At 37.9% G+C, this 144,179-nt stretch overlaps 1 protein-coding gene across 1 annotated transcript; it reads left to right on the top strand.

The window, feature by feature from the left end:
* The first annotated feature begins 71,686 nt into the window (after window positions 1-71,686).
* On the top strand, window positions 71,687-143,770 carry LOC149078287 (calmodulin-like). Its single transcript, XM_089241930.1, has 5 exons — window positions 71,687-72,235; window positions 98,946-98,979; window positions 130,569-130,712; window positions 136,471-136,713; window positions 141,224-143,770. The coding sequence occupies exons 1-5, from the start codon at window positions 72,065-72,067 to the stop codon at window positions 141,256-141,258; spliced, it is 627 nt and encodes a 208-aa protein (XP_089098056.1). The 5' UTR covers window positions 71,687-72,064; the 3' UTR covers window positions 141,259-143,770.
* The last annotated feature ends 409 nt before the right edge of the window (window positions 143,771-144,179 follow it).

Genomic DNA, 144,179 nt, shown 5'->3' with positions numbered 1-144,179 from the left:
GATGACACTCGAGGAACAATCGGAAGCAGTTATCGCCGATCGTTTGACTAAGGGCTTTGCCAAAATCGATCCACAAAATAGGATAATTCAACCAGGCAGCGGCAGAACTGTCCGCAAGATATATCGTTCCATCAGCGACGAGGATGAGCGGTCTTGCAGAGACAGTCGGAAGAGATCCGAAGACGCAAGGAGCCTCTTCATGGAGTCGACGGAAGAGTCTGTATTCAACGATGGCGACGAAATTTCATTCATCCACACTATTAGGGTATGCCACTTTCAGTAACTTATTTTTTCTGCAGGGCCGCCCTTACCAGACGTGTGGGGTGGGGGTGCGAAAATAGCAGCGGGAACATTTGCGTTTCAACAATTTCGGGGCACGGGAAATGTTTAGGATCCCTTTGTCCGGAATTTAAATACACTGCTGGCCACCGTAAATGCAACACCCTGAAGGAAGCATGCAAATAATATGAAATTTACAACATGCATTAGCGGAGGTGAGATACGCAACTGATTAGAATTTCAGCGCAGACGCACATCACGCGCGACTGTGGTGCCACTTCAAAGCGCTATTTAAGGCTTGGAGATTTGGACGATTTGAAATACGGCAATTGTGTTTTTCTTGTGGTTTTTTCAAAAAAACGATCAATTATGCCTCGTAGAAAACAGCGATCATCTTTTGATCAAGTATCCGAGTTCGACAGAGGAAGGATAGTGGCCTACCGAGATTGTGGATTATCTTTCAGGGAAATCGGTAGTCGTGTTGGACGAAATCAAACAACTGTAATGCGGATATGTGATCGTTGGATGCAGGAGGGTACGACGGACCGACGTGTTCGATCGCATCCACCTCAGTGCACCACTTCACGTGATGACAGGCGTATTGTGCGTATGGCAGTGACGGATCGCTCAGCTACATCACGAACCATAGCACAGCACATTCAGTCTGTACCGCATCATCCAGTGTCTGCGCGTACCATTCGACGCCGTTTACAGCAGAGTGGTCTGTCCGCAAGACGTCCATTGCTTCGTCTACCCTTGACGCAGAACCACAGACGTCTCCGCCGCCAATGGTGCGATGAAAGAAGGATGTGGACGGCACAATGGAATGAAATTGTCTTTACTGACGAGTCACGCTTCTGTCTGCAACACCACGATGGTCGGATTCGAGTCTGGAGACACCGTGGAGAGAGGATGCTGAACAGCTGCGGTATGGGGCGGTATTGGATATCACTCTCGCACTCCTCTAGTACGCATTGCCGGTACTTTAAAAAGCCAGCGCTACATCTCCGAGGTGTTGGAGCCAGTTGTCCTTCCTTACCTTCAGGGCTTGCCCACAGCCATATTTCAACAGGATAATGCGCGACCACACGTGGCACGCATTGTCCAAAGGTTCTTCGTCAATCGCCAGATTGAATTGCTTCCCTGGCCAGCTCGCTCTCCGGATCTTTCACCGATAGAAAACATGTGGTCCATGGTTGTTCAACGATTGACCCAGATTACATCCCCAGCTGCCACACCAGATCAACTTTGGCAACGCGTGGAAGCTGCTTGGTCTGCTGTACCCCAAGAACACATCCAAAGTCTCTTTGAATCAATGCCGAGGCGTGTGGCAGCGATGATCTCCAACAATGGCAGCTACTCTGGCTACTGATTTTGGCAGGAACCACACTTCACAGAAGTCTATAAATTTAATCATTTGATGCTTGGTCAACATGTTATCTACAAAATAAATATTGTTGCGATATCTCTTGTCTTTCTTGGTGTTGCAATTTGGGTGGCCAGCAGTGTATATATTTTGGGGGAAGGAGAATCGGCATCCATTATTTCAAAATATACAGGAATGCTGAGAATGGATATAATTTTGAAATCACAATTAGATGTAAATCAATCGAAACCTTGGTGAGAATTCAGCACTCACTAAACTAGTGAGAGAAACAGTTCCCAAAACTAATGAAAGTTTTAGAATTGATGATTTTAAAATAATTGCAAGATATAATTCCAGTACCAATGAAAACTCAGAATTAATGACAAAAATAATTCCGGAATTGATGAAGAAAATAATTCCAGAAAATCTAGAATTAAATGAAACAAATATTTCCAGAACTGATGAAAACTCAGAATTTACAGAAGAAAAAATTGTAGAATATCGATGTGAAAATTCAGAATTCATGGAAGAAAAAATTCTAGATTACGTGAAAGCCTCCAATAATTTACCGTGAGCGCGGAGCCTCACAAAGCGCGGGGACCCCGTGCGACGGCGGTCCTGTCGCCACACATCTAAGGGCGGCTCTGATTTTTCTGTTGATATCTTTCACGATAGACCGCTTAATTTTGATTCATATTACTCTTAGAGATCACCAGTAGGAGAAATAGAAGAAGATTCTTACGCTTCGGGAATTAAGACGATAATCATCAATAGGCCCAATTTGAAGGAAATAGAGGATTCACCTGAAATCAAGCGGTAAGCACTAATATCGTATTATTCCATGCATTATATTAGGATTATGCACGAGGTACATATACGGGATGTTTCAGAAAGGACTCCCTAACGAAGAGCTCCCCTTGAAACGACAACTTTAAAACAGTGATGAATAGAAGGATCGAACAAGTGGTACGTTTGACAGACAGGCGGCCTGTTCCCAAAACTAATGGTATTTTAAATAAACCGGCTTGTAAAATTAGTGACAATTTCATCTAACAGATGGCACCACAGTCGTTTTGTTTCGCGATTTCTTTCTTTCGGGGGCCATTTGGAGGTCATTGTACAGAGCAGTATTTTTCAACCTTTATTACGTCAGTACTTTGTAAGAGGTCCACGGGATCATTTTCACTCAAGGCCATTGCAATGAGTGATACATTTTGCGCTGTGAAATTGTAATTTATAAAATCTTTTATGACATGCAAATTATAAAAAAGATACATTATGCCTTTTATGGGAGGGTGGTGTCGAAATTAACCTTTTAACGCTACGGGGGGGGGGGGGGGTTCGTGGCGTCAAAAAGGTTGGGAAACACTAGTTTACAGAAAGAGGTCCTCAGACGCTGTATTATAAGCTTGAACAGTTCACCCGTGAGGCATATGCATCCGTTGCAGTATAGACATTACAGGAAAGTGGCTTTCAACTCCACTCTTCACTTTTGTCAGGTTCTTACTAGGCAAGGCAATAATTTCGAATCCATTGTAATGTGATTTCATCTTCGTTTGCGAAGGAAATTATTTTCTGTCTAAAGTGTTGTCGAGCCATCTGTCGGCCGAAATATAAACCAATTTCATAAACTGGTTCAGATCTCTGTTTCAAAGTTTTCATTTCAAAGTCAAGCTGACCTCTCCGAAACAGCCTGTATGTCAACGTACTTATTCAACTGTTAGAGTCGAGTTTCCCAAATTTTTGTTCCATCTCGCCGTCTTTTGAGAAATTTTTTCCTCTCTCATCGTCCCCGTACTCAAAGAAACTCATAGGATCCTATGTTATATTAGTAGATCCTAATTCTTCTGCTCACTTTGAATCAGTCGAATTTTGAAGTTAACTTTCAATTATTTGTAATTTATGGGTTTTTTCTTTACTGAAGCGTGTTCACATAAAAATGGAAGAGCTTTGTGAATGATATTTTCTCGCCTCACAGCAAAAGGGAGGTGCGAACTGGTTCGTCATTGAGCAGCTTTCCATCCTCAAAGATACCGTCGTTATTTCTGTCGGAAGAGAGAAATGAAGGCCAGGAAGAATCAAAAGTTTTCCGAATCTCTGGTAAAAAAACCTATTTTCCGATTGATCAGGATGCTCTTATCATCGAAGTGAGTACACGCAAACATGTTTGTCAATTATACTCATAAAATGAGTCATATATATATTTTTTAAGCTGTTTAGATTTAAAATAGATAAATTTTTGGCTGCTGCAAAAAGAAAAAAAATCTGCAAGGGAAAAATATCGAATGTATTGAACGGCCATTGGATGGCCATGTTTGATAGTAGAATTTGAAAAGTTTTTCGTGATTCGTGTATATGAACACTGAATAACTTTATTCAAAATTCTCTTAGGGACTTCCCGCTGAAGCGCAGAGCATCTTCGAAGCCCACAGGGAATGGCAGCGAAGGCAATTATATACGATGAGGTTGAACATGGAAGAAAAGGAAAGGATAATCAGTAAGTATGAATCACATTCTGCTTAGGTTTGGGAAGGAAAATTCATCCTCTTACTACGGCATTACAGATTTTTTAAATTAATTTTTTTCGAGTTATTATTTACCAACAACGTAAGCAAACTCCCACGTTAATTCAACAACGTTGCAAAGGAATGTTGCTGTCGTACTCACAAAATCGAAATACGGGACAGCATCTTTCTCGTTGAACTGTCGACCTCATGGATAGGTGGCGGCATCTACTTACATATACTGTATAATCGTAGATGATTGTCGAAATGTTTTTGTATCTGTCCGGGCCACTGTGCGGTCGTGTGATCATGGTGATGGACCGTTCAAACTCCACTATTGGCTCAGTGGAGATCGGATGAAGTTGTCTTTCTGAATTCCAAGTGGACGCGTGAGCCGCTGTGGTGGTCGAGTGGTCATAGTGACGGACTCGCATCACGAGGATCGGGGTTCAAACCCTACCGTCACCGCAGTAGAATTTGAACATCTCAGCCAATATTAGAAATATTTTTCACTTTTGAAAGAGGGCAACAATTTTCTGATTGGGTTTTTGAGCACAGGGTGTCGTATAAAAAGTTATTTTTTCCATTCTAATAACTATACAGCCCCTTGCAACATGAATGCCATACTTTAGTACTGCACATTAATTGGATACTTCTAATTGGAAGTATGCCTCTAGGATCCACGGTTTGCTAGCAAAATTCCATACGCCCTGTTACCTATGCACCTTGCATAACCGTATAATTGTACTTTCCAATACGTTTCTTACTCTTAAAATGATGATAGAAAGCATAAATTTATAGAAATTAGCATTTTTATTTTTTCTATACTGACAATTCATATTTGAAATAACTCACTCGTCATTCAATCATTTTGGTTGGATTCATTCAGCACGGATAGGCTCTTTATGAAATTAGATCATGGAACTTCGCCGGTTTCCGATGAACAATGTGGTAATTTTCTCTTTCTTTTTGTCAAACTGAGTTGCTAAAAAAATAAATTTAATAAGAAAAGGAAATTAAATTCTGACGTATGCTTTAGCACAGTGTTTCCCAAAGTAGGTAATATCACCCACAGGGGGCGGTAGAAGCTTAGGATCTAGTAAAGGATCCTATGGGTTGAATTGAGTTGGAGGCGATGAGAAGAAAAACATTTTTAAGAAGGGGCGATGGAACAAAATATTTGGGAAGCTATGTTTTAGCATACAAAGGGTGCCGTTTTCAAAGAAAGAAGCACTAGTTTTTTTTAAAATCAAAAATTCTATTACAAAATCTGGGTATATCTGCAGGACTAGTTCCCCATTTATTTTCACGTTGCCCAGCAGACAGCATAGCAATTCGAACCAGAAGTCAAAATCGAAAAACAGCATCCATAGTGTGGTGAAATTGAGTCAGAATTTTGAAATTATTTGTCCTCAAATATCGTAACATTCGTAACATATCTCCAGTTTCTCCAGTCCTCAAATATCTGTTGTATCACAAATCGGAATTTCTTTTATCGAGAGAAACCAACTGCGTATAGAATTTTTCTTAAATTGTCTCATACATAAACCATGACTTTTTACCTCCCCAAATTCGATTTATACAAAATGTTCGAAAAAAGTTAGTATTAAATAAGAAATTTTAACATTGAATTATACAGATAACTCTCTGGAGGGGGGAAGCTCGCAAAAGTTCGAATTAACCAAGTTCCACTGTATATAAGCCGAGCAATTTTGGTTAAAGTTCCGTTCCTATATATTTTATAAGCTATTCTTATAGATTCAAAATTTCACCACGTTAGCTTTCTATGAAAATTGAAATACAGGACAAAAACGTCCGTTCTACAAAACGTCTTTTATTTTCGTTGTGAACTAAGAGGAAAACAATTTGCTATGAATCAGAGCAGAGGGTCTGGTGCCCAGACGGGAAGAGATATTGAAACTAGAGTGATATCATTGAATGCACCTTTTCAATGTGCAGCATCTGACGCAGTGTTGCCAACAGTAAAATTTTTTTAACTATATTCTTCATCAAAAACAACGAGAAACCAGGCATTAATTTTAGGCATTATTTTAATGACCATACATCCCGTATTTTCAGGGAAATTTCCGTATTTTCACGTAATTTAATAATAAAAACTACTGAAAAAGACCGACACAGGACATATTTTTGAAGATCATAAAAACAGCTAGCAACTAGATAAGTATTTTTTCCATCTAAATGGCAGAAAAAAAACACTAGATATAGTTGGGAAACATTGGTTTTGACATGCTTTGGGTACGTATGAGCGTTTAAGGCATTCCGTCACGCAACTTTTTGCGAATGCGCCCAGTATCGTCAAATGATTTAAAAGACGTCAAAATTTATAAATTTTTCTGCACATTTTCACAAATTCTTAGAAAATATTTCAGTTTTGCGATGTATATGATAGGAGGGAAAAAAAATCCTTATTGTTTAGTTTCACCAGTTCAGTTCAAAAGAGCATGTGTAGATGGCAGCACTTATTTTGCGGAAATGAAATCGAAACCTATTTGGAAACGGGAACTAAAACGATTATTTTTATTCCACCTAGAGACGTACCCAAGATTTCAATTTGGTGGGAGGCACTTACTGGAACAGTGCCGTCTTAACGCATGGGCCCACCCGGACACCGCCCGGGGGCCTCAAGAGAAAAGGGCCTCACAAAAACGAGATCCGTTTGAAATTTTCTAGGATTTACTAGGTAGGGCCTCCGAAAAACCACTTGGCCCAGGGGCCCATGATACTCTTAAGACGGCCCTGCACTGGAAGGCACTTCGTAGTAGGACTACGATATAATAAAAACAAATTTTACAATCGTACCCCGATATAATGATGCGGCACATGCATGAATTATCATGTATAAGTATACCATATAGTACAATTTAGCACGTTTACCAACTACGCGACGCTTGAGTACTGTGCATAATAGCTGGTAAAAGTGATTAATTTAGAAAAATTTATGAAACTTACTTATTGCTCAGCAATTACGCATAATAACCGGATTTATCGTATTTACCGTAACATATACATGGTGTTCCTTTTTTGAGATGATATCATTGCAGGTTAATTATTAATTGAATTATTCTTTCTTCGATTCAGAGATTCTCAAGAAGCAAATCAAAGTGAAGAAAAACCAAATCAACCAGCTGGCTGACATCGTAAGATTGAGATGAGAACGCGGGGGAACTTTCCACTAGTGATGGTCATCAAAGAATGCACTGAAGATTCCTATGTAACCTTGCATGCTGCAATTAATAAACATATTGTATACAATTTCAAAATAGTTTGATCGGAAATAATTTAGTAGTACTACAAAAAACCAGCAGGTGGAGTTAACATCTGCAAGGTAACCTCCATTTCTGATCGAAGACTCCGAGTTTTAATGTGAATTTTTCCTGAAAATGACATCTTTTACAAATTTCCAACTTTTTCTGAGAAAACAATACTTCCCGACTCGTAAGCGATTATTGCTTCCCCCGGAGCAAGATTTTTTTACGGTCCACTTTCTATTGCATTTATATAGTGAAAAATAAAGTCGATTCCCGTCCCTATTCCCTGGCCTAGGTGAGAGTCACGATTGCTTTTTTATGTATACATTTCGTAATAAAAACAAAAACAAAACCCATATTTAACACAGTGAACTCTCATTATAACGACCCTCATCGTTCCGAGAAAAACGGTCGTTATATCGAAAGTTAGAAAATAATTTGCTTCTTTAGAGATTTAATTCTACTGTGCGGAAAATTATACAGTTGAAACCAATTATAACAACCATGCCTGCCGTCACATTAATGGTGACCGAAACGATAAGTCCCAATATTTTTTCCTTATTCATCCCACGCTATTTTTCATCCAATATAACGTCCAGCAGGGACCATTCAGTCCAATACAATGTCCGAACTAACCTCAGCCCCACCTCTTTTTTTGCAAATACATGTACAAAATCCGTGTTTTTCGTTTGCTAAAATTATGTTCTGATATCCACCCTCGATGTTAGAGAATTTGGTACATAGGTGTGTGCATGTAAACATTTATTAACATTTCATTATTTTTTTCTAATTTGATGACATTGGGACCTCCTAACCGACATTTTTCTGATACCCGGTACCTTGGAATAGGACGCTTTAATGTATTCCACTCCCGTTAGCGGACAGTAAAATCAGACAAACTCTAATTTATTAGTTTTTGGTCATTGTCTCTGATGAGTTTTTTCCTTGTTCATACGACGTTTGTGGGTCTGTATTTCTGATAAACCATGTATATGGATAGGCTGACCATATTTCCTTGCGAAAAATACGGGAAAATTTTATCCTAATCCATTAAAACAAGGACTTTGCCAATTGTCGTATAAAAAATTGCTAAAGGTAAGCAAAAGTTGTCACTTCAAACGCTGAAAAATCACCAATTGCTAGAAATTGAGCAAGCAGTAGGGCGAATTACGGTGGATAAAATTCATTTCATGAAAAAAAAATCCCACACGAGTAACACGTGTTTGTCATTATATTTATAGTCATAATTACCATAATTATAATTTATAAGTTTTGAGAATAATCGTTGATGAATCTTTTGAAAGAATTAAAATTCAAGTAATCGATTCGTTGAGATTACAGGAAAAATAAAACATTTCCTTACCAAAGTTTTGTTGGTCAGAATACTGGCAAAATACGGGTCATATGGTTATGGGAGAAAATTGCAAGCAAGAAAAAATTGGCGAAATTATAGAGGTGACCCTTCCAGAGTTTTTACTGCATATTTACTGGATATGAAGAATTCACCAAGCCTCATATTCATTCATCTTAAATTATACTATTCCGCTATTCATATGACGTATCATCCTAGCATAAAAACAAATACCGCATTCCGGATGGTGAAGATGAATATCGTTCCGATTTGATTCTAGGTCAAGGAAAACATCCTTTTTAATATTATTTTGAATGCGTTCTTGTCCAATGGAATTGAGTGGCGGAAATAAATCCAAAAGACTCCGTCCTTCTTTCTACTAGTGTATCTTTTCCCTTGGCAAAGAAACTCGTTTCGTGGACGGTAATTGGTATTTGTCCGGAAATAACATCGGGTGGTTCTTTTCCTAAAACATGCAAACGAAATCCTTAAAATTGATGAACCGGAAACCAGAGAGGAGACAGGAAAATCTCCCGGGGGGACCGACCAAGTGACATTCTCCTGCGGTTCTCCGATTCCCTTTTGCGAAAGAATCTCTCTGTCTCTCTCTCCCATGAACCTTAGATCTTGATTGAAGGGAGACGCTAACCAGGATCTGAATACATTGAAAATGCCTCTGAAAGAAATGATAATATGTACTCACAGGGTGTTCAGAAAATGACTGCCCAGTTTCAAAAAGTGAATATTGAAAATCATTTGGTGGTTAGAAGTGCACAGTTCGCTGCATTTTTGTTAAGGAAGCAGTAAATTTTGAACCTATAATGACTTGAATTACCGAATGACTTGAATGACCATATATGGATCACCAATGTACCGGCTCCTTTGTGGGAGCGTGAGTGACGGAGTAGTATGATGTTCGTCTACCACCCTCAGATGTTCACCGATCATCAGAGGGGGAGGTAACCCTTGGTCGACAGGCCACACGTTCGGACAACGCTGCTTGACTTGTTTGGAATTGTTTCCATAAATCGGTATATTGTTATAGTAGCAAGCGACCTCCAAAGGGGTGGCTCTTGGGCCGTGCGGCCACACGGAGCCCCGCTCTAGGAAGGGACGAAGTTAAAAAAAATTGAAGAAAAGCTTTGCCGAGATTAAAAAAATAAACTACGTAGGTGAGGGGGGGGGGACTTAAAAAATAGGTCCCGCACGGGTAAAATATTTCTTCTCGAGCCCTCCCTGGACCTCCAAAACTGTTATATCCATGGTTGCAGCGTGACTCGGTAATACAATATCTGCCTCTACCGTGTACCCGAAGCTCCACATGAAGGGGACTGTACGCCTTTCTTTCTTTCAAACCGAGCACAACTCAGGTCGATCGCCATCTATGTCCAATTTATTTGTGATTTTTCTGTGCTGCCATCTATATTTAAGATTTGAAATGAGTGAAGTGTAATGATTGACGTACATTTGTATTATTTGTAGGTCTGTTTCTCTCTTCCGCGAAACTTTTTTTGAAGGGGAGTTCGGCTCGCATTCGCGCCACGAAGTTGGAAGCAACATAAAACCAATTTCAGCCGACCACCACTGTGGTGACGGTGGGATTGAAACTATGTTCACTTGACCATGGCCGTCACTATGACCACTCGACCACCACAGTGGCGGACTGTACGCCTGAGTACTATATGTGTATATTGCGTTCCACTAACCGTCCAATCCATAGGGACACGATTAAAGTGGTGTCGTTGTTTGTATAAGCCGTCGCGCGCTTAACTTTTGGACGACAGTGTGATAGTAGTTCCTATGTGGAATTTAATGTTAGATCTTCTCAGAGATACCCACAGGAAATTAAAAAAATGCTACTTTATATTTAATATCTTCTTATAAAGCGATGTATTAAATACATTGAGAGACATCTATTGGCGAAATTCGAAAAATTAAATTTGGGAATTCGTAATATTTCCACGTTTACCGGCTCCTTTAATAGAAATGCAGAAAACGGTTTATTTTATTACTGAAATTGCCCTAAATGTTGTGCAGTTCGTCTGGACATCCTGTATACAATTTTGATGCAACTATTATTGTTTTTAATGTATCGCCACGAACTGACTTTCACTTTATGGGGCTTTGGGCAAAGTCAGCATTTAGGGCTGTTCACGGGCTCCTCCTGACTAATCTCCAAGATGTTGGTTTGATCAGCGCAGTGTTTCCCAAAAGTGATGTTCTGGAGGCCTTGTACTAAGCTGGAGAAGTAACAACTTACATATTTACATTCATACTCTCTAAAATCATAGTAACAGATCTCATCGTATAGGTCCTCTCCAGATCACCACTGGACGCGCCCCATGCGTTAGAGTGACCATGGTTCGATGGGCAGTTTAACTACTACGTACTACAAAACTCTACAGGCATCTCGTATAAACATTCCTCTGGGGGAAATTTCCAACGAACATATTACTTGCAAGGAACGTGTTATATGCGTCGCCCTAGCGTATTTATGTTATCAAAGTTATGCTTGTTCTAGCGACACCCTCTCCCCACCACCCATAGAAGAAGGCCTCCACATGAAGCTTGTGGCGCCACAAGCTCGTGCTTAGGCCTTCTTCTATAGATGGTGTTGGTTTCAGTGGTGCAGCCATCTTTTCAATTATTATTATATTGAAATGAAGATGATAGATGTTAGATTTTTCATGTTGAAGGACTTCTTTGAAACCGAGAACAACGCAGGTCTATCGTCATAAGCAATTTACTACCTGGTGAATTGTGAAGGTAGTGTAAGTGCGGTACCTAACAGTCTGAGTACGTATCTAGTGTTGTGTCTGATTTTTCAGTGGTGTCATCTATATTTCAGAAGTGAAGTGAGTGAAGTTTAACGATTGAATATTTGTACCGTTTGTAAGCCTGTTGCCCTCTGAGGCGAAACTTATCAACGGGGAAATAGGTGCGTGCGCACTCACGCCTCGAAATTGGGAACCACAGACATCCAACTTCAGCCGACAACTATATGTTGAAGAACTGCTACTAATTTTTCTACACAAAAATTCTGGTCGTATATTGCCACATACGGCAATTTCCAACCAGTGGAGTTGGGTGGGAAACGAAGGCGCCATCTATTGATGGTCGCTCCAGACTCGATACGTAAATGAACTTTATTCTGATGTTCTTTTGCCGGATTCGAATCCATGGACCTTGACGTAACCTTCATACATCTTACCATTGCGCCACTCGGGCGCATATGTTGAAGGGTTGCCTGCTCTTCGAGGTGAAACCTTTTTCAAATGGGAGACCTGTGGTCTCATTCGCACCTCGAAGCTGGACAACCGCAGAAAACTAACTTGGCCGAATAAAACTGTACTACTTAACTGTACATGCACCTGGCAAAGTGCATCCTCAGTGGAATTTCTAGCGAATTGGTTGCATGCAGGAATATGTGTGTGGGTGCAGGCGTGGTTGCAACTTATTTATGTTGTCACAGTTATGCTTATTTCGTGTCAGTCATCTGTGTGCTGCCCTATCATAGAGGAGGGGATTACCTAAAGGGAAGATGGCAAATGTGGGCAGTTCTGGGTAAAAAGTGATTCTCCTTCTCAGCACATTTCACTTGAACAAGCTTCTTTCTCCGCATCTCCATTTTTTTTTTCACAGCTCTCCGTGGCCCCCTTCACCATTTTTTTTATGCGCTCCAATTTTCTTGACCACCTCAGAATATATATTCCAGAACCACCATGGCGACAGGTTGACAACCGCAGTTCTAGATCGAGTAGAGGTGCCTCGAGATATACGCAATTATAATCCTACGTCCAATTATGATAATACCTTCAAATTACATTATCACTAGATATTTATAATAATTCATTGTCACAAGTTATATTAAACTCTGCAATAAAAATGTGTGTTGACATCAAAGGAAATTAATCCTCTCTTTTCCATTTTCGGAATGAAATTTAAAATGAAAAATAAAAAGCAATTTTCTTTAAGAAGGTACTTATCCCATCGTATTCCCATTGTTTTTAAGTATTGTTTTCGTCGTCGACGACGTATCGTAGCCGTGGGGATAAAGACGATCTTCTCTTTGGATTACATGCTTCCATTTGAAAAACAACCGAAGGCATCTTTCTTTGTCTCATGGGGAAGAGAAGATTCTCTTGGAGCAAAATACACCGAGAGGTTTGACAAGGATGCAATATGTGGCAACGAGATACCATGAAATAACATCAAGGAGGGAAAACAATCGATAAAACAACACAAAAGAGTAGAAACCTATTCGATTCCTTCGTTTCCGGTCCCTTCGGGGAAATCACTGGAAACCTCTTCGTATGTCTCTAGATGCAGTTAAAAATAAACAAAATATTAAAATGAATATCCGAGGGAATCGGGATTTTATAGTTTTTGTTTTCAGATTTTATAAAGGATAAACGACGATGTAAATGGCTGAATAAAAATAGTTTTAGCGTCTTATGGAATTTGAAATTATAAGACTAGAAGGTTTTTCCACGTATTCTTTGAACCGTTTTTCTTTTATGAATTTCATGGAAAGGAGTTTGAATTAAAAAAGGACAATAATTTTTTTTTTTGAAAATTTGCTTTAAATATTTCTAGATTTATAAAATATTTTTTAAATTTAGATTTTGTAAGAGGCAAGCTGCTGACAAGGACGTACAGTAGTACTTTTTATTCACGAGACACGTGAGGATTAAGTTTTTATCGAGAGACGAAGACATTCTAGAGAGTTCGATTTTAACTTTCATGGCGAAGGGTTGCCGGTTCCGCCGCATGTTAACGTAGAAGTGTTCTGTATTGAAGTAGAATAAAGGAATTTTCCCATGTTTGTTGCTCCGTATACACACCACCGACTGCACATTGGCTCCCAACGTTGTAAAATAAACGGGTGAGCATGTTTAGCCAAGCGGAGATTCTAAATAGGTAACCAAGAAAGTTGAAAATGGCTTATCTGGCGAAATATCGAAAAGACAAGCTTTGACGCCTTGCCGAAAAGATGGGCGAACCTATTGAACCAGAGATGGAAAGCTAAAGAAACGTATTACGTCCAGTAAAGAATACGACGAGGTCTTCACAAAAGGACTGCTAAAGACTCGTAGAAGCCCGTCTCGACTGCGAGAAAGAATTAGCTGAAGAAAGAATTCGGAGAGAAGAGGCGAAAGAGAGAAACCGGCGAGCAGAAGTGCAGTTCGAACTCAAGAAACTGAGGATTGGAGCGAAGTGCCACGCTTCGGTTCGACCTGCACCGCCACGGCGGTGATAATTCGGAACTTTCAAGTATCAGTTCCGTGTTTTGAATCACAGCACGACATTTCGTAGTTTTTGGTCCCGTTCGAACGGCGCATGGGATTGGATCAGATACCAAAAGAATTGTGGATTACGTATCTCATCAATGGCTTACCGAAGAAGGTGGCTAGGATTTGTGTCAGGTAGCCTGACGGCAAGTTCAAGGACTATCGGTATGTTAAGGAACTGCTTTTAAAGCGATTTAAGCTACATGCGGACAAATGCCGACAACTTTTTGCAGAGCATCGGAGAGTTCAAGGCGTGACTTTTATTTCGAGTTGTAAACGTATCTTGAAGGGTGGTCAGCAGAAATTAAGGTGCAACATTCGAGGACTTGATCTATCTAGTTATAGCAGATCAGATGAAGAAGTGCCCTCCACAAGTGAAAGAACAAACATTTCGTCGATGTATTAGCGATGTTGAGCTCAAAATCTGAACTAGCTGAGAAATTCGACGCGTACGAAGATACCACGAGTATCTTCACAAAGAAGTTCACTCAACAGTATGATGTCGAGGGTCGTTGGAAGCAAACACCTAAACCGTTGGACGTCATTAAAACCAGTGGTAACCCAGAACTTTCATGCAGATGAACAGACTCTTCCCATGATCTGTCTGGATGAACAGGGACCTGTAAGCTGCCATAGATGTGGATATCCTGGACCAATTAGAGCGCAGTATCCAACTTGTAATCCTGGAACCACAGCGATAACCGATCAGTTTGATTAATTGGAACTGAATTCATCTTCTTCTGGAACAAAGCACGTAGCGTTGTTGAAAATTCATGAAAATGGCAAAGTAGGAACTGCCTATATACCGACAGTGGTGCTACGCACTGTATCCCAATCGATACTCTGCATCGTATTTTGAAAGAGCAAAACGCTTTATTCCATCAAGAAACTGTCACTATGCGTCTTGCAAATGGACAACAATCAACGGTATTGGTCAACATCAAATTAATGTGGCTAAGGATGAAATTTATACTTCTACCTTTCTGGTACTATGCGACGCGGTGCAGGATCACCAGGGTGCTATCATATACGGCGTCGTTGTAGAATACCGAGCGAAACAATATCGTCTAGCAATAGCTTCCTTGGGTCAAGAACTGAAACAAGTACAAGCGGTGCCACTTTACCAAACACCAACTCTGGCCATATCACAATTTACTGCCATTAATGAGATGGCTTGGAAATTAATGCGCTGTCTATATCTTAATGCCTTATCTATATCCTCACGGGACCGTGACAGCAACCTTCACGATGGCAGACGAACATCTTACCACCACGCCACTCGGACCACAAGCGGTGCTAGCGGTGGGAACGATAAATGCAGAGGGAGTGGCTTTGAGGATTCTGATCAAAGCCCTAACACGCGTCGATCAGAAGGTAGCAGCCATCACAAGAGAAGTTGTGAAAGCAGGTTGACTCCCATGCGAAGTCTTACAAGAGTTTCAGCGAAGCAGTAGGTGGAACGGAATCAACGCAAAGCTTATGCTGACAACGGTCCGAGGCAGTGTCCTCGATATACACCGAGAGACCATGTTCACGTCGCTTTGCATTCCCTCAGTCATAAAAGGAAAAACTTGTCGGCAAAGTTCACGCCACAACGAGACGTACCGTGCCGTATCTTAGAGCTAGCCCAGAGATCGCCTACGACGTACGCTATCGCTGATCCGGCCAAATCAGGTGTCTCTTTCTTGGCGTGCACCGTACCTCTGCTGTCACACCATAAGAAGGGACGACCTTACAAAGTAGGAGCTAGTAGGAACACTGAACAACCTCCCACAACGCTTTTTGCCGGTTCCTTGCCGGGACGTCCGCGAAACCAGAGGGAGAATGACTATGCAACAGGCAAGCTGTTGACTAGGATCGGGGCCTTCGTGATTTTTGAAAAATCACGAAGGCCCCGCCAGGATGTACAGTAATACTTTTATTCACGAGACTCGTGAGGTTTAAGTTTTATCGAGAGACAAAGACATTCTCGAGGAGTCCGATTTTAACTTTCATGGCGAAGGGTTGTCGATTTCGCATGTTAACGTAGATGTGTTCCAAATTGAAGTAGAATAAAGGAATCTTCCATGTTCGCTACTCTCTATACACACCCACAGTCACAATTTCTTTTTGAAAATGTTATGAAAATATTTCTAATAATAGAAACTAAAAAAAAAAAAATTCGAATTTTATGAATTATTTTCAAAAATTGCTTAATTTAATGAAAATTTGAAGGCAATTTCTGAATGTAACGAATGCTTCATTTAGAAACATTAGCTGAGAAAAAATTATAGATTAAAGAATATTTAATTCAACAAAAAATTTTAGATTTAGAGATTTTTTTTAATGTTCAAGGAACTTTTCAGATTTAAAAAATATTTCTAAAATTCACCAAAAATTTATAGACCTTTGGAATATTTCTGAAATTCAAGAAAAATTTCTGGTCTTAAAGAACATTTCTGAAGTAAAAATAACACTTCTAAAATAACGAATGCGTTTAGAATTCAGCAAAAAGTTTTAAACATGTTGAATATTTCAAAAATTTAACAAATGTTTCTAGATTTAAGGAGTATTTTTTAAGTTAGTGAAATTTTTTCTAAATTTAAAGAACATTCCTAAAATTCATGAAAATTTCGATTCAAAAATATTTCTAAAATTCAAGAAACATTCCAAAGACTTGAAAAATATTTCTACAATTTAACCAAATCTTTAAAATTTGAAGAACATTTCTAAAATTCGAGAAGTACTACATGAAAAAATGCATTATTCGAATGTAACGGAAATTTCTCAAATGAATGAAAATTTTCTAAATCCAACAAAACGTGTAAAATTAACGAGAATTTTAAAATTGAAACAAAATTTCCTAATTGCTGAAAAAAATTCTAAACACGGTAAAAATTTCATAATTATTGACAATTTTGTATTTCATAAGACTTTCTAAGTACACTTTGCTTTACCTATTTTCAAAAAATCTTGATAAGAGAGAAAGAAAAAGTACATGAAATTTTTATTTCAGAATTTGCGTCTTTAATAAGCAATTTATCATGAAGAAATGGAAAATTGATGAAAATCTGCTTCCGCTTTTTACCATATACTGTATTTAGGGGAAATTCCACCAATACGAAGGTTTTGACGCATGGAAAAGGAAAGAAAAGGGAAGGTCTGTCTTCAACGCAAGAGATTCCAGTTGGAGTTTTTCCCCGATTTATCTTCGCATCAGCCAGCTGTCAAAACCTTGGTAGTAATTAGTAGTGAGGAGTGACATCACACCTTCGGATATGTCGCCATCTGGTGTCAGAAATTGTGAGCTTTGAAGGAAGAGCTTTTTTAAAATATACAACCATTCAAAGTGATCCACCTCAATGTTTCTTTGATGATTTCCGTTAGCAACTTTTTCTGAGTTAGTGCTGGCTGTCCATGTACGGTCCCGCTCAAGAGCTCTAAGGAGCGAGGATTCGTTGGTTTTGTAGTCTACTGCACTCATCCGGCAAGTGAAAGGACGTGGGCTCACTCAGCACCTCCTAGAGATAGAAGGCCTCTGCACTGTTTGCCATAAACGTCATTCAGACTACCTAGCAAGTTTGCCACATTTTGAAACACAGCATCCCATTTCGTTTCTTCTTATTTTGGCGTAGAATTTTAATGATTGGCTCACAAATTCCACATAGTGATTGGATGTGGGGCATAGAAATCGCCAATTCTGAGCTCGATCATTTCTTTTCCTCACAACGTATGATACTGGCAAGAGCAGGGAATTTTTTTTTCCCTTATATATTCTGAGGGAAAACACGGACTACTTACTGACGTCACAAGCAGACTGCGGAGGCCTTCTATCTCCAGGAGGTGCTGGTTCACTTCCCCGAAAAGCCAATTGAATTTCCCCCTTCCTCATTCCTCTTCGCATCAGTCAGCTATCAAAACCTCCGTAGTAATTAGCGGAGAGTGACATCATCTTCGAATTCCACTTATTCATTCGATGAAAAAATTTCACACACATACAAATGAATTTCATTCATTTGTATTAGTGTTTTAGTATTAACACAGTATTTAACACAGTATTAGTGTTTTCGAGGCATCACAAAAAAGAATTCTAGATCATCCCAGTCTCGAAACGGGCATTATTGTTATTGCTCATAGAGAGAACACGATAGCCGGAATGTATCAAAAGTATGTGTTTCCAGGGATTAATGTGACATGTCGATTGATATGGAAGCATTTATTGCATACATGGCACGCAGAACGTTAAATTTGTGATTCCAATGGTCGCAGTGGCAATAAAAATTCTCATTTTTTCCAAACGCAGTTTCTAACGTTTGTCAGTGAAACAGAAAAGTCAAAGTCTTAAAATAGCAACAGTCATTCATTCATCATCCATAATGTTCAGGGAGAATATATTGCTTTATACACCTCGAGAGAAGAAAAATCTAGACTGGAGGATAGGGAGAGAAAGAAGGAAGAGCCTTTTTCTAAAATATGCGACCATTCAAAGTGATCCACCTCAATGTTTCTTTGATGATTTCCGTTAGCAACTTTTTATTCGGCTTGATGTAGCGCAGCGGTAGCAGAATAATAGCAATAATAATGATAATGATAGTGGTATGGCGTAGGAAAATGGTTACGTGGGAAGTAGGGGGATATATTAGAAGAGTGTATCCACACACAGTAGGGAAGCAGAGGACACACAAGGTCTTTTTATGGCAATATTAAACTCCTCGGTTTCACTATAAAGGGTAAAGTTTCAAGCCTGGCCTTGACTTTGTTCTTTCTAGAGGCTGGTCTCGTTTAAATACGGCTATTGTACGCGCACATGGTTGTTCCGGGTGTGAGAAGTATCGGGAATGGAAGAGCTTCTAAGGTTCCTTCAATGACTCTATTTTTTCTTCTCAAATTGATGATGACATCTGCTGTAACTTTTCGGACTAATTGTAAAATGCATTGGAACGATGAAAACGAGAGTAATACGAGAGGATCGTCTTTTTGTTGATAGTTTATCATCTGGTTGTCCGGTTTCCTCTTGTTTTTGCTTTAACCCTTTCAGACTCGAGCATTCATTTTTTTTTTTGGATTTCTAAGATGTTTTTGCATTTTTTGATACTCGAAAAATGCATTAAGAACATAAATATTTACTTTTTCAATTTTTTTCCTTCACATTTTAATTTTTGTCGTGAAAAAATAATTCCCTTCGTTCAAAAATTTTTGGCCAAAATGATGCAAGGTATATTCATCTTGGCATATAATTTTTTCCAGAATTTTATTGCTAAATTTTATGTAATAAATCACACTGTTCCCTAAGAAAGCCATCTTAACTTCCCCTCCCCCCTCCTCCCGAAAGTTCAAATTCAAGCGCTATCTCCTGAAGAAAGCTCTAAAGTTCATATTCCCCATATTTCTAGCCAGGGCTTATAACTCTCTGAAGTAAAAGAAAAATCTACAAAAAAAAAGCAACAAACGAGAAAAAGCAACCCACACATTTGTGCATGAAGGGTAGGATGGAAATTTGAACGGATTCTTTATTCTACATCTTTTTGCCGTATTCGTTATTGGTTAGAAATGTACATTTTCGAAGCGCAGGGATTATCAATCAAAAGTAAATGTTTCAAAAAAATGGATTTTGAAATTCCGTTAGATTTTTTTTCAGCCAGCATTGATTGGAACTTGTCTTCTAATCCAGAGGTTTTCAACGCATAGTCCACGGACCACATGTGGCTCTCGAAGCCTTTTGCAATGGCCTTCTTACATACGATAAACAAAACGATTACAAAAGACTTGCATAGTTATAGAACTTGTAGAAATGTAGAAAAATAATGTCAGTGAAAAAAGAAATGCATCCATGAATTGGTGGACGAGAAGTATATAATTTCAAATTTTTACTTCCAAAACATTTCGGAACTAATGAGAGAAATAATTTCAGACTTAATGAAGAAATAACTTCATGATTGTTGGAAAAAAATAATTTTAGAATTAATGAGAGAAATAATTTTATAATTATTAGAAGAAATAGTTTTTCAGATTTAATGTTTTTTTTACAATTCATAAACGCTTACAAAATTCATAATTAATGAAAAATATTTCCAGAATTATTCGAATAAATATTTCCAGAAATGATGAAGATCCATGTGTTTGATGGAAAAATAATTTTAGAATTGATGGAAATTTATATTGAATGAAAAAGTAATTTTAGAAGTAATGAAAATTTTAATTTTTTTAAATGAAACAAAAATATAGCCTAGTTATTTGAGTAGTTCTCCAATAATATAGCCCCTCGTTTGACTCGGAACCACTTTGGGTTCACCAGTTAAGACGTCACTATGTGAATCTAAATATAGTACCTGGGTTCAACATTCCCCCCCCCCCCCTTCCTCGTCTCCACATTGATAGTTGGCTGAAGTTGATTTTCTGTGGTTCCGAGCTTCAAGGCGCGAATGCGAGCCGATCTCCCCGTTAAAAATTCTCGCTACAGAGAGTAAGGGTTTCACAAAAAAACAAAAATTTCCCCGCAATGTCTGAAAAGGTGAAGACCCCTGTTCTTAACGATTGGATTGCCAAACTGAAAAATATTCAAATACGTATTTTTGTCGATGATTTTAAAAGATAGATGACAGTCCCAAGTTCACATACACATCAACACACGACTCATCTGTGCATTTTTGTTGTTTCTTGGCTTATAAATATACACACGTCTGCGTCATCTTTTGTTGATCTGCCTGAACTTCGGTTTTCACAAATGGCATTTCACCCATTCAAAGAACATTACACCAAAGCGAAAAACGTTTCCAACCTCTACAAACTGTTAACATTTAAATTATTAAGTGTTAATTTTTCTGAATATTGTTCCGCGTTTGTGAAGTAATCGAAAAGAATGCTCGGTTTCATTCTTAAAAAAGCCTCTTCACGTTTCCCCCAAAGTCATTCTTCTGGCTTTTTCAGGGCTTAATTTGTTCCGCCCTCTGGAGTATGTTATAGGGCATGTATGCTATGGCTTACGGGCCAAATGTGGTCCTCGGAGTGGTCTGATGTTGCTGAAGTCGGGGGCCACATCAGACTAACCTGATTTCGTAAATATGAACTAAACGGCACATTTCCATATAAGTGAAATGATCCGCGGCTCAGTTTCACATCACTTGAGTAACCGATGACGTATTCTTAGATCACTCAAGACTTAGTCATCACTAGTCAACGACACAGTTCCAGAACACCTAGAAGATCCACGGCACATTTACAGATCATTTGAGTGACCCGTTTACATAGAGTGACGTGGGCAATTCTTTCCGGCCACTTCGTTGGGCTTTTTGCTCGTTGTGTCCTTTGTATTTGTGCTTGTATATTGGATAAAATGATTAAAAACTTTGATTCGTTGATTCTTCCTTCAAAAAACTAAAATACGGGGCGAGTAAACCTCCTCAAAAATCGGTCGGGGTCACTAGGATATCTTTTCAATATACATTTTACGGTTTTGTTAAAAGCGATTGAACTGAAAAATCACTGTAGCTTCAAGGAAAAACGAATTGAGTTTTTGGTATTTTCTTGAGTAAAGTGAGAAGTTTTTTCTCCTTTTTTGGAATAAAGAAGAGAGATTTATATTGAAACGTTTGGAATCAGCGAGTTTTTCCAGAGACCACACTTGGAAGCATTCTTCTCGTATTTGTGAGATTGTATGTAAATAGGACTCTCGTCGCTAAAGTAAAATTACGAAACAGATTTTTTTTCTCTCTCTGTCTCTTCTAACTCTGGAAATAAATGTCTTTCATTCATTGTGTAGGTGAGATTCTGTCTCACTGAAGAAAAACTCCCTCGGAATTTTCTTTTATTGTGAATCCGTTTTATTGTGAGACACACATGTAGAAAAGTTCTTGGCACTGAGACAGAACGTCGAGAGGCTGTTCGTTGTATCGTAAATTCTATAAGGGGGAAAAAAAATCTTGCAAGTGATAAATTCTTTGGATGAGGTGGTTCAACACGCGTCAATATAAACTTTTTTTAAAGAATAAATATATATATATATTTTTTAGCGCGACAAAGACGAATGATGATGCTTTGGAAAGAGAACATTCCAATTTTTAAAACTAAAGTATTTTTTAAAGGGGAAAAAAGATAAATACTTTTTTCATCTTAAATAAGTTTACAAATTTTTTTTTGTTCATTTTAAAACTTTATTGATGCTTCATTGAATCGATTCTTTGAAAGAAACGAATTTTAACAGCCATATTATCTTATTACAATGAGAATATAAATTTAGGTTGAAAGGGGTTCTTTTATTTTATTTGTTACCGGGATGCATGACGAAAAGGGAAATCCTATGCAAGTCGCAGTACGAGAAAACCGGTCATTCAAAGCAGTCATTCGGTTCAAAGCTAGATTAAAAGCGGGTCATTTAATCGTTTCTTATGGGCACTATTTTGCGGGTCCAGCTCTTTGAACACGAAGGCATCTTCAAAAGGTGGACGTACTGTGCGATATTGAAACATCTACATAGTTTCATAAAGCAGTTGTTCTTAATCAGGGGCTATATGGCACTCCTTGTGGCCTTGGGATATTTTGAGGGGCTCACGGGTGGAAATAAAGTAAAAGGGGAGCCATTGCAGATTCTTAATTGGGGGGCACAAAAACCGGGGAAAAATACACATGTGAATCATTTGAAAGAAATGTGGGGAGCAAGAGAGTGACTGACCAATTGTATAATGGCATAAGTACTAGCCGTAGTACTTCTATAAGATAGAAACTGATTTTTGTGCCTGTCCTAGGGGTACGAGGATCTACATTGTTTCCAGAATTTTTGTACGTTACAAATTTACTCAGAGATAAATTTAATGAATAGAAAGGGTTACACTTCTGGATGTTGGGGGAAAGGGACTCAACGAAAGGGGGGGGGGGAAGGAGAGGACACGAAAATCAGTCTCTATTTTATGGCAGTCCTACGGGTAGTTATTATTCCATTATACAATTGGTCAGTCACTCTCTTGCTCTCCATATTTCTTTCAAATGATCGGCATGTGTATATTTTCCCCCCTGTTTTTGTGCCCCTCTTAAGAACTTGTTCCCCTTTTACTTTATTTCCACCCGTGAGCCCCTCAGAATATCCCAAGGCCACAAGGAGGGCCATATAGCCCCCGATCAAGAACCACTGCTTTATGAAACTATGTAGATGTTTCAATATCGCACAGTACGTCCACCTTTTGAAGATGCCACAGGTTGGGCCCACAAAGAAAAAATACTATTGGGGGGGGGGGGGCATGGTCGAAAGAAGATTAAGAAACATTCCATAAAGTACAAATGTCGTGAAATATTGAGCTCGGAACCACCACATTTGTGTCCTACAAACGAGAAGGACCACTCTCTTCCCCAAATTTTACGGATAAGTGTTGGTACAGCCACCTTATCAACAGGATCGGTCATTCTGCAAATTTCACGTGTATGAACCCCTCGAAAAGAACCTCAAATGACACAAGTTTTTTTTAAGGCCCAGAGGTGAAAGACATTATGAAGGATTCCTTGTTTTCACATACAAACAACTTTGAGAAGCGTGTACTCTGGTATGCGAAAGATGGAAATATCTGCCTTCAGATTCCACGCAGTTACTTTGCAACTGGTACACTTTATAAGCTTATACGCATGACTTATTGCACATTGCTGTAATATTTTCTCATCTACAATGTGGAGGTTTTCCCAGAACATTGTTAGAATTATTTGCCACTGCTATAGCTATAGCTCTCCGAACCCCCGGTTGAGAAACACAAGTTTAGATAGAGTAAGAGCTATTGACTTATCACTATAAAAATAGGCATTAGCCAGGCGACAAAAAAGAACTACATACGCTGGAGATGAACACCGTTGTTAGGTGGCGTGTTATAAACCTGGCATAACTCTTTAGTATGAAATTTCGTGGTTTGGTTGATCGCCATTTTTTTGCAGTTATTACTCCATCCGATGCAAATTTAGAAGGAAACTCACGTGGATCAAAGTTACTAAGTTATTCATAAAAATAATAAGAATATTACAACTATGTGAGCCAAGTCTAAAATAAAAGAAAAGAAGAAGAACGAGGTGAAATAAAACGTGAAAGGACAACAAACATTTGTACATTCTTTTCTTCGAGTTGCTTTTCCGGAGGGAGCCACAGTCGCAGTGGTTGGTTGCTATTTTTGAGTTTTCGGGCACAGAAGCTAAAGGACAAACTGTTTGACGGGCAAATGGATGTGCCAGAAATTAAAAAAAAAAATTCATTTGAATCTGGGGAAAGAAAACAAAAAAGACAGAGAAAAGAAGAGAGAGAAGTTGCGTACAAAGAAACGTTTCTTTTAAAACACTACTATTTCGACTTGAGACATATACACATACACACAAACACCACTTCGTAGGACGTCGTTGTTTGAACGGGATCCGTTGTCGAGTCGTCGACGGTCCAGTGCAGTTGCTCGCTCTCAAACCCTCGAGAGTCGCACGAGTCATTGCGTCGTTTAACAAGGAGAAACCCAAGCCAAGCACATGGTGAGTCCTCTCCAAGAAAATGTTATGCCTCTTTAATTTTTTCTTTTCCCTTTGGCTCATCTTCGAGAGAGAGAGAGAGGAAAATTGTATTCATTCATAAAATGCTACTCCGCCTACAATTTATATATAGATATTAAGAATTGTGCTGTGTATTAATTAATAATATTTTTCATGTATCTGAATTCCGTATGCTATGTTGGGCAATTTGACAACAAGATGCATCGGCAATTGTCTCTTTCTGTGAACTCCATCAGTTATCGTGAAATCTCATCGATGATCTTCGGATATTTGAATCATTTGTTGAGAAATTTAAAAAGAATATTGTATGAGATCTGTTGGCTCGGTGACAAAACTCGGTGGTTTCAAGGACGTTGTTCAAGATGTTACAAGTTTTTCTGATCGCGCGCCAAAGTAACGGCCTGGGCCTTGAAAGATTGTATCCGCGATATACATCTAACATTCCACCAGTTTTTCCTTCTGTTTTAAAAAATTGGGAGTGAAGAGTAATCTCTCTCGTCATGCTGATGATATACTTTAGAAAGGACCATTATTCCTTTTGACGGGAAAAAAAACGAGTTCATAATAGTGAAACTTCGTTGGTGGCACCGCTGAGTTATTGAACCTGGAGCTTGTTCAGTGCGAAAGCTTGAGGATGTATTTTAGGCATCCAAACTAGGCCTAAGCAATTGAAACTTGAAGTATAAGGATTTTATGTAACGCAATTGAAATTTTATGTATCTGGGCAATCGAAATTCGAATTATAAGGATTTTATGTAAACGCAGTCGAAATTCCTCGGAAATACAATTGTTTGTTGACAAACAATTGTATTTTGTTGTCAGTTAATAATAATAATAATTCTTCAATTATAAGGAGTCTCAAGATCCTTGAAATCAATTTTTCAAAAATGAAATTCGAAAATTTCATGTGAATACGTGAATTGTTTCTCCTAAAATGGAAGAAGACAGAAAAGAATGAAATTGTAGGAAAATAAACTTTAAACACCACTTTCTCAGATTTTAGAGCTTGTCCGTAAAATTTAAAATGAAAAAGAATCTCCACCGAAATCGAAGGAACTTCGTAGGAATATTTAGACACGTGTCACCTCGCTAGGGAATACCTGACCAATTTTTTACATTTCATGATTTTAAAATTTTTGAAAGAAAAGATAAATATTTCGAAAACATGAATTCAATATTTTTTGATACTTTCCATTGGTTAGTTGCTAAATCGAAAGTTCATTCACGACATGCCGAATAAATATTTCTACGAAATTTCAGCATTTTAGGTGCAGTAATATTTTTTACTTTTTTAATTTTACGGTTGAGTAGCAGAAATTCGATCCAAGAAAAACACGTTAAAAGTTTGGTTCATGGATAATTTTAAACTATCGCTCATTTTTAATGAACCAATCAACTGATGACACAATTTTTTTTCTCCAGTAAATTGGGTATTAAGTTATATATTTTTAGTCATTTTTTAAAAAAATCGACGTTTTTCGAAGCCGCGAAGAGGTCGTGTCCCTCGTTAAAACGTCGATAAACAGGTAAATGACGCCCTCCCTGAGAAATTCAGACACCTTATAGCCTGATCTCTGTTGTGTTATGTTTTTCCCACCTCGACATTTAGCATTCTTTTCAGGTTACTAGATTTGGTTTGTGTATTTACGAACCATATACTACACGTACGAGGGTTTTATTAAATAAAAATGTCATAATTTATTTATGTATTCAGAGATTACGTGTGAATATATTTGAAATTTTGATACTAGAATTAATATATACGATTTATTTACGGTTTATTGTAATTACTCACTTTCATTAACCTAATATTTTCTTATTATGCCCATATTTTATTTGTCTTCATTATTTTCATATATTTTTCTTGTGTTTTCATGATTTTTATATGTCTTCTAGATTTTCATATTTGTATAAATAGTTCATATCTTACTTTCATTTTCTCGTCTTTTTGTTTCCATATTTTCTTTTTATCTTTTGTTTTCGTATTTTCTTCTTGTTTTCATTCCTTTCATATTTTCTTTTTACTTCTATTTTAATTTCCTCTTTGTCGATTTATTCTTTACGACTTTAGAACGAATTTTATACTAATCTATATTTTTGCGGCCTTCTTTTCTTTTCCCAAATCGACTTTTCAAAAAGTTGTATTCGCCTTTGGCTGATTCTAGTTTCTTGTTTTTATCAAAGTCCGATATCACAAAGTTCCATTTTTCACTTCGGGCAACGATTTCGCTCTTGTTCCATTTTTTCTTTTTCCTTTTTTTTCTTCTCTCCTCTCTCTGCCATAAATGAATCTGTCTTTTCTTTTCAAGTGGAACGAACAGACGTGTCTGTCAAGTGAAGTGTTTTCTTAGAAATGAAACCTTACAAGAAAAAAGCAACTTTCTTTCTTTTCCACCATTACTATTAACTAAACAAATATCGAAAAAACACTACCAATAACAATCAATTGCAAGAAACATCATTCCTTCGGAAATCAGGCGAATAGTTTCAAAATATGGGCAATTCCTTAGTCAATTCGTTGATTTTTATCCAAGTAATTTTCTTAAGGTATGTTGTAGAGCAGAGTGCTTTTAACATATGGGTCTTGTTCCAAACTTGGGTCAAAGGGGCTCCTGAGATGGGTCGTATGAATCTATATTTATATTCCAGTTATAAATCCATTTGTTGCACCACCGGTTTCAAGGGCATCTCAACGGTTTCGGTGGCGTGGGCTGGGGCCCCATTGAGTCCCTCTTGAGTTATGATTTTCAGCATCAAAGATGCACAGGAGTGCTGAAAAGCAGCTTTAATATAAAAATGAGAAAACTTTAAACAAACATTATTGAAAACACAGATACGATGAAAATTTGAAATTAATGGAAGAACAACATAATTACAGAATTAAGAAAAAAAAATCATAATTAATGAAAGATCATTCCAGAGTTAACAAAAAATTATTGAAAATTTATAAAAGAAATAATTCCAGAATTACTGAAATTCAGAATTTCCAATTAATGAAATTTCAAATTAATAAAATTCAGAATTTCCAATTAATGAAATTTCAAATTAATAAAATTCAGAATTTCCAATTAATGAAATTTCAAATTAATAAAATTCAGAATATGCTTTTATATACGAATGTGATTACTGCTTACTTTAGTAACATGTTTGAGTTCAAAAAAATTGCCATTAATTTAGAACTTTTTATTTTAGTTAACGTAAATTTCCAATTAATTAACTTTTTTTAATACGCATAAGTTTGTACAAAAACTTCATGTCAAAAAACAAAAACAAAAAATTTTTAAATTTTCGCTCCTCCCTCAAACAACTTTGGATCGTTCCAACGAATGTCATCTTAACAGTTTGACAACAGCTGCCTTACGTCATTCGTGACATGTGTTTTAACTTTCAAATTTCTATCTTTAAATATGCAGTTGTTTTACAGTTTAACGTGATTGCTTATATTAGTTATATGTTCGTAAAGAATTTAAAATTTCAACAATTATTAATATTGATATCTAAATAATAGTCAAAAATTGAAAATCAAAATTGATTTTGAATAAAAATTTTAATAATTCCACTTAAAGAAAGAAATTCCGTTTTTTTCTACTTTGAAATACGGTATAATTATAAAATACGTACTTTTACGATGCAAATACGGATCGATAATGATTAGATGAAAAAGTATTTCAAGTCACCAATGCGAAGACGTATTTAAAGAAAAAAGAACCCCCTTTTCTATCAAATGAAATTTAATCAAGAGCAATTTCCGCTAAATAAAAATAAAATTCTATGAGTAACTCACTGCCATATTGAATTTTGATCGGACTTTTCTTTTGTTGTTGATCTGAGCCTTTGGAGACTCAAGATTAATACAAGAAATGAAAATGAATATATACTCAAAATAGAATTACTAGTTCCAGTGAACTCGCAGAGGATATCATACAAATAATTCCAGTTATGCGCAATATCTTCCGCTCCAGTATATTCAAAAGAAAATGAAATACTGTATTTATGTATACGTAACTCACTTGCATACAATATCTATATTCATATATTTCTCATCAAAGAAAAATTTCTGTTCAAATTTGTGTGAAGAGAATTGAAACATATTTTAATATCGCATTGAAGTTCGCAAATTTAATTTCGTTTTGGATTTTATCGAGAATATTTTGCTCGAGGGGTTTGAGTTGGTATATATAAAATATGATTTCTAATTGATTGTGTGTGAGAACAGTTGTTTTTTTCATTTGATGAACATGGGTTTTCAAACAAGTGAGGGTGGGATGCATATCCATGAGGAGCACCAAAGTTCCTTGGGAAAGCGTGAGGAAATATTGAAAAGGCGAATTTTTGAAGAAAAGCTTAATAAGCTCGATAATAATCTTGAAAGAGAGGCGTGAAACAATTTTAGATAGCGCGAGGAAGTGGCAACAGCGAGAAATTTTTTAAACCATGTTATGATATGTAGAATTCCTTTGTAAAAAAATGTGATATTTTGCGTAGCAAATGTTCCCAGCGTGCATTTTTTTCGCATTGAAATGTTATTAAGTAAACATGATATTCAATACGTTTTTTTTCTAATTTCATTTTTATTTCATGCTTTTCATCATCCAAAACTTGTTTTAATGTGTTTACGTGTTTAATTCGTTACTCGTAATATTTGATCGTTTTTGTTACACCGTGGTCATTTTCTGTGTACGAGACCTAATTAGACCGGGACCTACAATTTATTCTCGATTCCGAACACATTGCAGCTTTTTTTTCATACTCACAGAGAGGTTGATGCACTCACTAACTCCTCGAGTGGGACTCCTTGCGGTAGAGCAATCTTTTCCTGTGGTCATGTCGCTGTATCTGATGTACCCCTGTGTCAGGAAAGTTTCTAATAAGAACGAAACGGGTATCGAACACGCGTCATCTCTGAATATCCTTTGGTACTTTAGGCGAGTATCTTTTTGACCTGGGCGACCGCGCCCTTACTTACAGTATGTAAAAATTCGTATCTCGAAGCGAGCTTCCATACTGTATATAAATTATAATGCTCTTTTACGGTATTTTCCTGCTTATAATGGCGGTGGCGCATAATCCGCATGCAAAATTCGAAGGGGAAAAAAACCTGTAATCCCCTCAGCGGCGTATTATTTTCAGGATTTAGAAAATGAATAAAAACTTACTCTGTGTTTTTCAATAAGCAATCCATTGGTACAATAATTAATGAAATTTAGTTACGGAACAATAGCATTATTTACACACAAAACAAAATTTACAGTTCAGTCAAAAACCTCGAAATTTAGACTCATCTGAATCGGGATTAAATATAACCACAGCAGTTCTTCATCTAATTCGAAAGAGTCAGTGATCTAGAGGATTTTCAGAGTCAGAATCGCTGGAGTCCAAAATTTTAAGTCCACATTTTGTGAATAAACTCTTTATAGTTTTATAGTCAATCTTTCCGGGCATCACTAACCCACTGGTATACTTCAGCATAGGAAGTTCGGCGTAAACTTCCACCTTTTTTGTATAGGAATGGATTCCTTCAGTCATCCACTTTTACCGATAGGCTCCTAGTCAAACAACTCAGTCTTCCAAACTTAGTCAAACCGCCAGGTATGACTGAAACACAAGTACCACAATTTTTGCAGGCCTCTCACGTTTTCTTGAATGCGAGCTTTCATTGAATCATAACTAGGAGAGCCATCTTTTAGCGCCTGATAACATCATTTTCTGCAGATTGCCCGCGGATGTAGATAATCCGCATTTTTTAAATGTGTTTAATCACTTCTTAACAGATAATCCGCAGATTATACAGTGGAAAATACGGTTTTCAATATCATAGGTCAGTGGTGTTTAGCACGCGGCCCGCAAATCGTATACTAGGACAGCTATGAATTTGTCCCAAAAAGAAGTATGTAGTACAGTCGTTATTTGAATCATGGACAATGTTATCATTCGGGTATTGTTATCACTCTGGCAAAGTACGGAACGGACGAATATCATAACACGGGAAACAAAATTATTTTTCTTATCAGGACTTCGGTTTATGTTATCAATTTGTTTTCGTCAAAATTTTTTTCTTGTATATTTTGAAACTGAGCTTGTAGGAGATCAGAAGGTTCCTTTGTTGACAAAAATTTGCATAAGTTTTATTAGTCTGGTCTTATGCAAAAATTTGCATATAAGACCATATTCAGACTTCCTCGGGCGGAAGATTTTAACAAAGGATCTATGCAAATTACCGTACATTGAAAAACATATCGCAATTCATTTTTTAACGAAAAAAATACGGTTTTATAAAACAATAAGTGGAAAAAATTTCTGATTCAACATTCTGAAACTAATTAAATGAGAAAGAAAAAAAAGTCGTCACGTTTTCATACTGCCCGTTCCATCAAACGGGACATATGGTCATGTAGTTCCTGCCACCTCCTCCACCTCTAACCAGACTATGGCCGCTCTGTCTCAATGAAGAGATTTCAGCAGGTGGTCGAAGAAGACCTAGGTCATGCTAGAAGCTGTGCATGTATGCGTTGTGATCCTGATGTGAAGTCTGTTTCTATGTAACGCTTGTTATGTAGGGAAAATATACCATAATTGGTACACAATATGGCATATTTACCTTCTGATAACTCTTTTTTCGAAATCTTGGACAGACGACCTAACCTCCGCAAGCACAGTCTTCAATTGAAAATTCACAGCTAGGCTGTGGGACCTCGTTTCTGCCCCTTATGTTGGATTCGTTTCTTTCTTGGACGATTTTAACTTTACAGCTTATATGAAGTGTTTTCCTTTCTGATTTATGTTTTTTTTATGTTTCTTGTTTTGAATCTTACCAGAGTAAGTACAATCTTGCTCACTGAGTTGTGTGATAAATAAATGTGTAGTGCTGCCATCTGCCGTCAATTTTTCTAACTATGAGTGAAGTGCGATGATTGAATAACTGTATCGTTGTGGGCCGTTGCGACACATTTCAACGGGGAGATCTGCTCGCATTGAAAACCAACTTCAGCCGACCACCGCTGTGGCAACGACGGGTACGCATGAAGAATGGTCTTCAGTAGTCATATAGGTCCGCCATCGTCTAGGCCACAAGTTGTATGTCCTCGCCGGACTGCTGCACTCTGGCGAGGGCGGGTATGTGGCGTCAGTAAATCCTCTCAGTCTTGGCCGCAAGTCGTACTCCCTCACCTGACTGCTGCACTCCCTTCATGGCAGATACGTCGTGTCGGCGCTTCCTCTCAGTTCGCGTACTCCTCCAGTTTTGTCGTGCATTTGATGCAAGTTCTGCTATAGGGAGTCACTATCCCATAACGGCGGTTCTTGCTTACCGGGATTTTTTCGGATATAATTATCAATCGTTTATTGTAATCAGAAACCCCGATGTGATCACATTAAGTGGCGTGCACTGTATTTAATCAACATAAATGGATAATTTAATAAAATTTTTGATACAATTTCATATTTTCTTTTTTTGATTTATTTCCCCTTTCAATAATGATAAAATTCGGTTTCTTTCATCTTATTCCAGAATGGTAAGTTTGGCTTTACCGTGTTGAAATCAGGTCTTGTTTTTATTTTGAAAAGTGTGGCCCAAAACTGTGCACTTTTTTTTCAGCAGATGCAGCTCAAAACAGTTTCTGTTCTTTATTGCGACACGGAAAATGACAAAGATTTGACACACCAATCGCAAGGGAGATTACATAAGTCCAAAGTTTTGAAACATATTTTTTTTTATAGCCGAAACCGTAATCTGTAATTGGATTTAAAAAGAAAAAACCTTTTTTCTCAATATTTCACTCAAGTGCACTCAAGAAGAGCACATTCTTTATGACGTCGACAAAGGTTACATTTTTTTCAATTATTCAATAATTTAGTATTTTTGTATCGTGACATTCAACTTAATGAGACTTGAATGGGAACTGAAACCTACAGCTCAGAGCCGATTCCAATCAGTCCGAGTAGGGCGACCATGCCTAAATCGGGATCCACATTCAGCCAAACTTGTTGAACTAGACGTTTATGAGTCAACATCTCGATTACCATCTGGTGTTCTTTTTTCAAACGAGCACACAGAAGACCCTTTCTTCCTCGTCTTTTAAGCCCTGTCTTCTTCACTTTCACATCAATCAACAAACCTACAACAAGGAGGTCAGATGTTAAACAGACATTAAACGAAATAGTTCCCCTCCCCAAAAAAATACATGTAATATAGTTCTGCATTAGAGTTCTGAATATATTCCTATATAATGTAATTCAAATTACTCTTAAAAAAACGGATTTTTCATGTCAATGTTAAACGTACTGTATCTTCTAAGAAAGTGGTCGCCAATCTTTCAGAGCTCTCGTACCGCTAAACCGGTGTTTCCCAAAGTGTGAAATTCGGATGGGATGGTCCGAGGGTGGTAGAAGCCACGGTTTTATAATAGGATCATATGGGTTTTCATCTCACGCATTTCTCAAACATGTTTTTTTTTTTTGGTGAATTTTTACTCATTGCGACTCACAGTAGCCTTCTATGTTCCGCCACTAGCGATTTTTCCTTAGTGATAAATGGATACTCTATTTGCCTTTGATAATTTTTTTGGTTACAACTGGCCATTTTGTTTGCGTTTGACTATTTTTTTAGTGACTGGCCTTTGACATTTTTTTGTCGGTTATGTGCAACATTGCTTGCCTTTGACATTTTTCCCTCTGTAGCTCGCAACTTTGACCGATGTTTGGCTGTAATTTGCAACTTTACTTGCGATTTTTTTGCTATAATCGATGATATGCCGTATTTTAAATACGGTCAGCATAGTGATACTTTTCTACTGGAACGCGTTTCGCGGGTCGAAGGTTGTGCACCCCTTCTATGGCGTCTCTAAAGTGTATTTTTCATACCGTATAAATAACGATTACAAAAGCTCTATTCTATTTTCATGATGTTTTATACTCGTATTAGATTTCTGTCTATTTCATAAATTTCATATTACTCAGTAAAAAAAAAAAAAAAAGTGAGTTATAGAATACAATGAAAGAAGAGCATTTTCATAAATAGCAACAAACTTCTTCAAGGACTTCAGGACTTTTCCCATGGACTACCTATAGGTGACCTTAACCTCCTGTTCTATTGTAAAAACTATTTTATTTTTATTTAACGATCCAAAGAAATTCCATGAACTTATTTTTTCGACCAGTCAAACATTTTCGAATAAAAACACAACCTTTCAGCCGTAATGTAGAGTGACAAATGAAAAATATAAAGCTTACAACGCGTAGGAAGATTGAAGGCTAAATTGAGTTTTCGCATCTCGTTAAAATCATTTTTTTTTTCATTGCATCGTCGTTTTGTAGGAAGCGACTTATCTAACAGGCGAATAAGAAAGCATAAAAAAAAACCCCATGGTCGTATGTGTTGAAAGAGGGGAAATAACGTAGAACTTCTCCGTGGCAATAAGATTAACAATTTTTGACGCAATTTCTCAAAAAAACCCTTCGTCCCGAAGCATCGTTTTCGAAGCATTTCATGGAAAGTAAGTAGTTATAAAAGAAGAAAAATCATATTGTGCACTCGTTGCTTTTGAAGTTTCCCTTCAAATTCACTTATTTATAGTTTCATTTCTGAGTTTTCCTGGATTATATCGACTTTACCTTTGTGCTTTTTTTTAAATATTGAATTCGAAATACGTCTCTTGACGTGGGCGTTTACGAATATGCATACATACGGACGAATGACAGAACGGAAAAAAGATAGATTTTACGGATAATTCAATCAGAAATCGCCAAACTGTAAGTTTGCAGAAAAATTTGAGTTGGTAGCGTCAAAATTTTCCATCTCTGCTTGATATTGTGAATGATTTTTTTTTTTATACTTTCACCGATACGGAATGTGATGATCCGGCCATCACAGAGAAAATAATGTTTTCATATTTCATTGTATTACAAAACTAGATTATCATAGAGTATTCTCATTCCGTGGATATGAACATTACAGCTCGAACTAACTAACTTTACTCAACATTTTCATCTTAAGACAGCAGTCATCAAGTTGAGTTAACAGTAATTTCAAGTCTTAAAACAGGACTGAAATTTCTCGGATAAAAAAAAAGGAAAATATGTAAATTTTTAAATATTCATGATATTGCTTAACCCGTTCAAGTTTATCAATTTGGGAAATCTTTGTTAAGGGTTCTCAAACTGTGCGTCTCCAACCTTTGCCAGGGGCGTCACAGAGTGGCCACCCTGACAAGGTTTTCAAAAATATTCTTTGTTAAACAGCTCTGGGGAGCCGATGGAGCTCGCAGATAAGCATTGAATAGGAAATGAGGTGCAGCAGGTGGAAAAAGTTTGAGAACCCTGTGGTGTAAGGTATTTATACACTAACATCTGCATTCAATAAAACCACCGAAGTTTTTGACGAAATAACCTAATTGCTTCGGTTAATTAGGCTTACGGTCAAAATGATTTGAATATCTGATTATTTTCACCATGGGCCATTTTATGCTAAAACCAGCCATCGCTTAAGCCAGGGATTTTCAAAATTTTGACTCCTCTGATCCTTGAAAATCTTTAGGGGGTCTTCCTTGAGCTTCTTAAAAATTCTACACGTGCTTTCCATATGATTCTTAAAGGATTTGCATGTGCATCCTCCAATTCTCTTAATAATTATGCTTGGGCCTTCTTTGAGCTTCTTAAAAATTTTTCAACGTGCCTTAACCGAGGTTCTTTAAAGTCTTTTAAAAATCTGCATATGCCTTTTCTGAGCTTCAGAAAAACTCTGCACGTAACTTCATTGAGCTTCTTAAAAAAATCTGAATGTGCCTTTGCTGAGTTTCTTAATAATACTGCACGTACCTTATCTGAGAGTCACTTAAAAAATCTGCAAGTGCCTTGTCTGAGCTTTCTAAAAAAATCTGTATTATTGAGTTGCTCAATAAAAACAAACTAAAAAAACTCTGTTCTTGTATAACATGTGACTGACTGACATTATTATTTTATTTCTATCGATGTGAAGTTTTATTGAAATTTTTATAGGTTATTTGTATCTTTTTTTGATTAAAAAAAATTACATCAAAGAAGAATTCAATTTTTGCAAAGAAAATTCTTAACGTATCAAATACAAGCTATCTCTTCTCAGCTTCGTTGCTATTATTAATTGTTGTAACTCATAAAGTAATGATTGGAGAAATGAAATATTTTAAATAGAAATCTACATTTTATACAAAACGAAAGACGAGAAATTAGTGGAATTTCCATGGAATCGAATTTCTCACTAGAATTCATCTCTTTTTGTTCAAGAAATCCGTTTCGAGCATTCATTTCACTTATTAAGTGCTAGTGGGTATATGAAGCGTTCAGTCAGAACTTTTAATTAATTCTAGTTAAGTAGTGTTTTTCGTATTTAGCGAGTTGTTGCTTGGCTTATTTCGACGAAGTCGTTGAGAGGCGAGAAAACCGATTATGGACTTCAGAACGTTACAAATTACATTTAGCACTTCATTGGAACTTGATCTACTGGAGCGTATTCTTCAGTCCCATTCCTTTCTTTACCGGTGAACTGGAACATTTTCGAGAGACGGATCAGTTTCTTGAATGAATGGATTTTCGAATTCCGCCTTTAAGTGTTGTCGAGTAGCAGGAATATAAACACCTACATTACATAGATTTTTTACTGGAGTAGATATTGTGTAAACAAAATAGTGCTCTCTCTCTCTCTCTCTCTCTCACCAGAGAGGTTGTTATTTCAGTTTGATGAGCTGCTCATGTTGTGAAACGTTGATTTTCATCCTGATTAGTCGAAATATTCAGACAAGTATTGGAAAATGTTGTACTTTGACTGTTGTAAAACTTGAAACGGTTTTAATGGTTAAAATTGGTAATGGTAAAAATTTCGAAAAGATTTAATGGAATTGCAGAATTCGATTTCGAGGAAAAATTATTTACGGGTGAGCTCTCACACACACACACACACAGCGATATCGTGAGTGGGAATTGGAAATAGGATTATATTCGATGAAATCGAGAAAAATAAAGCCATTATTTCTTTTGTATTAGGAATTGGTTGCTGAAATACAAAATGTTCGAACCGGATTGAAACGATTGAAATCACCGTTGACGTTGTACTTTGGTTATTGAAAGTTTTAGTGGCATTAGATTGATATTTGTGATTAATGTTTTTACACAATAAAAAATTGAAAATTTCTATCGAGCGATTACAGAGAATGTGGTTTACCCGACAGTTTAAAAACCAATTTTTTGCACTTGTGAACTACAGGATTGTGCTGCGCAAAAACAGGGCGTTTCTTTTGAAGTCAGAATACTGACTTCACTACTCCGACCTATGTAGCGTCCGTTGTAGAGGACGTATTCCATTAAAACTTGATATATATATACGCTATATGGTCCATGGATAAATGTAACATTCAATAAAAAGCGCCATTTTATCACCTGGTGGTTGAAAACTGAACGAATTTTTCCATTTTATAAATCTCCCTCATTGTCATATTACGATATCCCAAAAATTTGGCTGTAGTCGAAAATGCAGTTTTTGAGAAAAGAGTACTCTCAGAGTACGGGGACTGATTATAATCACCTTGTATTAATTGATGAACTCTTTGGTTATCATGAAAGAAAAACACTTATAATGTCAGCTTACTATTATTATTAGTATTAACAATTTTCTCGCGGAATCACGTTTGTGAAATTATTTTTATTTGCAGTTAACTGTTAGAGATATAGATCTTTTACCGTACTCTCACACAAAATAATAAACGGATATTTTACAGGTCTTGAATGTTTTAGCCAAGGCCGCTCTTATTCGACTTAAAACACGGTGTGGAACTAATTGTGGGGACCGAGTCGCCTTAACAATTTCGGGGACCCCTTATCCAGCATACAAAAATTCGGACTGGAGGGGAAGAGGAAATCACATAAAAAAAATCATGCATTATTACAGAAATGCTTAAAAATATCTATACAAAAAATATGGATACAACAAATGTAAATAAACACAAAAATATTAAAAATAAGAATAAAGAATTTTCAATTGATGAAAGAATTAATTTCGAAACTAAGAAAAAAAAAGAAAACTCAATGAAAAAAAATTATCAATGAGAAAATCAATTATTAATCGAAATTTCCAATTGGCGGATCAAAAATAAGGAAAATGATTGAAAGACATAATTCCAGTGCCAATAAAAATTCAGAATCTATGATAAAAATAATTCCAGTATTTTGGCGAAAATTCAGAATTCATGACAGAAAAAATTCCAGAATTAGTGGAAGAAATAATTTCAGAATTTATGAAGGAATTGATTCTAGAAATGATAAAAATTCATAATTCAGGAAAAATTTTTCCCATAACTCCATAGCTGTAGCTTGGAGAACTTGCTAACTACAAAAAAGTATATTTGATGCATATTGCTTCACTTCTATTACCGTAAGTGCGGTATCATCCTAAGGACGACTCTGGTTTTAGCTTTTTTTCTAATTCGAGATAGTAGTTTATTATGCATACATGTTCATAGATGAATGTGTACGCATGTTGCAATCGACACTTTGTAGCATGTGTGTATTGGCATAAAAGCTATAGATATCTTTACAGTAATTGCTCTGCCATTCCACGAAAAAAATTTTGATTGATGCTTAAGCAATTTCTCACATTTGTGTTCACAATCTGTGAACCATGTGCACCATTATGGAGATTCCGCTTCCCGCAAAATGTATAATATTATAGAAAATCGGTATTTTATGCATTAAAAAGAGGGAAAAAGAAAAGAAAGAAAAGAAGGGCAACTAATGACGTGGTCGAACTGATGTATTATGGCACTGTTCCGAAAGAAAAGAGCAATGTTCCCAACGTAAGTGGTCGGAAGGGATACGTGCACGTACATATCTTTGACGCCATTTTATCTTGTTCCCGATCGACATGTTTTTATTTCTCCTCCCTTTTCTGTCCTGACAAAGAGAGTAGGAAATGTCGTGACGGAAAAAAAAGACATTAAAATGACCAATGTCCAAGCTGACCAACACCAATCAGCCGGAGCGGAAATTCACTTATATGGTCGTCAGGGGCGACAGCAAAAACATTTGATTGGCTGGCCGCACACAGTATGTGATTCCGACAGAGGCAACCGCCAACAATTCGTCACGAGCCCAACTGCAGTGGCTTTAGCATCGTAGACATACACGCGCAGGCACGAATTTGGTGCCCGAGCCAAGATCAAAATAGAAGTTCCGTTCATTTCCTTTTGTTTCTCAGCGCGACCGATGCTTCATTAAAACCACTGCATCCGATATCACGATGCCACCAAAGTCTCGTCGTCGTCTCCACTTGTTTGTTACAAAGTTACCATCCGATCTGTTCATCCGAAGAAAATTCTAGAAAAAAAAACCCGCTATTGTAAAACGCAGCTTATCTAGAACCGTTTGCTTTCATTTCCTTGCCTTATATTTACTACGTAATAATTCGTTTTGCGTCTGTTATGCATGATGCTTAGAATTATACCGCTGTAATTAGAACTGGAAGAAGTTGTGTTTATCACCTCTGAGCCAATTTCATTAGCAGTGATGCATACGTGGTACCGGTGAGCATTGATTACCGGTTTCGCTGTAATATTAATTTTAATTTCTGGAAAGTCATCACTAAAAGTAGGGAATTGTTAGAAAAGTATTGTTACTGAAAACATCAATGAAAAGTCTTTGATGAAAAACAACATTTTTGACTATTCATTGCTAAAAAGAACATCGTTTTTTTGATTTTTTTTTTTAAAAAAGACACCTCATCTTTTACATTCATTCATTTATTACCTACATTAAAAAATCTTGCAGAAACAACGTTGTTTGCTATTGTCTTTTTATTATTGGGTATTGTTAACTACGCATTATAGGCTATTGTTGACTATACATTATAGGCTATTGTTGACTATTCATTGCCGATAAACATCATTATTGACTACTCATCATTGAAAAACACTGTTTTATTTCCAAAAATATATCATCTTCACATAACATCCATTTATCTTTATAATCTTGTAAAAACAACAATCTTGACCATTATTGGCTATTGTTGACTATTAATTGTTGAAAAATAAATTGTAGAATTCATTGTTGGGATATTCTTTTTTTGCTATTTCATTTTTGGCTGTTGTTAATGACTACTAATTTTTGAAAAACGAAACTTTCGACGATCTTCATTGTCGGCCATTCATTCTTAAACATTTTTGATCATTCATTGTTGAAAACAACATTGTTGACTATTCAGTGTTCAATAGATTTTGTTGCTAGAGAATCGGTTGAGAGGATTTTAGTGTTATAACCAAAACAAAGGAATATCTGTTAAAAATTGCATTTTTCAACCCTTTTGCAATAGCGATAATATCCATGTTCTTGGGAACCCCTTGAAGCGATAACTGTGTTCTAATGCAAAGGTTCTTAATCTATAAATTGTGACCCAAAATTGGGTCACAGGGGCATCCAAGATACGTCGTATAAATAAATCTGTTATAAATGCACTTATTCCGCTACTGGTTTCATTAATTTCGAAAAACAAACAGCCCCATGAGTCACGAAGTTGATTATATTGTTGATCTTGGATCACGACTAAAAAAAGTCAAGAACACCAAGAACCCCTGTTCTAGTGCAAGCGTCTTAAACATTTTCGTGTGTCGAAAGGCACCGTATACACTAGTTCTCAACCTTTATCAGCGCGGATCCAAAACCAGTGCCTCGATCAACTTCGCGACCCATCGGTCTATTTTTAGTCAAAAAATTCTTATAAATGAAACCAGTTCATGGCGTTTCATCAGGTGGGGCCAGAAAGATCTGAACCCGGGAACCGGAAGCAAACGGGGGGGGGGGAAACTCAACCAAATGATCTGAAATGTGTCGCAATTCCCTTATGTGATCTGGAAATGTGCCGTGGGTCATTTAAATGATCTATATAAGTGTACTCGTTTAGTTCATTTTTACACAAGTATGTTTGAGGTCACGGACCACATTTGGCCCGTGAACATTTGGTTGAGCATACATGGTTAAATGTATTAAGAGTTTTTCATACATAATTTTTAGCATTCTGTAATAATGCCATGCTATTTTGTATGCCACATGTTCCCCAAAAATATTGTACCCAGACATCATTGCTTAAAATCGCTCCAAAATGTCCGGGTTCGAGCCCAGGCCACGAAAATACGACGCCTGTGAAACGAGTTGTGCAACAAATGAATTATAATGGATTATAAGTAGAGTCGCGTACTCATCTTAAGAACCACAAAAACGTTTGAGTCGCGACTTATAGCTTATTTACTTACTTACTAACTGAAACGGTGACCCAGTCCATATTCCGAAGTCTAGTGAAAAAAAGAAAAGAAACGAAAAAAGCACTAATATGGTCAGCAACAATGTTTCATCTTTAGGTCATAAAAATCCGAGCCCTAATGATCAATCACATAACCAAAGATTTTTACTTTTCATTAGGAAAGTTAGCGCCCTCTATTGGCTCAACAGAGAATACAAATAAAATAGTTAAATGTACGTATTGAAGACAACTTGAATCATGGGCGGAGATACGGAGGGGGATGGCACGGGGGATATTTCTCTTCCCTTCCCAGCGTAAAAAGGTGAAGCCGACTGATCTAATATATATGCGTATATATGAATTGTCGTCATCAACATCATCAGTCCCCCCCCCCCCCAACCTTCGTCCAGACTTTGAAGTGTCTATTTTCTCCGCCTATGATTTGAGTACTTGAAAACCAGTATCTACTCTCAAATGCGTTCTTCTTAACCTAGTAACATATTTTCCATTAATTGCAAAAATGCTTCATTTAGTAAAAACATTATGAGTATAGTGATTGATGTGTATTAACAGTTAACGTGTGAAGCGTAATATTCGATTAATCGGGGAACTTTTGCATTGTCTCTATTGGAGCAATTTTGGTGCCGGAGGATTTTATTCGTTTACGCGGGGTATCCGTTGTATGATTAAGCGCAGTCGAATGAATTTCTATCTGGACCTATTCACTTCCCTCACTGTTCCTCACGTAACCCCCCCAGTGATGTCTTGAGAAATCCTACACTATGAGTAAAATGTTTAAATGAAAAACATCAATTCTTCAATTTTTTTATAATAAAGAAGGAATTAATGAATTAATTGAAAAGCATGTCTCTTTAAAGTTTTATTCCACTTTTCTATACAAGCATCACATGTGTATGCAGAGAGAGACTTTAAGTAAAATCGGTTAGGTGCGTGAAAAGTGAGTGCTAGAATCAGGAGAAACATGGGCTCAGCTTTATTTATTCTCTCGATGCCGTCGACACAGCTGCTATCTTAATGTTCTTTTGCCGTGGCATAAATACTAATAAAAAAAGGAGAAAATAAAATGCAAGATAAAGTCGATGAAAGGCAAAGAAACAGCCTCGGGGCAGAGAAATATGGACCCATGTTAATTTGTAAAGGAAAAGACGCCATGAAGGGTCTCTTCAGAATGAAAAAAAGGGCTCTTGGGTTTCAGTTCTTTTTTACAACAAGTGCTCGGCGCGTCCATGCTTTTTCATTATTACTATTTGTTTTTTTTCATTATTCGGTCAACGCAATGAACGAGTGCAAACAGACGATGTGAGAAGTCCTTAGTGAATGGCAACGTTCCAGACAAAAAATAAATAAATGAATAAAAATAAATGCACGCAGACTAAAGGAGAAAAGAAGCAGGAACATGAGGTATTCGTTTTGGTTATTGCTGTTGGTCCTGATGACGTACGAGGCAGATATAAACCCAAATAATCAAAAGAGAACCGCGGCGAGAAAGACGTAAACCTTTGGAGAGAGAGTATAGTATGATATTGTATGGTCGTTGTGTAAATGTGTGAACTTATCTTAGTGAAGTTGTCGTAAAGTAGACCAAAAAAATTCAAAAATAAAATAAAAAGCGCGGTCCTGTCATTCCAATACCATTTTGCGATTGTTCTTCCAGATTCTTCAAAAAAAAAGAAGGAAGAGTTATGCATTGCCGGCCCCAAAATACCTCTTTCCTGCATAAATGTGTGTCACCGACATTTTTCCATCAATACCAGCTCAAAAAGTATCTGTGATGTTTTCACGTGTTCCAACTGAGGTCATGGAGACAATGACGACGCTATAAACGCAAATATGTTCTTAAATTTCTGGAACATCAGTTCCATTTCTCTCTTTGAATGTGTTCTATAGCGAGTAGTTTTACTCCAAAAGTTTCCACAGTTTACATTCTTATAGAAAGAACGTGAGTCTGTCGTTCTCTCGTATCGTATCTACGAATGCTCGGAGCAGTATACTTTTTATAATGCACCACTGCTACTATATTCATGAGTTTTTCATGGAGAAAAAAAACCATAGTAGAGTAACGGCAGAGAGTAAATAAGGCTTTCACTAAAAAAAATTGGGTTAATCTACGTAGTATACACGGCCACAAGTTTTGATGTGAATACGTCCTTTGGGCCTTGAATCGCACGATAGGTTCTTACATACTGGCACTACTCAAAAAATCGTCAACGAATAAGCCAAATACCAGGAAATACTAAAAAAATATTCCTAATGCATTTCCACACTCTATGGGTGTCGTCTTCAGAGGATAAGAGTATCACGCTGACCGAGTTTCCCACTTGGATTGAGCACCAAATCTTCAATCTCGGTTGCTCAGCGGAGAGAAAAAACAATCTGTTCAAGTCAAACGTCGTGGCAAGAATGAAGGGAAGCGCCTGCGCGTGTCTTTTGCAACAACCTGATTGGCTGCTTGCGAAATGGAGCTGTCCGATTGGTCTATTAGAATATTCCTTAAATTCCCGCTCGGAATGCATTTAAGCCATGGCGATGCGATCGATGGCCTCCACGCCACCGTTGCAACAATCCACCGTTAAACCGCTCGATCCAAGAAAAAAAGACAAGTCCGCAGAGAAAGTGAATTCAAACCGCAGCGAAAAAACCGACTCTACGGACTTCCGACCATCGAATGGATCTACCGACTTCCAGAAAAACTCAGAAAAATCCTCGAAAGCCCCAGCCGAAAGAAATGCCCACGCCGAGAAGCAGCCAGAAGATGCCGAACCCTTGACGGCAACACCGGCCGCCAACCATGCCGATCTTTCTGACAGTTCTTCCACGTCAGATGACAGCTGCCCAAACTCGACGTATTACATTTCCGAGTACGCAAAATTATGCTTCGAGGACTCTCTACAGTTAAAAACAAAAAAAGAAAGGCAAGCGGTCTACGAGAAATTTCTTGTCCAGGCAGGAAATATAATCAGGCCTAGCTAAAGCCTCATCGAAGCTGCATTATTTAATCGGATTATCTCACTACCTTTTTTCTTTTTCCTTTCCCCATCTTTTCTCTGTCTTAATCAAAAAAATTCTCTCCAAAAATATATATATATTTTGTGAAAAAAAAAAAAAAATCGTGTTGTGAACATCTTTAATCGACTTAAATTTTTCTCTTTTCTTAGTCGTTAGTCGAAATTCTATCTTTTTCCCGACTTTGTAATAATCGTACTAATACTATCTCTGCTTTTCCCTGCCTTCACTAATATTTTCTTTTAATGTATGAAATATGTATCTTTCCAGATTCCAGCCAATAGGGAATTGAGTCAGCGTCTCAGCCAATGAGAGACGTCCAGGCCAACATCAAAGCGTTGCCCGACCGGGCTTCTTCACAAGCGAAGCTAACAATACTAATATCGCAAGGCAGTGGTGGCATTTCACCGACGTTAAATTTTTAAATTCAAAATTAATAATCGACAGACCATTTAGTGACCATGATTTTTTAAAAAGAGGATTTATTCCCAAATTTTCCCTTCTCATACATGCACTTACACAACTACACATACATTACTCACTTGTCCTTCTCTTCACCGGGGGTCCCCAAGGGGCCCCAGCCTTTATGTTGGCTAATGGCCCGCTTTAAGGGCCAGTCACCATCGTGAAATTTTGAGTCTGGTCTGGTCTGGCGATCGATGGCGTTGATGTACTGCCGTTTACTTTTTGAAGGCCCGGAAGTATGTGCCTTCACAGGAGAAACACGGAGACCCATAAAAACAAGATTAAATGAACATGCTCGCTGTGTTAAAAATCAACCATCGCCACTCACTGCTGGCAGGAGGGCCATAGATTCAAATTTCAGGAAGCGAGAGTTTTTCACGGTCGATTTAGAGTTCTACGAAGGCACATACATCCGGGCCTTCAAAAATAAATTAGTAAACGACAGTAAATCAACACCCATCGATCGCATCGCCATGGCTTAAATTCATTACCAACGGAAATTTAAAGAAAATTCGAATAGATCAATCGGATAGCTCCATTTCGCCAGCAGCCAATCAGGTTGTTGCAAAAGACTTACACGCAGGCGCTTCGCTTCATTTTCGCCACGACGTTTGACATGAATAGACGTGTTGTTTTTTCGTTCCGCTGAGCAACCGAGATTGAAGATATGATACTCAATCCAAGTGGGAATTTTCAGTATTTGCCTTATTCGTTGACGATTTTTTGAGTATTATTAGGCAAAGTTCTACTTTTCCATAATGAAACTAGTATCATAAAATTTGTCTTTGTAATAGCTAATAAACGATACCAATATTGTCTATTTGGGTTGTGAACTTATCAAGTTATAGCGTAAAATAATTTCGTTACAAATTCAGGCCGCGTGCCTGAGACCTAGACCAGAAGAGGCATTAAAATCAGAGTTGTATCATTGGATTTAATTTATTGAGATCTACCCGCAGACATCAAAAACACTGATGTATTTTGAATACTTCCTGAAATATGAGTGTTGAAAGAATTTCATCACACAGCTTTTTGCGAATGCTCCCAGTATCGTCAGATGGTTTGAAAGACGTATTTACGTCGAAAAAAAATCGTAAGAAATTCCACGATGTGTGTAGTTTTTGATAAAAACATTCCAAAATCTGTGACTCTATATCGTTTACGTGTTAGCTTTTTTCTATCAAGCTGGAAAAATCTAGACGTTTTCAGATCTTCCCAGAGGGAGTAATCATTTTCTTCGAAAAAAAGAAAAATAGGACCACTAGAAAATTCAAATTCCATGGACAGCTAACAGGAGTTTTTCGAAAAAGGGGTACAAACGTCAAAATAGTTACTAAGCAAAAGTCCCCTTTTATCGATATGAAATGAATTTGTTTTTCTTTGATGTGGACACGAAGAAGAATATGCACCATACACAGCAATTAAAGAGTACAACAAACAAAAATTGCAAATATTTTCAGTGTCGAACCAGCAAAATGTTCTCACGGATATTCTCGATTGGTGACTTGTGGTCAACGTGTTGCTCTTTTTTTATCAACGTGGAAGAATGTGATAGTTTTCAGGGGAAGAATAGTTGACTAAAACTGTACATAAGAGGGAAAAAAAAAACTACAATTATATACTTCAAGATTTACTCTAGAGAGGCACAAGCATCCTTCACCAAGAACTACAAGAGATCGATCGAGTGATCGTTTACTTTCTTAACGATATTTAAGAACCGTCGGTCACGCACGTTTTCGGATTGGGGGGGGGGTTATTCAGTGACGGGTATGATAAAGAATTCATGCGGCAGTAATTTCTTTTAATTGGCTAATTAAAACGGTGCCTGTCGAGCACGAGCTCGTGATGATTAGTACTACTTAGCCATAACGGTTAATATTTTATTAACTCGTGAGATACGCATTTGCTTATCTAGTTACAAAATATTTTTGGTTTTTTCTTGGTTCTCAGAGTGAGATATCATAGGTGGAAATTCCTACTTTTTTTTTGGTATCGTAAATTATTATAAGTTTCACACAACTTTACGCGTTTTCATCAGTTTCCCGTGTTAGTTTTTGTCGACACGCTGGACGTGGGCACAAGTGTAAGTGAGACATTCGCGCAGGAACCTGCTGAGAAATCAGCTGGTAACGATTATCTTTAAGGAAAGCCCTGCAGGGTAAAAAGAATAAAATTACCGTGGTTTTTTAGCTAGGCAACGTTTCGACTACATTGCATCCTCCGCATCAAACGAACAACAAATTAATCTAAGAGCAGATAATAGAAGAGCGTATTCTACAATAAGTCTACAAGGAACATATTTGTTTCAAATTATATTGATTTTCTATATCCGAACTCTCTCTTTTGTTTTCCAATGAAAAACGAAACTGTTTTTATCTAAAAAATTATCACGTTTGTCGAAACAGAAAAATAGATGGCGCTGCCCTACCAGCTTCCATATCCATAGAAGTTTGAAAAAGTTTAGAAGTTTTTCAAAACACATACAATTTAATGTTTCAGATGGAACATCGGCAAAAACTTCAGAGTTTGGACAGTTAATTGAATTTTTTTTTGTTGAAAAAAGTGTGAGGAAAATATATCCGCTGAGCATGAGTTAAGCTCATTGAGTCCATGTCGAGCAGTTATTTGCATTTCTAAAAGTTTCCCAACAAAATATGGATTAATTCTTTCTTTATAGTGCCTATTGCATGACTGGGATTTGATTATTATTAATTAGTTGCTTTTTTTTTGTCAAAAGGCCTTTGAACCAAACGTAAAAGCGATTTAATATTTTCTGATGTTATAGAACCCAGATTAGCAGTTTTTTTTCATAATACTTTGTTATGGGATTCAATGTTTGTGTTTCATATTATGGATTTCATTAAAAAGTTCGAAAGTTCAAGTAAGAATTTCGTAGATACAATTTGTAGTTATCAAATCATCGTTGTCTGGGGAGAGTCGATGCGCGCAATCCCTAAGCACCAGAAAGGCTGTGGGGAAATAATTACTTTGTCTCGTAAAATACGGTATGCATATTCAGCAAACACCGTATACTCCCACTAATTCGCTCTCCCGACATATTGCCCTGGATCTGCATCTGGCCAAAAATTGGTGTACTTGTCGTGATTTGTGTGTGTGTGTGAGTGTGTGTGTGTAATATTATTCTTCAGGAACACCTTTCGCGAGCTAATTGAAACGTAATATAAGCCGCATGAACAGCACGTGTGTGATGTTCTCAGCTAAAAAGTATCAGAGCAGTGACGTCACACAGCAGCTCTGAGACCACGCCTTGTTATACAGCAGTGCTATTCGAAGAAATAACTTTGAAGGGTAATTTCACTCTTACCCAAAACTTTGAGGGGTTGGTATATATATATATATATTATTGCGAAACAAAGAATAACTATTTGAAAAAAAATTAAAATTTGTAGAAGTATTTTCACTCCTCAATAAAATTTGAAGGAATAAAATTAAATATTGATGCATGAATCACGCACCTAAATGCGTGTTTTCCAACACTGCTATACAGGGTGGTTCAAATTATTTGTCCGCAGGCTAACTTTGTAACAGGTTGACTTTTGACGATGATATAAAAAGTTTTCAAATGACATGCGGTTTCTTTAAATGACGTAATTTTTTGAGGGATCGTACACAGAAAAAACAAATAAAAAAACATAAATTTTTTATACAGTTCCCATGCGCTAAAAGCTCACACAGTACACACACACACACACAAAACAACACACGTTTCCAAGTTCGATTTCCGCTGAGATACTTAATTCTAAATCAAGGGGAAAAACAGCATAAACAAGGAAAAAAAGCGTTTTCCGCTGGTTTATGCTGTTATTCCCAATGCCATTTGAAAACTGTTACTTGAAAACTTTTGTAATTGAAAGTACACTTCTCTAAAGAGAGTTACAGAGTTAGTCCTACGGACAAACAGTTTGAATCACCCTGGTACATTGTGATCTGAGATGTACACATGTGACAGTGGTTTTCTAACTCTCACTTACCTAACCGAGCATACCCCGGTTTAAAAAAAAAGACTTATTTCCGGGTAGTCGTACAAAAATTCGGAAATTCTCGTACCTCATACGAGAAAATGGCCCCTCATAGTTTGGTGTTTACGATATCACCAGAACGAAAAATGAATTGAATAACAATAAAAGCAAGTTTATAACAAGAAATTCTAAAATTAATTTTTCTTACTTTTTGGAGATATTAAATTACAGTAATTTAAATAGATATTTTTTTCTAGTTTATATTTCCCCATAAAAAGATAAAAGAAGAGATAGAAATGCAACAAAATACATTTCTAAGTTAATAGAAGGGAATTTTTTAAATTTTCAATAAATCTCTAAGAACTACGACGAGAGGAAATAGATTTAATGCTTCTAAAGAAAAAAATTATGCATCTCTTTTGAAAAATATCAATTTACATAGAGTTTTGAAATTATCATTACTTTTTTTTTTTGCGATTCGTTCCGCGTATCCGATTTTTTATAACATACGCAGCAAATGATGACGTCCGAGAAATACATATGCTATCGTATTATTCCGCCATAAATATTCCAATTTCACTCCCGCAAAAAATAAAGATTTATCACTGAAATTATGGTCTTTTCGCATGAACTACAGTCTGGAATTTCGGTTCATTATTTACGAGAACAAAAAAAAAAAATTCTAAAGAATTAAATTTCCGATTAATTTTCAGTAATTTCATGGCATTATCCAGCAACTTGATAACGCTTTGAAAACATCAATCATAATCAATGCCACCTGAGCGTTTTTATAATAGTCTCTCTCTGTATTCGATCGACTCTCGGGTTCAATAAGATGAAGTGCCTTCGAGCTGAATTATATTAGTGGAAAACGTTTTAAAAATACATTGTGTAATGGATCGATTAGTATCAGTATAACTTTTGATGGTTATCGGGACAGTATTTAGGGTCTCTTACGCTCCTGTACAGCCAAATATTTAATTTCCCCCTCCTATGTCGATTTTTTTCTTTTTTAGCTAAGTTAAAATGTGGCACTCCCCCTCGAATTTTTCTACCCTTTGCGCACGCCTAATGATGGCTTCTCGTGGCACGTGCCTAAATACTCACACTGATTATGTACCCATATCGCTATCATAGCCTATGTGGATCCAGAGTGAGGTGCTGTGGGGGGGGGGGGATTTATCGTGGTCAGGGTGGTACCGTAAATTACGCGACAGAATTATTTTCCCATACCGCCAAGGTTTCGTCGTTGTCGGATCCTGGTTTAGCTCGCTTGTAATGGTGATGTCTAATCGACCCTTTGATTAAAAGCATTGAATCACGGCCACAACTAGAAGGGAGAACACGGGTCTAGTGTCCCGGGCATTGAAATACCTAGAGGACGCATCACCATCCATTTTTGTGTGGAAAAATCCGTTTCTATTCAATGGACATCTAATTCAAATCGTGAAAAAAAAAACAGGATAGGGAACCGCTGTTGGATGTAGGGGTAATATTCGCGTCACACTTTTCACAATACTGGCGGATAAGTCGGTCTGGGGTTTCTAGTGGCTATACCCAAGGCGATAGACTTGAGATAGGCTTGGTTTGGGGCCATTCAAGTATTACGTAAGCAGATTTTCAGCCATTTTTGACCCCCCCCCCCTTGTCAGCAAAAGTCAGCAAAACATTGATCCCCCCTCCTCCCCTGTCCGCAAAATTTCGTCAGCAGCTTAGAATATTTCATATTCTCAAAAGGGGTGGTTGATGACGTAAGCAGCTTTCAAACCCTCTTCCTCCCCTTGTCATTAAAAGTCAGCAAATCCGAAACTCCCTCCCCCCCCCCCCCCCGATGCTGACGTAATACTTGAATGACTCCTTTGAAAGAAAGTCAGCGTGCATATATTGCATGTGTAAATTTGGTGCCGTTTATATCGTGAGTGAAGTGCAAGGATTAAATAATTGTAGTGTTTCAGGGTCCGTGTGTGTTTTGCGGAATGTGTAATTTTACGCCAGAACAAGTCTAAGACTATAAAAGATTTTGAAAAGGGCTTGTGAAAAGATTGTCTTGGATCTGTTGCGGTTTGTGGTGAGCAAGTTCGTTAGATGCTGCCATCTCTCATTACATATTAGAAATGGAGGATTGCCAATGAAGGAATGAATGTTAACGTAAATTTGTGAAATTAATGATGTCTTGCGCCTTAAAGACAAAAAGAGCAACTGACCTAAGAATGAAGAATAATAACCTTTATGAAGTCACTGAGAATCGACATTGTGTTTAAACCGGGATGGGGGTTCCCCTAACATGGATCCACGGACCCCTTGAGGATCCTTAAAGAGAGAATTCGGGGAGTGGGAGGTCGCTAGCTCGGATGAGAACACAATTAAATGACATTGTTTCTGCATTGCTATAAACTGAATAATACAGGGTGATTCTAAATTCATGGGACAAACTTTGAAAGGTGATTTAAGACACCTAAACAAGCATTTTCAATCATACAATGTGCGGTCCAATCGCAATAACAAAGGTGGTGGAGGGTATTTTTAGACAGCATTTCATCAAAAAAAAAAAAATTTTATGACGGATATGCTGCGATATGTGCTACAAACCGTTCGAGAATGCATATGTACCTTCGGATTGGATTGGAGTTCTTATTGGTGCAAGGGCCATCAAGGTTATGCTGCGCCAAACAATGATCAAGCTGTACAATGCGTTACCGAGTTGCATCATGAGATGGCCTACCCCATTACAATACCCTGCGCACCTTGAATGGTTGATTGCACACATCGCAGTAAATCCGCTAGAAAAATATGATTACTTTTCGTGAAATGCCGTTGTGCACTCTCTAAAAACAACCTCTATCGTCTTTGCTACTGCGATTCGACCACACATTCTATGACCAGAAATGCTTGTTTAGGTGTATTATATCACCTCTTAAGGTTTGTCCCATGGGTTTGGAAACACCACGTATTTGAGAAGGTGCCTGTTGGTTCTGTGAGTTCCGGGGAAGATATTTTCTGATAAATTGATATTTTATCGATCTATCTTTCATATAACGTCAAACAAATAATAATAATAATTATTATTATTATAAAAAATTGGAAGGTATTCATGTTTGTTATAATTATACCGTCATCTTTCAATCAGAACATCTCTAACGGATTTTTTTTTAAATTTTATCAGTACAAAAAAAAAGGAAAAGTATTTTTTATAGCTAACGTTTCTATGCGGAAAGGCTCCAAACTCGCAACTTTTATGAAGTAAAAAGTACAAAAAAAAAATAAAAAAATAGACAGTTACTTTGTGTGGCGACGAAAAGAACCAAAGCCAAAAAATGTTGGAGGTCATTCAAGAAACTTTCGCGCAAAATGAACATCAACGTCGCAAACAAGAAAATATCGCCGCGCTACTCGTTACCGGAATAAGAGAGGGAGAGACAAATAAATATAACTTCTAGTTTAATTTCGTTGAATGGATGTCTAACGCAACGGGGTTTTTTTTTCCTCTCCACCAAACCCCTTTACTTCCGAGAAGAACTGTAACGAAGCTAATTAATATTAATTATAATGAAGTTAATAAACTAGGCTTGCGATGAACAATGACATTTAGTTGTCCTAACCCAACACTGGGGGAGATAAACAATGGTTCTCATCGCTTGAGATGACTTTGAATGCAATTGTGATTATGCTATCTGATAGGGAGCGAGAGATGATTTAAGTCTGTGAGAACTTGGTTTAAAAGATTTTTCGAAACGCTCTGTGAAGTAGAAACGGAAATGAAGTTTTTCGGTTCAAGTTGGAATGCGTAATTATAACGAAAATATATTTACTTGTTTTTACTCCAATTACGCTCTCTCTTCCTTGAGTGTACGCAAAAGTATTCTCAACTTTTTCTGCATCACATGGCCTGGCCTCATTAGTGATTATGAGTGATTGACGGGTGCGACGTCGGCAAAATAATATATATATATATATATATATATAATCCTTTAACTGCTCCTTGCAAGGCACAAGCATAAAAATTTACATTTTTTTGACATATAATTTAGAATTTATCAAATTTTCTTTTCTTGAAGATTGATGTCTCTCATATTGATAGTGTTACAAAGATCGAATAGAATCACAGAAAGGCAAGAGAAAAGGAACTGAAGGGACTACAGCACAAGCAGACTAATCAGCGAAAAAATAATAAAATACAAAAAAAAATTAGAATAAATATTCATGCGCCAAGAACTAGTTAATATAGCTAACATAGCTCAAAGCTCACAATTCCAGCCTTAAAAGAGATTGAAAGTAAATAAATAAATTGGCGTCAAGAGAGAGAGAGAGAGAGATAAATATGTCTCCTGATTTCGATTATTCTCTTGATAGACTTACTAAAAGCCTTTAATTGAATCCACGACTCGGAAACTGTTCTCTGGAAACCTTCATAAATAATCTAATTTTGTCTAAATTTCGTGGATGCTCTGACGTGTGACCATAATGGATGATTTCGTAAGTTTTGTATCGATTGATTTGGGTATTGCTAAATATATAAATGCATTCCAACGTCATTTTCCTGAACTTTTCAGTTAAGTCAAATATCTTTTATATTTTCACTTTAATCTCAGTTTCCAGTCACTTTAACGAGATCGTATCAAGAATCGCGTGAATAAGTTGTTTTATTGAATTGATATCAATAGTTATATTCAACTTACGTCCCTTCGATTTACATCACCAAGCATTTATTCGTATTCGTCTTACTTCGTCTCATCCTAAAAACTACTTTTTTCTCAATTAGATGCATTTTGAACACATCTTAAAAGCTTTTGGCGTCGCATTTTTAGAGATGCTGTCGGTCCCGCTAATCGGATAACGGATAAACGAATAATTCCGCTGAAACGGATAAAATCCACCGGTAATAAAATTTCCACCATTTCCACCATAATTTATTTTGCAACCATAGTCAACTTTTTTTCGTTTTACCAAAGCACACACTTTCTTCAGCCCCCGCAAACCGAATAAAGAATCAAAATGATAGCAATAAAGATTATTTCCCGATAGCGTAACATCATCGTGAAGTTTAAAGAATGAAACTCACAACAAAGAAACGAAAAAAGAATTCGATTTTTTTCCGAATATTAGGAACCTGAAAAAACCGTAACATACAAAAATGAGAAACTTATTCATATCTTTCGATACAATAGAAAGAACTGCTTTCTAAATCTCAAGGGCCATATTATAATCGTGCTTTGTTTGAGTAAGAATATTAAAATTCCATTCAAGTATTTAGTTTATGAAAAAAGGAAGAAAAAAAAAGGGATGAATAGGAAAAATCAGAGTAAAGGGCAATGTTATATAATGGAAGAATAATGAAAAAGTTAAGTTATGCACTAGTGAGTTTGTGCTTAATTAACTTTGTTTCTTTGGAAAACTGGTTTTTCAATTTTTTTCATTAGTTTTTTGTTCTGGAAAAAGTTAAATGAACTTTAAAGTAGAATTCATTCGAGAAAATAAACTTTTTCTTTTTTTTTTCACGAGCAAATATCTCGAATGTTCCGAACGCGTATAAAATATTTACTCACGGAAAAAGGAGAGAATGATATAATGCATTCTGTATTCCCCCAAAGTGGGCAATATCGCCTCTTGAGGGACGATGGAATGGTCCAGTGGGGAGAGAAAAACCAAATGTTTAGTTTAGGATCCTCGGTTGGCTTGAGTTGAAAGTAAAATTCTTGAAGAAAGGCAGCGATGAAATTCACGACAATAATGAATTGAAGGAAAATTCACAACAATGAATTGATGGAAAATTCAAGACAACAATGAATTGAAAGAAAATTCACAACAATGAATTGGAGGAAAATTCACGAAAACAATGAACTTCATGACAACAATGAGTTGAAAGAAATTCACGGCACCAATTCATTGAAGAAAAATTTACTACAACAATTCACTGAGGGAAAATCGGAGACAGTAAGAAATTTAAGGGAAATTCATAACAATGAATTGGAGGAAAATTCACAACAATGAATTGATGGAAAATTCAGGACAACAATGAATTGATGGAAAATTCAGGACAACAATGAATTGAAAGAAAATTCACAACAATGAATTGAAGGAAAATTCACGAAAACAATGAACTTCATGACAACAATGAATTGGAGGAAAATTCACGAAAACAATGAACTTCATGACAACAATGAGTTGAAAGAAATTCACGGCACCAATTCATTGAAGAAAAATTTACTACAACAATTCACTGAGGGAAAATCGGAGACAGTAAGAAATTTAAGGGAAATTCATAACAACAATGGATTCAAAGATATTTACGACAACAATTACCGTAAACTGGGGTGACTTTATGGCACTTTTTGAGGTTTTTTCCTTGATATTTTCCCTTATACTTTGTCTAGACTGCTGGCGATTTTACTAAAGGTAGCCTCAATTCTCAACGTCCGATTTCTGGTTTTTTTAAAAAGCATTATGATGACAAGGAAGGGACAGGGAATTTTTTTCATGTGCACATGAAAAAAAAAAAAAATTCTCAATCGTTAAGTACCTTGTACATAGAAATATTAACTTATCTAGTTTTTCCATGAAACGCACACTGCCGGTCCCAGGGTCAAACCCGGGGAAGACTATAGGTAAGATATTTTCCCTAACGAGCTTGAGGCGACTACCGATAGATGACGTCTTCACTTTCAACCCAATTCTTTAATGACAGTAAATTGCAATAAAGCAATATGGCCAGTTTTGGTGTTTGGTGAAGTAGTCCACGCCAACGAAATCATTAAGACGTCTCTGAAAGCAATGGTACGAAAAATGGATTTGCAAGCGGACTGTGAGTAAGTTCATTCGACCCATCTTAGGAGATCCTGCGACTCAATTTTGGATCGCGATCTATAAGTCAGGAACAACTAGCCTAGTAACATCATGTATTTCTAGGCACAAGGGTTAGTGAGCGAGATCAAAAGAGTAACTTATAGTGTTTGCAAGTGCAAGAGTGACCAAAACACTGCGCAAGCGCGGGAGTGACCGAAAGAATGTGCAAGCTGTGAATGACCAAAAGAGCGATCAAAATAAGTGTGTAAGCATGTGAGTGGGCAGACAAGAAGAGTGACTTGAAGACAGAGGCATGTTTCTAAGGCGAAGAGAAAGTGAACTGTAGCTCTGGGTGGCTAATTTGTCGAATGAGTTATCAAGAAAGTAAGTGGTGTAGAATGGGAGAAGGGCGACAAAATTTAAGTAGCACACAGGCGGCGAAACCATAAATCCGCATCTGGTTGGGAACCACTGTTTTATGGCATAACACCAACATAAGCCGTGGATAATAATAATGCCATTGGTATTATGTTCATAAAATAAATAAATCAGCTATGTGGTACAATTGCAAGAATTTCTGCATCCGAGGTTAAGAAAATTTGATTTGTCGCCAGCTGGAAGCAGAAGGACAATAATGAGAAATAGGCACGCCAAATCCGGTTTTCGTTTTCCGGTCGGAGCTAAATTTATATCATATTTGGACATCCATCGCAGAAGGAAAAAGAGAAAGAAATCGATGGATTATTACTTTCATTTTTAAACGCGCTCATCATCTCCTCAAATTATGGCTTGGATTCCGTTGTTGGATGACAAAAAAAATGGTTTCCTCCTCTATTTCTTTTATTATTATTATTATTATTATTACTCCAGTGTCGCGAAGTCGAGCTTCCTTGACCTCGCCCATTACTAACAAAAAAGAATGTCCCGAGAACATTACGGTTATCGATTGATCACGTGAAAAACATTTGTCACGTTAAACAAGAAGGTATACGTAAATAAGTATGTACACTGTACTTCATACAAAATTGAGAACTGTAGCTATTGATGTCGTCGATGTTAATATGTGAATACAAATGTGGGCTAGTTTCATTTTTGCATATTCTATTTGATTGAATAAAAATGAATGTATTGAAATCTGTTCTCATGAATGAAATTCCTATTTATTTTTCATGCTTCAAGATTTTTTTCCCAGAATTCATTTATTGGTTTGAAGAATAAAGCATAGGGATTAAACATGCTGTTTGGAATTTCCAGGAGTAAAAAGAAAATCCATATAATAACCAACTTATGGAAACAAAATGAAATGTTATCAGTTTAACATTTTATTTCTTTTGGTAAATTCATCGACAACAATTTCTCGATGAAAACTATTGACAATGCATTGACGGAAAATTAAACGTGTGATGAATTTGTTCATATTCACCAAAAACATCAACAATAATGCATCGACAAAAAGTCACCGACAACATTCTCTGGCGGAGTATTTTTAGGTAAACAATTATTTGATGGAGTAGCCACATTTACAAAAATTCATCGGCGAAATCTCGCTCGCAACAATTTTGGGATGAAAATACACCGACAATAGCTCAACTTTCGATAATTCACTGACAATAATTTGTCTGATCAACGAAAAAAGATCACCGACAACAAATGGTCGATATAAAGAATTCTTCAACAGCAAATTATTAACAAAATTCGTCGACGATAATTTTCCACAAACAAAAATTCAATGGAGGAAAATTCACGACAACAATGAGTCGAATGAAAATTCATGACAACAATGAGTCGAAGGAAAATTCATGACAACAATGAGTCGAAGGAAAATTCATGACAACAATGAGTCGAAGGAAAATTCATGACAACAATGAGTCGAAGGAAAATTCATGACAACAATGAGCCGAAAGAAAATTCATGACAACACACATTGAAAAGGGAAATTCATTACAATTCAAGGGAAATTCATTACAACTGATTGACTGAAAATCCACAACAGTTGATTCAAGGAAAATCCACAACAGAGTTTATTGAAGGAAAACTCAGGACAACAATTCAAGGGAAATTCACGAAAGAATTCACAAGGGTAATTCACGAAAGAATTCACAAGGGTAATTCACGAAAGAATTCACAAGGGTAATTCACAAGGAAAATCCACAACAATGAATTAAAGCAGAATTTATGACAACAATGAATTCAAGGAGAATTCATGACAACAATTCATTAAAAAAAAATTCCCTACATCGACGGAAAATTCAAATGTTGAATTTGAAATTGTTGCTGATTTAGTTCATCGACAGAAAACTTTAAAACAGATCAACGATGATTCACCGCCAACAATGTGCATCGACAGAAAATTCCCCTTTTTCTCTTCCTTTTGATCCGTCTACGGTTCGGGCTCACACACACACACACAATCGACATTTAGAAAAATTCACCGGGAGCCTGTGTTCGCCAATCACATATCAAAAAATTCAGTTTTACTCCTCCAAATTTCGTTAAGGAGTGAAAATACTGCACCAATTAACACTCCTAAATTTTAGATATTTCTTTTAAACAGAGTTATTTCTCACATAAAAAAAAAATATCCCTCAGTTCAACAAAATTACCCAACTATAATTTCAAAGAGGAGTGAAATTGCTCTTCAAGGTTATTTTTTCGGATAACACACTGGCAATTTCATTCACGGAATATTCACTTCAGGAATTCCTCAACTGAAAATCCACCGATATACGTGCCAGGCGTTCGACGTATTCGACTTCTGGAAAATGGTTCACAATATTTACCAATTTCCAACTCCAAATATTAGTTTATTTGGAATTTTTTTTCGGAGTTGTGAACATCTTTTGATAAAACTTTCAGACGTACAGCGTGAAGCTAATCACGAATGGTTATGCTTTCGCGGCCACTTGCGTGATCTGGAACTTGCCACGGTTTGCTCAAGTGATCTGGAGCTGTGCCGTGGGTAGCTTAAGCACTCTGAAACTATACCACGGTGATCTGTAAACATGCTGGATCACTCAAGTGATCTGGAACTATGCCGGAGGTAATTCAATGGATCTGGGAATGCATCGCGGGTCACTCGAGTGATCCTCAACAGTGTCGCGGGATGCTATAGTGATCTGGAATTTGAGTGATCTGATGATTTTTGAGTGATCTGATGGTTTTTGAGTGATCTGGTGGTTTTTGAGTGATCTTGATCAAGATTCGAGATCTCGAGTGATCTGATTTGTCGCTCTGGAACTGTGTCGGAAGTCACTCGAGTTATCTGGGAATGCACCGCGAGTCACTTAAGTGATCAAAAATTTGCCTCTGTGCGCTTGAATGATCTGTATATGTGTCACGAGCCACTTGAATAATCTGGGAATATGCCACGGGACATCCATGTGATATGGAACTGCACCTTGGGGTGAGTGTGATCCGGAAAAAAAAATGAGCCACTTACTTCATTTTTAAAAAAATTAGGACTCTAGGTCACGGATCACATGAGATGACTCCGAGGGCCACATTTGGCCCGTGGACCATCGGTTGAACATGTATGAGGTTGGTGTACAAACACTTGGATACCAGGTGTCTACCAGGTTTTTCAAACTCTCTTTTGGCAACTTTCTTCTTATTACTTCTGTTAAAGAGAGAAAGAGAGAGATCGTTGTTTTCCATCTCTCTCTCCCTATGAGGGAAAACATGTTTTAATATATCAATCGGTAGCATTGTTTCATCACAAGTGATCATCACTGTTCTCTCTCTTGCCATTTGTTTCTCCTTCCCCCCCCCCCCCCCCGATGAGGTTTTCCAACTCGGCTGCTATTGAAATGCATCTTTTGTCAAAGGAGGAGAAAAAAAATAGAAAAGAATCTATCATTCTTCCTTTTCTTCTTTATTACATATTATTGGCAATGTATTAACGTCATAAAAGATTAATTTCGTCGGCTAATCACGTGGTTTGTATTTTTTCCTTTCTTGGAATTCCGCTCGGTATCGATCACGGAGTGCACATTCCGGCATTTCCGCCCAAAAAATATCCCGATTATAAATTATTATTTATTTTTTGTACATGGACGATGCAAAAGGCATTTGACAACTGCATTTTTCATGAGTTATTCTTTTGCGGGAAGGGAGTTCAAATAAAAGAAATTTACTTTCATTTTCTTTCTTTGTGATCATTTAATGTAATGAACAGATATTTAATTAATGTTCAATGTATAGTAAACCTTTCACAATATTCTCATTTTGAAGTCGGAAATCTCATACAAAACCAGGCATTTTTTTACACGGGGGGGGGGGGGAAGAGATCTACATGAACTATTGCCCAGCATCTCTGGCAAGTTCTGAAGGGCGGCAAATTTGGGGAATGAGTGTTTGAGATATTTAGTGCGTGATGGGAAAAGGACAGCAGCACCCCATAAACCCGTCTTTGGCTGGAGAGCGAGAGACTTGGCCAGTGTGCAATCAATAACAGCGACCTAGAAAGTGTATAAGTGAGTGACAAAAAATAATGCTACCGTGTGAGTGGCCACAAGAGGTATCAGGTCAATGGGCGACTACAAGAGAGACCTAGAGAGTGAAGGACCACTCTATAATGAGAGACCAAAAAAGTGATCTACAGCGTGTTCACACATGAGTGAGACCAAAAGAGTTACCAAACCAGCGTGCAAGCATGTGAGTGGTCACAACAGTGCGCGGGTATGTAGCTGACAAAAATATCGGAGTAAAGAGCGAAGGGCCAGGTAAGTGAGTGACACAGGGAGTGTGTTAGCATGGGAGCAAGCAAGAGAGTGTGTGCAAACATGGGAGTAAGGGAGGGATTAAAGAGCGAATTAGAGGGAATCGTATTTACAGCGGGAGGGAGGGAGGGGGGGGGGGTAAGCGAGGCTTAAGCTAGGGAAGGGGGAAAGGTGAAGTTTAAGGAATCAGTGGTCATGAAAATAAGACTAGAATGGTAACGGGCAGAAAAATTTGTATAGTCTACAGGCGACAAAACCATAAATTTTCCTCTGTTCTCTCCACGCGACTTGTTCAAAGGTAACGCACAAGTTGTCAAAAGAAAAGAAAAAGTTTGATACCGAATTCATTAGCAAATGTGAGCAAGGAGCGCATGCCATACAGTCAAACTATGAATCCACAAGAGACTTTCTTATTATTCTCCAGTCTGTCGGGAGACGGACGAACGGATACAGGGTCCTAATCCTAGAAGAAGTTTTTGCCGAGTATACTCAAACCACGTGAAGACATGTGGTACCTTCAGCGAAACAGAAAATCCTCTCAGAACGACGAAACTTGGTCTTCAGTAAGTCTGGCCGCACATGCAAAACAAATGGATCGCAGTGTTCGTTATTTATGGAATATTTGCCTAAAAAATGGCCTTGATTTCTAATGGTTATTCTGTATTTTGGTATTAGGCATTTCAAGAACGTCATGGACATTATCCCAACGAGCCAAAAATCCATTAGTATATTGCTTCTGTTTCAACGATTGCTACATTCATAGAAATGCATATGTTCCTTCCTAATCATGAATCGACGATGATTTTTCACGGTAGACTACATAATGCTAATTAATGTCTAGACGGAAGGTAATTTGTTTTAAATATCCCCGATCACAACATTTTTTGTTTCTTTGGCATCAGTTCCAAATGCAGAAACGCGTATTGATATAAGTCTAATTGAAATGCTTTCAAATTGATCTCTTAACTAAGTCGATTCATATTATAAGCCTCCAAATTGGTGCTCATGCCGTGACGGGATCGTCTCCGTGTTTGCATTTTTTTCCATTAAAACGGGAAATCGATTGAGCACGAATCCCAACCAAGTTTCGAGTCTTCTTTTTTTTGGCCCCCGAACACAAGTGAGCTCCAATCTAATCATTGTATTCGGGCTTCTTCTTTTTTTTATTTTTACCTGTGTGCTCCGAAGCAATTATCGGGTTCACTCCCGTGTCTGCGCGGGATTGGCTCTCTGTGTGCTTCCCCAATTCCTTCACTGGGAAACATCATTAATAAGCATACCTGAAATTCTCTGGGTGAAAGGGTTTCTTTCCTTTTCGACGAAGGAGAGAGAGAGCCAAACGTGTGACTTTGTCTCATCCATCAACAGAAATCCATACGTTGCGTTATATATTATATCCATCTAACCCCACTGCAGTTTTATCGAGTATTTGTGTGCAACGACCTTGGCGTGTCCGGAAAATTCACCGCCAACAGTTCAGCGGAAGGAAAATTTACGGACAAGCAAATTCATTGACCACAGCTAGTGACCTAATGAAGTCAGCACAGGAGAAAGTGAGTGAGCGAGCGAGCGAATGAGCAAGCAGTGAGCAAATGAGAATATGAGTGAGTAAGTGAGAATATATATGAAAGATCAATTCAAATTATGAGTGAGCGAGTGACTTTCCCTTTTTGGGCAAGTGGGAATATAAGTGAGCAAGTGGGAATATAAGTGAGCAAGTGGGAATATAAGTGAGCAAGTGCAAGTGGGAATAGTGAGCAAGTGCAAGTGGAAATATAAGTGAGCAAGTGCAAGTGGAAATATAAGTGAGCAAGTGCAAGTGGGAATATGAATGAGCGAGTGACTTTCCCTTTTTGGGCAAGTGAGAATATGAGAGAGCATGTGGGAATATATGAACGAGCAACTGAAACTGTGAGTGAGCGAGTGACTTTCCTTTTTTGGGCAAGTGAATCAGCAAGTGAGTGGTCGAGTTAGCATTCAAAAGAATGAGGGAATGAATGATTCATCCAGTCGGTCACTCAATCTCTCGGTCACACATTCTGTAACTCATTCAATCCTTCATTCATTCACTTGCTCATCAACTCGCTCACTCATTTTTTCACCAATTCACTCACTTGCTCACTTATCACTCGTCCAGTCACTTTTCTCACTCAGTCACTTATCCAGCCACTTTATCACTCATTCACTCACTCTCTTGCTCTCTCAGTCACTCATCTAATCATCTTTTCACTCATTATCTTGAATTAATTCACTCACTTGCTCATTAATTTACTCATTTGCTCACTTCCCCAATCATATGCCCACTTCCTCAGCGACTTGCTCATTCTCTCACTCCCGTGCTCACATGGTCATTAACTCTTACCTATGTTCATACGCTCATTCACTCACTTCCTATGCTCACACACACTCACCCATTGAGTTGCTTATTCTCACATGCCAATCAACTGACTCAATAACTTACTGGCTTGTTTGCTCATTCACTTACTCTCATACGTGCTTACTGTTTTTCCATATTTACTATCTCAGTAGCTCTTGTCAATGAATTGTTTGTGGTGAATTTACCGTCGATGACTTTTCCGTGAATCCGATCTTGGACAACAAGATCTGTTGCACTTCAAATCGATGAAAAAATTTCACGAGAGAAAATTATTATTTTTTTCTCCAGCTTCGTCCAACAACAATCGTATTGCATCGCGATGATCTTTACAATTCCAAAAAAAAAAAAAGTAATAATAGATTTCTACCAACAATGGCTACCGTTAACGTTGTCTGTCGTCGAACAATGCTTCCGATGTGGAGATGCTTTTTATAAACCGCGCCATTAACTCGGCTATTTCGGTGAGGGTGATTTATAATTCAAGTCTAAAGAGGGTGTGGTTTTTTTAGTGATGATTCTCTCTCCCAAGGACACGACTTTCGAAACAAAAAAGAAATTTATGCAAAGTAGAGTCTCTTTTATGGGAAATAAATTTAGTATCAGAAAGATACTTAAATAATCAGATAAAGTCAGTCTTCATTTCCGCGTCTCTGAACCATCTTGATCTTGCTGAAGGTCTCTCATGGAGATCTTGAAATAATTACATCCATGTTCTAAGGAGTTCTTAAATCAGGGTTCTTCGATCTTTCGGACAATGCGAGCCACAATGTTTACTTATATGGTCATGGAAGGCGAGATGTCAAGGGGTAAATGTGTAACTCACTTCATCACTCATATGTTCACTCATTGGGATTCTCATACGGTCTGGGCAAGCGATTTGTCAGCGGTGAAATTTCCGGGGACCAAACGTGCTAGGGCAAACGATGTCAGGAGCAAAGTTTCTGTAAACCGAAATTGCTTGTTTCAGGGCGTAAGAAATCAGCAGGCTTCTCGCTTTACAAAAGAAACAATCAACACAATTTCTCTTCAACTTCATACAAGCTTTGAAATGTTTTATAGGCGATCTGTGCATTTTTCCAACTAGAAAAGATTTCCTTCCCGTTCAATTCGAACCTGATGAGATCCAGTGGATATCCCCCCAAACCCTAAAAAACAAAGCAGGACGATTTTCATTGATGATCATGAGCTTGATTTTTATATTTGACTAATGATAGTTTCACCAATGAAACATTGTATTTATGTTAGAATTTTTAAGAAGATAAAAAGACAGACATTGGAGCAAGTTTGACTCGATCCGATGTCCTGTTACACAGAGTTGTCCATATATCGGGGCTGGACAAATCTACTGCCCGACATGCTCGGCTCATGTAAAAATTTCGACTGGGATTTTTTTTTTCGACCATGTGTCCGACGTGGGCATATAAAGAAAACCAAAAAAATTAAAAGCTTGAAGATTTTAAATTTAATAAACTCTTTTTGTTTTTCCATCGACGATAATGCAAGTGTTCGTACATACACGAGTGTAATTTCACAGAAATGCTTTCTGTGGCAGCCATAATGCCAGGAATTACAAATACAAATACAACGCCACAACAGGCAAATTGCCCAACGAGGTGGCTGACTTAAGAACATCATGGATCCCCGAGTCATTTTTTGGAGGTCCTACCTACTACTACTACACCACACATGCACCCCGCCCACACCCCCCCTTGCGGAACCCCCAACGAATCGGTACATGCGGGAATGTGCGTGTACGTGTAGTGAAACCTGACGTGAAGTTTTTTTTGTTTTCTCTGTAATGCTTGTTATGTGTAGTGCTGCCATCTGCCACCAGTTTTTCTAACTATGAGTGAAGTGTTATGATTGAATGATTTATCGTTGTAGGACTGTTGCTCTCTGTGGCGAGACTTTTTTACGGGGAGATCGGCTCGCATTTGCGCCTTGAAGTTGGGAACCACAGAAAACCAACTTCAGCCGACCACTTCCACAAATGCAGAGGTGTAGTCAACGTATTTTGATCTATTTTCACGTTTATGGGTATCCATTTTACTCTTACCGTACACCAACTTCAGTCATATATCGCCATACAGCAATTTCCAATCAATGGAGATGGGTGGGAAATGAAAGCTCTCCATCTATCGCCCCCCCCCCCCCCAGGATCGGTAGGTAAAGAATTTGTTTGTAACGTTCTTGCCCGGATTCGGGCTTGTGGACCTTGACGATAACATTCATAGTGGAAGACGAGCATCTTACTACAGCGCTACTCGGATGCAAGGTACCCATGTCCTGGAAATGGGCTCATAAGCTTTGACCTTTGAAGATCGTCTAATCTCGGAGAGATATCGAAGTGTCCCCGAAGGATGGGTGTATCCGGAAAGTTTTATTATAAACAACAAAGCATTGTCGCCTCAGACGAAAGCTCTCAGGCTGGAATCTTTGGCCTTCTGTCTTGCTCGACTTTCTTAATAACTTCAGAACAGCAATGTGCGAACAAAAGATGTTTGTTTGAACTCACTATTAAATATTTGTTTGTAACCGAAGGATAAATAATGTTGAATTGAACATTGATGAATGCGTTTAAATTCTATTAGCCTTCCCTTAACGATAAATTTTTGTATAGAAGAGAAATATACATAAATATTACTTGAAATATATAAAGTTTTGCGCTAAGACTTTTGCTGCCATCTATCAAATTAAAGCAAAATTATTTGTAATGATTCTTAAAATAAAATGGCTGTTGGTAATAAACCTAAAAATGGACAACAGTAGCATGAAACAATAAATTTTCAATTTTTATGCTGCACGCCGGTGTAAATTTTATAGGCCAAAGTGCCGGATACAATATTTTTATGTTCGCTTCAAAATCACTTTTTGCAAACACCATAAATCATAGTAACCAGTATTTTGGCGCATGAAAAAAAAACTTACACCTGTATTTTACGTATAAATGCGAAAGTATGTTATGTCCGTCCTTTATACAAATCCACAATTTTAGACCGATCGTTGCCAATTTTGCATATATACCAAACAGGACCGGGATTGAACGATAGGCTACTTATCGTAATAAGTAATAAGTTCATCAGAGCTGGGCAAATGCCCAGAAAGGGCGGTAAAACTGTAGGGTAACAGTGGTTCCTGGGAGCACAAAAATCACTTTCGGAATGTTTACTCTGGTTACAGTGGTTCTGTGACAATGCGTTTCAGACGTGTATATGCCTTTGCAATGGTTTGTCACTTCTTTGATGCTGCCAGTATAATAGTTCCTTTATAATGGTTTGTCACCTTTTCAATCCTCCCAGCAAGTTAAGAAAATCCGGGAATCGCCGGGTATTGTAACTAGTGCTATATAATTATAGTTTCATATCATATGTGGAGTATTTTCATGCTACACATTGATTTCAAAAATAATTTTGCATCAAGAACTATAAGAGGTAGTTTCGTTTTTAGTTAATGGGTGGTTATTTCTCTCATTTACGCTGGTTCGCCGCAATTTTGACTTAATTTCAGCGGTTCGCAATGAGAAAAAAGTTGGAAAACACTGAACTACGCCGCACGAAGCCCACAATTTTAGCACCAATAGGTAATTTTATCCATTTAATCACACGATACGACACTATACTGTTCTCACAAAGTTTTTTTTTCGAGATTTATTGGTTGTCCCGATTTCTCAGTCGCATGATCTGGCCACCCTACCCTAGGCAAGTGCCTGGCCAAGTTCGTAAGTGGGTTATGATTCTACAAGCGAGGAGAATTGTGACTCCAACAGTGCGGAAAATCATAACCAGCAACTTGACTTATTTTAAATTTTTAATTGATGACTCATTTCATCCTCGAATGTAACCGATCAGTTTATTGGTTACATTTTTCAAGTTTCCTAAAAAGAATTTTATCAAACTTTTATAGTGTAATTTTTGCCTTTAGACAAGTTGTACCAGAGGCGTCGGAAGTGTTTCAAACCTGTGAGTGTTGTCCTGAGCATTATGTAGGAGATTTTGTTTTCTGAATTAATTCTGGGGGTGCTCAGACAGTTGCCATAAAATACTTTTATAAGGTGCTCGAGCAACCACTGCAACCCTGACTCCGACACCACTGGATCGTACTTACTTTTGTATATTATCAAGCCACACAAAGACCCTCTTCCCCAATGAGAAGTTACTTCAGGATTCATTCTGGAGGCAACCGTCATGGCCGAGCTTCCGAGTGTAGCGAAGTAATACTGAAAGAATTTCTTATAATGAACATAATCATCTGAATGTTCACATCGGAATATTTAAGTGGCATAAAAAAAAAGTCGCGGAGAGACGGAGAGACGTATTTACTTGTCCGATGATGTCATTCATATAAAAGCTAATAAAAAACAGCACGATTCTTTTCTAACCGAATACTTTGGTGACATCTGAAGTTCTGTGTTGTTATACGGAAGACAACCGATAGAGAGATAACGATAACAAGTGCTTCAATAGCCGAACAAAGTCGAAGATTGATAATAATCGAAAAATAACTTTTACAAGTGGGCTATTCCATTTTTTTGGTTTTGGATCCCAAGACTGATTTCTGATACGCGAGAAACAAACTTGGAAATACAGTTTCTGCTACGACCTCTTCTTATTTTTATCTATATTTTTATTTAATTACAACGATCACAATACCTAAGATTTTTGTTTTTCATTATGAAAGTTAGCGCACTCTACTGGCTCATCAGAGAACGAAAATGAAATAATTAAATGCACGTATTGAAGACAACTCGAATACCTGGAGGCCAGTACCTACTCTCAAATATGTGTGTGTGTGTTTTTTAAATCTTAACTTATTCGCATATTTTCCATCGATTCCAAATGTTTTATTCAATAAAAGCATTATGTGTATAGTGGTTGATGTGTGTTAACCGTTGACTCGTGAAGCGCAGCATTCGATGAAGCGGGGAAAAAGTCGTTGAAATTATCATATTAAACGGGGAATTTTAACATTGTCTCTGTGGGAGAAATATTGGTGCCAGTGGGGCCGACTGTATTACTGTATACTATTCTCGGCATAAACCAGCACTTGTGGCACAGTAGAAAAATCACTAAACCTCCAGTAAAATATCGTATCTCTTTATAATGAAGTAGGCGTTTTTCCAATTTTCGCCAATTTCTAGCGAGGAGTATGAATAAAATTCTTTCATTGAAAAATATCAGATTTACAAAATATCTGGGCTCGTCAATGCTAAAAAAAGGGAGCTCAAGGAGACGAGATATCTCGTCAATGACACTTAAAGGCTTAACCCTTCATATCCGACATTGTAGAGGACTGTGATACAACAAATCCACTTGTTATTAGATTTTTATGATTGTTTTATTTATTTTGGGCCAAAGTAGCCCAATCGTTTGGGTAACTTTGCCCTACATCAAATATTCGTATTTTAAAATACTGTAAAACATGCTTGAAGCAATGTAACCCACTGGGCTTGAAGGTAAAGTACTCTCGCATATCAATAAAAAAATGCACATGGGTACGTTACCTAAGTATATGGTCCTTTTATAAGCTCAAAAACAACTTTCAATTCTTGGTTACATAATATTTGCAGAGGAAGGTCCTCTTTTCAATAATTTGATCACTTGCGCGTTATTAGACCAATTGTAGAAAAAGTGTCTAATTTTCTGTTGGCCACTTTCAAGCCTTTTTTTTGTAGGCTCCATGCAATCCACAATAGCGCTAGTTTTTCTGCTACACTCATATAACCAGTCCTGGAAAACATTTCCCCCTCTTCTAAGCACAATTACTACAATATTTCCTTCTTACAAAGTGTCCTATAGAGATTGGGTTTACACAGTTTTTGACGGAATCGATTTCAATGGCTCAATTTCCCCAATAGACTTATATGTTATACCAATACCGGTTCCCGGTGATGACTCAAACATTTTCCGCTACTTAGTCCCCCTTTTTTTAGTAGTACAGAGTTTTTTTGAGTTACCAATACCATTTTTTTATCTCTGCCTTTTACCAAAAAACTTTGGTAGTCCAGCAAAAGCATTTTCTGTATTCTTAATCAGGATGACATTGGCTTTAAAATTTGGTTCTTGCCTGAACTGAAACATGTACTGGGTTCCCTGTACAAACGAAAGTTATACAGCAACAAAATACGTGTATTCAACAAGGTTATGAAAACAGCACTGCCGGAGCCTAGCGGGAATATCATTTATAACTCTATTGAAGGCGGGCTTGCCTAACTAGAGCTTTGACTTGGTGGAATCGCCGGCTACTATGAGAACCTGAAAAAATCAGCTTGAAGCAGCACGCATGTTTCCATCCTTCTTTCGTTAACACTATAAATAGTATATCGGGACCAGGAAGGAATAACATTATATAGGCGATTATCGTTATAGACGATGGTAGTGTTGTATAAAATTTCCCCCGAGTTTTCGAGGGAGTTTTAAATTCTGTAAATTTGAACAACCATAAAACCAAGTTTTTTTAACCGTTCGCTCAATGAAAAATGAATCCAATGAATACCTGGATGTAGGCTACTAATTCAAGAACTTTCGCTCAAACGATGGCTTTACTTAAGCATCGAGCTTCCGAAATATAAATGCGCCTCCCTTGAGCTTTCAAAATCTGCGTGCACTTTTCCATGCAACATTTCAATCAAGGTAGTGCTTTAAAAAAAAAACGATAACCTATCGAAAATCTTGCAAATACAGTATTTCACCACCGAAAATTCAAAAACTTATTCACCTCTCCGGGGATGACACTCTATAGTTATATGTTGTCGATCTCTGACAATAATACCCTCTAACACTACCAGTTTTAGCATGCAAATAAGTGTATGCAAGTGAATTTATATGAAACGCAATAATTTTTGTTTTCTCGCGTAAATCAAGGCGACGCAAAATACACACACACGCTGTAGAAGAGGGGGAATCGTACGCGAATTCTGTCTATCTGAAATCATTTCTCACTTTGTTGCAAACCACCACTTCCGTCAGCAACAAAATTGCACCCACGTAGGGAACGGCATAAAGAACGGCAAACAAACATTCATTTGTTTTCGCGTCAGAACTGTTCTAAACTTGTGTTCAACCCGCTGGAACAGTAACTTTCCAGTGCCTGCATATTTGACTTGCCTGCGATTTCAGTCCATTCATCAACTTCACCATCTGCATAAAAATATTAACGACTCTTTCCTTTCAAATCCATAAGATTGAAACAAACGTAAAATACAATATAAAAAAAAAGAAATTGCCTCCCGGTGTAATGTATTCGATATTGTGTTTGGCTCCATCTCTCTATTTGGTTTTGCTGGAAAACTGCCCGCAAATTTATATCCGCATCTAACGGTGACTCCGATAAATGGAAAACTGCAGTGGAACTTCGGTTAGCGAGTGATTCGGTAAATGATGGATTCGCGTAACGAGCAAAACTTTTAAGCAAAATTTTGATTCGGTTAACGAGCGATGATTCGCATTACGAGCAAAAACTTCGTGTTCCACGCACCTTTTTGTGTAATATTCTCCACTACAGTTTCCAGTCATCGTGACTCTCTCGAAAAATAAACTGTTTACGATACGAAACTACATGCAACATTGTAACCACGCGTTTGTGTGTGCTTGAAATTTTCTTTCCAATTCTGCTTGGAGAAAACTGCGAGGTGATTGCATTATTGAACGTGACTTTGTGAAAAGGCTACGTCATAACAGGTCCCAACAGTTGTCGAAGAGATTGTATCCTTGTCGGAAGACCATTGGGCTGGGGGGGGGGTGAATGAAGACGACATTTAAGAAGCAGTGGAAGAGCATGATCACGGACGAACACGGATGGATATTCAACAGCAAGAGTATATGGATGGCATAGCGTCTGAAGAAGAGGAGAGAGAAATGATTAGGAATCCCTCACTTCTCTCAAATAGAAATTAGAGAGATTTGTAAAAAGGAGGCAAAAGCAAGTGCCATTCATTGCAAACGTTCTTTTTCAAAGTCACACAAAGAGTTTGCAGATTAACAGTAAGTTCGTACTAAAAAACGATAGTCCTCCTCTCTCTTTCTCTCTCTCTTGTCACTTGCCGTAAGCGAATTTATAAACATCATTGTATTACATGTTTATTTTATGGCGTTATTGTATTATTTTATTGTACGATTATTTCGTACTGTGTGTGTGTGTGAATTACTTATTATTAGGGTTTGGATTTTTTTTATGACCTAAAAATGAAACGTCGTTGCCGATCGGTTAAAAAACCTCAAATTCAGGTTTTTTAACTAATCGGCAACGACGTTTCATCTTTAGGTCATAAAAATCCGAGCCTTACTTATTATATTGTTATTGTGTTGAAATATTGATTGAATGTCGTTTTTATTAGTCGTTTTTATGCCAAGGAATGATTGTGGAATGAATTATCCAAGTTTCAATTATTTCTTACGGGGAAGTTTGATTCGAATAACGAGTACGTTGGCGGAGCGAATTAAGCTCGCTAACCGAAGTTCCACTGTATTTCAAAGTGTTTTCGGATGCCAATCAAAAACAGATTCCTACCGAAAATTCAAGCAGAAATTCACTTCTAGAAATTCAAAAACTTCTTCACCTCTCCGGTGATGGCGCTGTGTATTTCGAAAACCTTATGTCCCACGTGTAATTTTCCTCGAAACAACGCTCTCTAACACCACTATTATCAGGAATTTTTGATCCCCCCCCCCAAATTTCAAAAATAAGTATAAAAATGAACTTATATCCGGAAGACAATCATTTTTAATTTCTCCCGTGAATCAAGGCAACGCACAACAGACACATACACCACGGAAGAGGAGAGGAGAAGCGCACGTAAATCCTGCCAACCTTAAAATCATTTCTCACATGCTTCCAAGTCACCATTTCCGTCGGCAGCAAATTCACACCCACATAGTATAAGGCATAAAGAAGAGTTTAACATTAGCAAACATTCATTAGTTTTCACGTCAGAACTGTTCTAACTTGTGTTCAACCGGCTGGAAGAGGAACTTTCCAGTGCCTGTATATTTGGCTCGCCCGCAACTGCATCGTATTCATCGTCTTCACCATCTGCATAAAAATATTAACGACTCTTTCCTTTCAAGTCCATAAGATTGAAGCAAACGTAAAATACAGCACCAAAAAAAAAAAATGGTCTCCCAGTGAAAATGTATTCAATTGTGTTTGGCTCCATCTCTCTCTCTATTGGTTTCGCTGGAAAACTGCCCGCGAAATTATGTTCGCATCTGACGGTGTCTCCGATAAATGAATAACTGATCGAAAGTTTTCTCGGATGCCACTCAAAAACAGATTCCTACCGAAACGACACGAGAAATACCCAAAAAAAAAAGTCTTTTATTTGATTCATTTCATTTTTAGATTTCGACAAAAAAGAAGATCATAATCGTCGTTACGCCTGCAAATGATATTTTACTGCTATTCATAAAACTGACCTGGGGTTTTTCTTGTTCATTTTTTGGCGTTTTCCGCGACTTTTCTGGCTTCTGTCCAAGGCGCGCGCCGCGGCTTTTGCGAGCGAGAGAGAGAGAGAGAGAGAACTTTATTTTCTTTATTCCATATTTTTTGGTGCGGTTATTATCATTTTTGCGCTGGCTGGTGCGCGTCGTACAGTGTTTGTCCTCTCCCTTTCACCTGAATCCTGCCAGGACCCACTCACACAGAGAAGAATGTGTGACTAAAAGTCTCGGGAGTCTCCTCCTGAGGAGTGAGTGTTATCGAGAAAGAGAGAGTGCGAGCAGAGAGCAACATCATTCTCTCAGTGGACAACCGAGCAATGTCCGGAATCATCTTTCTTTCTCCGCTCATCCGACATCATCAAAAACAACGACTTCCCCGAAAAGTCAACGATTATTATTATTATTACTATAAACTCGACGGTGATACGAAATTCTTGATCTCTTCTGTACCCGCTGATCCCATGATTAATTATCATATCGTCAGTCAGTATCATGTCGTTGAGTAAAATGCCGGGATCGGTATCCCGACACTCATCGTCCTCGTCCGGTGGCGGTGCGGCGGCAGCGGCGGCGACGACGTCGTCGTCTCGTGCTCCGAAAGTTGGAGAGAAAGTTGACGATTCCAGCAGGAATTGGGAACCGGACCACGTGGAACAAATCAAAGTACGTGCTGCGGTTACGTTACTTATCGAGCTTTGAATTCATAGATTTTTCACACCGTAATTCCAAACATTTACTATATTTATTGTTTAAAATATGTTGGTAGTAAGGGAAAGAACGCTAAAAAATAATTAAAATTAAGAAAAATTCTGGTGTTAATTAATTATTGAGATTGATTGTAACTTTTCACCTGCACCATTCAACCAAGCGGGACCCTTCAAATAATATCCAGCTCTTTTTCTCCGCTGGTGTTCCCCGTGAGAATTTTTCGTGGTGGGTTCTGCCTTATCGAAAGCTTCAAAATTTTTAATTGGTGTCACAATAAAAATATCTGCATCAGAGAAATATTCCTGTCCGTTTGGGTTCCGTGGAACCGTCTCGCGACCATCAAAGGTTTTTTTGGGGGGAAACAAAAATGTTGGAAACCTTTGTCTTAAGGAACTCTCACAACGGTAAAGTTATTTAGAACAGTGTTTCTCAGCCATGGCTTCCTTTGGACGATGCTTTCCTATTATGACCCCCCCCCCCCTTGTCTTATCCAGCCCCCCCCCCTCCCGCTCATCCCAGATCGATATTCTTTCTACTTACCGAATATAAAATTGAATAAAAATTAAATTTATAATGAATAAATATTTTAGGAATAAAATCGAATTCTTGAATCTTGGGCCAAGCATAGATCCAAAAGGTAAGTGCTCGTCCCTTCCAAGAGTCGAATGAAATGTATAAAATAAAGGAGAATCCACACAACACGAACCTATAATCGACCCTCCTAACATATCACTCAGGGTCCGTGCCTACCCTGAGCTAGAGTTCAGCGAGCTTTTTCTTCTTGTAAATTGTTTTATGAATGGCCGTCACAACACCATGGGTCCTTGGGTTATGGGTGATGTTCTGGGGTCTCATACTTAGCTGGAAGTAACAGCTTGCATATTTACATACTTGCATTCGAAAATCATAGTACCAAATCTCATCGTGTTGGCCCCCAAGGATATGAGACCCCCGGGCTATACCCACATGGGCCAGTGCGTAAAGATGGCTCCTGGTTCTAAGGACAGCTCTGCTGGGGTTTGAAAGCAGTAACATTTTCTCCCACCATATTTCACTTGAAAATTCAAATTCCTAACAGCTCTCTGTGGCTCCCCTTCACACTCGTCATGGCTCTCCCCTTTCATCGGATTTTCACATATGGACCAAGTCCGAATATCTCAGGACCACAAGGGAATACAGTTCCTGGTTGAGATCCACTAATTTAGAACAAAGTACGAGGTGCATCTCTTAGAAGAGCCCTTAAGAGTTGTCACGACCCTTGAAGTCCAATTTTAAAAAATGACTTTAAAAAAATATTTCATTCCGTTATTGCAAATGAAATATTAAAAATTTCGTCTCAATTTGCTCTTTCAAAATAAGAGAAAGAAAAGTAACGAATTATAGTGCAAATGTATACGAGAAAAATCACTTTGAGTGCGATTTTCTCAGATTGTAGTTCTTGAGCTTATCCGTAAGATTTAAAAAAAAGGACTTGTGTGTCCGAAAATTCTGAAATTTTGCAGAAATGTTTATTCGACATGTGTTAGTAATTGAATTATCAATTGACTAATGGGAAGTACTTTAAAAAATGTTGAATTTAGCTTTTTGATATTTATATATTTTTTCAACCTTTAAAAATTCATAAAATTCTAACGAATGGTCAGATATCAGAAGTCCGAGGTCCGACTAACACGTGTCGCATTTCTGGAAAATTTCAGAATTTTCGAGGATAGAAGTTTTTTTTTTTTAATCTTACCGATGAACTTAAAAACTGCAATCTGAGAAAACCACATTCAAAAAGTTCACAATATATAATTCATTGCTTCTTTCTTTTATTTTGACAGAACAAATTGACACGAAATTTTCAGCATTTTATTTGTGATTGAATGAAATATTTTTTAAAGTTGTTTTTGAAAACTGGGCTGCGAGGGTCGTGACACCTCTGAAATTACTCAGTGACTCCACCGTCACCTTCTTAAAAGCACTGCGTTGATAAACATAGGGACGCGCGTTACTGAAGCTAAGCGGAAGCACATGAGATATTGAGAAGCTCAGGTTCCCAGATATAGCAAAGACGTTCGAAAAATTGTGTCCTGAAATGATATTTAAATTCGCTAAATCAGACGAAATTTCGTGAACGAAAAAAAAATCAGTCTTTTGAATTAATTGAATTTACTAAACCATGTCAAAAAAACTTCTCTGGAGTTTAATTTGGAAATTGATCATCAGTTATCATGTTTATAGTTCATAGCGCAGGTACTCTCAAACTCTCTCCACTCGTGACACCTCTTACCCTAATCAACGCTTATCCGCGGCTCCCCAGAGCAGTTTAAACAAAGGATTTATTCGAAAGAATTTTGTCCCGCCGCTGCTCCTCGGTGCACACTTTGAGAACCCCTGGTTCATAGGCTAAGCACATATTATAACTGTATAAGCCAATCAAAGTTTATTTATGATTTATTTAAATTTATATAAATTATGATTCTTGTTATTGCATACGAATTAATATTTTCCATAGTAAGAATCTTTCTTTGTTTCAGACGAACTAAATCCCCGGTCCTGTCACCATTTACACAATTTAATACGTTTTTAACACGAAGAGATGAGGTCGTGTCAAAATTATTTGGTTGTTATTTAAACTATTTACACCATTGCCTATGTGGCAATACGTGTGTGCGCGCGTGCGTGTTTCAGTCACGAGGCTTCCAAATCAGCCAGCGCGTGTAGTGTATATGAATACACAGGGTGTATAACTGACATCTTGCACTGCATTTTACTGGCGAACTGCTGATCCTTGAGGCATATTTCCAATTAGAAAGAAGTTTCCAAATAACGTGTAAAACTAAATTCAACTAAACAACGTCATTCATGTTGCAAGGAAATGTATAGTTATTAAAATATAAAAATTAACGTATTATACAGACACCCTGTGCTCAAAAACCCAATTAGAAAGTGTTGCCTTGTCTCTCCTGAGGCCAATAGAAAAAAATCCACGTTAATAAGTGCTATATTCACTGAGGTATTTGAAATATAAAAAAAAATGGGGAAAAGTTGAAGAAAAACAGCATAAATGAGTGTCAGGCCGAGATTACACCATAAAAGTTTGATAAAAAATCTTTTACAAAACCTAAAAAAAACACCCAATAAGCATATTGATTACATTCGCTGGAATGCAGCCAATACGTTTATTCAGGGCCGTAACTGGGGGAGGCAAGGGTGCAACTACCCCGGGTAGCAAAATTTAGGTGGTGGCATATTTAGATGGAAACAAAGACCACCGTTACAAAATTACATAATTTTAAAGCTGTAGGGGCGGAAAAATAATGTTTGTCCCGGACGGAAAAATTACAGTCACGGCCCTGCGCTTATTGGTTGCAATTTTCAAATTATTTTTAGAGAACTTTTCTAAACCTTTTATAAGTGTAATGCCCGGCTTAAAACTCGGTTTCACTCTCATTTATGCTGCATCGCGAGAAATTAGAGATGTATCATCATTCGTCTAGCATTGGGAAAAATGACATCAGAATGGGTAGCGAAAAGCACCTGGGCCCCGTGGTTCGATAAAAGCCGATTTTATTAAAACCATCGGCTTTTTTATGTTGAGGCCAAAAATGAAATGAACCGAAGTTTAAGTCATCATTCTCTGCCGATTCGCGAAGATTTATTCTCGTAGGAGGGCAACCGACCGTCTGGCACGAGTGAGGGTATTTTATGCTTTGTCAATTTTCTTAATGCCTACCCCTCCCGCTGGTATTTTGTTCGTGTAACTGCCCGGCCGCGTCATAAATGGTGACCCATCCTCTTTCTCGTAGAAGAACATTGCCCGTCGTCTACTTGATAATAGTTTTATCGAACGGTACGAACAAGTATAAGTGTATGTGTGAGTATAAGCGCTACTGGAATACCAATACCACGAAGTAAATGATTCGAAGCGAGACACACACACACACAAATGATAAAGGTAACTGCAATAATCGAGACGCAAAAGAAAAGCTCTCTTCCCATAATCAGCAGCCCCTCCCTCGCCCTAAAGCCTCCTGGTCCTTGTCGTGTAAACGAATGAGTGACCATTTCTCTCTATGTAAGTATTTCCACTCAATAATGCATCGGGCCGCCGTCGATGAAACCGGACCGAAATTAATTTTTCATTCACCCCGACTGGCCTTTGCTTCTATATGATATTTGCCAGTGATTTATTAGTTACAGAATCATCTCAGATAACAGATCATCTGGCTTGGGGTCTATTCGAAAGGCCACATGATCCGGAACTCGACAGGGATCCAGCAAGAGGACATCGGAATCCATTTGTGACAATGGCCTGGTACACGATAAATGCGCACGTGTCTGTGATTTCTAATCGGGTTCTTCTTGGAATACTATGAATTCCTCGCGACTTACAACTTATATGTGTTGAGGTCAAAATGAGGGTTGCAGGAAAAATACTCATCACACATTATATGAAAGTGTCGTTTTTTATATGGCAATGCTACGTGTACATCAAAATCAGCATTAAGTTCAGGCAGCGTCCTCGTAAAGGAGCGCTGTGAATGGAATAACCGTTAGGTTGTGATGCTGACTTAACAGCATCCGGACATGGTAGCACAGGTCGATAAGACACTCGCCTATAATACCAAAGAATGTTAAGAGGTGTCGCGAGTCCTTGTCTCAAACTTTTCTGGCATAGGGGTACAACAGAAACGATGGCATAACCACAGAAAAAGATTGCTACCGCTAGGAGTCCCGCACCGATGGGTTAGCGCGCCAACCTCTCGGTGAGTATAAAAAAAGCTGCCGTTCGGATTCGGCAATAAATTAAAGGGCCCCGTCTAATTAGCCCTCGTGTGCAGAAAATAGTGGTGCGACAAAAATGACCTTAACAGCATCATGGGTTCCTAGGTGATGTTCTGGGGACCCTCAGACCTGGAAGTTTCTGGCAACCAAGGCTCTATAACACGAGGTGTTTTCATCAGATTGTCCCTTGGGGACCACTACTACTAAACCAGACACATGCACTTCGTCCATATTCCTCTGCGGAACTTCTAAAGAATTGGTACATGTTGGAATGTGTGTGAGTGTGTGTGCGCGCGCGTAGTGAATCTTCCGTGAAGTTTGTTTCTGTGTAATGCTTATCATGTGTAGTGCTGACATCTGCAATCAATTTTTTTCAAACTACGAGTTTTTTCTCAACTCATAGTGAGTGTAATGAATAATTGTAACGTTGTATGCCTGTTGCTCTCTGCGGCGAGGCTTTTTTTAACGGGGGAGACCTTCTAGCATTCGCGCCTCGAAGTTGGGAACCGCAAAAGATCAACTTCAGCCGACCACCACTGCGGCGACGGTGGGGTTTGAACCCGGACCCTCGCGATGAGAGTCCGTCACTATAGCCCCTCGACCACCACAGCGGCTCTCTTTGGGACTAGGGCATCTCCGGAGAGATTTATTCTTCACATACAATCAATCCCGCTTAATCGGATAACGGATACCCCACTTGATAAAATCGTCCAGAACCAAAAAATTGTCCATAAAGACAGTGTTGCACTGCTTATAAAATATGATAATTTCAACGACTTTTTCCCCGCTTAATCGATTATTACGCTTCACACGTCAACTACTATACACGTAATGTTTTATGGAATGAGACGTAGAATTAATGGAAAGTATATAACTGAGTTAAGATTTAAAGAACAAACACACACACATTTGAGCGCAAGTACTGGCCTTCAAGTAATCAAGTTGTCTTCGATGCGTACATTTAATTATTTTATTTTTATTCTCTGCGGAGCCAATAGAGGACGCTATCTTTCCTAATGAAAAGTAATAATCTTGGGTGTTGTAATTATTATAACTAAATATAATTTTCATTTCATTTTTGATGTCTGATTTATTCCAGAAGTTTTATTAACAACAGTTTTCAATTTACAATCTATACTAACGCTGTAGAATTGCAATTGAATTGTTTCCCGCATAATTGGATACTCGCTCAATCTGATATTGTGTGCTGGAATCGTTGATATTCGATTAAGTGTTGCCGCCTTGTATTCTAAGAAATCGCTACACTGTATTTCATTATCATAAGGCCCTCTCCCATGCACTTGAGAAGTGATGGATGACCCTGACACCAGTATAAGTGAATTCTTAATTTGGGGTTATTGGTGAAGACCTTGTAGCCCTGTTCACATGGGAAATAGAAAAAGCGGGTTCAGAACCCGCTTCAAAACTGACCAATGACTGCTCTTCATTTCTTTCCTTACGAAGGAAAAAAGTCGTCAAAAGTGGGTGCTAGAACTCCCAATGCTACCGAAATCTTTGCACATGTGAACGGGGCTTGTGTGAGTGGTATAAAATCAGGTATATATCAGGAAGTGTCGGTGCTTTATAGAGGAGACACTGCCATAGATATATCTAAATTGAAAGTTGTTAAGTCTTCCATGGAGGGGGGAGGGGGGGGTCGATTTGGAAAGAAAAGGGGGGAGGATCAAAACAGGACTTTTTTGTCGACTGAGGTTGGAAATGCAACCATATTGACCGGAAGATGAATCTGGAAAGGACGAAACGGTTCCTAGTCCACTTGCAGCCAGGTGGGTTTCCGGTTCATTCGCGCAGCTTCAGCTTGAATATGTTTTGAACGTGAAGGACGACTGCCTATAAGACATTGCAACATTTCCGTCGTGCTACGAAAAATAAACATCCAGGACCGTTGGATGTGATGTTGATAATGTGCTCGCTCACATCTGCACGAGCAAAAAAGAAAAAACATTGAATTTATTCTTAGATTTTTCACTGTAAAATACTGAAATATCCGCCAACAACACTCTGGAGCTGGAGCACCGTTACTTTCATTCGTTTTATCCTTTCAAGGAGTGTTTGAAATGACGGGGGTTGGCCTCTGACGCTGAGATGAAGGACTAGTTGATTTCACACCCCAAGGTCTTTTTTGGAATAGGTAGCATTCGAGGTGGTCTCGGTCCCGTTTACCTCGACTATCGAGACTTTACTGTCTTGGTATTGCTCTTTCTCAGAGATAAGAGCCCTTATAACCGTCAATGTATTCCATTATATATCCATGACGTTGGAAGGAAACCAATAGCAGTCTTGAAACCCGCTTTCGCTTGCAAAGCAATTCAACCTCTGCCTTTAGACTTCAGGCAGCTCTACATCTATCTGGAACTGAAGTCATTTGAAAGTAGTAAACATGCAGAGTGATACCTGGCATTTTGGAGTACCACAGACGCACCTCAACATCGAGCAGTGGGGGTATCGCGGTATATTTAAAATTGCAATTTCGTTTGCAAGTGTACCGTGAACGTGAAAGATTTTGGGGAATATCTGTAATGGAATAAAAATCAATATTCACGAAAGAATTCCGAATGATTCTACGTGATTTCACATATTGTGAGATCTTAACAGACTCCATTATTGAGCAGTCACTGAATACTTCTCGTGATTCAAATCACGAGTGCAGGTGCACAACCTCCTTCCCGAAGGTGAAACGTGATCCGTCAAGGGGTTCCATCCGGCTCGCGGAAGGTGTTCCGATAGAAAAGTATAAATACACACAATATGATAAACACCTTAGCTGACCATAATTTCTTCATAAAAATACGAAATATCTAAAAAAAAGTTGTCGAGGGAAGTGAATTCGCTATCTGTCGCTAAAATTCTTGGAAAATCGTCAATGGCGGGAATTAGAGGGCTACTGCAAGTTACAATGAGCAAAATGCAATAAAAAAGAAAGAAAAACGTATATGGCTGGCAAATATGCGAAATGTATGATTTCAAATTCATGAAAATAATCTTAATTCTTAATTTCAGAAATTCAAATAACACCAGTTGAAAATTAAAGAAAAAATGGGGCATTTGAGTCGAAAAAAAAAACTGCGACGGGCCAAATTACTGGAATATCCCGTAAAATCACGCGATCAGCCTGCACATACAAGTTTCTGGCCCGCGAGCGGCAGAAATACCGTATATCTGGTTCCCCGGACTGAAAAGATTGTGCATGTGAACACCTCATTAAAATAAACGTACTGTACCTAGCATTAGAATTTCTACAACGTTGCTCATCTTCTGATGAGAGAAGGGGGCGCCAGAATCAAGTATTTTCGGTCCCTCCTGACTAAAATCTTATAGTTACGACCATGCTCTAAGATCAAATTTGAACTGATATATAATATTTTATTAACTTTTACATTAAATTGAATCATTTATTTTGACGTGTTCGCGAGAATTTCCCATTTTTGGCAACTCGTTTTCGAATGTGGATGGATGCATTAAATGCATAAAGCACGAGCTCCTCCTCTAAGAATGGATGGTAATGACATCCGAAAAATTTGCTCCTGTCTAATGACACAAAGTTTCGTCTTTCCTATGAAGTTCCGTTCCAAGAAAAATCCGCATCAGTAGTAAATGAAAATATCCACTCTTTATGAAATGATGATGACTTTCACAGATTACAAAATGAAGTGGATCAAAATAGCGTCACCGATGAAGAGCCCTTAACAGAGTCACTGATGATGACATTTTGTTTTATTTATTTTTTTATTTTATTCAGTGCTCCTTTTTTAAAAAAAGGCATATTTTGACGAATGGAGAGGAAACTATTTCAGACTGCTTTTGTTTACTTCTGTCACTGGTATAATGAAATGCCGGGATTCTTATGTCTATGAAAAAATGCAACTTCTAAGTGCAGTTGAGTCTCCATAATAAGAGGCGAACGGGATCGAGTCTATTATATTCGATTGATTATTGAAAACTCGGATTATCCGAAAAGTTTCGAATCGGGGGGAGGGGATGTGATACACTGATGCTATGAATAAATAAATATATGTGTAAAAATAAAGAAAGAAATGTCCCTTCCCGAACCCCTGAGCTGGAGCCCCGTCAGTCTAATTTGATGGAATGGAATTCTCCCCCCCCCCCCACTTGCGTTCTTTGGACCTACGTATTCATATTTACTCTTACCTGTTTTGTTCTTAATTCAACGGCTGAATTCTATACAGGTTATGGCTATCATGATTCATGGCCTCCTTAAAATTGAGGCTGGCAAGGGCTCCGGACAGGGAGCCCAATATGAATGCCATCATTGCTTTTTTAGTTCAGCACGATGCCCACATGACAGCTTGAGATTGAAATTTCATTTGAAATACAGTTAAAATTTAAATCACTTTCGTCCTGAGGATCCAGGTTCGAATCCCGTTGACGGCGCAGTGGTGGTCAGCTGAAGCTGGCCACCACTTTTTTGCGGCTTTCCAGCTTCGAGAGGCACTTAAAAAGTCTCTCCACCGACCTACAATACGATACTGACATAACATGAAAATTCAATCATTTCCATCTTTACTTCAGAAAATGGAAGACAGATGGGAGCATGAACACGAAATAAGGACAATTCCGACAACATAAATACGCCACACATTCACTCAGAACATACATTCCGGTGGTATTGCAAAAAAAAAATTACTGCAAAAAAAAAAATTCCAACAGGATCAGAAGAGTTCAATTTATCAATGGAAACATTTATTGAACCATTTTTTTTTTGCATTTTAGTGGTTACTTGTTGCAAGTAGATTTTGCAATCATTACGTATGGAATAGATAACTTCGTGAAAAAGTAATAGATGCTTTTATTCACAGTGTCAAGACCTCCTACGTTGCCTAAATGAATTAAGGCTTAGGCTGATTTTCCCGTCATCTTTGAGCAAAGTGCGCCGTCATTGTTATCGCTATAGCCAATCGCTGTTCCCCATGCTGCTTTTTTTTTTCAACGATTATCTGCCACTTTGAACAAAATACTGATTTTATGCCGTGCCAAGAAGGAGGACGATCAGTCCACTCGGTTATATAAGCACCCAAAAAAAAATTAGCTGTAGCGATTTTACTGCCGTTATACTTGCACTCTAAAATGGTGGATGAGTCAGCCTGAGGTTTCGAGGAGCCCACAAGAATGGATCTTTTATCATATCCATAGCTTAAATATTCTTGTAGTTTCAAAATGTCTCATCAAAGTCAATTTCAAAGCATGACGTCGACCGAAAATTTGACTGAGTTTTCAGTAACTCAGTAATAATTTTTTATAGTCATATTTATGATTATTTTTCCGCCATTGGAAACTTTATCGAGGGCCACTCGATTCTGTAGTGGTTGTGACGCGTCAGAAACCAACGCCCGTTATTTATTCTGTATATTTTTTGTTGATAGGAATAGAATTTCAATCGCACGCGATCCGGATATCAGCGATGCACTCACTGATTGAGCTTCTTATCATCGAGACTCGCATCTTATCACCTCAGACAGAGCATCACACTCCACTTATCGTGCATATATTTTTTCTCTGGTTTTTTTTTATAATAAATTTGTGCACAGTGCATGAGAGATGCAATGTATACGTATCAATTTCATTCTCAAATGATACCTCAAATCTGAGTTTTATCAGTTTTTTTTTCTGGTTTTACATACTTCAGCCCGATTCTGAAAGCGAAGATTTGAAATTATTCTTTTCTGGTTCCAGCAAGTTTTTTCAAATTGTGCGTTCGCCTCTCCCGAGCTGCATAATTCTGCTCGCAGGCTCCGGTGAGCTCTCAAAATTTGCATGTCCCCCACCCTCCACATACCCTTCAAGATAGTGCTTAAAAACTTATCACCAAGCAGATCTGAAAATTTTCACACTTTTCCCTAACACAAAACTTCGGTTCCTTTTCGGATAGGCGTGTCTTGCTGTTTAGGGGCCATTCAAGTATTACGTAAGCAGATTTTCAGCCATTTTTGACCCCCTCCCCCCCATCAGCGAAAGTCAGCAAAACACTTTACCCCCCCCCTTTCCCCCTGTCAGCAAAATTTCGTCAGGAGCTTAGAATATTTCATATCTTCAAAAAGGGGTGGTTGCTGACGTAAGCAACCTTCGAACCCCCTTCCCCCCCTTGTCATCAAAAGTCAGCAAATCCGAACCCCCCCCCCCGATGCTGACGTAATACTTGAATGACCCCTTAACGACTAATAACCTAAAACAGCGTTTTTCAACCCATGGTTCGTACTAATGGGACGAGTGTTCTTCGGGCAGAATCGAAAATTTAATATAGATTACATTGAAATCATTCGATTGTATAACAGAAATATAAGTGATATTCACATACTGTGTGCTGGTTCAAATAAAAGATAAGACGAGAACACAGCCCCATAGCATATCATTCCGATACTGTGGTACGCGTGTTCCCGGGGGTACGTGACGAGCCATTGACGGAATTGTGAAAAGTAATCAGTGGTGACCGAAAAAATGAATGAAATTATAAATAAGTAGGAAACACACATCGGTTGTGGCACAATATATAAGCTTCCTACGAGTGTTTTAGATTCCCTTGTGTGTGTGTGAATGCCCCGAGCATACTTTTAGATGAACGCGAGCCTTCTATGGATTTCTACAAGTACGCATTTCTCTTACATACGGTGACGGTGCTCAAGATTTCAGGATTGCAGGTCACTTCACGTTGATTTGGAAATGCGTCGCAAGCCACTCAAGTGATCCAAAAATCTCTCATGGGCCACTTGAGTTGTTTGGTAATCGATCGCTGGTCACATTCAACTAAAATGTTTCATGATTTTCCATTTCTTATACATTTTTATAAAGCAATATGGAAAATTTTAAAACGGAAAACCCGGATTATGTTTTTACGTGGGCGCTTACGTTGAAATTGAATGTCGTTTTAAACACAAGGCTGTTGTCATGAGCAGTGGACGAGGGCCATGGAAAATAATTACTCTTCTATCTCCATCACATAAAAGAAGTCATAACAATTCTTGTATGAACAATGGTTTCATGCATAAAATTCCGGGCCCAAACACTCTTTGGAGCTCCTGATTTCATATACTTCGGACAGGAAATGTCGGCATCCAGATAGGCATACATAACTACAAAATTTACAGAAATTTTGAAAAACACATTAATGAAAGAATTAATTTGAGAAATAATTTCAGAATCAATAAAAGAAGTAATTTTATAAAGAAATGAAAAAATAGTTTTAGAATTTATAAAATAAACAATGTAAAATAAAAAAAAATTTCATAATGAAAGAAATAATTTCAGAATATAAGGTCTTAGGTAATTCGGGGGTCCCTGTTTAACGCATTGTATGCCAAAACTAAAAATGATAATATAGATACTATGAAAGTAACACTACTTGGGGGAAAAAGTTTTATTAAATTCAAATTATTAATTAATAAATAATTAATCACTATTCATTAAAAATTTTAGAATATTTTTATTAAGTTTATAACGTTTATAGCAGTCAATTTAAAATGCAGTACAACAATCAAAACTAAAAATTCCACTGCTTAAGTAGAAATGATAACAAGCGTCTTAAAAGAGGGAAAATGGTAAGTGATGGGTTAACTCGGGCCGCATTAGTCCATCAGTTAAGGTGCCACATTATAAGTCCCCTTGTGATTCTATAAATTCCATTTCATAATTATAAATACTGCGGTATGTAACTTTCTCTAATTGTTGTTCGCGCGAACTTCACGAAAAGTTTTAATTTGGCTCGATGTGTCTGAAACTTTGAATGCTCTTGATGTTGGGGGAAGGGGTTCTTGAAACAGGGAAGGTGATGAGACAACCCTGACTTGTAAAAATTCAATCACTCCTAATAAATTATGATCATTAAATGGTTATCGTTAATTCCCAGTGTAGGGCAAAATTTAATTGTGGGGATGTAAGAAATATGAATAAAATGGATCCCGCTTATAACGTTTTTTCAAAAAGCCGTCAAGAAGAAAAAATGTTGTAAGTAGAAAAACACTTTATGCGGGAAATCTCGATGAATAAAATCAGAGTAGGGACGACCACGCAAACTAATCGTACTAAGCGAGAAAACGTTCCAAGTGGGAACGTTATAAGTGGGATCCACTGCATAATAAAATCAGAAGAAAAGTCTGATATAAAAAAGAAAAGAAAAGGAAGTTGAAACAAAGAAATTTCAAAAAAATTTTAATACGCTTTGAAAAACTGAAAATTTTAGTTATCTTTAATAACTTCGAGGCACTTCGGAATTCTCCGGAACATACCATTTCCCGAAACAAGTGAAAGCTATCGCAAACTCTAAATATTGGCATATTCGGGGCCGGAACTCGAGGGGGTGGGGGGGAGGGCAAAGGAAGCAACTGCCACGGTGGAAAACTTGGGGTGGGGAGCAGAAAATTTGTAGGAAGGAACAAAACTACCGTTTTAAAATCATCGAATTTTACAGTGGCGGCCAAATCCTGTTTGCCTCCCCTCACAGTAATCCTATCAGATATACTGCCCTGGGCACATTCATTAATTCTAGCTGCTAATTTCGGGCGAAGACTATTTCTCGCAACATTAATAATCTTTTCTGAAACATGTCGAAAACTATGTACAGTCGGCCCCGTTTAATCGAATATTAACGATTCCAACACACAATATCCGATTAACCGGGCAACAATACAATTGCCATTTTACAACGTTAGTATAGCGTCTATGTTGAAAACTGATGAAGTATCATAGGATTTATTCAGATTTTCGTCAGGTGCAAACTGAGGGTTATGAGGAAAAGTTTTCCATTGAGGAAATCATTTTTACAAAACATCTGGGTTTGACAATGCTAAAATAAGAGGCTTTTATGGAGGCGAGAAATCTCGCCATCGCCGCTTAAAGGGTTAGTAAATCTTCTCGAATAAATCACACATCAAAAATGAAATGAAAGTTACACATATACAGTCGAATCCCGTTTTAACGAATACCGTTATAAAAACGCTAAACGAATACCGCGAAAAAAAAATATGCTTTTAACGAACACTGTTCTAATCCCAACGATAAGTTTACATAGAACTAATGCAAATACTTGGAATTCCTTTGTAACGAAATTTCGTTATAAAGAAGTGATTTCTTCGGTCTCTTGGAGTTCGTTATAACGGGATTCGACTGTATATATATATATATATATAATTACAATGATCACACAAAATGCTGGGGAATTTTTATTTTTCATTTTGAAAATTAGCTCCCTCTATTGGCTGAAAAGAGAACAAAATGAAATAATTAAATGTACAAAGACAATTTGAATACGTTGAGGCTAGTACCTACTCCGAAATGTATATACTTGTAAGAACTTAGCAACACATTTTCCATTTAATTCTAAATGTTTTCATTCAGTAAAACATTATTTGTACAGTGATTATATACATTATTTGTATATTATTTGATGTATATTAACACTTTACGTACGGTTCACATCTACGGACACTCACCGTGTCGTGTCAGACACTGCAAACATTCTTTAACATAAAACCAGCGAACGTATACATATGTATCGTATCGTGGCTCCGCAGACACAGACAGATATTTTTACGTTAAAGAATGTTTGCCGTGTCTGACACGACACGGTGAGTGTCTGTAGATATGTGAATCCACCCTGAAGAGTAATATACAATTAAGCGGCGGCGGGGGGGGGGGGGGGCGAAGTCATTGAAATTATCATTTTCAGCGGGGAACTTTAACATTGTCTCTATGGGAGAAATTTTGATGCTGGACGATTTCATCCGACAAAGCAGGGTAGGTATCCATTTATCAGTAATGCGATCGAGCGGGTCCGACGGTACGTATAGAAGTACAACAGTAATGCAGACATCAACAAGTCGCGATGAATGTCCCATTCCGGCAACCAATAGTGACTATTTATTCACTGGTGTCGCGAAAATGAAAATTATGAAGCGAAATGAACTAGTATTTTTATGAGTTTCTCGAATACAATGGATAATATAGAGAAGCATAAAAATGGCTTCTTTATCCATTATATAGAAAGATATATTTTTGTTTCTTTTTCGCGTTTCGAAAAAAAAGTGTTCCCCTTTCCCACGAATGTACTACATACGAGACGTGCCAATCTATAAATATCGTGAAGGTTGGCACAAGTTTTCAAGGAGCCAGCAGTTGGCTCATAAATTCTCCTCTTTCTTTTCTTTTTTCCGTTATTTTATCCAGAAGTATATGCGTGTGTTTTCTAAGCTGAATCTCAAGATATGCCATCTCCAATGCTACTCTAGAAGTAACCCGGTTTTTTTCTTGTTGTCTCGCCAGTTTTACCAGTTGTTTGGTTTCACTGTCAAGAAGCAACTCGGAGCTTAATATAATGAGTGATTTTCTGTGTTTCCCACCACCAATTAGTCCATAAACAAAATTTACGTTGTGAAATTTTAAACCGTTGGATGGAGAAGTAAAATAAAATAAAAAAAAAACAGCAGCAAGTTGTGTTGTTAAGTCCATTAAGTTTAGCGGCAATAAATTCAAAAAAATAAAAAGAAATAACAAACTTTGCCGTTGGCGTTTTTAATGACTTTTATAAGTAGTTTAGTGTCTGTTGATGCCCCGGAGCCACTAAATTCGTATCATGTTCGCAAAAATTAATCTCCTTCGATGAAAATTAAATTAACTCAGCTTTGCCGAAAAATTTTTTAATGCGCCCGCAGGTAAAAAAAGAAATGATCACGTGTTTATCCCACGAATTATTATCATTTATTTTTATGTTTCCCCTCCCGTCTTCTAATTATTTACGGCTTCGTTGGATTTCGATGAAAATTAAAAATACGATGTTGTCATAAATTTATATATAAATCTCTCAGAAAAAAAATCGTGAGTTTTTCTATTTATTTTCCGAATGTACGTGATTTGGATCGAAATTTGGGAAAAGGGTAGTTTGATTGAGCTCGGAAAATGTTCGGTGTTTTACAATTGAAGTTCCCGTGTATATTCCGAGTCGTTTTTCCCCTTAAAAACTAAATCTCATTCGAATAACAACCAAATTTCCAAAGTATCTTAATAAGACTATGGGAGAGAGATTTATGTAATAAAAAATTGTTCGATTTTCGACCATCAGATGAAGAAGTGACGATTTGTATTGCATTGGGTTAGATCCATACACATTACACCAAGTTTCAATTGAATTCGGCTACCAGAACGGGAGATACATAGGTCTGACCTGTGTCAGTATACTCACTGGTGCCCGAGTGATGCAGTGGTAAAATGCCAGTCTAACATCATGAAGGTAACCGTCAAGGTCCACGGGTTCGAATCCGGAAGAACATCAGAAACAAAATAGACGGGGCCTTCACTTCCAACCCAACTCCATGAGTAGGAAATTACTCTATGACCGGAGTTGGTGTGTGGTAAAGTAGAATGATATAGGAGAGTAAGGCTTTTGAACTTTGGAACTTCCCCCTTGCAATGACATCCAACAAGAAATAATGAGACAATCCTACAAGAAAGGATGACAGGATTGGTGTGCTGTAAAGTAGTAGTGTTGTTGTTGTCGTTGTTGTTGTGTTGTTGTTGTACTCATGGGTGCTACATATGTCATGTCTGAGCAGTGTCAGTATACTTTATTTTGACTTGCAATAATAACCCGGAAACCGTTTGCAAGTCATTTAACGCCGGTCATGGAAGCCTCAGACAATATTTCATATTTAATTTTATTTTCTATTTTATTTGTTAGTATTATTGTTCTCGTATAATGAAGTCCGCTACGGTCCAGCCCTATTGGGGAAACGTTAAAATTGCCCGACCGCGATAGAGCATGGACCATGTTCGGTTTGAAAGAAAGAAAGTGTCAGTATACAGTATACACAAACTACTCTGACCCATGTAGCTCCAGTTCTGGTAGATGCATTCCATTGAAACTTGGTGTACACGCTATATGGACCACGAAGGGGGGGGGGAAAGAAAAATGTAATAGTTCTCTTCACCGATGTTTCTCGTCACCATTTCTCTTCACCCGATGGTGGCAAATTTTAATATTTTTATTGCATAAATCATCTCTCTCCCATGGTCTCATTAAGATATCCTGAAAATTTAGCTGTATTCGGATAAGTAGTTTTTGAGGAAAAACTACTCTCAGAGTACGACAACTTTAATTATAAACACCCTGGATATTGACTTAGAAGTTTTATTGCTATGCGGTTTTAAGCCGTTTTCCACTAGGAGCGGGCTTTTTGCGCCGTGTACAGCGTGAGTCACCCAACGCGTGATGTACCATTCACTCACCGATAGGAAAAGCAATATGACTGTTTTCGTACAGAGCACAACGCTCCTCACACCAGCCCTTTACTTTGGGAGTGATTGGCCGACGGGTTCTGAACGAGTCAAATACAGTGCATCGTGCGTTTTGCTGATTTTCTTCGCATTTTTGGTGGGTTTAGTGTGTTTTTATTATGGCAAAAATACCTGGATATATGCAAACGACAGAACAGCTGCGCCACACGACGAAAACACAAACGCGTTGCGTGATAAAATTGCACGTTTCTGCCGACGCGAAATGATCCCATCCGGTTCACGTGGAGCAAAAAGCCCGCTCCTAGGAAAACACGGCCTAAGGTGGGATTACACTATAAAAGTTGTATAAAAAATCTTTTACTAAACTTAACAACGAAAAACAACCAATAAGCCTATTGGTTACATTCGCGAATGTAACCGGTACTTTTATCGGTTGCATTTTTCAAGTTTTATAAAAGAACTTTCCAAAATCTTTTATAGTGCAAAGCCAGCCCAAGACAAGTTAAAATTCATGAGTTCCCTTGGCGTACGTGGATTATCTTCTCCTGTTGATATGAAGAATACAAAAGTAGGGTGTATCTCAAAGAATCTAGTGACTAACTCCGCGGATTTAGCCGCAGTATGGTCGTGTGAGCATCGTGTTGCACTCGCATCGCGGTGATCTAGGTTCGAACCCGATGATGGCACAGTTGGTTTTCTGTGGTATTCCAACTATACAGAGGTGGTGCGAATGAAAACCGGTCTCATATTTGGAAAAGTAAGACCTTCAACACGATAGATACATAACATGAAGATTGAGACATTTTCTATCGTCCCTTCAAAACATGGAAGACAGATGACGGTACCACTACTACTACTTAACCGTACATGCCCCTCGTACACATTCCTCTACGGAATTTCTAATGAATCGGAACACGCTGGAATGTCTGTTCTGAGTGTACGCTTGTCCCATTGTATTTGTATTTATATTGTCGAGTTCGCTTGTTTCATGTTCATGCTGCCATCTGGTTTCCATTTTCTGAAGTAAATATGATATACGATACATGTTTTGTAAGTGCCGTGTTGTCGGCCAACCAGTTCTTAGCGGAGAGACTTTTTTAAATGGGAGACCAACTCGCGCGCGCGCATTCGCGCCTCGAAGCTGGGAAGATGGCAGTACCAGTACATCACGGAACAAGCATGACTCTGACAACATAAATTCGTTACGGACACGCATATGCACATGCAAAACACTTTCCTGCATGTAGCCAGTTCATTAGAAATTTACCAGAGTAATGTTAGTATACTAGATGTATGTACAGTTAAGTAGTAGAAGCAGCATTTTCCTCGGTGAAATTATGATCAGCGTACGCTTAATATAATATACAACACTTCGTAACCGCCTCGATAACGCGTCGAGTTAGGTCAAGTCCACTTAAGATTTCGTGATTAGAATTTTACGATTGATTTCATTATGTAAACCAACTGATCAAACCCGTAAGACTATCTAAGACGATACGTTTCTTCGATTTATTTCACAGCTGAACTTCCACTTCACCAGCGATAGATCAAGGAGATATAAATCTCTCTCGTCTTCATCTCTTCCCTGCATAAAGATGATTTTATCAATGGCTATACTTTTTTGATCTTGAGGATTTGTGGTGATTGAGAATAATCGATGACTAATAACAACAGCCTTGAATCGAAAATAGATATCTGACCGCGTGTACTACGAAAATCAGTCTGAACGCGTGATAAAGACGCGTCTGTTTACGATATGGCGCGTTTTTTCCCCTTTTTTCTATACCCTCAACCCATTTTTGACAAGAGCGGCTCTTTGCAGTGTTGTTTTGAACATTGTCAGAACGCTCATGTGCGTGATTAACAAAAATAGGTTGCTTTGAATATTAGAGTTGGCGTAAATTATAAGTTGACGTTCATATCCGGCCATTCTGTAGTTTTTTCCCCCTCCCCCCACGTGGTTGTCGATACTCTTTTGTTACACCCTGTTAATTGATTGAATTAATTTATTTAAAGGCTCTTTTCATGGTCAAATTATTTTTTCCTTTTCCGGTCATTTGTTTTGTTTATAACTTTTGAAGATGGAAAGCGCACAGAATGAGTCAGATGTTGAGGAACACGAGCCTTATTTCCACCTTAGTTGATCTTCGGATTGTCATTGTGGTGCCATATCCCAGTATTCAGAGCTCTGCTAATGAAAATGAAGTGAGGCAGGAGCATACGCAGGCAGGGTTGCAACTAGATACTTGGTCAGCTGGGGTTACCACGCGTTTTGGCGCCCCCCTTGTAATGTTAGAAATGAGGTTACATTTGCTCCCTCTCTACTCCGGCGCTTGCTCCCCCCACCCTCTGTTTGGGCACTTTTCAAGGGGCACGAAAATTTTTTTCTCAAGAAATTTCGTTATCAACCTTAAAAAAACATTTAAATTGATTGAAATAGCATATAAAAAAAAGTATTTCCTTTCGATATTTTTTTAATCGAAATATTGAGAATTTTTCGTCGGCTTGGGTTCCCTTCGTGCGCTTATGAAATAAAGTACTGTGTGTAAGACCAGCACCTCCTAGAGATAGAAGACCTCCACACTCTACTTGTGACGTCAGTAAGTAGTCCATTTCCCTCAGAATATTCATGGGGGGGGGAGAAAACTTAATTTTTAAAGATATTTACTTGTAAAAATAGAAGATAGAAATAGAATTTAAGAAGTTTAAAAAAAATTAGACATTAATTTAGTATGTTTCTAATTACAAATTAGTTAACGTTATAACTAAGGAAAACCTCATGCATCATGTGACCAAAAAATTATTGAAAAAAAAAGAATATATATATTAAAGAAAAATATTTCCTGGATATTATGCTGAGGTAAAATCGGAAAGAAAAGTCACCTTGTCTCGAACCGTGGCCCTCTTGCATACCGGGCAAGTATGCAGTGCCGGCAGAGACAAGATGTGACTTTTCTTCCCGATTTCACCTCAGTATAATAATCCAGAAAGTATCTGTTTCTCTGATATCTTGGGCTGAGAAAAACGTCGTCAATATATACATTTTCTTTAAATTATCTCTGTTTATTATCAAAACAAAAAAAATTTAGGAAATTTAATTTTCGAAAAATTACAAAATTAAATTTCTTCGAAAAAATTAATTTTAAAATATACTATATGACACTCTCTCTCTCTCTCTCTCTCTCTCTCTCACTAAACCTCCTAACTTTCAAAAATGATTGATTTACAAAAAATTTTATGAAAATTACTTGAAGAATCTTTTCAAAAAGCTTTGCGCAAACATAACGTCAGACGGAAATGGGCAATAATGAGTAATAATAATGTGATATTACTCTTAAGGGTGTTATTGCACAAAAATTTTCCAAAAAACACATTTTATGCAATTTTTACAGCATGTGTTGCAAATGCAAAATGCTTTTGCAATTTTTCAATTTTTTAATGCTATAAAATTTTCCTCATCTAATGAGTCTGAGTTTTTGTTCTCATTGAGCTGGGTATTTTTAAAATATTTTAATACAAACCGCTGGCAGGCATTTTATATGTGCTAATGTTTTGCATTGAAACACTTTCTCAAAACTGTTTTTTGTTAGATGAGGAACTTTTTTTTTTCATAACTACTGGTTCTTGAAACTTTGTGCGTCTCCCAACACTGAGTTGATATTTGATATAGGATTCAACGAGAGTATTTCTCATTAAAATAGTATTTTAAAAAAAAAATTATGGCAAAAAAATATGGGAAAATTTTGGTTATTCTAGAAAAAGTTACATGTTGTTGAAGTTAAAATTCGAAAAAAACCAGCAACTAAAATCTCAAATGCTCTCGTTAAATTCTTATAAAAATATTCACAAAATTTCAGGAAAAAATTGAATCCCTAAAGTGGATAGAACATTTTTAAATGTTTCTTAAAGGCAAGGTTTTTCTCCATTGGAAACCACGAAAAGCCAAGATCGTGCATCAATCCCACTTAACGCACTTAATATATATTTATACACAGGAGAGAGAGAGAGAGAGAGAAACTTACCAGATAGTGACGAAAATGTTTCACTCATAAATTAGACTTCATTCATAGAAAACATTACTTCTTCGAAAACATTTATTTTCAAATATTCAAAATATAATAATTTATGGGCGATAGCTATTAACAAATTATGTTATTACTTTAAATTGTGATTAGGGTTCCATAAAAACGCTAAAAAAAAAACAAAAAAACCATTTACTATAACAGACGCGGTGCTTATTTTATCTCATTTTTAGGTAAATGTAACGTTTTCCATTTTATTTGTGTGGGTTTGACAGAGAAAATGAATTTGGTGTGTCTGTCGACTCTTTCAAGAGGCAAAGAGAGAAAAATATTCTTTTTAAAAACGTAGCTTATTGTACAGAATTCTGATGCACAAGTATTGGTTTTTATTGATCCGCCATTTTTTTCTTTTTAGCTTTCAACTCTTGAACAAAGTTTTTCTCCCATGAAAACAAAAAAAAAAAATGAAAAAGTTTTCTATTCGAATACAAACTCTTCTTTTGCGGGTTTCGCATTTCACTTTAGAAATACTCGAACCATGCATTCACTGATAGCTCTCTCTCTCCGTATTTATTTATTTTTGCAGCCATTTCTAAAATAAAGTATAAACGTAATACCGTGAACATGAAATGCGTTTTCTATATCTAGAAAGGAATTTTGTAAAAATTGATTTCTTCTTATCATTTTACGGAGAATTTTACCTTGCAGTTTCTGTGATATATGAATTTCTCTCTATGGTAGAAATTTGGTCGTTATTAGTTGAAATTTTATGATACAGCTATCACACAAAACAGAATGCATTCAGCAGTACGTCAGTTTAATTTGGAGTTTTATATTATACGAAATAGAGTATTATTTTATTATTATTTATTTTTATAGTGTTATTTATCGCGTATATTATTCTTTATATATACGCATATATAAAGAATAATATACGCGAATATGTGAATAGCGTTATGAAACAAAAAAGGTATATTTATTCCATAGACTCATTTGTTTATGTAAAATATTTTAATATTTCAAAAATCTGATGATTCAAATTCCTACACTGTACAACATTTTGTATAACATGTTTTATTACACAACATTTGGTTCTTGGGAAATGGTGGCAAAATATAACAATTTGATTCATAGGACTGCCTGGAAGGACGTTATGCTCTTTCAAGAGCCCAATATGGTTACATACTTGTTCATAACTTGCCTTTTCTATACGGCTTTTGTTTTGTCTTTTAAGTGTATTTTGTGTTTGTTTTGGAAAATAAAAAAAAACAAGAGTATATGATTAACTAGAATACGAATATTACGCGGAAAATAGGACACGCAACAAAATAAATTAACGCAAGAAGCTATGATAATACGAAGAATAAGTTCGTATTCATCTAATAAAACACTGTCTACGAATGTCAAATGAATATTTCGAGAAGTTATTTGCTTATTCATTATCTATTTTTTGAGGTTGATAGACACTACTTCAGCCGTATCGCAATTTACTGCCATTAATGAGATGGGTTGGAAATGAAGGCGCTGTCTATCGTTGGTCGCCTGAAGTTCGTTAGGAAAAATATCTTATCTAATGTATATATTCCTTTGAGTTCGAACCCGGGACAACAACCTTCAAGGTGGTAGACGAGCATCTTACCGCCACGCCACTTAGGTGCAGTTGAAAGGTGCTGTTAAGGTAAAACAAATATTGTTGAAGTCAGGAAGATTTAGTTGGAGTCGATAGATATCATTACATCAGAGTCACATAAAGATATTGTGAAGTCATAAAGATTTTATTTTTTGAAGTCAGGGATATACTTTCAGAGTCCGAAAAGCTATTGTTAGTGTCAAAAAGTGATTTTTGGAGTCTAAACGTTGTTATTGGAGTATATATTGTTATAGGCATCAATTTTTCAAGTCAATACGTCATTCATTGAAAAAATTATTTAATCTAAAAAATTGAGAAATTCTAAAAAAAAAACCAACATTAGGAATGAACATTATTTTGTTCCAATGGAAGGTTGGGCGATTTCAACTGCTGTTCTGAACAATAAAATATTTTCAGTATTCTTTTCTTTTTAACACAAGTTATACACACATACAGTAGAGATTTTTCAGAAATAAAATCCCTCAACATACGTATGTGTCCTTGGACAATATATAGTTTAGAGTTACAACGAGAGGCAGAAGGTACTCGAGTTACGCGAGGTATGAGTAATACCGTGAACAACGTCAACGTGAAGTGGCTTTTCGAAAGAAATTCTATTCCCAACTTTCGCTTCCTTCCCACGCATAAAGAACTAACTTCCTGAAATTTTATTGGAATTCCGTCTCTCACTCCTTTGATGTGCCCCTGCTTTGTGTGTGTGCGCTCGAGTAGTAAAATCCGGTTTATGAAAATAAATAAATGCACAGTTGAATATTTTCGTCTATACCTATTGTATCGAAAATGTAAATCAATTTACAATGTAGATGGGTCGAGACGCTTTTCAATCGTGTCGGCGATGTTGAATGTTGTCTTAATGAAGATTCGGAAAACCGGTAGCAATGAAAGAATTTCGTGGCATCTATTCTCCGCATAGCAAGTGAAAGCGTTTTAGGCCCGACTTTTACGTGTTTATGTAACTATGAAGTTCTGCCCGTGTTCTTTGTGAAGATCTTTTCTAATGGGAGGAGCGAATGCAAACTGGTTTCCCATTTAACTCTGCAACTGTATATGATGTTTATAAGATAGTACAATAATTTCGCCCATTTCATAAAAGTTCATTATATATAACTGACCTAACTTTCAAAATACGGATGTCCAAAATTAATCACTGTTGGTTTGGTAACCCTCGTAATGCCCAACTAAGAATATGCAAGGTTCAGCTGAAGAAAAACTTTAGTTGTAAATCGTTAAATTAATCATTAATTATCAAAACTGTGCGACACGCTTACCTTAGACACGATAATTTGCCAAATTTTTATAACGACTTAGTGCCAAGCTTCTTTGAACATTATCTTGATAGAAATAATTAGTGAAGAATTAAAATAGGGAATTTTTGTAATGCGGGGGAAGGTTTGGTATAGCTGGGGAAAAAGCCGCTACAGAGCATGGTAGCCCAATCCGCAAACCAATCTGGCTAATTTTATTCGTTATTTTTGTATTTATATATTTTAAGATAGGATATGGGACGTGAAATTAACTGCAACCCGCTTATAAATTATTAACTATAAATTTGTAACTGGACTAACAGTCGTCACTTCAAATTCAGTTCTGCTAAAACCATCCAAAAATGTGCTACAGCCCTCGACATTTCTTCGAAGCGCTTCGTATTCGTAAACCTCTTCTTCTTTGGTTAACGATTTCTCCAAGTACTCCATATTTCTCCAATATTTTGTCTCAATTCTTAAAATCGGCCTTCCCTGTCATTCCATCGTCAATACACTCCGTCTAATAATCACACAATCGTATCCTTTCTCTCATCACTATATCTTCCTCTGCCCATCATCATCACCATTGAATATAGTCTTTTTATCCGTCCACGTGCTTTTAGTATAGCGACCGAGCGGTCTGCGCTTTATCAGACCATTTTTCACTGAAAAAAAAAATAGCCCTTGAAACGCTACTGTTTGGCGTTTAAATTTTTTTTGTACTTTGAGTGATAATCATTGGATTTTCATTTTCTATAATGATAATCATGCAGAAAGTTGCCATTGCACCAATTAAAACACGGTATGTTTCAAATTATCAGTGCTTTTCATCCAGATTCGGCGCTTAAATAAGTAATTTCACTACCATACGACCAGTAAAAATTAATGCGGTCGAAATAAAACTGTGCGAAAAAAGTAAACTCTACGGCAAAAAGTTTGAAAACCTCGGATTGACCGACTTCGTTTTACCATTACGCATAAAAAAAAAGGAGAACGGATAGATAGTGGATAGCATAAAGAATGTGCTTTCTTATTTTACTCATTCTTCAACTCTATGAAATAAAGGAAGACGTACGTATATAAGAAAAAGGTCATCAAGAACGAAAATACAAAAGAAAAATTGTCGGGCTTCTGTCCCGCGGAAAGTCATTCCGCAGGGTTATATTTTCGGCAAAATAGCTCGGAATGATCCGACAATCTTCATCGAGGAGGAAAAAAGGGACACTTGATCAATTGAAGCCAAGAACTTTTCCTCTACCTTTAAAGTAGATTTAAACGCCCTTAACATGAGAGAAAGAAGAAAAGAAATTCTTTCCTTTCTTTCTTATATTTCTCATAAAAAATAGATAAGAAAAAAAGGTACTTGCGGTGGCTATTTGAACAAGGAGAATGAATGCCCCCTCCCCACTTCTTTTTTTTTGGTCTGGACTTAAATCAAATTCAGTTCCCAAAGGAAGGAAGGAAGCAATAAGAAGCTGACTTCGATCCCCCTTTTTCAGTTCTTTTTTACCTTTCGGACTTTTAGCAACTGTAAGCGATTCTATTTTCTTTTCTTTCTTGGACCGATATGGTTTGGTGTTTTGAAAACTGTTCCGACTTCCGATTACGTCAAATCAACTCGTCACGATTACTTTTCCCCGAAAAAGAATTTCTAATCTTTTGTATCATATTAACTTTTTCCTTGTTCCGTTTCGCGGTAATTGGATCGCGACTCGTACAACTTCAGTACTATTTCGATTGCGGCAGTAAATATACTGAAAAAATTACGCTTCAACGTTCGATATTTTTTTATCCTTTCTTTCTATTCATAGATGGCTTGAAATTCCACACGATTTTCTACTTCGCGAAATAAGTTAAAGCAACATAATTTTATAAATGATGAATGATAATATTTCTAGATGGTAAAAAAATTTATGGTGTACGATTAATAATTGATGGTTTCGAATAATTAGGAATTGGAAATGGAAGAATGTAGGATCTACGGTTTTCTATAAATTAAGAAGATCCCTCGCTAATGAGAGCCGTGGTCTACAGAAATTATTTTTCTAAATTCTTTGTCCGAAATGTGCATTTTTATTGACGTCGTTCCAACTCGAACTCAACAGCTTTCTGCTTAGGGTGGCCATGTGTCCCGGTTTTTAGTTATTAAATTCACTGTCTCGGAAAAAACTTTCGGGATGCCTTTTTGTCCCGGTTTTTTTTTGAGCAATCAAAGATCAAACGGAAAAGAATCATTTTAAAATGCAGTCGGTAACGCTGAATCTGATAACGGATAATCAGGCACCACTCTTATACTGATAAAATCCTCTGGAAACAATATTATTTCTACCATAGAGGCAATGTTCCCCGCCTAATAGAATATAGACTTTTCTCCCACTTTATCGAATATTACGATTCATATTAACCCGTATGTACATAATATTTTTATTAGATAAAACTTTTGAAAATTATGACAAATATATTGTCAGTTAATACCTTTAAAAAAACCTAAACTTGGGAGCTCGAAGTGTCTAAGCTGTCTTCAGTTCTTTTCAACTCACTACAAAATTTAATTGCAATGATAAGATTCATAAGATTTATCTTACGTGTAATCATGTGCAATGCAAATATCCAGATTTTAATGCACTCGTGTTTTATCACAGCTATTATAATGCTTGAATGTTCACTCATACTTTATTATGTTGGGACAATGATTAATTTTTTTTTTCGTTTAATTTCAGGCCGAATACGGGTTATCAGACGAACAAATCGCCGGTAAGTGGAAAGATTCATTACCATATGCTTGACGTGTCACGATAATTTAACTATATGCTTGTCTAGTTGAATTTTGTGCATGGTTTTAAAGACAGATTAGCAACATTTGAAGTTGAATTTTCATTTTTCACGGTTAAAAATAGCATTGGTTTGTTATGGGAAATGAAATCGAAATACAAGTAGAGTATAGATATTTCGAGTCTCGAAACTTCGAGGTTCCGGATAATACAAGGCGTAGAATTTTTTTCGAACTTCCTTTTTCTTAAAACCTCCCAGTTTTTTTCCAGCAACGAGTTTTGTTTCATCTTTCCCCGTGAATGCGAGTAATCCCAGGTAGAAAGTGTCTTGATTCCTGGACTGGGTATCCGGCGGATCCCCAAGCCCGATTTTTTAGACCCCCTCCCCCCATAGTAAATTTATTGTGCATCAAAAAAATAATATTCATATCACGCTCCTCGGGATTTAGCCCGTATCTCAGCCTCCCTTATGCAGAGCCATGGGTCTTGGCACAATTTTGTAATGAATTAAGCTGTGTAATGAATGAAGGACATAACAAATAGAAGTAGGTATCCTTCCCTTTAGTAAATAAATTCACCCAACTTAGGACCGCAACGGGAAGGGGTAGGGGGTGCAGGCGGATCTAGTGCCTCGGCGTCGGATCAGAGGGTGCGAAAGTTTCATCATTTAACCTCTCCTTCAACATTACAAGGGGGCACGGAAATGTGTGCTCGGGCTGACCAAGCATCTAGTTGTGACCCTGCCCCTCCCTCATTTAAAAAATCGCTTTCTATGACTTTTCGGAAAATCCGAGTTTTCAGTAATCCGAGAAGGTCTCACACCTGTTCACCTCACATTATTGAGACTCTACCCTGTAAGGATATAATAAAATCTGAAACACTGATGTGTGTTGTGTTGTGATGATTATGTTCTTCGACCAATATGTGGCAGACTGATTGGAAGATCGGGAAGGAAAGCGATACATTTGACTTAGGTTAGAAGCTTGGGTTTTGGCTGGTAGTTCTGTTCGACCAGCCTCCAACATTTCACAATCAATGCTAATGGTGGAGTGGCCACACTATTTATCCATCCCCTTACCTTAGAACGTATTGAGCCAGCCTTGACACGAATGTGGCCAGGCTTTCTCATCATTCCTTCAAAGTATTGCAACTTTTTTTCCCCCAGCACTGTACTTTGGAAGAGATTTCCATTCTCTAGTCATTAATTCACGAGATCATAACTCACATTTTATGACTAGTGAATGTAATAATGTATGGGCTGCTTTAAGTGTATTATATCCTTACCCATATAAAAAGAGGACTAGGGTCTAGTGAAGCATTGGGCAATAAATTTTACTGAGATAAATTGTTTTAAGATCTTGCGTGGATTCTTAATATTTTAACATTACTCCCTCTCTCTCTCTATCTGAACGTGAACCGGCGAGATCTCTCTCGCCCCCCCCCCTTTCCTTCTCACTGTGAGTCCGGTGAAGGATTCGGAAACTTTTCTAGAAAATTCCACGTCGGAAATTTCCGGATTTTCCGTGAAAGATTCCGATTTTTTGAAAGAAAAATAATACCAGAGTTTCCATTCCGATCGAACGGGAATGTGGCCTTAGGGAATCCGTGTTTCCGAGCGTGTTATTGACTGTTCATGCGGACCGTAGAACGGATCAAAAAGCATTTACGTACTAACCGTATTTATTAGGACAACGATATAATACGGTCGTACTTCGATTATGAGAACGTACAGAAATAATTTAAGGAATACAAGTAATAATATACGAACAATAATATTTCATTCAAGAAGAGGAGAAGAGAGGAGTCGATAAATCCATAAATTCTCTGATGTAAAATCCCATTCGAAAGTGTCGTTGCGACGACGTGGTAAAATGAAAACAGTGTACACGAACACCGAGTCTTTATCGTTCGAGATCAATAAATTTATTCATTTTGCTCTTTTTTAATCCAATAATTTAACGCAAGCTGTGTTTGATCCGTTCGAGTCGATGAAGAACAAACGCAGATTATTGATCACGATTTGGGTATTATTTTTCGCTGATTGATCGGTTTCGTTGCGTAGGGTCTTATCCTGATGTTTATTAATGAAAAAGTATGGTTCCAGGAAAACGGAAGAAAAAACAACCTTCAAATGGAGGGAAGGAAGCAAATATTTACTTATTTTTCCAGAAAGAATGTTTGTTGTCATGCCCCAAACATTGTGAATCATCTATTAGGAAGAGTCTTATTTGGGGGACCTTGAACTTCGCGTTTTTGTGCGTCGTCTGAATACACATACTGTATATATTGGCTGTAAATCTTCACAAAGATCACGTAATACGATATAAACAAGAAACGTTCGCAATATAAGTCTTCAATATATGAAAAAAAAACAAGAAGTCTTTATTATAGAATCAAACACTGTTCAACGTGACAAGATGTCTTCACGATGCCATCCAATATCAACAAACCTAACATTAGCAACCACTAATATCAGTCTTCTCAGTGTTACATAACTACCTGGTATAAACATAAATCTTCGTAGTATCACGTGATATGGACAAGAAGTCTTAGTATTACGCAATATAAAGCGGTCTTAGTATTACGCAATGTAAAGAGGTCTTAGTATTACGCAATATAAAGAGGTCTTAGTATTCCTTAATACAAACAACACGTATTCTTATTACGCAATATAAACAACAGGTTTTCGTATTTGAAGATGATGTCACTCGAAGAAGAACCTTGGAAAGAAAATTCAACAGCTTTTGTGGGGAATCGAAACCACGGCCTCTCACTTGCCAGGTGAGTGCACTACTAGACCACTGTGTCGAAACTTTCGTATAAATCCGCTATAAGGAGTTTTTCTTCTTTGTTTCTGCTACTGATGAAGTAACCTCATATAGTTCCGAAACGCGTATAGCCGTGGTTCTTTTTGCAGTTTTGGGTTCATCTACGCCGGCTTTCAATTGTATTAATGTGAGCTTTGGCCTGAGTTAGGTCTGGCTGTCCATGTACGGCGACGTTCAGCGCACACGAGCGCTAAGGAACGAGGAGGTTCCGTTACCTTTCTTGTTGCGTGGTGGTCTAGCCAGCACCTCCTAGAGATAGAAGGCCTCCGCACTCTGCTTGTGAAGTCAGTAAGTAGTCCATTTTCTCTCACAATATTCAGGGGAAAAAAATTCCCAGCTCGTGCCAGTATTATCGTTGTGAGGAAAAGAAATGATCGGGATCAGAATTGTCGATTTCTATGCCCCATATCCAATCACTACGCGGTATTTGTGAGCCAATCAGGAAGATTCTACGCCAAAATAAGAAGAAACGAAATAGGATGCTGTGTTTGAAAATGTGGCAAACTTGCTAGGTAGTCTGAATGACGTTTATGGCAAACAGTGCAGAGGCCTTCTATCTCTAGGAGGTGCTGGTCTAGCGCGCTCACCTGGCAAGTGACAGACACAAAGGCAGTGGAATTTTCTTTCCTCGATTTATCTTCGCATTATCTCGCTGTAGAAACCTTCGTAGGTCTTAGTATCCCGTAATATAAATACGAGGTCTTAATACTACGTGTTATGAAAAACAGATCTTAGTATTACGTAATATTTAAACAAGAATTCTTTGCGGTGTTACGTAATATAAAAAAGAAGTCTTTTTTTTTGGTATTTCGTAATATTTTCAACAGATATTAGTTTCGTAATATTTCGTAATATTACCAACTTAATATTAGGCAAGGAATCGATCGAAATTTTAGCTGGTAAATCAAAAATTTTAATCGATCAAACGACTGGTTTGTTAAATTTTAATTGAATATTTTCAAATGAATGCCCCAACAACTCTTAGTATTAAACTTATTAGTAACTTTTTTTCTTAATTTATGCTATAAAAATATGTTTTATTCACTTTCTCACTTATCTATTTGGTAGATGTAAACAAATATTAGAATATAGATATAATATTAGAATATAAGAAATTAAGGCCGCACGCTTCAAGTAATGCTGAACATTTCTGTCAAATCTTGGATCGTTTTTCACTAGGATCTTCTTATTTTTTTGGAAAATCAGTCAATTTAGGTTAGTCACTGATTTCGAAGCTACTTCCGATCTTCGTAATTTTTTCTTAGAAACGGCTCCCAAAGTGTGCTACTACTACTACTACACCACACATGCAACTCGTCCATATTCCTTTGCAGAACTTCTAACGAATTGGTACATGTTGGAATGTGCGTGTCCGCATTGTGAACACCTAAACTGAAGTTTTTTCTGTGTAATGTTTATTACAGTGCTGTCCTCTGCCATCTATTTTTCGAGCTATGAGTGAAATGTGATGATTGAAGATTTGTACCGTTATAGGCTTGTTGCTCCTTGTTTCGAGACTTTTTAATCGGGCGACTCACATTCGTGTCTCGAAGTTGTCAACCGCAGAAAACCAACTCTTCAGCCGACCACTCACAAATAGTACTGGAGTTAGATGGGGGGAGGAGGCTGGTGTTTCCCGAATACGAAAACTGCTGCTCACAGTGAAAACAAGCGATGTTGGTCTTGCCGTCAGAAGCAGTCATCCACAATGTCATCAAACTCAATTTAAAACTGAAATCATCACCAGTCTTCGTTGAATCGACTACTTAAATTTGATCAAGATATTGATTCAAATATTTTTAAATATGGTCACTTATCTCAAAAGGTTATACCAAGGAATATAATTTAAGACATCTAATCGGGGTTTCACCAAATAAATAAAGTTAATTTGCAAATTTTTAATGAAAATTTTATTCGAATTTTGATCGGATCGATCGAGTCGATTAACTAAACTAAAATTTTCAACTTTTAATTTTTTTAACAATTCATCGATTAATCGATTGATCGGACCAGTCCTACTTAATATAAACAAGAGGTATTATTATAACGTAATGTAAATAAGAGATTTTAATATTACTTAATCACAAACAAGAAGTCTTCTTGGTATTACGTCATGCTAGTAATAAAAGGCACGAGTACTTCGTCACATCAACAAGAAATCTCGGTATTTCACAATATAACAAAGAAGTCTTCACGGTATTATGCAATATAAACAAGAGGTTTTCCACGGTATTACATGATATTTTCAGAAGATGTTAGTTTTACATAACCCTTTCAGCTCCGAGCATTCATTTTTGGAAATTTTTAAAAGATTTTTGCATTTTTTTGATACTTAAAAAATGCATTAAAAACATAAATGTTCATAAACATAAATTGATCAAATATAAATTTCAAATTTTCACTTTTTTTTTGTAGTTCACTTCATCGAACTTTTTTTTCAGAAAAGATGATGTGGATATAATATATATCCAGGCCTTTATTCATCTTCACATACAATTTTTCCCAGAATCGTATTGCTAAATCTTATACAATAAATCACACTACTCCCGGAGTCCCTTCCTCCTGGAAGCCATCTGAAAACCCCCCTTGAAGTTCAAATTCAAATGCTGCCCTCTGATGAGAAGCCCCCCCCCCCCCCCACCAAAGTTTAAAGTTCATGTTTGCATATTTTTAAGTTCCTGTGGTCGAAAAGAAAAAATTCTGCAGTGAGAGAAGCAACACACACTCACATTTGTGGCACCAGCGTCTGAAAAGGTTAATATAAACAAGAGGAATTGATATAACGTAATATAAACAAGAAGTCTCCAGGGTGTTACGTGATATAGGCCGAGAACAACAGGGTTTAGTATCATGCAATAATAATCAAGAAATCTTCGCAGCGTAAACAAGAGAATCAGACAATATCAATACGAAGCCTGTCTTCAGCGAAAACTCCTCGCGAAATATAAAACCCGATTCACACCTTCGAAGAAGTAATTCTTGGCAGCATAATTAATCGGTGAAACCGACTCTGTCTCGGATAATCCTAAATCAGGACCGCGCCCAACACAACACCCGGATTAATCAAAATTTATAAACATATGCGTATAACGTTGATCAAACTTGAGAATAATCTACAAAATAACGAGGCTAAAAAAAATTAAAGACATTTATGAAAAGTTGTTTTTCGTTGCCTCGTGTATCGATGATTGCACGGGTGTTCAACCTTTAGGAGAGTGTGGGCCACTTAACTGATTTGAAAACGTGTTGCGGGCCACTTAATTGATTGATCTGCTACGGCGGCGTAGGTTACTTCAGTGATTTGTAGGACTCAGATATCTATGACTTTGCATATTTTTTTAAGCTTCCGCATATTTCGCTATTTTTACGGGACAGAATTTTTTTTTTCATGATTTTCAGTAATTTTAAGGTATTTTTCATTATTTTGCATATTTCAGCTGAACAATGAAGAGCGATTTTATTTCCCCCCGTGCTCTTTACAAGCTTCATTTCCCACAACTGGCAATTTTTTGACGATATTTACAATAATTGAAAATTTTACTTACTTTTGGCAATGATTAGTGATTTTTCGGTGATATTGGCAACAATTAGCAATGATATTTGTGTGCCTTTGACATCATTTTATACAATGATTGGGGATTTCATTCGAGAAAATATGGCCAGCTTATTTATAAAGGAATAATTTTAGGTTTTTGACATGCTCCATTCAATCGCCCAACCTAAAGTAATCTGTAAATGTGCAGCGGGTCACTTAAGTGATGTCAGGTCACTTGAGTAACCTGTAAATGTACCGCTATAGTTCATTTTTTTTACAAAATTGAATGCTAGGTCGCGGGCCATGTCAGATGATTCCGAGGCCCCCATTTGGCCCGCGAGCCATCAGTTGAGAATGTTTTGTAGTATACGGCATTATTTGTGAGAATTAAAACACATTTCTTTTATCATAATTAAAAAAGCAAAAAAAATGATATTACTCGCGACAAGTGAGTAACGTGTAAATAGAAGAGCTTGTTATCGCACTACGCGATTGATAACCCTTCGTGCTACGAGGCGATTACTTCATTTTAAATCGCATGTGGGTTTTTTTCTACTCCAATAATAAAGATCCGAGAAATACTGTACAATATACACGTGAATATCACATTTGTATATACATTCTTTTATAAATGTTGTTTAAACTTAGCTTTAAAAAAACTTCATTTCAACATACTTTTTTTAATTGACTGTTTAAAAGGTCTTTTTGGAAAAGGAATTTGTTCCACTTTTTTTTCTTTTTGCTTGCGATAAGCCACTTAGTTTTTTCTTTTTTTAGGTCGTTATTTTAAGGTCGCATTATTTTTATCCGTCCTCTCCCAGAAATAGAAAAAAGAAAAGAGTCCCAAAAGAATTTTATTTTTTTAAAACTTCTACCATCCATTAGTTAATGGGAAGTGATTTAACGGGATCCCATCCCAACATTTCACCTTCCTCGGGGGGGTAGATGACGCTTTTCCGCGGGAAAATTTCGAACTCCAAATGAGCCCACGAACTTTATACGCTTTGCGTGGTGGAGTGGGGGGGGGGGGGGGACCCTTTTCGTTCGCCCCAATCCCATGTCCGGGATAATAATGAATAACAAGAAGGAGGCACAAGAACATGTCGCGGAAGACAATAAATAACGTCGCGGGATCCATCCTGTAACTATTGCGTTAATTACTCGGCGGCTCGTCCTGTCCGACGTTATTGGGCTGAATTCGGTACTTCTCCTTCTTCTCCTCATTGGAATTCATTGTAATGCAAAACGAGACGGTGAAATAGATCGAGAGATCCAGGCCGCGCCGTCCGATTTAATTAAACTATAGAGTCGACGGAACTGTCACAGGCGCAAATACGTATATCAACAGGACGAGTTCTCTTAATTTTTTTTTTCGCTGGTTTTCTTCGTTCGAAAATAATGTTATTTGTTTGTACAAAGGGTGATCTATAAATACGTAAATAGTTTAAAAATTCATAAAAGTTGAAGGAATCTGTATTTCGAATGCGGTTTGCGAAGAAGTTATTCTCACGAAGGGAGATTTTTCTTTAGTTCGGAAAGACGCAGATTTCCAATTTTCGTCAATAGAGGACGCTGCACGAAAATCTGGTAAGAGTGATTGCACACATCTGAACCTTTCTCCAATCTTTCCTGTGTCTGAAACGTTCGTAAAGCTTCCAACGCCTTCGCCAAGAACGCTTCATCCACCAATGTCAACATCACAATGAAAACCTCATGCGAGCGCCAGTAAGAAAAAAATTCAAAAATGAGCAGTCAATCGCGTACTCTAGTTTGCATATTTCCGGTGATTTTCTTTCTTACAGTGCCCTCTACCGAAAAAAAAGAAAAAAAAAACACCATGCCATGAAAAGTCCCACTTCGCGAGAATCCAGACCAGACCAGAATCAAAGTTTTACCCCCATTCCCAGCTCCGTGAGGGCTGACTGTGGGATTACAAACGGGCCTTGAAGGGCCTATGAAGAAGGGAAAAATTTGTTGTGTTAACCTGTGAGTGTATGTTTTGTGTAAAAAAGGAGAGAAAAATTGACGAAATTGGGAGAAATGGTCCTGGTCGGTTATTGCTAAAGAAATTTTCCCCTGGGACTTCACGAGAATAACATTTTCCAAACCGCATTCAAATATACTCTGGTTCCTTCATCAGGAAAAAGCTCTCAATTGCTGACACTTGCCGCCAGATGGCGTATTATCCGAGTATGATGCCACTATTGGCTAAGAGCAAAGCTGTATTAAGAAGCTACTCTTTCACGTAGCTTTGGCTAAGAATTTACATCATAGCGAAGAGTGACAGATTTTGTTAGATTCGTTTTTGTTTCGATTTGTTTAGATTCGTTGCCTCGACTTATCCCAGTGACGTCATACTCGGATAAGTCGAGCGTCTACTGTATATTTTTTTTAAACGTCAAGTACCAACAACAGACAAACATTGCCTCAATGCCACGAGCCCTAATCTCGATGAATTCCTCACGAAAACGGCATAAAAGCAAATGCCAAAGAGACGAAAGATGTGTCGTGGTTATTGCATTTTCATTGACGTTATAAACATGGTCCATTAGCATTATTCTCTATGCGAATTAGACCGGACCACCAATCATCGACGTTATAGCCGAGATGTCGTTACAACCGTGTATGATTTGCGTTTGCGGTCACTCATAAAAAAAAATAATTTGATACAACTTTTCAGGCTCCAGCCACTCATATTTAACTTCTTGAATGAAAGAAAAATTTCGTTTGAACCCCCCCCCCCCTCTTCTTCAGCTCAATAATTAGGTAATTAAGGTGATTAATTCGAGTGGATGATTAATATGCTTGAACCGTGTAACTTAATGAAGAGATATCAACAAAAATATCAAAGAGAGGCTCATCCGCGATGTCGATGAATCCGTACTATCAAACTTTGAATTGGGGAAAAAATTCCAAGAATATTTATTTTCCGCCAATGTGATCAATCATAAGAATCTAGTTGAATTAGTTTTACTACTTATACACTGTGTGTAAAAATAAGATATCGCGAAAATTGCATTTACGGTGATTACCGTATTTCAAATGAAACGGGAAAGAAGATTGGCTGAATTTTGAGATGGGGTGGAGAGAAAATCACCAAAAGAATCAGTTTTCGTTTTGAAGTACAGTCGGCCACGTTTAACCGGATATCAACGATTCCAGCACACTATATCCGATTAAGAGGGAAACAATTCTATTGTCATTTTACAAAACTGCCATCTATTGAAAACTGAAGAAGAATCGATATTAATAAATCTTCTCGAATAAATAAGACATAAAAAGTAAAATGAAAATTATATTTAATTATACAATGATCCCAATACCCAAGATTTTTACTTCTCATTAGGAAACTTAGCGTCCTCTATTGGCTCCACAGAGAATAAAAATAAAATGATTAAATGTACGTATTGGAGACAACTCGTGTGTACAAATGTATTTATCTTAACCTAGCGCCATATTTTCCATAAGTTCCCAATGTTTTATTAAATAAAAACATTACGTGCATAGTGGTCGATGTGTATTAACACTTGACGTGTGAAATGTAATATTCGATTAAGCAAAGAAAAGTCGTTGAAATGTTCATATTAAGTGGGTAAACTTTAACATTGTATCTATGAGTGAAATTCGGTGCCGGAAGATTTTATTTGCTTAAGCGGAGTAACCAGTTATTCGATAGAGCGGTGCCGACTTTATTGACTATGGAGGAAACTCATCAAACAAGCAGTTTTGTCAACAAAGATTGGATACAACCAACGCATTTCAGAGAAGCCGAATACCGTTAATTGCCTATGAGTACGTAATCACTGATGTTTTTAGCAAAAGAAAAGTTGGTGCCAAATAATTTTACCCGAAATGTTCCTGATTCCAGCCAACACCTTCTATAGCAGAAAGCCTCTGCGCGAAGCTCGTGACGTCACTAAAGTCGTCCGTTTCACCTATAGTCATTGGATACACTGTAAAAGAAAGGTAAAGATTTCGCATACGTCGGACTGCTGTATCCAATGGCTGCAGGTGAAATGTACCAGTGACTTCAAAGTTTCGCGCGTAGGCTTTCTGCTATAGAAGGCGTTGTTCCAGCACAGTCATCGATACCGATTATGGTGAGGCCTATCCATTGTATTTGTGACCTACAGGCACTTTGTGTTCCATAAATGAAACCGAGGAAAAAAATGGTCTGTTCTGGACATATAAAGCATTAAGATCACGTAGATATCTGAACAGTGTTTCAGAAAATGAAGGTATTTGATCAATTCGATGAATGCGTGTGAGCAGAGGAGGATCCTATTTCTAAGTCTGCTCCAGTCAGAAAAAAAAATTGGTTCAGAGAGAACATAGCTTTGAATCGCCTGCTGAACATGAAAAGATTCCTAAAAACCCATCATCAAGACCGATCATAGTCCTCAGTCAGTCTCCAAATTAGATATGAGCGGTGCGTCCTAATACTTGGGCCATAGTGGAAGAAGTTGACGATGGAGGACGCCCCGGAAAGCCCTGGAAAATGTATTGTATATCGCTCAAAAATTAAATAATGAAATAATTAAACTTTTTACATTATGAAATAATGTAATTATCTTAATAGAACGGCAACAATATTCAGACTCGAACTCAGACCCGCTCGTATGCCGGAAGAGTGCGCTACCACTACGGTATAGAGGAGATATGGAGGGTATATATCCTGAACGGGGACCGTGCAATGGAAATTGAAACGACCAGCAATAAATTCGTAGACGGAAAAGTCCTCCTGATGGCGAGAATGGCGTCACTCTTCACTTGTTTGTGCAAGAAACGCAGAAACATTGATGTTATGTGGAGATGGTAATTTTTTATGGAACAAAAATTCATCTTCTCCTCTACCGGGACTCGAACCCAGACCCTCTCGCAATCTCAAAGAAAGAAACATGCTGTCTTCTTCAGAGGCGTAGCGGTAGCGCACTCGTACGAGTGTACCTGGGTTCGAGTCCCGGTAGAGGCGGAAATGAATTTTTCTTTTAAAAAAATCAGCATCACTATGTAATATCTAATTTTCTTTATATCTCGCATAAACAAGTGAAAAGTGCATCATATTATGTGTGGATATACCTGTGGTTTTCGATGAATTTCCCTTTTTCCCCTCCACTATTCGCTTATCTTACCGACAGAGCGTTAATCTTTTGCTGCTGATTTGTTTATCGGACGAGCTTACATCGAGAAATCAATGACTTACCACATTCGAGTGTAACACGTGCCTTACATATTTCATGTAGAAATTGCATATTTATTTTAACGTCCATCACGTGATATTGGAGTTAGTATCAGAATACGTGAAGCGTCGAAGTCAATGATATTTTCCGGGAGCTCCTGAGATCGCGTTGGTGCGTAAAATAAAATTAAATGTACGTATAATAGGGCTTATATACTTTATATACTTTTCTGAGAGAGGACTGTGTTTCTCAGCAGGCATAGGTTACTATTTAGCGGCACTTTTTCTCGCCTAATCAATAGTTTTCCCTATTTTTCGATGAAAATGAGGGATAGAAAGACTTTGAGGATAAGGAAGTGGTTATCGAAAACAACCAACTGTGTGATTGACGTCTCGTACGGTGTAGAAAAGAAACGCTAATAAAACCAAAATTAGAACTTTCACTGAAAATCAATCATTTAAGCGCCTTTCTTTGGAATGGTGAGGATCACCGTGGGAAATATGTAATTGTGAAAGCACGATTGAGTCCAGGTTGGACATCTTTAGTTCCATCGAAACTGTCCTAAATAGATAGGTGTCCAACATATAGCAGAATTATAGAGGGAACTTTCAGCTAGTGTCTTTGCTCTCCAAACATACGCTTTAGCTCCTAAAGCAGATTGATAGCACATCCTACTATTAAACCACGCACGCACCTCGTCCATATTCCTTTACGGGACTGCTAAAGAATTGGTGCATGTTGGAATGTACAATTGGGAAGTGCGCTATGAAAAATTACCTTGAAGTTTGTTTCTATGTAATACTTGCTATAGTGCTACCATCTGCCATCTATTTTTTTGAATTAATGACATATCCGGCAGTAAATCAATCATCAGCCGCAGTGCGGTCGTGTGCACATCGGGATGTACTCACATTGCTAGGATCTGAATTCCCAACGGCGGCACAGTGGTGATAATCTGAAATTGATTTTCTGTGGTTCCCAGTTGCGAGGTGTTAATGCAGGCCTCTCCCTCCATTAAAATGTTTCCCACCATAGAGAACTACGAAACGTAAAGGGCATATATATCCGATCATTACGCTCCACTCATAGTTAGAGAAATGGGTAATAAAAATCAGACACACAGCAAGTGGTGATAAAATACACATCCACACACTGTTAGGTGCGCATGCACACTTCCGTCATAACTCATTCGGTAGTAAACTCACCATGGCGATAGAGAGGAGTTGTGCTGAATAAAAAGGAGGTCCAGTAGTAACTAAGAAATAAATCAATGAGCCCTTGTGCGGTCGTGTGATCATCGTGTAGGACTCGCTTGCATCGCGAAGATCCAAGTTCAATCCCCGTTGACGATAAAGTAGGGCTCGGCTCGAGTTAGTTAGCTAGCCCAGGTTGATAAAATACTAGCCCAAAGTGCCAAAGGATGTTTAGAGGTGTCACGAGTTCAGGACCACAGAAAACGATTGCTACCACAGGCAGTCCCCACACCGAGGGGGTTAGCGCACCAACCTCTCGGTGAATATAGAAAACAGCTACCGTTCGGAATTGGCAAAGAAATTGTAGGTCCCGGTCTAATTAGCCCTCGTGTGCCAAAAACGACCGTGGTGCGACAAAAATGATCAAACCAACTTGAAGGCGTGAATGTAAGCCTGTCTCCACATTTGAAAAAGTATCTTCGCTCAGCAGAGAGCTGGCAGACCTCCAACACGATACCTGCATGGCTAAAAAATGCGGGAATTTGCCATATCCACTTCAAAGTATGAAAGACAGATGGCTGCACTTTTCTAGAACACAAAACACGCATAATGTGGCAACATTTATGCGTCACACATGGAGATACAACATACATGGAGTCACCCATACAATCTGAACACACGTTCCGGCTTGTACCAGTTCATTCGAAGTTCCCCAAAAGGAATGTTTACGAGGTGCATGAATATGGTTAGGTAGTAGAAGTACCCGAGGGTCGTTCAGGATAAAACAAAAAGTATACAGGGTGCATAGCCAACTCCTCGTACCGTAAATTAGTGATGAAATATTGATCCTAGAGGCATATTTCCAATTAGAAAAACGTACCCAAATAGCATGCGGACCTCACGCACGTCATTCCTATCGCAAGGGATTGTTGTATAGTTATAAAAATACAGAAATTAATTTTTCATACGGACACCCTGTCTTCAAAAGTCCAATTAGAAAGTCGTTGCCCTGTCTCTCCTGAGACCAACGAAAAAAGAAGTTCCAGGCTTTTAAGAGCAATTTTCACGGAGATATTTGAATTCAGTAATTTCAGTAAAATTAAGAAAAATAAGAAAGGGGGAAAAAAGAAGCGTTGTGTTCGTTTATGTTCTTCTTTCCCAACGTTTCCGCGATTTTTTTTGAATTCAAATATCTTAGCGGATAGATACAGTCGAATCCCGTTTTAACGAATACCGATATAGCGAAAATCTCGTTTTAATGAACACTTTTCTAATCCACCAGATAAGTTCACATAGCAACAATGATTTTATGACAAATTTTTTTTTCACCTGGAATTCCTTTTTTAACGAAATTTTTCATTTTAACGAAGTGATTTCTCTGGTTCCTTGGAGTTCGTTATAACGGGATTCGACTGTATTATATTATTATTCTAAATTCTGCTTAGAAACGTGAAATTTTTTATTGGTCTAAGGAGAGAAACGGGGCACCAATTTTTTTAATTGGGGTTTTTTCAGGACAGGGTGTCCGTATAAAAAGGTAATTTTTTTTTAATATTCATACAACCCCTTGCAACACGAATAAAGTGTCTGAGTTCTATACGTTATTATTTAGATACTTTTTCTTATTGAAACTATCCCCATACGATCAACGGTTGGCCAGTACAATGCGGTGTGAGGAGTTAACTATGCACCTTGCATATAGTGCTTTATAATACAATAGTCTCCGGTTATTCCTCATCCTTCTTTGACAGATTTTTTTTTCTGGTTAGTTTTTCTTTAATTAGTGAAATCGATAATAACGTGAAACACACGTCAGTGGTTTTCTTTCCTCCCATAGATATGCGACGAAAATTTCGAGATTGATAAGCTGTTTTTTCGTCATCGATCAACACACACACGCGAACGTGGTCATCTGCGATTTAAAATAGTCGTGACAAGTCGTACTTCCGCAGCAAATGATAACGGTATCACACCGGAGAAGGGGGAAAAAAGCATTTAAAAAGGCATGTTGGTGCTCGCGAGCACCCCTCTCTCGCTGATCCATCGAGATTCCTAAATTGGAAATGCCCGTCTCAAAGCCGAAAGGTAAAATGTTTTTTTCATCTCATAGAACTTTTTTTCCCCAGAACTCCGTGTTTCCCCCCTTAAAGGCATTTCATGGCTTTCCTTCTCTAATTGATTTTTTTAGTCGTGGTCCCCTTAGAACGGAAGCTCAATTTTTTTTCCCCCCGGGCCAGATATGCGGTGATTCTGCGTTCGCGGTAAACGAACTTGAAAATAATGGGTGACCATGTGACCTGTATTTTACGAGCCATTTCTGCAGTTTCGGCCGTTCCAACTTTTTTTTTTATAAAATGTCCCGTTTTCCCCTTATTTTCAACGAGGCTTAATCGAATTTTTGATGTCAACAATTAAGATTTATTATCTTGACCTGCAATCATAATTATTATAATAAATAATCTATATCATAATACAGTCGAATCCCGTTATAACAAACTCCAAGAGACCAGAGAAATCACTTCGTTAAAACGAAATTTCGTTATAAAGGAATTCCAGGTTTTTGAATTGTTGCTATGTTAACTTATCTCGCGGATCAGAAAAGTGTTCGTTAAAACGAGATTTTCGCTATATCGATATTCGTTAAAACGGGATTCGACTGTAAATTGTAGTTATATATGAAAATATTTATCTCACATATTTGTCAAACACCTACGTTTTTTTCGGTAAATTACGTTTTTACTCATTGCAACTTAAATTCTATTTCGCGTTATGGGCGTTACTCAGCAATTTTAGCGATAGTTGACAACTGTATTTGCATTTGACAATTTTTTTTTTTGGATGTAACTGGCAACATCACTTGTCTCTGAAGAAAATTGTTTTGGTCGTAATTGGAAACTTTACTTGCCTTTGACAATTTTTTTGGCAGTAATTGGTAACTTTACTTGCCTTTAGCAATTTTTTTTTTTTTTGGTTTTAATCGACAACTTTTGCCATTTTTTTGACTGCAACTGGCAATTTTGCTTGAATTTGAGATTTTTTTTTTCTCCGATAACTAGCAACTTCACTTGCCTTTGAAGAAAACAAAATTTTGGTGCCAATGGCGATATTTTTTGGCTGTAATTGGCAACTTTACTTACCTTTGACAACTTTATAGCGGTAATTGGCAATGTTCCGTTACGATCTCAATTTCCTGTATTAAAGGAAATATGTTCGTGCTTGGTATTTATCGCGTTGTGCGAATTGATGCTTTTCTATGAGAAACACCTGTCACGGACCAGATGGATCCCCTCGACGGGCCGCATTTGTCCCCGCAGGCCGAGGGTTGTGCATCCCTAAATTAGAATATCCCAAGGGAGTCATATTGTCTCAGACCACAGACCTGTTTTCCCGCACATAAAAGGCTGTTGGCGATCTCCCATTCCTCCGGTTTGGATCCTCGCCTTCCTCATAATGAAATAGACCCTCTTTCCTCATGAACCGAAAATAATCGGAAAATAAAAACAACACAAATTGATATAAAAAAAAACCTCAGTAATTTACATTGGATGATTTATTTAGTATAATACTCGAATTCGTTTCCCGACCGACGGATTATTCATTAAGTCGATTAATTAATTATCGAAGCGAAGTAAAAATATTTGCTTTAAACTTCTTCTTCTTCTTCTTCCCTCAAACGAACCATAATTAGATAAGACGGGGGTTGGAGGGGGAAGAACATTTAAACCATTTACTAGATGCGATCAATTTCGTTAAAAAGTGCTTCAAATTATGCAAAAATATTTGCATACTTGTTCGCACACAAATGCATATATAATACGCGTTAATTTTTTGAATAAAAAGTTACTTTTCCTTAGGAAAAATTTTTAAAAAAGAGGGTTTTTTTTCTCTCTCTCTTTCCTCTAATGGCTTTTTTTTTTGGCATTGAGTTTCAGTCATTTCCAGCCAAATATTTCGAATCTATTAATACGTATCATATTTTTTTCCTCCCCACCTTTCTCTCGTGTCGTTATAATTACACCGTAAAAATTCTCACTTCAAAAACAAGCTTGTGAAAGAAGAATTCATATATAACTATTCTATTTTTTCTTTAGTTTTTCCCACACAAAATTCGTAACTATTATCACATTGAAAAGATCATACAGGAAAAGAATATGGTGGAGAGAAGTTTCCGGGACGTCATTAGGGAGGGTTTTTTTTTTAAATAATTTTTTTTTTATTTTCGTCATTGCTTCAGGGAGCAGATGTACACTCATAATGGAAATTCTAACGCATTAATGGAATCCAGAAAATTCCAGGGCATTCTTGAGGCATGTGTGTGTGTGTGTGTGGACGGAATCGTGATGAAAAGAGTAATTTCTCGGGTATTTCCTCTTTTGTGCTATGGCTTAGCTTTAAGAGATCATAATTAGTGTTAAAAAATACGAGATAAAAAAGAATTATTTCCAAAATGTGAGAACAAATGGAAAGGTGACAAAAGTTTGAGAAGAAAAATACACTGCGGGACATTTTTTGCAAAACGGAATGTGGTGGTTTGCATCACAGTTTGCACATCGAGATGCGAACCCGAGCTGTGATTTGACATTTAAAATAGTCTCTCTCTTTATAAAGTAATCGGGTGGAAAATAAAATGCCGAATCGTTGCTTCCTAGCCTGGAAGACGGGGTTCGCACCCCACCGTCGCCGCAGTGGTGGTCGGCTGAAGTTGGTTTCTTGTGGTTCCCAACTTCGAGCCGATCTCCCCATTGAAAAGTCTCGCCACAGAGAGCAACAGGCCTACAACGATACAATTATTCAACCATTACACTTCACTCATAGTTAGAAAAACTGGTTTCAGATGGCAGCACTACACAAAACAAGCGTTACACAGAAACAAACTCCACGTCAGTTTTCACTACACGTACATTCCAAGATCTACCAATTCGTTAGAGGTTCCGCAAAGGAATATGGACGAGGTGCATATATGGTTTAGTGGTAGCTTGGAAGACCGATGGCAGCACTAAAACAAGCATTCCTAAGAAACAAACCTCACGTTACGTACACAACATACACGCGGCACATTCCGAAATTCTCCAATTCGTTTGAAGTGAACCGGAGTGGCGTGGTATAATATGTATAATAATAATATAGGTATAATCATCTTCCACCGTGAAGGTTGCAGTCAGGTCCCAGGTTGGATCCGGGGAAGGAATACAGGCAACAAGACATTTTTCCCTAACGAGTTTGAGGCGACCACCAATAGATGGCACCCTTATTTCCACTCGTTAAACAGTAAATTGCGTATAGCGATCTGGCCGTATTGTTCAACACATTTGTTCCGTTTTTCAACAATGCTTACATGAATTCGCAATGTTTACTAAAATCATCAATAAACGGCGTTTTCATAACGTATAATGATAATTATAGCTGTAAATACAAATAGTCGTCTTAAATATTTGTCATGTTCAACATTTTTTTCCCCCCTCGATTTTTCAGCGATTTTAAGGGAGACGATAACGACAATAGGGGAATTTCGTCGACTTAAGGCAACGTTTTTTGATGGCAATTGACGACGTCCATATTTTACCGTATCTAAGAGATTCCAGTTTCCTTTATTTTTCTGTATGAATTTTGGTCATTTTGAATGTTTTCTTCGTCGAATAAATTTTTGTTTACTGTGATTTGTAGCAAGCAGTCCTCCCCCCCCACCCCCGTTCATCCATTTTTGCAGTACTAAGCCAACTTGCCGTATATCCTGATATCCTGTATTTTAAGGACAGCAATTTCCCGCATTTTCCTCGACGATGTATGGTGAATCCAAATATGAATGAATAATATTTATTTGAAAACTCATATATGGACATTATCAATATCAATAAGGGGTCATTCAAGTATTACGTCAGCATCTAGGAGGGGGAGGGGGTTTCGGATTTGCTGACTTTTGATGACAAGGGGGGAGGGGGGGTTGAAGGTTGCTTAAGTCATCAACCACCCTTTTTGAAGATATGAAATATTCCAAGCTGCTGACGAAATTTTGCTGACAAGGGGGGGGGGGGGTCAGTGTTTTGCTGACTATTGCTGACAGGGGGGGGGGAATCAAAAATGGCTAAAAATCTGCTTACGTAATACTTGAATGGGCCCTAACAGCAAATTAATAATTTTTTCATTCAGCTAGAATCGAATTATCAAATCTGCATGCGGACCACAGGTTGAGAAACTGAAGAACGGAAAAAAAGACGCGTAAAAAAGACGTCCTTACGATAATAGAGAATTTTCTGAAGAATGGAAAAGATAAACGTCGAATGTCCAGACTCAATTTCCAGAACGATCTGTTGGCGAACAACTTGAGTAAAACAAATGCCATCAAGGACGTAGACAGGGATTGATTGGCGTCGCTCATTCCGACTATAAAAGATTCTGTCCCCACTCCAATAACGTTTCTTCATACGTGACTTTTATCGAAGAGGGAGAAAAAAAGGCAAAAAGAGACGTTTCCGACGTGAATTCTTTCTCTCATTCACGGAATTAGGAAAAGAAAAGAGGGGCCCCGAAAACTGCATTGGCCGCTACTAACGTCGCCCCCAGTTTTGACGTCTCATCCTCCGGGTTATAGAATTAGCTGCTGACGCTCCCTCTTTTCTTTATTTTTCCTCGTTACGAGTTCCGAAATAAATATGGTACCTGATAAGATTGATTCGCTTTTTTTTATTTCCGGCACATAAATCTCTACCGAAAAGGCATTGAACAGCGAAAAAGGGTCTTTCTTGCTCGAAGCTACCGCGGCAGCGATAATCGTGGTTCATTGAGCACCAGCGGAGGCGGTAGACATTAGCAGTTTTCGGGCAAGATCCAGGTCATCTGATATGCCGAAGGAGCGCGTGATACGTCCGTGTAGCTAGGCTTGGGCTATTAGGTACAACTTTTCTGGTGTTTTATGGGAACACTGCCAGTTACTTTTTCTTACCAGTTACACTATTATATGCACCTTCACGAGAAAAAACCGTTCGGAACACGTTTTACATCCGCTCCGAAGAAAATGTATTCGACCCCGAGTTTTTACGCGTCATCGAATCTGTTCAACAGCGAAATTTTGCTCAAAAATAAAAACCGGATCAATCAATATAGAGAGCAATCTTTACTCTCTGGCAGCCATCCCAGAAACTGTTTAATATTCAACGACTTCTTACGAAAATCACCCTTAGGAGATTTCTCACCAAATGTCTACGTAAAAATAAACGGTGTGTGCGTAGGAACCTATGCCTGTGTGTGCCTCCCTTCGTCTGTACACGTGCGCTCAACTTTTCAAACATTTAGACATCAAGTTGATCCTACAAAATACCTATAAATCCAAGTTCTGATTTCATTATTTGCATATTTATCAGGTGGTTCTGAACTCATGGTACAAACTTTAAAGCTATGAGCAGAAAAAGAAAAAAAAATCAGGCTCCAGAGTCAATGTGGACTATCACAAAGATGTTTCTTCGACCCACGAAGCCATGACACGGTATATTTGAATTGATTTTATCGGCATTTTTACCTCTATTCAGCCTCGCAGGTGTTATTCAGCTTTTTTTTTACGGCCCGCGAATAATTATAGTTCCATTCGGGGCCGCGGAAGAGTTTTAGTTCCATTTGGCTATAGTAGCATTTCATTCTATATGGCCCTCGAAGAAGTTTAGTTTCGTCTGGTCCTAGAACTTCGAGAGCTGTACAGAATGAAATGTTGCGGAAACTCTTCGAGCTATCAATGAAATCAAAACTCTTCGAGGGCCAAATGGAAATAAAACTCAGTTTTGTTCCATTCGGCCCTCGAAGAACTTTAGTTTCATTCGAAACTCGAAGAATTTCAGTTCTATTCGGCTCAAGAAAAATTTAGTTCTCTACTCTACGGTCCTAAAATAATTTTAGTTTCGTTCGATCCCAGTTGAATTGTTGTTATATTCAGCCGTACAAAAATTTAGTTCTCTACAGACCTTGAAGATCCTCTTGGTTAAATTCGGCCCTAGAACTTCCGAATGAAACTAAAAATTTCCGAAGGCCGTGTCGAACGAAAATCAGTTTCAGTTCCGTCTGGCCCTCGAAAAATTTTAATTTCGTTCGGAACTCGAAGAGTTTTAGTTCCATTCAGCCCTAGAGAAATTTAGTTCTCTACGGCAGCCCTCGAAGAATTTCAGTTACTTTCGGCTGTGAAAAAAAATTGAGTTCTGCACTGTTCTCGAAGTAAGTTAAGCGTTCATACACAGTCCTGAAAACTTCTCGGCAATAATATTCTTCATGAACTGAAAAGTTTGCGCTACTATGCTTTAAGAGGTGATGCACAATATAGCGCACTGTGAAGACACAATAGAGCACACATTTTTTTGCTAAAAAATGCATGCCATATACTCAAGTGATGTCCTGCTTAAACTTCATCAGTATATCTGAGTATTATGGAATATCACCGTTATGTCTTGGCATGATAAAAACACGTCCCTCTGATGAAATATTTATCGCACAAAAAATATAGATTGTATTCGCGAGTGTAGTTTTGTATGTTTAGACGTGCTATTCATGAATTGAGCAGGTAGACGTGCCATTTTGAAGTTTTATTAGCCAGACGGTGCTCTCTCCAGCTAAAAAAAACCGCATTGCACCAAAATTCTTCAGGGAAAAAGAGAACTGTTTCTTTTAGGTGTGTCTCTTTCTCCCTCTCTTTCACACCTCAAAGTTTCAGAGTTCAGAATCAGGCTGTATGTTATTGAATCCATACAGACCGCGAATGGAACGTATTCCCAAAGAAAAAAATTGAACCTCATCAGAAAATTGTGACGTGTAAAGACGATGCGACGGTTGCATGTGCATATTTTCTCTCCCGGCGAAGACCAACCTGACATTTGCTTTTGGAATGTCCATATGTGAAAATGGACGTAAGAATGCGACTATCCCTGCCCATACATACCATGTATGAGGAATAGCTATTCCCAATTCCGCGGAGAAAAATGAAACCGAACATTTCCCGCATCCACGTGAGATAAAGTCCGTGAAGTTTTCACAAATAAGAAGAATAAATAAACGATTTTCTGTGGAACAGCTTGCAACTAAGAAGACGATGTTGAATGAAGCGTAGAAAGGAAAAAGTTCCGGAATGGAAAAAGTTTTCCACTTCTCGACGAGATGATACATCACACAGATGCTCTTTCATGATTCACAGCCTCTAAATCTTGGAAAATTCGGACTGAACTAAAACTAAAGTGTCTACTGCATAAGAAAACTGTACAAGCTCTGAATCTTTTTCTTATACGAGAAAAGAAAGAATTCTACTCGTAATTTTTGGCAAGAAAAAAATGTTATTTCGAAATGAGCAACAGGTTAATTGTGTAAAATTGGCGTGTTCTATAAATACTATCACTAACGTAGATTCCATTCCAGAATCGGGGTTTACCACGGGCTCTACAAACTTTTTGATGTCGCAGCTTCTCCCAGAGCTTCCAAAATCTGTAAGTACAGTCGGGGCCCCCCCTCTTAATCGGATATCAACGATTCCTGCACACGATATCTCACACTAAGCGCGGAATCCCATTATGCGGGACACAATTTAATAGCCATTTTACAGCGTTAGTATAATTTGCATACTGAGAACTGATGAAGGATCAATATGAATAAAGGTTCTCGAATAAACCAGACGTCAAAAACGAAATGAAAATTATATTCAATTACACAATGATCACAATACCTAACATTTTTACTTCTCATTTGGACAGTTAGCTCCGTCTACTGGAGAGAACAAAAATAAAATAGTCAAATGTACGTATTGAAGATCACTTTGAGGCCAGTACCTACTCTCAAATGTATTTATCTTAACCTAGTGACATATTTGCCATCAATTACAAATGTTTCATGCAATAAAAACATTATATGTATAGTGGTTGGATGTGTATTAACAGTAAACGTGTGAAGAGCAATATTCGATTACGCGAGGAAAAGTCAATGAAGTTACCATATTAAGCGCGGGGGACTTTAACATTGCCTCTGCTGGAGCAATTTAGGTGACAGAGGATTTTATCCGTTTATCCGATTAAGCGCAGTCGACTGTATTTCTTCTAATCTTGCAAAATTTAAACGCACCCCCCCCCCTCCAAATCTGTACGAGTTCCTCTGTTTCATAACAGGATAATCCTAAAAATGCTTAACCCCTTAATCCGCATAGTAGAAATCACCCTTGTGCCCCCCCCCCCCCCCCAACATTTGCCACCGCTTCTACAGTGGCGCCAAGTGCAGCTGCTTGGCTAGTGAACTAATAAATTGAAAGAAGCAAAAAAAAGATAAAATTCAACCGAACGCATTTTGCATTTTTTATGCTATAATATTTTGCATTTTTTATGCTATAATATTTTGCATATAAGTATATCCTACATATGCATACATTTAATTCTGTTTAGCAAAGTTTTCTTCGATACGCGATCCCGCCCGTTGACAAGGGCAATGGATAAAATTGGCCGAATCCGATAGAACCTCAGATGTATTCGATTTGAAAGAAAGAAAAGAAAGTGAGTGCCACTCCACAGTGCATGTTATGAGAAAAAATATGTTGCGATGTTGTGTCTCCGTGGTATATTGGTTGATGTGCTTGCCCGGATTGGAAGAGAAATGGTACTCACGATTACCAGCAGAGACCAGTCGACGTTCCAACTTCTTTCCTAGTTCATCTCTGCATAATATCCAAAAAGAGGTCCCTACCCCTTGAGATGCAAAAATGTGCATTTGAATGAAGTTGAAATGAGATGCACCTTAACGAAGCAATTTCCCCCCCCCCCCACCATCCTTCTATGCATCGATCACCAACTAAAACGGCTACCTTGATTTCTTATAGGCCATCAATGGACATCACGCAAGCGGCCATCTTCTAATCCAGTTAAAATGAAAAAAAAAAAAAAAATAATAATAACCTTCTTGTATGATAACGATTCTTTTTTAACTCTTTCTAAAAGTACCCTGTATAATGTTCTTTCAAAACTCACAAAAGCAAAGTTCAACGACCGAAAAACAAAACAAACCCACGTGTAACTATGGTTTTCAGGAGATGCCTTTGGTCATCGAATCAATGCTGTCTAGTGAAAAACGACAACAATAACATTGCGCACTTCGCGTACGATGCGTTTTTTTGGAAGAAGTTTGTGTCCAAAAAAAGGAATATGAAAATTCTATTCTAAAATCAAAGTAAAGTATCAAATAATTATCAGCGCTTGCGCAAAAGAAGGAAAATTACTCTTAGATGAGGATTATAATGTTTACTGAGGAAAAAAAGAAACAAAATACTATCTACGCTTTATAATGTTTGTTCTTGAATCTTTCCGGAGCAGACATTTTGTCACATTGGATGTCGGTTGTTTTTACAAAAACCCTCTGAGAAGAAAACTTTGCGTGTAAACAGGCGCTTAATCTCGCGATAAGACGCGGAAAAGACAAACTTTGCTTATCGTGTTCCTCGTTCATCATTTCGCCTTATCTTTAGCGTACATATGTACTATATTTCGAGATTCAATCGTTTAGAAATTCTCTTTCAATCAGCTCCGATCGATTCCAGATTATTTCGATCGACTACGTTTTGCAGATGATTAACTCAAATTTGCATTACTTATCGTACGCGAATATCAGCGAGACGCAAAGCTCACTCTTTCATTCGTTCATTATGAGTTTAATTTGAGTTGAATTTATATGCCAATGTGGTGACATCTATTCATACAAGGGGTTACCATGCGTTCGTGTTTTGAAGTTCCTGTCGGTACCGTACTGTTATGAAATACGTTCATATGTTAACACTTTTATACTAAATGAGTCGAGGTCGAGGGTGAATCAACGAGTTTGGGGCCCTGCCCCCCATTTACTAATTCAAAACAAATTTTTCAGTTACACCGTGTTATATGGCTATTTTAGTCTCAAAGCTATTTGATCAGCCCCGTGGGCTTCTGTACTTTTAATGTGAAAATCTAATTATTGCTCTTATTTAAAAGGGTTGAACAACTACTGCTCTTGGTTTAGAGCAGCGGTTCTCAAATGGGGTGTCTGGACCCCCAGGGGTCCACGACCTATTTACTCGGTCAAATTTTGAAATTAAAAAAAAAAATGAACGCAAAGTTTAAAAAATCAAATAAATTGCTAAAAAAATGTTTTGATTAAATTAACGTGCAAAAGCAGTGCTGTAACGTTGGTAGACTGGAGTTGTAATATTGTTGTAATTGACAAAAATTGTACTTGTGGTTGACATCTTTCGATAGGAGTATGGAACATTGTTTTGGACCTTTTAGTTCTTTTGCATTTCAGTAGATGGCATTGCTATTTCATCATATTCGTGTGTAGAATGTTGTTCTCCATCGTTCGAGAACATTCTATCTGATGGATGGCTGTACTTCCTGCTGCTATAGTTAGGGGGGTCATGGCAAACAGCAAGATTTCGGGGTTTGGGAGATCCACGACCGACTAAAAGTATTAGGCTACCGCTGGTTTTGAGCATACGAGCGCAAACCGCGTGCTAAATGTGGCCCTCGAAGTCATCTAATGGGGCCCGTGACCTCAAACATAAACAAAGAGGCAGATTTCTAGACCATTAAAGTGACCTGCTGTGCAGTTCCACATCATTTTAGGGGGACCACGGCACGCTTCCAGGCCTTTTAAGTAAGCCGCGACATGTTTACAGATTGCATGAGTGATCTTCATGATGCACCACACCGGTGCAGTTACACTTCACTTGAGTGTCCCGCGGCACAGTTCCAGAGCACTCAAACACCCCGTGACACATTAACAGATCACTTTAGTAAGCTACGGTGCTGTTCCAGATCACTTAATTGAGTGGCCGTGACACGTTTTGAAATCAATGAAGTGGCCCCACATTATCCAAAAAGATTGAAACCCTTAGTATATAAGGTCAAGCTCACATTGCGTGATGGTAGCCATGTCTGATATAAAGCCCGATAAGGATTACTCCAGTCCCCGGGAGAAATACGTAAGGCCCGAGGTATCACATGATGACGATACCACGATGGTATTACCAAATCTGATACCACGGTATCAGGACGTATAAGAATTTCTCTTTTCCCTGAGAGACACACTTACGGCCTGACATAACATAGCGTGAGGGCAGGCTTTGGTCAGCATCAGGCCTAATAAGAATTTCTGTTGTAGTTACGAGAAATACGAAAGGCCTGTTCAACCGATAAAGACGGGATTTTCTCAGGTATTTTCTCAACTATACGAGGATTTTCTTTAGAAGAAGAATAGTAAAAAATAAAATATTTATTTATTCGTCGTATAGTTAGAACAATGACAGGCATTTTCTGGCTGTTGCTGCTCACGAGTGCCGGAGTTGGTGGCGCTCGTGGGCCCGAAATCATCGAAAATTGAACCATTATAATTTTATCTTGATTGCCAATCCAAAAAAAAAAGAGAAATTTGTGCTAACACTTAAGAAATCCCATAAATATCAGTTAATAATTTCCGACTACATCAGGGGGTTCTCGACATTTTGTGTTCCACTGACTTCTTTGTGGGCCCATAAGAGGCCCAAAATTTCTGTTTACCTAAGGCCCGAACATGCTAGGACGCATTTGATTAATAATGTAAAAACAAGTTAATTGCTTTCTCATACAAGCTCAGGACCCCCTTGAAATCTCTGTAGTCTCCCGCACTAGATTATAGAACCCATCTCGCTGTCAGAAATCCATCTCGCGATTTTTAGTTGAGGTTTCTTTAATTGCATCCAAAACTGTTGCAAAATCAGAAATTGTTTTTTTTTTCGCGATCATTTTTCTAATTTCGAGACATTGCACGAAGCCACGAAGTTTTTTAGATTTTTTTTAGATTCTTTACTTCGATTGGACGTTGACATCCTCTATGAGCTAAACCAAGAACAAAAATGAAAATAATCTATTGTACTGCACAATAATTATGTATTGTATGTTATGTATTGAAAATAACTATTGTAATCAGCTTAGACATTCCGAAGACATAAAAGTCTCGCGATGTTTTTCTAACTCTTAACTGATAGCATATATGCCACAATTTCTAAATTTTTTATAATAATTACAAAAATTAATATAAAGTCACGTTTATTACAGACAAACGGATCAAACACGGTGAGTTATTTTATTAAGCTAAGCAAAATACAAGGACGAAAGGAATAGCGTGACATTTTTGACCTTTGAAGACCGGGCACACCCCGCTTCCCATCTCAGAGAGATATCGAAGCGTTCCCGAAGGATAGGTGTGTCCGGAAAGTTTTATTAAAAACAACATAACACATGACCACCTCAGACGAAGGCAGCAAAATAAAATAATTTACATAAAAATTGATCGTCAACTCCTGAAGTCATATAACAAATAAATAAAATCTAAACAATCAAAGCCATTGGGCAATCAAAATTATAAACGGGATTATAAGATAGTGGTGTATAGCCGTCCATCCCATAAGAATATAGTAATCGTTAATAGATCAAATGATTGCCGATAATCTTGGAATATAAAATTTCGAATCACGGTGAATTAGTCGCAGTCAGAATAGCGTGACCGAACATACCGAATACGCAGATCAAAACTGTCCAAAAAAAAAACTTAAGTAACCATAGCATCCAATAATTTGAAAGAAATGAGATGGAGAAGACAGTCCTTTGTAAAGGTTTGTAGCCCTCGTGCTTTGCATTGCTCCCTCCCCACAGAAAAAGCATTCCGCTGTTTGTACGACGGCTCACACGGGCCTTCTTCCTCTTCATCGTCGATCTCGCCTTTCTTAGGATTGTCGTCGTTGGAACAGAAACAGCCTTGAGCGTCCGGATCATTGCACGGTTTCATACGGAACACATGAACAACATCTATTGGTTTCCGCCGTCGTGAAGCAGGATCGAAATCTTTACCTCATAATTCACAAATCTGATAATTATCGCAAAACTTTATTTTCGGGCCAAAGTATCTCTTCGTTAATTTTTCCGACAGCCCGACTTTTCTTACAGTTCTGAAAATGCACACTAGATCCCCATTCTTGCATTCTACCGTTCGGTGTTGAGAATCGTAACGTTGGTTGTCATTTTGTTGAGCCTGTAAAGTTCGCAGCCGTGCTATCTGCCTTGACTCTTCTGCTTGTGTAACTAATTGGCTATGATGATCAGATTCCCGTTCACTCGAACTGTATGGGGACTTAGTGTCTAGGGTCTTCGAGGCGCAAATCCGAACTGATCTCCCCATTGAAAAGTCTCGCCACAGAGAGCAACAGGCCTACACAACGATACAATTATTCAATCATTATATTTCACTCATAGTTAGAAAAAACTGGTGGCAGATGGCAGCACTACACACAACAAGCATTACTAAAGAAACAAACTTCACGTCAGGTTTAACTACACGTACCCGAACATTCCAACATGTACCAATTCGTTAGAGGTTCCGCAGAGGAATATGGACGAGGTACATGTATGGTTTAGTAGTGTATAGGGTAGTTTCAGCTTCGCGTCCATCTAATAAATAAAAAGGTGTGAATCCAGTATTTTTTTCTCGCACAGAGTGTTATAGGCAAACGTGACGAATGGTAGTATTTCATCCCAGTTTTTCTGCTCGACATCAACATACATGGACAACATACATTATCTGCTAGCGTTTTGTTAAAACGTTCTGTGAGGCCATTCGTCAGAGGATGACACGCCGTGGTCATTCTGTGGGACCACATTACAAAGCCTGTTGAGTTCAGCAACGAGTCTTGACCGAAAAACCTGTCCCTGATCGGTCATAAGGGTTCTTAGAGCTCCATGTTTTAGGACAGTGATTCCCAACGTGGGCGTTAACGCCCCCTGGGGAGCGATGGAATTTTCCAGGGGGGCGGTAGAAGCTACGGGTTTAACATAGGATCCTATGGGTTAGATTGCGTTGGGAGAAAAAAAATTTCTGAAGAAGGGGGCGATGGAACAAAAAATGTTGGGAAACTATGTTTTAGGATAATTTCTTCGACGAAAAGAGGAAGAAGGCTGACAACAAGTCTAGTATGAGCCCGTCGTACAAACAAGCCAGACGCTGTGAGTGAGAGGCCTATGAAGTAAGTGAATGAGCTAGGGAGTAAGTGAGTGACCTAGTGAGTGAGGGATACAACAAGCAACCTAGTGAGTGAGTGATATAATGAGTGAGTGGAAGAGGAACCGACCACACGTGAGTGAATGATAGAATGAGCTTCCAAGTGATTGAGTGCCATGACCTTGTGTATGAGTGAGCGAGAGCGAGTGTGCTCTATATAGTAAAAGGCCGGTTTCATTCACTCGTTCACTTGCTCACTCGATCATTTGAACTCTCAAACATTCAATCAATCGTTCATTCACTCATGTCGAACTGGTGTCTATGAATTTTCCCAGCGATGAAATTTCCAGACACGTAATTTTTCGAGAGCCACTTGAAATTCGTATAAAAGCTAAGAGGATTTTTTCTGAAGCTGAATTACTTCTTCGAAAGCAAAATTAAAATTTAAAAATTTAATAAAATCAATTTAAATAAACTTTAAATATTTCTTCCGATCAATTTTTCACTGTTTCGCGGATCGGATAAAACTGTCGTAAAAAGCCAAGTTATGATGCAGTCACTCATGTTCATTTTTGCGATTTCCAACCATTTTCCAATGCGTTGTGGCACTGACTATAGGGTGACGACCCTCCATATCACGGATGTAAAATATTCTGAAAAAAAAACCCCCATAAAAACCGTGGCATGTGTGTGTGTGAAATAACGTTTCACAAAAACGGATCATCATTAAAAGATAACCTTGGGAGAACTTCTTTTTTTGTTTCCATATTATCTCATTTTGCTTTCAGTTTTGACGAGAGCAATCTACGTTATTATATAACGTATCGTTTGATCTTTGACTTTCCTCCCCGATCGATCGATGGACTGACTAACTGGATCTATAGTATAGAGAAATATAGAGAAAGAAGAGACCAACACCGATAGTATATTAGCTATCGATTACGATCGCAAGAAGCGGAACAATAAATAAATAAAACAAAAAACAAAAAAAGAAATTAAAGGGAGAGAAAGTCGCCATCAATCTATCTGTACAGTATATCTATCTATACTCGATTTCTCGCGGTCTAGCGCTGACGACAGGAATCAGCTATTGGTATAGACACACATTTACTTCTATTTTTGTCACACCTGGTTCACTAAAAAACACAAGATAGTTTCCGAGAAGAATCGATTATCTCTCAAACTGTAGTTTTTACCCAGAAATTATTATACGTCAGGCTTCCAATGTTTTCTTGTATGAGAAAAGTCCGATAAGTAATTCCATGTAAGTTATTGTAGAAAATTTTCAGCTGGAATCCGTCAGAAACCGTGATGTTGTTACACAACTGGTAGTTTCTCACCAGTCAGTAGCAAAAAACGTTATCATAATGTCGCGGCCGATATCCAAGTCTAGCCACTTCGCAAAATGGCTGGCCTACTTTGGTGCTGATCAAGTCATGTAGCCAAAATTATTCATTCATTCATTCATGCATTCAAACCGAGCACAACTGCGGATAGCCAAAATCAAAGAAACATTATCTCTTCAGGCTTTGGGGAGGGGGGGGGAGCAGTTTGAAATTTTTTTGAAAAAATATATATTGGCCGGAGACTCGTAGAAGTACAAGATTCAACGAAAGACGGGTGGAGATAAAGATTACGAGAAAGAAAGTTCATCACTGCCAAAGCCTCCTAGATACTACTTCTAGGAGGCTTTGTCACTGACCCCACGGAGACTCCACCACATGGACTCGCCATCCATGTACATGTACGGAGCCTTTCAACAGTATATATATATATATATATACGCGGTCTCGTGGAGGGGGGGGGCCTCCTATATATTGCATAGGGGGCCTCCACGATACGGTCTTTCGCAATGATTCATGTCAATAAATATGTAAATTTAGAGGTGATGCAATTTTTTCATTTTGCCCTGCGGCTATGATGATGTTGAGACATACTTTTTTTGGATAAATATTCAAAATTCGTTTCAGTTTCGTGGGAACACAGCCTCGTTATCATCAGGGGTTCCACGGAACAGCCTTATAACTATCATAGGTTCCGCGAGAAGTTTTACGTCTGATACCCCTGGTCTACAGCCGCCTCGGGATTACACTATAAAAGTTTTGTAAAAGCTCTTTGATAAAACTTGAAAAATTCAACCAATAAGATCACCGGTTGCATTTGCTCGAATGTAACCGATGCGTTTATTGGTTGAATTTTTCCAGTTTTGTAAAAGGACTTTTATCAAACTTCTACAGTGTAATCGCGGCCTCAGAGTAGTAGCTGCTTTTAATAACATTTATAGCTTTGTTTACCATACATGCACCTTGTAAACATTCCTCGGAGGAATTTCTAACAAATCGGAACATGCGTATATGCGTGATTCTAACGTATGTTGTTGGAGTTATGATTGTTTCGTGTTATACTGGTGCTGCCATCCCTCTTTCATATTTTGGAGTGAAAATGACAAATTCTTAATTTCCATACGAACACACAGACTATTAAATAAAAATATCGAATGTGTTCAAAGCCGGTTTTTGAATAAATATAAATTTCTTGCGCAGAACTTGAACTATTTTCGGCGTTCATTTTAATATCCGCCATTTACGTGACGATTGTGGCAGGTATTTATATGGATATCCGAATAATAATGTCTCGCAGTATTGTATGTCTGTTAGGGGTTCTCACCATTTCGTTTTGCTTATATATATTATATTTTTAAAACCAATCTAAAGGAAAATAAAATTCAAATCTGTCACTCGGTTTATATTATGTTTATATTATGTTTATGTCGGCAGTCGTTTTTTTTGCATTGCATTGAAAAAAATATTATTATTATTTTCCTTTTGTTGCAGAATTCAAGGAGGCGTTCGGGCTATTTGATCATAACGGTGACGGTTCCATTGAAGCCGCTGAGTTGGGCGTCGTGATGAGATCGCTCGGCCAGAGGCCCACAGAGGCCGAACTTGTCAACATGATCAGGCTGGTCGATCAAGACGGTAAGGCAATATTTACAATGTGAGGGAAAACTACAAGTATTTACGCAGGTTAATCTGATGTGAGAAACCGAAACTAATCGGAACAATATACAACTACGGAAATACAGTAAAAGTCACGGTTCACAATCAGAAGGGAAAATTGTCGTTGTAACGGACTTCTCATTATATTCAAGTTTTAATTTTCGGCAATGTAGGAACATATAAATTGGGAGAGGGGGAAATACAGTGGATCTCATTTATAACGTTCTCACTTGGAACGTTTTCCTCGCATAGTATGTCTTATTTTCCGATCCCAACTCTTACTAATCCTCATCGGAATTTCACGTTCAAAGCGTTTTCTAGCTTAGACAGTGTTTTCATGACGACTTTTTGAAAAAATGTTACAAACAGGATCGACTGTAGAAAAAAAAATTAGGTTTCTGTTTCCTTTCATTTTGAACTGCTTTTGCTGAAATATCAATCTAGAACCAATTGCTTATGCATACACAATATTTGATTGTTGCACTTTGTGGAATGCAACAGTTTCTCTGCAACTGGAGTATTCGTTGCACTATAAAAGTGTCCAATGACATTTGAGGTAGAGAAAATGATTTGGACCTGTTTACAGTTTTCGATGATTCCAAGAAAAAAGAAGGGAATGGTTTTAAGGGGGAAATAACAACAAAGTCAAAACCAGAGGTCGTGCCCCACCTGCCCAACCAACTCACCTATACGTAACATAATGTGTTTTTCCACCTACTCTATAGATAAAAAGAAAATAAGAGATACAGCGTGTGTGGTCTTATTTATATGGGGCTAGGGACATGCCCCATTTATAAAACACCTACGAATAGGGGGTGAAGCGATTAAAAAAAATATCACTCCCTTTCCAGTCCATTTTATGTTTCAAAGGATTTGATATTAAGTAGACTGTTATGCACTCTTACATGTATTATTCTTTAATATAATCCCTAAAGAAAGGGGAAAAACATACTTTTCGAGAATTTCCGTTGTCGTTATAGCGTGTTCGTTATAATGCGTGCTCCTATTTTCATTCATAAATAACTTACTATAACCGAATATTTATGTATTTTTAACAATAGCTCTTTGACAATCACTTTCGAATTACTCGTGATAGCGAGATTCTCGTTATAACGGACTTTCACTGTACATGGAGAGAGTATAAAACTAATGGACGATATTCATAATTTTGATCACTGAGGACAAATGGATTCATCATAAAAACGAAAATGTTTTTTTCCATATTCAAGTAAAGCTTTCGTTTGATGAGACCACGTTCAAGAAATTTTCTGTTTCACGCGATGGAACTTTGGCGAAAAATTTTACCTCATTTTGGAGCCATGACGTCGTCTCATGATTTTAAACCTGGTTCGTCGGAATCTCAGTGCATTGAGCGTTTGCAATCTGCGTGCTCTGGTTTTCCAACTTCGAGAAGCGAATGCGATCCGGAATTTGAAAAGGCTCTTGGCCAAGAGCAGGCAGACCTGCATTACGATACTTACACAACATGAAAATTGACATTTGTTATTTTCATTTTAAAATATGGAAGACAGATGGCAGTACCACCAGAACTCGAAACGTGTATTACTCGAAACACATTAACACATAAGCTCCGCGCGTACACACACACATATATACAAATACGTTCCTGCATGTACTGATTCGTTGAAATTTCTCCAGAGGAATGTTAACTCCCCCAACTTCAAAAAATGTTCCCCCAGGGACGGTAGAGAGAGAGAGTGACACAGTTCTTTTCAGCCCAATATAACAAGTCTATTTCTTTGATATATTGGGGGGCCAAGCAAAAGCCGTCTCACTCTATATTCCTCTAGGGAATTTCTAACGAATTGTTACATGCCGTAAGAGGAAATTGTTCTGAAAGTATATGCGTTGCCCTTACGTAACTATGTTGTCAGAGTTGTGCATGTTTGTGTTCTCGCTGGTGCTGCCATCTGTTTTCTATATTATGAAATGAAAGTTACATATTGTTGAATTTCCGTGTCATGTAAGTATCGTTTTGAAAGGTCTGTCTGCTCTCCGAGGAGAGACTTTTCTTGAATGGGAGACCGGGGCTCCCATTCGCACCTCGATGTTGGAAAGTCTGTATCAATTATCAGTTTTTGTGAACCTCTTAAAAATTTCAGTGACCCACCACGTATCACCTCATACGAAGTGGTGGTTTTTTTTTAACATAAATGTCTCTTCCCATTTGCATATATAAGAGCATCATTCGCAAATAGTAATTAAGAATTCCATTCCCAACTCCATTATAATCTCTTTTTTTTCCTCCCACATCTTAACGAGGTTCATCGAGATCGTTTAATGATGAGCTTAGAAACAAAAAAAATTCTTAAAAATTTCTTTACTTCGTTCATAAGAAAAAATATCGGGTTTTTTTCCCCCGTCATTTTAATGTAATTTCCTCCCATTATTTTAACCACCGACGGACTAATCCTTGTTTCGAAGTCGTATATATTTTCTATCTGAAGTCTATTGAACTCTTTCTTTTTGGCAAAACTCCATCGTGTTATCAGACATCGCCTTTTCTTTTTCAATGTCTTCGGTATCACTCATAGGAATTCATTTCGTGTAAACGATTTCTTTGTATGTAGCTTATTATCGTTCCTTATTATCTCTTAATTGCTGATGATTATTGCCATTAGAGTCTCTATATATACTGAATAATTTCCCGCCGTTCCATTGAATTCCATCAAACGACACTAACTTTTTTGTGAGGGCATCAGACATGATAAATTACACTATACGATGACATAAAATTCATGTGTGTTCCATGTTTCACATCTAGGTATTATGAAGCACTGAAAAAACTTTCAAAACCTGATTCTACTGAAGTGAGGTTCACTGTTTACTGATCCATTATAGTGAGATTTCACTGTATAATACAGGTATATGCGTACCAATTCCTTTACACACGCCAATTCCTTTCTTTCTTGAAAGAAAGAAAAGAGATGGCGTGTATGGTGGCTTATGTAGGTATCTAATACGGCTTATGTATCTATTCTACTTTGCCGCACAACTCAGGTCATATATCGTCATACGGCAATTTCAAACCTGTGGAGGTGGGTGGGAAATGAAGGTGCCATCTATCGGTGGTCGTCCCAGGGTCAGTGGGTAAAGAACTTGTTTCTGATGTTCTTGCCCGGATTAGAACCAGTGGACCTCGACGGTAACCTTCATAGTTCAAGACGAGAATCTTACCACTGTGCCGCTCGGACGCCTATTTATGTACCTACTGGCTCAAGGTGGAAAACGCTGAGAATGAGCGCCGGTATAATACATAAATATGTTAGGAAGACACTGCTTGCAACCCAGATGATCACACCCGAGACCTTCAATTCCCAAAAATTAAAAAGAAATGTCTTTCTCACCCATCTCTCCAAATATCGCCGCCAAGTTCAAAAATAATGGATTTTACCCTTTTTACTGCCTCAATATTCTTAGAGATTCCTGACATTGTTCCAAAGCGGAGCTTCATCTGTAAATATATGTGTGTGTGTGTGCCATATATGCAGGAAGTTCTCTCTCTCTCTCCTCATCTCTCGTTCTCCATTACGAGGCAATTGCATTAATTTAAAACTTGCCCTGTTTCCATCTCTGGTGATGCATCGTTTGCTATATACATATACGACGACCGCTTCCGTTGACAGTCAGTCCCCAAAACGGCCTTTTTTTATTATCATTATTTTATTTCCTCTTGAATACTCATTTCTCAGTCGCTCCGTGCTTTTAAAAAGGAAGCATAAAATAATAAATTAAATTTACGAATTTATTTTGGATGTGCCAGTGTTTGAGGCATCAGCGCCATCTTAGAAATGCATTTGTCGATTCTTTTCCTTCCACGAAAAGGACCTCATAAATAATTTAGGTTCGCGATATGGTTTTTTCCCCTTCTATTTTTCTGTCTGTAATATATCTGGGTTGAAACGGGCAAACAGGTAGATGGTAAATTTCCATTCAGTTCCTCCCCACGTAAATGAATAAAAGTAGGGAAAAGAGGGTGAGGTGAAAAATATACACCAAACGCATAATTGAAGAATATTTCTGAGTTTTTTCCTTCGGTGTGTCCCGCACATAGTGATATGCGACATCTTGGATGTTTGTCCTGAATATTGAGCAGTTTTTTGTGAAGAGACGCTGCGAGTGCCTTGATTCTTTGCAATGGATAGTAGACGTGAGTGATTTCTTTTTTATTACACATACATTTCGTCACTCGTACGAAGTATGCACCAGCTGCCGCTGCTGCTCCTGCAGATCGAACCGCATTTTTATGATTCAGGAGAAGTTCCACATTTTTATTCCGAATGAAGAATCCATCGTTTTTTCTCTCTCTTTCCCATTCCATCATTTTCTTTTTTTCTCACCAACCTCACGCGATGCTTTTAAATCAGCTTTAATCGGTTTACCGTAAAGTTGGGTCAAAACTGCTTGTGTTCGACTCAAGCGCGGATCCAGAAGGGCCACCGAATGTTATAGGGAAAATTTGTCTGCCCCGTAAAATACGAAATTATCCTACACACCCACATACAAAGGCCGGTTACACACTGGGCTGATATCTATTCGCAACTGAAGATGCATGCCCGCTTCATTCACAGCTGAAGATGCCTGCCTCAGCTCCATTCCAAGCTGAAGATGCATGCCCGCTTCATTCATAGCTGAAGATGCATGCCCGCTTCATTCATAGCTGAAGATGCATGCCCGCATCATTCATAGCTGAAGATGCATGCCCGTTTCATTCATAGCTGAAGATGGCTGCCTCAGCTCCACTCGAAGCTGAAGATGCATGCCCGGTTCATTCACAGCTGAGGATGCCTGCCTCAGTTCCGTTCGAAGCTGAAGGTGTTTTTCTTCGCTCAAACACGGATCCAGGGGATGGGGAGGGGGAATGGGAACGACCACCCCTCCCAAATGCCACTTGAAATCGGGAAAATGTCTGTGTTCCGTAAAATACGGGACGATCAAACGAACTTACACAATTCGCCCCTTCCGTAACATCGTCCTGGATCCGCGCCTGGTTCCACTTATTTGCTGAGCTCGTGCAATGTGGACAGAATGACGCGATGAAATCCCGAGAAAAGAAACGATCGCTCGACAAGTCGGGGATTCGTGAATATTCGCCTGTTTCCAAACATTAAAGAAGATCACGACTAATCCTGTAGTCACATGTACTGCCCAGAGCTTATCTATCAATCGCCAGATCAGTCATAGGCGCCGGAACATTCGGACTGAGGCTATTTGAACCCCCCCCCCCCCCACCAAATAAATCTTGTGAGGGAACCGAGTCCCTCCCCACTTTTTTCACTTTACAAAATATCAGCTTCTGAATGCTAAAACAAGAGACTTTCAAGGAGGCGAGATATTTCTCGCCCATGCCGCTCAAAGGGTTAAGTACGCCCGCATATGCTTACTCGTTTGCCTCATAATATATAATATGCGGTGATAAATAACTACGTCTCTCCCTGTGACTTTTTATTAACATGACGCTATTGAGAGATTTCGTTCCAGTATGTCCCCCCTCCATGAGACAATCCGGCGGAAACATTTTGCTATGATTGATTTTGTGAACATGCTCTTGCTTTCGTGTGTGAATCATGACACGCGAGAAGTGTTTACGTTCATTGACAGTCGCATAATAACTATGGAAATCGCCAATAAACGTCATAAAAAGGGTATATGCACGCGATTTCTTTCTTCTTCTTTTTTTTCAAGGTGGTAATCATTGTAATATTTTTGTTTTCAGGGAACGGAACAATCGAATTCAACGAGTTCTGTTTCATGATGTCCAACAAGATGAAAGAGCGGGACAGCGAGAAGGAGTTGAGAGAAGCGTTCCGCGTCTTCGACAAGAATGGCGACGGCTTCATTAGCGCTCCAGAACTACGTCACGTCATGACCAATCTCGGCGAGAAACTCACGGACGAAGAAGTCGAGGACATGATCAAGGAGGCAGACCTCGACGGAGACGGGCTCGTCAATTACGACGGTGGGTGAGAATCGTAATCATAATGATCGCTACTAAGATCCCGGCGGGGGCCAATTATAAAGAGTCCGTGTTCAATTCACTTTCCCCCATCGATCATCCGCCATCATTATTCCGCCGATCACGAGTGATTGATGATTATTTCGCACTAATGGAGAGGGAAAAGTATTTTTATTGAGCACTGTCAATTTTCAATTTCTCCACGATTATTATTGCTCCTCTTGACAAGCAATGCCTCGGGAACGCAATATCTATGCATCCATCGTTACGTGCGTTTGAACTAGAATATCGGGGTTTAACTTTTTTTTGATAGGGCAGTATCAATGACACGCGACAGACCCAGATAAAGGCAATGTCATGTATATGCCACAGGCATGGCCCCCCACAAGGGTGGGGCTGACAGAGCTAAAGCCCGAGGGCCCGGGATCGGGGCCGCAACTTTGGGGAGCAGGCAGGTCAGGTGCCCCAGCTGCTGGACCAGAAGGGGAGACAAATTCACCCTTTAACTGCTTCTTCTTCATGGAAAGGTGCCAAAATACCGGTGACAAAGTATGTAGTTGCGGTCTTGCCCGGGATGATTATTATCATTGTTTTTTTAACACCAACTTCATTTCACGGGGGCCTGCCAAAGATTGCCGTGTAAGATCCCTGCCCCTGTGCGGTCGTGTGGGCTTCGTGCCGGACTCCCATCCTGAAGATCCAGATTCGAACCCCGTTGACGGCACAGTGGTGGCCGGAAGAAGTTGATTTTCTGCAGTTTTCCAGTTTCAAGCGAACGCGCGCCGGTCTATCATTTGAAAAAGTCTCTCCGTATAGAGCAGGCTGGCCTACGACACGATAATGACATAACATGAAAATGTCCATCTTCACTTCAGAAAATGCAAGGCAGATGGCAGCACGAACAAGAAAAAAAAGGCGCAACTCGACAACATAAATACGTTAGGGCAACTCATATCGGCATGTGCCGATTCGTTAGAAATTCCGTAGAGGAATGTGTACGAGGTGTATGTACGGTTAAAAAATAGTAGCGAGTCTAGGGTCCCTGCTGCAAGATGTGGAGGCCATGTATTTGGCCACAGGTAAATTACATATCCATCTGGTCTCTGGACAAATAACATTCCTTGCCACTTCATGCGCATGCGCTGTGATGACAAGAATAGAGACTAATACGGGCTCAATGATGGTGGAGGGGGCGGTTCTTCAGAAATATTTATAACCTCTTTTTTTCCTGAAATCGTTCCTGCCCGAAGATGATCACGCGTCGAGAGTTTCCTACGACGAATATATGCGTATCACCGTGAAATGCGAGGGGTATGTTCGCATTCTAGAGTCAGATCATTCCACTCGAGTCTACGCGTCTCAGTTTGCGCCTATGTTTGTGGCGAGCATCGAACTTGGTACGGTCCAGAAGATTCACCCTTTGGCTGCGCAAATAATTATTTGCAAATACGGAAAAAGCTCTGGGGGGGGGGGGGGGAGCGCTGAGTGAAAACTTCGACTTAAGCAGATATTCGAGTTACCAGAGTTCGACTTATCGCAAATCGACTGCATTTCACTTTTCTTTTACGAAAGGTAGATAGCAATCTAACTCAGACGTTACATAGATTCAATAGAATCGGGGAGGTAGGAATACAGTACAAGCAAATCTGTAAATATGGTAATAGTGAACTAGAACGTATATTCATACTCTATGTATAGGTCTACGTCATTTTAAGAATTTCACACATCCCACGAAAGCAATTAAAATCTCCTCCTGATACGTAGAGAAAGACGTCCACTCCTTCGTTAACGCAATATGTACGGAAAACTGGTAGAGTGAGAGATATTGGTGGTTGGAAAAAGGAAAATTCATCTCTGATCTCACGGGCACTCGAAGCCCAGTCTCTCGTGTGCCGGTAGATAGAGCACTCGTCCTCTGTACATAGGCGTACGAGAGAGACCGGGGTAAAAGTCCCCGTGAGGGCAGAGATGAATTTCCCTTTCCTAAAGCATCGGTATCTCTTTACACAGCCAGTTTCCCACATATATTGCACCTCCTGATGATTGAGCAGTCTACCAAGTCCATCATCTAAAAAGCGATGGGAGCAATTTAAGGGTTAAGGAAGAGAAGCAGCAAGGCTTGATGAAAACTGAAATGTGATAGAGGTCGTACAACACACAGCATGAATCATCCAAGTACACGCCCCATCGCCCATATTTAAGCAAACAACGGGTTTGCCGCTCCATGTGACGTCTAATCGTTAAAAAAAGAGCAGGATAGGAAACAGTAATCGGCTACAGCGGTAAAAATGACGTCAAACTTTTGCTCAAAGATGACGGGGATGAGTCATCCTGATATTTCGAAACGCTCTAGATAAGGCAGCGTCATTTGCTACGTGATTTTCGAAATTCTAGTGACTACTACATGAAAGACGTGTAGTACTTGAAAGCATAAATGTATTCTGTTAATCCAATAAAAATCAATGATTGCCGCCAATCAGAAAAACTAAGTCTTTTATCATTACGACCAAATGAAACTAATACTCTGACCCATACAAATGATGCTATGTGCGGTTGGCATTTGCGTGATTTGATTTCATGGGACTTATCATGAGTCGGGATCATTATATGGATACTCAGATGAGGGATTTCAAAAAATGGAGCTGCCACCCCATTCAATGTGTTCCGAGATAAAACGTCCCGGATCGGTCAATCTCTAGATCTGCATTGTGCGTGTTCCGGGACGAGACAGTTCGATAATTGTGGCCGATAGAAAAGAGTTTCTATCAGTTGGTTATTCGGTGTGCGTCTAGATCTTGTTCTCGAAATGGATTCCACTCCATTGATTCGCACGCTTTTGTCTCCGGGATCCAACGTTTCATTCACGGTAATGATTTGCTGAAGGAAATCCTCGCCGCGTTGATTAACAAATGAATTGTGTGAATCATATATATTTCGTGATGTTGTGCACTACTTAATACTACTAAACCACACATGTACTTCGTCCATATTCCTCTTAGGACAAGGGGTCTTTAAAGCATGGCCCACGGGCCACATTTGGCCCTCGGAGTTTTTGTCGTGGCCCGCTTTTTTTCAGAAAACGAGTGGCTACATTGAAAACAATTTATTCTGGAATGAATGAAAGAAATAATTCTAGAAAATAGATTAAATGAACGATTTCCTAGAAGAAATTAATGAAAAAGTTCTGAAATAAGTGAAAGAAATTATTTTCTAAAGAATAAATGAAAGAAGAAATTCTCCAAAATTGATGAAAATTAAGAATTTCGGAAAGAAATAATTGGAGAATTTTCAAAACAAATAATTTCAGAATTAGTGGGAAAAAAAATAACTTATAGCCTAAATCAATAAGAAGTAATTTCGTAATTTCTGATAGAAATTATTTCACAATCAGTAAAAGACTAATTGCATAATTATTGAGAGAAATAATTTCAAGATGCATTGAGAAGAAAAATAATTCCAGAATTACCGAAATAAATAATTAAAGAATCATTTAAAAAGAAATTAATATATATATATATTTTTTTTTTCAAATACCTTTCGCAATACGTACAGTATATAATTTCACAGCTCCACTTAGCGAACTTTTTGTACACAGTAACATTATTATACTTTTTCTGACGTATATATCCTTTTAATATATATGTTACCGCTAAAGCTCGAAAGCCGTTAATGTGCACATTACCTAGCTAATCTGCAGGTTAACTAATCTGATACGTAGATAACCTTTTGCGATACCTTTAACCTGCAGAAATCAGTTATTCTACAAAGTATCTAGGTATTGTGCAGATTAACTAGGGTGATCCGTTAACGTACCGAAAATTGTTTAATTTCTCAAATTACCTAGGTAATCTGCAAATTACCTACTAGGCACTCGTTAAAGTGAAAATAAGATCTTTGCTGGAACAACAGCAACGTATCCGTAGGCTTAAATTAACATAATGTTATTTACTTATTTTTCGATATCTAAAGTATCAAGTTAATACAATCAAACAATCAACAAATTAATTGATAGAATCAATCATCAATCAATTAAGAACTATAATACAAAGAATTACCGAGGCCGCGCATAGATACATTGGTTAAGAGGCTTTCGTTGTCATAGCAACGAGTGTAAAAGTGGAGGGAGATGGGGGGAGTAGGGAAAGGAAATGAGAGAAACAAACTTTTTTTTGAACTTTAACGATACGGAAGCCGTTAATGTGCACATTAAGCCAGGTTTTCCTAGAAGCAGGTTACTACAGCGCGTGCAGCGTAAAAACTCTGATTGGTCAAAATAACCTGAATTTCCAGTTTTTAACCAATCAGCGTTTTTACGCTGCACACTGCGCAGATATTCTGCTCCTAGGAAAACCCGGCTTCTCCTAGGTAAAATGCTTAAAACTCTTGATTCCGCACGTTAACGGGAGCAAATCAGTTAATCCGCAGATTAGCTAGGTAATGTGCACATTAACGGCTTTCGAGCTTTAACGGTAACATAGGTAACATATATATAATTTTTTTTGTCTCGTTGCAGAATTCGTTTCCATTTTGACGTCTGGTAAACAGTGACAAAGACATTGTTTCGAGATATGCGGTTTGTGGGCTTTTGTAGAAATACATAAAAACCATAACCTTAAATGAAGATCATGGCAAAACAAAAAAAAAAGAAGAAGAGCTAATAATGTTCACGTATATATAAAAAAAAAAAAAAAGAAACATTCGTTACGTATTCCTTTGAAAAAGAATGTTTGGATGATTACAACGAAGAAAAATCCATTTTTTGTGTCCATCGGAGGTATGAAGAAGCTAATGTACGACCTTCCGCGTATTCCTGTCGTAGGATGTGGTGTTGTTTGTTGTCCGCTCTGCTCAATTTTACCTTCTCTTTAAAAAAAAGAAAAATCGAGAAGTTTCGAAAATTACTTACCGTGTGCTTCGAAGAAAAAATAGAGAGAGAGACTGACATCGTCGTGGTGATCTTTTTGATATATGTACAGTATATACCGATATGCGTTAGAGAAGATTATGCACATCAATGATATATCATGATACCATATCGTATATTAATTAACCCAATTAAAAAAAAAATACTCATCGACTTCGAACAGTAAATGAACTTTCTAGAACTACGAAACAAACTAGAATGAACGAAAATCTGGCATTTAGTTCTGTTTGTCGAATACGGGGTGGTTGTAAAATGAGTCCCCCTCCGCCTACCGCATCCAACGCAATGGCAGGCTTCCGGAAAGAGGTCTAGGGATAAGATTTTTCTGCAGCGGTTATAACGTTGGTGAGGATATTGTCACACATAGAATAATGTTAGTGAATCTTGCTTATAACGTCGATGAAAATGTAACGACCTCGGATATAACGACATATTTTTTGTCCATTTCCATGGCGTTCGTGAAGCTCGTCACATTCGGTAATGTTTGTCTTGTGTTGAACCTGAATACCTACAGTTTAAAAAACGTTTGTTACGTGTGTAACATTCCAATGACCTGGAAATTCTCAATTATTAGAATCAGGGGGGGTGAAGGTAATTTGCATAATTCGTGGATTGTGTCGCAATGAAACGAATTCCTTTCACTTTTTCGTCGTGTTAATTGATTTTTTTAATGAACTACATTTTAAATTACGACAGACATTTCAAAAAACTGATTTCAGGGGGGTATGTAGAATACTATATTTAAAACTTTTATCAACAGATAGCATTTTCAAGGTAAATTCATGAAATTTTTCAAAAAATCGGTTTCGAGCTTGTAAACGAAAACAGTTCAAACCTTTATCACGAGATGACGTTTTGCAGTAAATTTATGAAATTTTTCAAAAAATTAGTCCCAGTTTGTAGAATAAAGTAGTGCAAACTTTCGTCTCCAGATAGCGAATTTGCCGTAAATTTATGAAAATTTTCGAAAAGTCGGTTCCATTCTTGTGAACAATTGACAAAATGAGAAATCGAATCACTGAATCACTCTTAGTCCAGAAACCTCTGAGTATAGGGAGGGAGACATTTTATAACCACCCTGTATTGCATACGAGAATATTTTTCAACAAGTTAAATAAGTTAACAGTTAAATAAAGCACTCGAACGTAGGTTTAGAACTTAGAAAAAAAACAAAGATTAAAACTATATATTAGCTTGTACATAAAAAAAATAATAATTATGAAAAAAAGGGGTTTAGATTTGATATTTTGAGGAAAAAGATCGTCAGTTGATTACATTTCTACGATGACTTCTAGTACCCACTTTGTACGTAATTCCACTGTAAAAGCATGATTGCAAAACATTAGATATAAAAGTTAGAATTATATATTTTTTTTATTGGAAAATTATAAAACTTGAATGCACGATTCAACTTTGACATCCATTATTGTTTCCAATACGGTAATGGATAGGGATTTGTGGTTAATGGATAATTTAGAGCTGCACTTTATCGGAAGTATCCATTGGGAGAGTGTGTCACAGCTCATTAAAATAAAGTTATTGAAAAAGTAATATATTTTCCAATTAGATCAATAGATTGAACGAAAAAAATAAGTTTAAATCTTTCTTCCGTTTATAGAATAAATATTATGGGGGGAAATTCAGATTTAATTAACTTTAAATGACTTCCCTGGGATTTTTTTCTTGTCAAATTTTACGTCAAAATACTGAATTCTTGTTTATCTATTAAAAAAAAATGTCGGTGAATATGATCTCGATCAATGTATTTTTTCTTTTTTCGATCAAATCGTACTCGTTTATCCGTCACCTCGCATGAATTAATTTTCATAGTGTACACAGCTTGTCACTTCGCTGCAAGTCATTGATTGCTTTTCAGTACGTGATTCTACCCCAGTCTTCATGTTTCAACATAGGAATGTCAACAACAAAAAACATACAATTCGCACCTTTTGTTTTTTTGGACCACTTTTTTTTCCCCCTTTCCCTCCTCTGAGTATGATCTAGTCGTATATCATGTCTATTTTCCTTTGTCTGTATATAACGAAGAAAGAAAAGAGAGAAATATAAGAAGTATTTGTGTTTTTTTTTTCATCGTCATCGTCACCCTTTGAAAAATAAAGAATTAAAATTTTGTGACGTTTCTGTCTCTTTCTTTTCCCACAACTATTAATACACACCATTGCCCAGAAGGGTCTTGAACGCATGGCCCAAGGGCCGCATTCGGCCCACGGAGATTTTGTCGCGGTCTGCCGATCATTTTCAGAGAATGGGTGTAAATATTTAAAAATAATTCTAGTATTAATGGAAGAAATAATTCCGGAACAAATTGATGAAATCTCAGAATTTTTTTTTTAATGAAAGCATTTGCCCAAGCGGCACCTGCTATTTAGAGGACTCAAAAGCCAATCATTTAAGTCAAGACATATTAAAAATGATGTAAAAAGATCTATTAAAGGATCTTTTTTATTCCGTGGTCAGTCTAAGTGCAGCTATTTGCTATTGTTAATATTAAGATATTGACCTGAATGCTTTGGCAGCTAAAAGT

This window comes from Pholcus phalangioides, unplaced genomic scaffold, assembly GCF_987345545.1.
Source record: "Pholcus phalangioides strain wild (caught in Gottingen) unplaced genomic scaffold, Ppha-v1.0 ptg000014l_1, whole genome shotgun sequence".
Classification (NCBI taxonomy): Eukaryota; Metazoa; Arthropoda; class Arachnida; order Araneae; family Pholcidae; genus Pholcus; species Pholcus phalangioides.
The sequence above is the reverse complement of the archived record's forward strand: the minus strand, read 5'-3'. Positions and strand labels throughout refer to the sequence as shown.

Coding starts and splice junctions, on each gene's coding strand:
- LOC149078287 (XM_089241930.1), top strand. CDS start 72,065: ATGTCGTTGAGTAAAATGCCGGGATCGGTATCCCGACACTCATCGTCC. Junction 72,236..98,945: donor ACCACGTGGAACAAATCAAA/GTACGTGCTGCG, acceptor GTTTAATTTCAG/GCCGAATACGGGTTATCAGA. Junction 136,714..141,223: donor CGGGCTCGTCAATTACGACG/GTGGGTGAGAAT, acceptor GTCTCGTTGCAG/AATTCGTTTCCATTTTGACG.